Source organism: Salvia hispanica, chromosome 1 (assembly GCF_029641045.1).
Source record: "Salvia hispanica isolate PSC_SH4W2 chromosome 1, Shi_PSC_v1, whole genome shotgun sequence".
Classification (NCBI taxonomy): domain Eukaryota; kingdom Viridiplantae; phylum Streptophyta; class Magnoliopsida; order Lamiales; family Lamiaceae; genus Salvia; species Salvia hispanica.
In genome coordinates, this window is record NC_142692.1 from 2,795,889 (window position 1) to 2,916,081 (window position 120,193).

Below are 120,193 nucleotides of genomic sequence, written 5' to 3' on the forward strand. Positions count from 1 at the left end.
GCCAAAACATTTTATTTAACAAGTTATGCCACCCTTACCATAGTGAACTCGAGTTTTAAGCAGTTATAAAAGAATATCACGAGTATCACAAAAATACTGGCCAGTCAAACAACTCCCCGCTTTTCTCATCAATAATCACAATCACAGTCACAATCACAAGATTTCTATCAATTTTACACAGAATAATTCCTTTCTCTTCCGACGGATCTTAATTTGTTACTCATTCTCTTCTTTTAAAGAAGATTTTTGTAAAAAAAAAAAAAAGTGATGAGAGATGGAGAGGGAGAAACTGCATTAGGGCATCCACAATTAAGCTTGAAGATGTCAAGATGTAGATCTACTTGATATAAAACCACCTAAACATCATGTAATTAGGGTTCCTAGATAAAATCCTAAAACAGGAAAGATATGAATTTTACACAGAACAATACATACCTTTTCCTTTCGGTGAATCCGTTGAAGCCAATCGATCCAATCAGAAAGTGAATTTTTGATGAATGATCGATATAAACTGTGAATTCCAGAAGCCAATCATTTTCTTGTATTCACAGTATATATTATCCACTAACCGCCATATATAGTCAAAAAAAGGTTATGTACTTTGTTGTACTTTGGTGTTGGAAAATGCAGTGAAGATTCCTAGTACGGATTACGAAAATGATTTTTTAGTATTCAAATATCAAATAGAGTTTAAATAGTACTCCATGATTCTATTTATTAAACTGTTACTACGTGATACGAGTACTTGCTATAATAAACTAATGGGATATTGGCATATAATATCACGACACTTTCAAAAAGTTGGGTTTTTCCCACAAACTTTAAAATTGGCAAATAATATCACGAACTTTACCACTTGTTTGTTTTTTTCCACGAATGAAAAAATTCCCACAAATAATACTATTATACCGAATTTTTTTCGTAATTTCTCGACAACAATTTCAAAAGTTTCAAGTTTTTCAATATTTGAAGATAGTTTTTCTTGAAGCACATGCTCAAAAATTGCTCTTCAATCTATTAAAATAACATGAACTTTTTCATTCGTGGGAAAAAACAAACCCAAGGTAAAGTTCGTGATAATATTTGTCAATTTTAAAGTTCGTGGGAAAAACCCAACTTTTTGAAAGTTTCGTGATATTAGATGCCAATATCCCTAAACTAATTTCGATTTTTTTTTTCTGTGTTGGCCTCGTTTCGTTTCAGATTATACCCACACTTAGCCCTCGGCGCTCTAACTTCATGCGCTCCAGTTCTCTACTTCGACGACATGGTAGAAAATGGATATTTCTCCGTAGTCACCAAGGGCTTTAAGGTATCATAGTTTTTTTTCTATTTACTAATTTTACAAAGAATTTCATTTATTGCATATTTGGGAGATATTTTGTGCTACTGATTGAGGACACAAACGTCTTCAACAATTATTATTATTATAATTATTAATTGTTCAATATCGAATGAACCGATTTTTGAATTTGAGGTCTATATATCCAGTTTTATGTATATAGGCCCAATAATTAATTACACTGACTTATCTTTCAGTCCAATTCTGTTACTTTACATGCCCAATATCCTATTTTCACTCTTTCAATGTTAATTATACTCAGGATTCATTACTAATAAAAATTTACACGTTATCAAATGAAGAGAATAATAATGCTGGCCATTTAGAATTAAAGTAGGCCCAAAAAGAATAGAGGTGGCCCAGCACGGCACCCCCAGCTCTGCCGCCTCCGGGAGCTCGCCGCAAGCATGGTGGTCGCCTCGAGGATTCAGGCCTCAACTCTTTATGTTTTGTATATTTATTTTTTTCTCTTTAAGTTTCTATATAAAAGGTGTTATATATATAGAACACCTTCCGTCCACGAAAAATAGTCTTATTTTGTCATTTTGGATGTCCACAGAAAATAGTCTTATTTTTTAAAAATGGAAAGTCTCTCTCACACTTTACCTTGTTCTCCACTCTCTCTTGATTTACTCATTTTTTTTCTCGTTCTATATCTTACTTGACCAATATCTTATGTCGTCCACAAACGAGACCATATTTTTTGGACGGACGGATTATATGAAATGATGGAGACTGTTTTGGTGAAAAAAATCTCATTTAGTCACTTGCACACTGGTGATGTTTCTTTAATTTGACACATATTGCTATGGAATAAGATACTCATTCTACTTCTATCATGTTGGGGTTGTTCGTGTTTTTTATCCCAATGCCATAGTCTTGAATGCTATTAAGTGGCTGTGAACTGAGATTCATATGCATACTAATCTAGATTGAGGACTATGTCTATACATATGGGTATTTGATTCATTAGAAATTTACGGGGCGCTACATGTATAGACTATATGAAATTTTGATATGTGAGATTTAAAATAATCTTCAAAGATTCATCAAAGTCTAAATAGAATAATCGATGTCATTTAATTATTTATTTTTATTAATTAAATCCGAATATTTAGTTACACCTCTCTTGACTCAGAAAATTTTATTACTTTAATTTAATCAGAAGATTTAATTACTCCGAGTTAATTAATCACATGATTAATAAATTAACTAAATTAAGAGTTTTAGTGAAATTTGATCCAGAGATTAATTTATTAATTAAATGTAGAATTCAATCACAAATATAATTAATCGGATTTAATTATTTAAATAAATCCAGTGATTTAATTACAGAAAAAAAATAATTCAACACTTAAATTAATCCAAAGCCCAACCAAATAATAAACGTTTAAGATGATGATATCAATGTACATATTTATATCCAGTCCCACTTCTAGTATTACTCGGCCCAACTATGAGTTAAATAATTGAGGCCCAAATCCATTTAAATTGAAGAGCCATGTCCTAAGGAGTTGCCGTACCTACCCTATATCATAAAATATAAAATATAAAAATTATGATGTATATTTTAAATATTGTGGGATTGAATTTTTCACCCAATTTTTACTTTTAAAAAATTGTTGTTTTCACTTTTTTTTTATTTTTCATCCTACTCTGTTTTGCTAGGATGCTTTCCTTCCTATGAAGTAGAAAGTTGACAATGATTGAACATGGTTTGTAAGATCAGCGGTATTGAAACATCTTTCTCTTTGTATGGATTATGCTAGCAAATTGCATCAATCACTAATGCAGATGATGATGACATACTTGACACTAGACATACTGAAATTAATATCACCTCCAATATTAAATGATATATTTATCATTGTAAATAATACTAATATATATCTCAAAACATTGAATTTATCATTGTAAATAATACTAGTATTATAACTCCAAAATATAAAGGAGAGGAGATCTAATAATTAAGGAATAAAATGAAGGAACTGGGAATTGGATTTGGGCTTGTAGGAAGGGGAAAGGCGCGTTCTGGCCACTAAAGATTTGTTTATTAATGGTAGAATATACTACCTCTATCCTGCAATACAATAGTAGTCCACATTTGACTCAGCGCAGATTTTAAGAAATGTAAAGAAAAGTGAATTGAAAAAGTTAGTGGACTAAAGGTACAACTTTTATTTATTATTGAAAAAGTGAATTGAAAAGTGAATTGAAAAAGTTACTTTTACTATTTATAGTAAAAGTAAAAGTGGACTCTTTTTGTGGGACGAACTAAAATGACAAAAGTGGACTCTTTTTGTGGGACGGAGTTAGTATAATACAAAATCGTATCTTTGGGCATACCGACGTACCGTTGTACCCCTTGCATTACACTGGATTCAATGTTGTGTTGGTCTCTCTTCAAAACAGGAATACTTATCCTGTAGTTAAATCAGTAATATAAGATGGAATCATCAATTCAAACATAATGAGATTCGATCTAATAAACTTAATTTCAACAAATTAAGTTTATATCTGTTTGGATAACTAATACTTTGAAACACTGTTTTCCTTTGCTCGGTTAGTCATTCTAGATCGTATTTTGATGCCCGAGCTAAGTCCACACAATATGAACTTGCATAAAAATATTAATTTAATTTGATTTCCTGTGTTTTAATAATTGTGCTATAAATATATGTGGGTCATATTGACAAAGTTGATATAGACTTACCATTAAGTGAAGGGATTGTAACTATGCTTTCGTTTATATCTTCCAACACCATATTATTGGACACAACTCCCCAAAAAAGATTTACAAACCATAACCTAATTAATTATTAACCACATGTGAAATATTGAATAGAAAATTAAAGTTGACAAACATATGTTAGTTAAGTGCATCACTTACCCTCGGCTGCTGTATGGATCTAATTGTAGGTCATTTGAGAAGATTATATTGCTTCCAAAGTGTTTAAAAACCAATTTAATTTGTTGCAAACAATATATACTAATACATGGGTTTGTGTTAAAATGACAACCCCTCTTAAAGTGACACTGTGACACCACTTATACAACAATATTATAAACGCTACACGGCAATATTACAAACACTACACAGCAATCTGATTGTTGTATAGCGTGTCGAATATTGCTGGACAAGAAAAATTGTTATATAAAGACCAACAAATTGCTGGCCGACTTTTTTGGGGGTCTTTTTTTTGTCATATGGCAGCTTATTATTCATCCACGTATACAAATGATTGGCTAGGAATTGTGGTATAGTGTTATTTTAAGAGGTGGTGACACCCTAACATGCCCCCTAATACATGTATCCAATTGGATCAACTATTTGAATAATTGAAATTTTCAATAATTATTACTAATGCAAATAAATTAAATATAATGATGCGTTATCACCAATAGACATCAGCGACACCAAAAAAGTTTAAAAAAAATGTTATGTGTCATAATGATTTGAAATTCACACAGTGCATATACCAAATTGGTTCGACTACTTGAAATAATTAAAAATTTTAATAATTATGACCAATGCAAAATTAATAAAATATACTAATACAGTTCGAGCAATAGATGTCGGCAACGCAAAAAAATGTGTTGAAAAATGTTCTGTGTCAGGATGACTTGAAATTCGCATGATGTATTGGAATTTTCAACAATTATGACTAATGAAAAAATAAACGAAATGTTGATGCAGTTCCAGCAATAGACGTCGGCGACGCCAAAAACGTGTCAAAAACATTTTTTCTCAGAATGACTTGAAATTCGCAAGGTACTTTTATCAAATTGGATCAACTATATGAAATAATTGAAATTTTCAATAATTATGACTAATGCAAAAATAAATGAAATATATTGATGTAGTTCCAACAATAGACGTTGGCTACACCAAAATCGTGTCAAAAACATTAATGGTAGAAACAACTTGAAATTTGCACTGTGCTTATGGTCATTTTTTTACCAGTATTCTCTCACAATTGTGCAGGATGAGTATATGAAATCCCATGATATGAAGCAATACTATAAAGTAAAATAATATGCCTTTCTTTCTTCCTCTGGTCGTCTCCTCCATACTTCCGAAAGAAACCGACTCCTTGTAAAATCGATGCTAACGTACAAAACCTAAAAACTACTATAAAAAACAAATTCTCAAAATTCATTAATAAGGTGCATGTTTCGACAAGGAATGAACATCTTAATTTACATCTGTGAAGACGGAGAGGGCCTTGAAGTAGTAAGCATTATCGTTGATAATGCCGATCGGGTTGACGGCAGCGGCGACCAGCGGATGCTCCGTGCCTAGGTATACAAAGATGGGTCGGCTCGAGTTTGGGTCGCCCCAATACCTTGCGTTCACGACGTACTTCTGAGAGAACGTCGCATAGCTCAATCGCGCATAGTTGAAGTGGTCGAGGGTTTGTGTGTAGAAGTAGGTCTTGAAACCATCTTCTAGTAGTGATTTCACACTCTCTCCTAAGGGTGGAGAGAGTGTAGAGAGAGTGTAGGGATATAATTAGAGAATGTGGTTTCAATAAAGTAGAAGAGAGTTACAAGAGAAATGAGATTGAGAGTGAAGAAGGAATTCATAGCTTGTTAATTTGTGAAGAAGAGAAGAAGGGGAATGGATTTATGAATAAGAATGGACACCATTTTATAATTACGGCTCTATGCTCTTTGTGAGAGAAAGAGATTGAGGGATTAATAAATTATATCAACTTCTCCACATAAATTTAATCTTTTTCAAAATTAGATGTGTAAACCTAGGAAGAAATCTATGTATTCTCTTCCATACATAGAAATTATTCTCAAGTTCAACAACAACCTACCTTAAACGTATAAAAAACGTTCTGTCATAATGACTTGAAATTCGCACGTACATGAAATGTACTAATACAGTTCCAGCAATAGATATCAGCGACACCAAAAACGTATCAAAAACATTTTATGTCAGAATGACTTGAAATTCGCACGTAATTGAAATGTACTAATACAGTTCCAGCAATAGATATCAGCGACACCAAAAACGTATCAAAAACGTTTTATGTCAGAATGACTTGAAATTCGCACGTAATTGAAATGTACTGAAATAGCTCTAGCAATAGATGTCAGCGACACCAAAGACGTATCAAAAACATTTTGTATCAGAATAATTTGAAATTCGCACGTAAATGAAATGTACTGATATAGTTCCAGCAATAGATGTCAGCGACGCTAAAAACGTTCTGTGTCAGGATGACTTGAAATTCACACGTGTGAATTTCAAGACATTGACACAGAACTATTTCAGCCCATTTTCGGTGTTGTCGGCGTTCACTGCTGGAACTGATCATAACGTGAAGAGATATACTCCCTTCGTCCCATAACAGATGGCACACTTGTCTAATGGCACAAAAGTTTAGGAGGTGTTATTTTGTGTGTTGAGTGGAAAGAGAAAATAATATATTTATACTAATATGAAAGAAAACTTTTTTCAAAAAAGAAAATATAACATCCAAATCTTTATAGCAAACCTCCAATCCTTATCACTATGCCTATAATTGCCTATAAGAGTGTGTGTGTGGATATTGAGAGGGGGTGGGTTTGGTGAGAGCCATCTAATAGTATAATCAGTGCATGGATATTATTTAATGATCGATGAAACCCATTTCTCAATCACTTATAATTATACTCCCTCTATTTCTTTATAGTTGAGGCAAAACTTTTCGGTGCGGAGTTTAAGAAAAGTATGTTGAGTGTGTTAAATAAATAGATAAAAAAAATAAGAGAGAATAAAGTAAGAGAGAGTAAAGTAGAAAGTGGGTAAAGTAGAGAGAATAAAGGAAGAGAGAGTAGAGTAAGAAAGAGTAAAAAGTTACTTAATATGGAAATGACTCAACTATGAGGGAACTTCCCGAAATGGAAAAACGGCTCAACTATGAGGGAACGAGGGATAAGTTTGCATGCGTGAACCTATTTAATAGTAATAGAAATTCACTCAAATTCAATAATTATACAGAAATCAAAACTAAAAAGCATATTCAAACAAAGGTAAATAATCTATTTTAGAATGACCATTTTCAAATCATTCCTTCACTACATTATTGTAATTTCATATGCTAGTATACATCTTAAATCTATACTGAAATAGAATACAATGAACATAACAATCAACCCTTTAGCACTTCAAATTACAAAGTCTTGCCTAGACTTTTGAGCATCTCCCCTGTTCCAACAAATTTTCAAACAACCTGTAATATGGTAAAAACCGTTTGTACGAATGTAAGAATAAGCTGCACTGCACCAACAAGAACAGAAATGACGGCCCAAGGGCTATTAAAATATCTACGCTTCAAACTAGCTCTCCACTTATTCATGGGTCTTGCGCAGTGCTTTTGCACATCCTCAAACATCTCCCCATAGAAGAAGCTATTCCCGGGTCCAGCCACCGAGTCGCCCAGTTTGTTCACCATCTCCGCCACAGTATGTGCATCCCCTAACCAGTTGTTGATGATCCCTTTTTGAGATAGTTTTTCCACATCCATGGAGGAATCAATGATGCAGTTTAGGAAGTGGACATAATCTATCACGACAGTCTGCTGAAAGTACTGCTCGTACGTGATGAGGTTCCGGAGGAACGACTCCGTCCTGTCCTCAATGGTCAGTGGCGGTATGGTCATAACCCCTTCTTTGAACCCCACGTCGAACAGCGTCTTTCCTTCTGATCTCTCAAACTTGACATTAGCCTCTTTAAGCCTCTTAACGCTATCGATGAACCTCACCTTTCCTTCGCCCGGGCGTTGGGGAGGAGGAAGCCAACTGCTATGGATGAAGTCGAGCAAATGTTTTACCTGAAAAATGTACTATGAACTAGATTAGGATATTGGGCTTAAATTAATTAATTGAGGTTAAAGGTTGGATTCCGGTTCTATTGTTGAAAAATTAAAACTTCAGATATACTCCCTCCGTATCACAAGAATATGCACTCTTTCCTTTTTAGTCCGTCCCACAAGAATATACACTTTCTAATTTTGAAAAGTCTTATCTCTCTAATAAGGTGAGACTCCTTCTCCACTAACAATACTTTAATTACTTTTTCTCTCTATCTCTCTCTTACTTTACCAATTTTACATTAAAACTCGTGGCGACCCCAAAGTGCATATTCTTTGGGGACGGAGGGAGTAGAATCAACTTAAGATATTTTCTAGCTTTCTACATTGAGTCGAAAGTAGTGGATTCACCTGCATGATTCAAGCACATTATGTTCATATGCTCAACTCGCAATATCTCTCATGTATGTTATTTATGCGAAATATCACATTAAATGATGACATAAATTTCTAACGTCACCTTGTCAAGATCTGCAGGCATAACGGGCGACTTTGGGTTGCAACCTTTTCCAGGGCACAGAGTGGAGAAGAATTGGCGGAGAAGGAACAAGAACCTAGAATGCTGGTTAGGTGCCTCGATGAGGTCGTAGAGCTTGCACAAGACGAAGAAGGGCAGCTGGTTCTCGAAGAGCATGAGATCACGCTGCAGGCTGTTGATCATCCACTCCATTTGGAAGATAGGATCATTCATCTCCCACGAATTCACTCTATTTAAATTGCTCTTCACTCTATCGAACTTGCGAACTAGCTGGACAATGAAGCAGCCATCTAGAACAAGCATTTGTATGAACTGGGCTGTGCTTAGGGTTTTAGGTTGATCTGCATAGCATCTTCTTGCTTTTTCTTCCTCTCTGTCTAGAGCAGCTACATACCTTCCGACATCATCGGGTGGATTCTTTTCGGCAAGCAGTTGTTTCAGGTAATGGAGCTTGTAATCTTCCATCATCTTTAGATGCTCATTATCGTGGTGATATGGGCCAATGGCGATTATCTCGGGCTCATAGGCTTTCGGGTTCACGTTGCGTAAGTGTCTATGGACTCGGTAGATTGTTCTATCTGATTGTGCACCGGATCTTTGACGTAGTTTTGAATTCAAGAGAGTTGAGGCTTGCATTGTGTTGTTAGACTCCATGTATATTTATCGATCTACTTGCTAAAAATGATAAATTTCTTTTACTCTCTCCGTCCATCGTTAATGAGCACACTTTGACCTGACACAAGTTTTCAGAAATGCAATGGAAAGTAGATTGGAAAGTTAGTGTAACGTAGTCCTACTTTTATCTATTAGTTTTATATACGAGTCAGAATGAGAATTTGAAGTCCATTACCAAAAGTAGTAAAACAGTAAGTATGACAAGTATTGACAAACACACCAAAAATAGAACCAATGACAAATAATGGCGGGATTGGGGTATTACTTAATACTCCCTCCGTCCCATTCAAAGACCATATATCATTTTGTACATCCCATAGATATAGTCCATATCTAGTTATGACAACATTTTCTCCTTTTCTTTTACTTTATCATTTATAAGCTCCACCATCCACTATAAAATTTTAAATTTTTTGCTCTTTCTCTCTTATTTTACCAATTATGCATTAAAACATGTGTCAACTGTAAATGGCCTATTTGGGACGGAGAGAGTAAAATATATGCAAAACGTTATTATCTGTTCAACTATACATAAGGGGACGTTTGTTAGGAAAATCAAATAAACAAAACATGATAGATTATTTTTTATTAATGAGTTATCTACCCTACCTTTTCAGTCAATGTTCCGACCTAGGGTAATAAGCTCATGAGCTTGGTCTTACTTCACCACCGAGAAACAAAACAAGACTTCCATCTCCAAGTTTAACCCAGATGTAGTTTCCTTCTTTTTGTTTTGGGTGTGAAGCAGTGGCAAACCAAAAAAACCAACAAGCATTAGCTCTCCCTTAAAAGGAGGTGATCCAGCCGCACCTTCCAGCATGGCTACCTTGTTACGACTTCACTCCAGTCACTAGCCCTGCCTTCGGCATCCCCCTCCTTGTGGTTAAGGTACTATAACTATAGGATACTCCCTTTTCTCAAATTACTGTGTTTATTCGAGTGATCCACAAACAGCGAAAATTTCTCTTCTGCTTATCCCTATCCCGATGAGCTAAAACCAAAGCTCTTATATTCTGTTGAGTAATAGTTCGAGTAAGTCTTGAATGAGACCCTTGAAAACTTGATGCAAATAAACAAATTTTTGTTCTATGTTTTCGGGCAATATATCCGCGTTTAACTCTAGTCATTGAATAAATAAAATTTTGACAAATAACTAATTGATTTTTCTTTCAGTTATTGATGCTAGTGACGGTATTGATGATAGTGAACTCTAAAAAGCAAACAATGTCCAAGAATAAAATTAAGAACATACTGATTTCCATGGAGATAAAGAAACAACCCAAAGGGACTATAGCAAGACGCACAAAAGATAGATATTCAGACAGCACTAACCTCAGGTCTCCAATCGACTTTCTTGTTTACGAGCTGCCAATATTGATAATAACGAAATGAATGGTAGAAACACCTCTTATCATTTCTTCTGTCTAATGAGGGGACCATTGTTCTTTCACAATAGTCGTCGTTGTAGTATTTTTTTCTTAATAGTTCTCTTTATTTCTCTTTAAGTATTTAATACTCCATCCATTTAATAAAAATAGACACTGTAATAAAAAATCTTTTCTCTATCATGATGCGAGTCTAATACCCACTTATTTTTTCTTTTGGTAAAATTCTTAAATCTTGTCTCATATCAACTTGGTGATGATCCTAATTCCTAGCTCAACTATACTTGGTGATGATCCTAATTCCTAGCTCAACTATATAAATATAGATAACTCTCCCTCTTGTAAGCCGTGAGTGATCCATATCTAATATGGTATCAGAGCAGACCCAAGTCAATGATGGATTTTGTCTCTTTTATCTCTTGAGTGGCTCATTTTCAATACTCCCTTTCTATTCCACCACAAGTATTCCACTACAAGTGAGGCATGGAGGTATTGGGTGGATTGTTGTTGTTGTGGTTGTGATAAGTTTTGGCGGATTTTCTTGACAAATGTGTTGGCAGATGAAGTTAAATTTGGTCAAACCTTCTCCAAAGACTTTGTTCAATCGTTCTCTGCAATTTTTTAAAGTTTTTTGACAATTTAAATTTTAAACGGTGACAGATGATGTTGTTTGAAATTAACATTATGATTTAGAAAACTTCTCTCTGCAAAGAAAAAGATGAAGCGGAGTATGCTTTTATACAAAAGAAAAAAAAACACTTTCACCATTGTGTTCCACTTTGACTTAGACATATACTTTAGAGAAATATAAAAAAAGGAGTTTAATTAGTCAGTAGAATATAAATCTTATTTTCGTATATTAGTATAATATTATACTAATAAAAGTTGTAAAAATGAAATAATACAATTAAAAAGGGATTGACTAAAATTAAAATTTCGCAACACAAAATATTTTCATTTTTATTTTAAAGCCATGTATGCTTTCTGGCTGCGGCATATCTACATAGGAAGTTAGTATTACTAATAAAATAATAAATATGGATTCATTATGCCTAATACTACCTCCGTCCCCCAAATTTTGACACACTTTGACCCGATACAGGTTTTAAGAAATGTAATGGAAAGTGAGTTAAAAATGGGTGGGATATGAGTCCTACTTTTAAAGATTAGTTTTACAATAAAATGTGAGTATGAACGAGTTTGTGGAATATGGGGTCCACTACCAAAAATGGTAAAAAGTGAAGTGTGTCAAATTTTTAGCGACGGACCAAAATAGTAAACCGTGTCAAAATTTAGGGAACGGAGATATAAAGCCAAAATTCGGTAATTAATAGCCCAGTTGCTAGAAATGCAGTATTTATACCTAGACGACCAGGTTTAAATCCTCTCTCCACCATATCTTCTTTTCCTTTAAGTTCTTCCAAGACTTTATATGTATTCAAAGCAATGTTTTTTAACACAATTTGTTTAATTCCTATTTAGTTTTCGTTTATTATTTCATTTTAATAGAATTTGTATGTATTCAAAGGAATATTTTCATCTCAATTTGTTTAGTTCTTATTTAGTTTTCGTTTATTATTTCATTGTTAATAGATATTCTCCACATTCATTGCTAACCACTTCTCCTAAAATTTTGTATTAATTCAATAAACTTTGGCATACTCTCGTCAAATTTAATTTTATTCATTTATATTTAATATTTGATACTTAAGTTGTTAATAATTTATACAATTAACTATTATATAATACTATACTCTTACCTAGCAAAGTATGTATGTGCATAATTCTTTTTTTTTAAAGAGTGTTTTTTATGAAAAAAATAAAGAGAACAGAAAAATGGTGAAAACAAAACAAATAGAACTAAAAGGATTAGCTCAAATTTGAAACTTTAAATCGTTATAACTATTTTTCGCACCCCCATATCAAAAATCCTGGATGCGCCACTGCTTTCTGGCATTCCACTTAAGATCCGTTTGTGTCGGAAAAATTGTAGTTAGAGTCTGGTCGGGAAAAATTGCACAATTTTTAAAGTTTTGTGATTTTTTAGATCAATTTTAAACTCGAATCTGTCCAGATTTTATGATTTTTAAAGATCAAATATCTCATCTCTAATTAACTTGTATCAAGGCCACTACTGTTGGAATAAAAATAATTAAACTTGATTTTTGTAGTAGAATTATCTAGATATCATAAATATCTAGATATTATGTAGAATTATCTAGAATTAGGAGAGAGAAATATCTAGATATTTTGGTAGAATTAACTAGAGATAGAATTCTCTAGAATATAGATATTTAGAATATAAAATTATGAAGTAGATGATTCTAGAATAGGAAGGGGATGTCTATAAATATGAGAAGGTTGTAACATTTTGTATAAGTTGATAAGTTGAGAAGTTGTGAAGTTGAAGAAGTTGAGAAGTTAGTGAGTTGAGAAAGTTTGAGAAATTGAGTGTTCCTTTCTTCCCCACATCAAAACATCTCCTAAATCATTTCCCACATATTCCACCCATTCTCCTCTCAAATATTTCCTCCAAACTAAATTACTCCTCCAACATATATCCTATATATTTCCAACAACTACTCCAATAAGGATAAAATATCGGAAATAATTACGAAGACTTGTCCGTTCCGTCGACTATGAGAATGAAATGCCAACCATTTGCAGCTAAGACTAGCATCTACAGTCCACAAACATAATTATCACGTACACTGGATAACACATGTAGCTGTGACTATTCAAACCACACATTGGCCCATATACATATATATACATACACAGACCATGTAGTATCTGCGTTTCATTATCTATTCTATCTACAGGAGACAATATATGCCGTATCATGCTCAAGTAAGTTCTCTACCTAATTTCAATAAACACAGCTTTTTTTTTGCAATAAGTTATCGTTTAAGAACATTTATATTCTTATGTGACCTATGTGTTTATCGGTTTAAGGATAAATATTAAGTTCATATCAAAATTCAAGAATTCTAGTTCGTATCAAAATTCAAAAATTCTAGTAATATAAAGGATAGTACCATGATGGATCGGTTTCAATTAAAGAATTAGAATTCGGGTGTATTGATAACCTTCTTCTCTTACCTCCAATTAATTATGACTGTATAAATATATAAATATGTATACGAAAATCGGGGACCAGAGTCGAATTCTATCATCCGCGGCGTTTTATAGTTTTTAATGTTATTGTCATTGTTTGCCCATTTCTACTATTCTTTTTTTGTTTTAACTTTTCCTTTTTTTCTCATTTCTACTATTCCTCTAGTTGTAATTAATACTCCACATAACAAAGTTTTTAAAATTAAATTAAACTTTTAACAAATAATTTTTGTAAGATAAGAGAATTATATGTTTATATAATGTACCTTCGAATCGAAATTTTTGAATCTGCCACTAGGTCCAAATTACTAATTCCTCCGTTCATGAAAATATAATCTTATCTTTTCATTTTCATCCATCCACCAAAATTAGTTCCATATGGGAAGTCACTTTAAATTTATTCTTAACCTTTTATCTTTCTATCTTCTAATTTATCAACATTTTCTCTTTCTTTCTCATATTTTACACACTTTATATATATTTCTCTCTCATACTTTATCAATTTTAAATTAAAACTCGTGTCGCCCATCAGTGAAACTATTTTTGATTGACGGAGAAGGTATTGACATTTGTGGTATATTTTTAGTGTCAACGATGTTAAAAATAGCCCGACATGAATAGTATAGAGTGCAAGAGAAAGATGGATTGCAAGAAATAATATTAGAATGAGCAATACAAATAAAAAATATATTACTTTATAATATTATAATAACAATATTTACCCAAGTAAAAAAATTAATAAAATTGTAGTACGAAATTACTAGTGTGAGAAAATAAATATATATATATATATATATAAATTAATTACTACTAATAGTCAAATGAATTAATATGAGAAAATTTAAAAAAGGACATCAAATCTAATTTGAAAATGTACAATATAAATAAAAAAAATACACTATTAGACATATGAATTAGTAGGATGAAATAAAATTTAATAAAAGATACCGAATCTACAACATATACAAGCGAAAGATAAAATAATTAGAATGACAAAATTCAAAAAAGAGACAAAATTTACATAAAACTCGCCTGCGATTCGATCCCTTGCCATAGTGGTAACCCGGCAACTTCCGTAACCAACTGGACTAGCTGATAAATATGAATACTTTTTATTCATATATGAAATAACTTAAATGGCTGGGGGTCCCATGGAAACCCATGCACTAGTGTAGGTTCACCTCTGATACGTAAGGATTCATGTATACATGTAAATATATATATGTGTGTGACCGTGCATATGGGACACATTAGATTTAATGTACATATATATGTGACTTTTGGAATTGATTTACACATGTTAATGTCATAATGTGCATATATGTAACGGTGGAACAGTGGAATTATGAGAGTACTAATTAGTTTGTAAACTAATTACAGTTAGCAACCGACGACGGTTAGCCGAAATCGGTTGACGTGTATGTGCCTAGTTATGACAATGTGATGTGGTATGGCTCACCAATATTATTTTGCCAAATGAATATACAAGACCTTTACTTCTAGTTGGAAACATGAAAATTTTGGAATGAAAAATGCATTCTCATGTATTACGGAAAAACTATCCCAAATAATATGCATTCCATTTATTATGTAAACTATCCCAAATAATATGCATTTTCATTTTACGTTTATACTAAAATGAATGGTATTATCATATTGCACCACCAATTTATTAGTATAAAATTCAATATGAATTTCAAGAAATTAAAATACTACTATATTGCTGTATTCAATTAAGTATTATAATCTTACTTTTTCCAATTAAAATGAGATTATATTGTTTAACATCAACTATAAAATTTAAAATATAAAACTTTAATAGACATAATTATGTAGTCTATTATAACTACTCAACTATAAAAAATAATTATAAAATAATGAATATAAAACTTGAACAATGATATAATCTAATAACTATAGAATAGTATAAAAACATACGTATTTACGTGACTAAAAGTAAAAAAGATGGAGTTTGCGTATATACATCGTGTGTGGGTGTATGGTTGTATATAATCCATACATGGGAATTGTAAAAATTACCTTAAAACATTATATTATGCCATTATTATCATTTAGCCATGTATGCCATATATTTCCATTTGGCAAAATAATATTGATGTGGGGTATACCACGTCACATTGCCATATGGTATACCTAGTTTAGGAAATTTTTTCCCATGTGTGTTGGTGGTTATTTATGGATAATGTAAATTGATTATTTATTAAGCTAAGCTATATATCATTTATAAACACCAATCGACATATTAGAAACGGTTGTGGCATGGCACATTGTATGCGAAGCGACACAATCTTCCATAAAGGGACGTTCAACACCTATATATATGTGTTCTCTAATTATGAAAATACACCAACAATAATAGCTACATGCACAAATAAGAGTCTCGGTATATATACTATACACATATATAGCATACTAAAGTATTTGATTCTTCATTCATCAAAAGAATCACTAAAGGCTTGAGGTTAAAGGAGCGATAACATCAATTATGAAGGATCCAGTCAACGAGAGGACTAACATTAATTGGTGGATTTCAACCTCTACATCAAATGAAGAAAGCATGGATGGAGGTTGGTGATTTTATCTCCACTTTATGTATAAATGTTATGGTTGAATTAATTCAAATCTAGAATAAGATTTCATTATCGAAATCATTAAAGATATGACTTACATATCGTCTCTATATATCCACATGTGAACATAGTCTATTTGATAACATATTTAGTATTCCTAACATATCTCCAACATTTTTCATGAAATATTAGAATTGAAAACACGGCTTTTTTGCAATGGTTATGGTCTGTATATATTCACATGTGAACATAGTGTTTTCAAATCTAATATGCGAAAAATGTAGGACATATATTAAGCATACAAATTGAGACTGGATATATATACAAATCTAGACTACCTCCGTCCATGACAAATATGAACTTTTAATGGTAGCATTAAATGGATACAATAAACCATATTTATAATTATTACTACTTAGTTTTGTATCCTGGTAAAGAACCGATAAAACCAAAGCTTATAATTCTCGACTCAGTTACATGTGAATCAAGAGATGATGTTGTGGGTTAGCATGAAGTCATCAGTCATGCCGAACAACACCGAAACCTACATTAAGGATACCCACATTTAGGCCTAGTTACGACAACAGGAAGAATATATGAAAAAAAGGAAACAAAATTCGACTTTCCAAGTCAAGAATAACAATATTGAATGACAATTCTATCATCAAAATATTTAAAAAATCTATTTTCTGAACAGTGAAAATGGAAATAGCCAAATGTCATATTACCTTTTCCTCCGTTGAGAACTGTCACCTATAGTTTGAGTAGAGTAGGAATATATCTTCACTCTCTTATACATGATCTGTTCATTGCAAAAAGAACATATATCCCCGTTGGATCGAGACCATTCATCCTTGCAATCATCATGCACTAGATTAGATGTGCCTGAACAGCTACATTTGATTATGCACACATTATCGGCTTCACAAACCAACTTGTTGCAACGTATGCAAACTGCTCTCTGTTTGTGAATGAATGTTACAGCATGCCCTACAAATTTTTAAATAGAAGGAATGTAGGATTATTTGCATGTAAATTCCTTAGTTTTTTGATAAATTCTGATTGTGCAATAAGTTTATCAAAATCATTGAAATTCTTTCCCTACACTTAACCCATTATCTTTTTAAATATTTTTCAAACTACATATCAAGATTTCACGCAGCACAAATTCTATAATTGGTGAATAACCCATAAAAGAAAATGCATACCATCAATTTCCTCCACAGTATATGTTGATTCCTGCAACAACGTTGGTATAATAATATCAGGCACTGAACTCAAGTAATCAGCTACTGAAGTACTATTAAAAAGATTGATCTTATTTTGTGTATTTCATATATAATGTAGTATTGATCAAATAAAATCAATTCTTTTATCAAAATTAAGGCCAAACTATAGGTTCATTACATAATCAATCTTTTTGCAGTTATGGATTAAATGACAATGTGATACTTGCGTTTGAATAATACCGTAGAACATGTAAATAATGAACTCAATTCGTTGTTATAATAGTATTCTCAATTTTTTAAATCTTTAATGTTATATATCACTTTGACAGTTGGAAATTCAATTCCAAATCTTAAGAGTCCGTTGTAAAGTTCTTCATTGCATTCGTATAATGCCCTAAGTTCTAAGTTCTTAAGACTAGTAATGTTTTAAATGTGTTTATGAATTTACATAACACTTCAGTTTAATGAAATACAGTATATTGCAATGGTGTAATGATAAAGTGTAGTGTATATAGCTAGTGCTGAAAAATGTGTGTATTTATCATCTAATATATCTCATTCAACCTTAATTTTGGTATAGATCTGTATTCACTGTAACCCTAACTATATAGGCTACATATGTTGGGTTGTGCACTCACCGGCGTATGGGAAACCTGATTTCCATCCTCTGGACACTTCATAAAGCAATATCAGAAAAAATCATTATCATCATTTATATAAGAACAATATGATATGATCAATTCAAGTGAGAGTTTAAAATGATGACTTACAAGCAGTGAACGTCCATCGATCATATTTACTGCGAGATATAAAAAATTCCCTACATGAACACTTAAAACCATAAGGAATTTGAAATAAATCAGAGCACTAATTCCTAATTACTGTATTAATCGAGCATATAAAGCCCTAGATAGCATTCACAATGCAAGGCCACCTTTTCTAACCTGTTGTGTGCAAAGAAAATACTCCACAATAAGCTTGATGAAGATGGAGAGGTGTAAATCGATTTGATATTGAGAGATGGAGAGGGAGAAACTGCATTAAGGCATCCACGATAAGCTTGAAGATGTTGAGATTTAAATCGATTTGATATAACCACCTAAACATTGTGTCACTTTGTTCGATTGCATGATTTGGTATGATTAGCTAGGATTCCTCGATGTTGCAAGATTATATGGTTCCTACCTAGCTATCTCTAGAAAAAAAAGGGCAAGATTTCCAAGTGGAATCTCGATTTTACTCGAACATACATACCTTACTCCTTTGCGGCGAAGTGAATCCTGTGGAGTGATTTATCCAGTTAAATAAGAGTCGAAAATCGTATGTAGAGACCCTCCCCAAGTCCTTTCCGACGAAGTGTCAGGTGGAATGTGCACTTTCTTAGATCATCACTTTCAGGGATGAGAAAGCGCAGTATCCTATCTTCCGTGACATGTGAATTGCGATTGTGAAGATGGGGGGATTAAAACATGACAGGATTAGTGTTGAAGGGCCCCACAGAATCATTTTCGACTTTTATTCGTTCCTTAACTTTCGAAAATGAAATGAAATGCCTCTTTCTCTACACCGCGCGGTCTCCATTCCATCATCCAATCATCCAATGAGATTTTGCCAAATGGCACAATCTCATTGGTTCATATATAATTTTTAAATTAATATATCTTTAATATAAAATATTATAAAATTATATCATTTATAATTTTTCTTCCTCTATAAATAGAGACCACATTTGCTGCTTCTATCTTGTTTTTTTAGGATGAATTGGCAAAATCGCGGTGAAAATGGAGGAAACGGTTGAAATATCGTTATTCCAGTCACATTTGCCAATAGGTAATTGGGAGGATTGCATCTTGGCTGCTTCTTATCTCATAAACCAATCCCCATTTTCTGTCCTACCTCAGAACTCAACACCCTTTGAAGCTCTCTTCAATAAATCCCCATCATATGATCATTTGAAAATCATTGGTTGTCTCTGTAATGCATCCACTCTAAATAGGGGAAGGGATAAATTCTCACCTTGAGCCACAAAATGCATTCTACTAGGATATCCTTCTGAATATAAGGGCTATAGATTTCTTGATTTAGAGTCTATGCAAGAGATCATTTCCAGAAATGTCACTTTTCATGAAATGTCACTTTTCATGAAGATGTATTTCCCCTCTCACATCTTCCCCCATCAAATTTTCCTCTTCCACCAGAAATATTTTCCCCTCCATCCATCCCCACAGATCACTCACACCTCCATTCCCACACAAATTTTGGATTTTAGGGACCAATATTTATAAATTCTTAATTTTTTTGAAATATTTAATCAAATTTTAGGGACCACTGAACTTAGTCAAATTATTTAGTTTGGCGGTTTGAAGAGTGAGTTCTTGATTGGGGGAATCTAGGTTATTTTTACTCTGAAAGAGAAGATCTGCGTGTATTGGTACCTTTATGGGGAAAATTGGGGCTCTGTTTCTCAACCTTTAATTTCTTCTCAACTTATTTGTTTTTTCTTGTTATTTTTTGCTTTTAATTTGAAATTTTGTTGTTTTTGTAAATTTTTATGGAGAGATGGTGCAGGTCTGTTTATTAATAATTTTGTAATTGTCTCTGATTCTTCTTCAATGTTGAGTGGATTATGGCTAGAAATTGAATGATTATTGAATTTGCCGAGTCTTCAACATTCATCTACTGGTAATTGCCTCTCTGTAGCTTGTTTCTTTCGACATAGGTCCATTGCTTAAGGTGTGAGTGTGTTTATTATGCATAAGCGATAACATTAGCATGGCTTCCAACTATTAATTTATTACCAATTGGAGAGGTATGTAAAATATGTATATAACGAGAAATATCATGCTACAATTGCATCACTTGTGAGTTGTGAGCATCATTATTGTTTAGTACATGCCAGCGTTAGTATTTTTTCATCATTGATTATAATACCTTAAAATAATCATTACTACTACATGTTAATAATTTTACTAAAGTATAGTACATTATAAAATCAAAGCTTAATTTTTCATTTTGTCTACAATGTCAAATATATGATCAATTAAGAATTAATCGAACTTTCGTAACATTTCTATCTATAAATATAATTAATAGCAGTATGATGTAAAATAATCTTTTTTCTATTAGTCTATTACCTTCCTTAGATGCAGATCTATCTTAATTGTAGCTAGATTCACAAACACGTACACACGAAAAAGAACCGACAATTAGGATGACACATTGAATTAATTAAAGATTATCTTAGAAGATTTGTAACTAACCATGAGCTATAATTTGTCTCAGGTGGAACACACGGATGAGAGACTGAAGTACTCCCAGATTAAATGCAAATTGCATATAGATTTATTATGACCATCTTCTAGAATACCAACATGAACTATAATTTGTCTCAGGTCTCCAATCGAGCTGCCAATATTGATAATAACGAAATGAATGGTAGAAACACCTCTTATCATTTCTTCAGTCCAAGGAGGGGACCATTGTTCTTTCACAATAGTCGTCGTTGTAGTATTATTTTTCTCTCTAGTTCTCTTTATTTCTCTTTTAGTAATTAATAATCCATCCATTTAATAAAAATAGACACTATATGTATTTAGTACATCCCATAAAAATAGTCGTACGTTTTATTTTTTACTCCCTCCGTCCCGTTTCAGCAGTCCCATTGACTTTTCTGCACTCGTTTTGTAAAAATGATAATAAATAGTTAAAGTGGAGAAATAATAAAATAAAAAAGAGAATAATATAGAGAAAAGTCTTATCTACATTATTCTCTTTTTTACTTTATTATTTCTCCACTTTAACTATTTATTATCATTTTTACAAAACGAGTGCAGAAAAGTTAATGGGACTGCTAAAGCGGGACGGAGGGAGTATAATTTTTTCTCTTTCATGATGGAGTCTATTATCTACTCAATTTTTTTTTGTTAAACCTCTTAAATCTTACTCCCTCCGTCCACCATTAGGAGTCTCATTCATGGACGACACGGGTGTAAAGAAATGTTAAGAAAGTGGGTGGAAAAAAGTTAGTGGAATAGGGGTCCCACTTGTATATATTAGTTTTAAATGAAATGTGAGTGGAATGAGTTAGTGGAAGGTGGGACCATATTACCATTTATGGTAAAAGTGAACCGGGACTCTTATTCGCGGACGGACTAAAATGGAAAAACGGGACTCTTATTCGCGGACGGAGGGAGTATCTCGTATCGACTTGGTGATGATCCTATGTCATCTATATAAATATGGATAACTCTCCCCATTATAAGCCTTTTAAGGAATGAGTGGTCCATTTTTAATATGGTATTAAAAATTGCACGTGTCACTTACTTGGTTTGACGCATGTGCTTTTGTTTGGCTCTATTTTTTGGCATTTTTCGGGTAGTCACTCTATGAGGGGGACATTTCGGGTACAAATGAATACGGTAAACTATTTACTGCTGGAAAAAGTCAAAATGTACTCTAATTCCATGACCAGGTAGTGAACAAGCCCGGTCTCGTTGACTGGTGTAGTTGTGTAATTCGAAAGCCGTAAATGAATATTCCTCTGTTGTAAGAGCATCCGCAATGGTGCATAGGCCAGTCATAGGTCAGCCATTCTCTCCTTTGCCATGTCAGCAACACTAAAAAAAACCACCTGCCACGTCAGATTTAGGCCAGCCATAGGCCAGCCGCCCGCAATAAAAACAATTCAAAATATACTACATTTTACGGAATTAAAATTACGATTAAAATACGGAATTAAATTTAGACACGTGTACGGAAAAATTCATTAATTGCATTTAAAAAAGTTACATAGATAAAAAAAAAGTACATGCATAATAAAGAAAAAAAACTATCGTCGTGCAGTCCTCCGTGCCCACAACTCTTCAATTATATCCTTTAGGAGTTGAATATGAGCATCCACTTGGCGCATGCTGGCAAATTCCTTGAGTCGGCCGGCTTCATCGAGGGGTACCCCCTGTCGTACACTAGGGGTGGCCGTTCCGTGGCTTGGACCGGCTTCATCGTCACCGACCCAACTAGTCAGTTGTACGCCTTCGTCTTCGACGATCATGTTGTGCAGGATAATGCAGGCGTACATTATCTCGGAAACGCATCCAACATCCCACAAACGCGTTGGGCCCTTGATTGCCGCCCATCGAGACTGGAGCACACCAAATGCGCGCTCCACGTCCTTGCGCGCCGACTCCTGTCGTTGCGCAAAGTAGGCCTTCTTTTCATCACTTGTTTGTCGGATCGTCTTCACAAAGACCGGCCACCGAGGGTATATCCCATCCGCCAAGTAGTAGCCCATATCATGCCGGTTGCCGTTGGCCACGAATGAGACGGCTGGACCGACGCCCTGGCACTTCTCGTTGAAGAGGGGAGACGAGTTCAGGACGTTGAGGTCGTTGTTCGACCCGGCTACCCCAAAATACGCATGCCAGATCCACAGCCGGTAATCAGCTACGGCCTCGAGGATTATCGTGGGGTTCTTTGACTTGTAGCCGGTCGTGTAGGCCCCCTTCCAGGCAGTCGGACAGTTCTTCCACTCCCAATGCATACAGTCTATGCTGCCTAACATCCCGGGGAACCCATGCTTCTCCCCGTGCATCTGCATCAAATTCTGACAATCTTCGGGAGTAGGGCTTCGAAGGTACTGCTCACCGAAAATGCTGATCACGCCCCCACAGAACTCCTTCAGACATTTCAGGGCTGACGACTCACCGATGTGGAGGTACTCATCCCACATGTCTGCCGCGCCTCCGTAGGCCAACTGCCTGATTGCCGCCGTGCACTTTTGGATAGGGGTGTGGCTGGGTCTGCCAGCCGCATCGTGCCTGAAGCGGAAACACATATATTGACGCTCCAATGCCCTAACGATGCGCATAAACAACTCCCTGCGCATTCTGAAACGCCGCCGGAACATGTTGGCGGAAAACCGCGGGTACTCTGCAAAGTAGTCCTCGTACAGCCGCTGATGTGCAGCTACGTGATCCCGATCAATCACTGCTCGGTGGTGGACAACTCGTGGAGGGCGAGGTATCGCCTGCTGTTCCACCATACGCATGTACCGCTCCATCCCGCGGTTCATGTAGGCCTTCATAGCCTCGTTCATCCTCCGTTCGTACTCCTCAGGATCCCCACCACTACCGCTACCGCTACCACCCGCGTGATCCATCGCTCGATGATGCTCTTGAACAGAAAGTTAGAGAGAGAGAAAACTCGTTAAAACAAGTGGTGCAAATGAAAATGAAACGAAAATCGCGTTTATATATGATTTTTAAAAAAAAAAAAATCGTAAATCAGCGCTGGCCGATCGCTGGCCGATCGGGCCTCCACAATGGCGGCTAGCCGATCAGCTAGCGTTTCGGCCAGCGACGAGCGATCGGCGAGCCCACGCCGATCCGCTCGCCGATTTTGCGCTGGCCGACTGCAATGGTTCGGCTAGCCGATCGGCCAGCACGACGAATCGGCTAGCCGGTCGCTAGCCGACCATTGCGGATGCTCTAAGATACGTTATTTATTTACGAAAATGATTTTTTAATATCAAATATATTATAATAGAGTTTAAATAGTACTATGTTATATTTTATTTTTTAATAATTTTAAACGAATATATACATTTTTATCCCTAAATAGGGGAAGGGATAGGAGCATCTCCAATGGTAGGCTAGCCACCGGCTAGCCGATTGACGTGGCTAGGCGATCGGCTAGCCGAACCATTGGAGTAGGCTAGCCGAATTTCGGCGAAAAAACCGGCGTGGGCTAGCCGATCGCGTGTGGCTGGCCGATGCGCTGGCCGCCATTGTGGCGGCCTGATCGGCCAGCGATCGGCCAACGCTATTTTTTATTTTTTTTAATTCTTTTTTATTTTTTTTTATTCTTTTTTTTTATTATTTTTGAAAAACTATATAAACGCGATTTTCTCTATCTCTAAATTTCTGTACAAGAGCAACATCTAGCGATGGACAACAACAACTAGCCCAATACAAAATTAAGACCTAAAACAGAAACATGTCATACCATCGGGCCCCCGTTCGGCTAGCGGCAAACTATAACGGATTCAAAGCATACTAACATTTTTCAATAAACTAGTGAGGAGTAGAGTGGGGCAGTGGCTCGTGTGTGGAAGCCCGAATTTTTTTTTGTTATGTACTCCCTCCGTCCCGCCTAACATGACACATTGCTTATCCGGCACGAGATTTTATGAGTTATTGGTTAAAGTATTTAATTGGAGAGAGAGAAGGTGGGTGTAAGTATTAAAGTAGAAAGATAAAGAAAGATGGATATTTTAATAGAAGTGAGAAAAAGTGGTTGATTGTATTAATTAGAGAGATAAAGTTACCAAAAAAGGAAATGTGTCATCTTAGTTGAGACAAACTAAAAAGGAAAACGTGTCATCTTAAGCGGGACGGAAGGAGTAATTTTTTTGATTTTTAGTTAATGTACTTTTTTTTTAAATAAAATTAATAAATTTTCCCGTATATGTCTCGTAAATTTAATTCGGTAATTTAATCGTGATTTTAATTCCGTAAATGTAGTATATTTTGAATTATTTTTATTGCGGCTGGCCTATTGCTAGCCTATGGCTGGCCTAAATCTGATGTGGCAGGTAGATTTTTTAGTGCTGCTGACGTAGCAGGGGAGAGAATGGCTAGCCTATTGCTGGCCTATTGCTGCCCTATGTACCATTGGAGATGCTCTAAATTCTCACCTCAAAGCCACAAAATGCATTACCCTTCACAACAAATACCCTCCTCTTCCTCTGATATACCTTCATTTGATCAAAATTTTGGATTACTTTTCTCTGATAAATAAAAGAGTATAGGTCAAAATTAATCCTGAATATATGATCATTTTACCTTTTTGGTCATAGACTTTATCTTTTAGATTTTTTGGTCCTACAACCAGCTTAATTCTGATTCTCCACCATTCGTTTCCAGTAAACAGCTTGAATCTGATTCTCCCCCTCTCTGCATATTTCTTCAATACAGCACATCCAACTCATTCTCATCCACAATCAGCCCCTTCACATTCCCGCCATATCTCCTGAAGCCTCCAAGGATATTTATTAAATAATTAGGAGTTTAATTAGTGAATTAAAAATAAGAATTATGAGTTTAATTTGGTCAAAATCGGGTTGACCGTTAGTTTTTAACAGAATTATTGACGGATGACCAAAATGATCAAATTTCTATACGTGCAGAACTAAAAAATCCAAAAAATAAAGTTTATAACCAAAATGACCATACGTTAAGGACCAATTTTGACCTTTACTCTAAATAAATTCCCCCCATCTCTTTTCTCTTCAGTTTGGATTTTAGGGACCAATATTTATAAATTCTTAATTTTCTGAAATATTTTATACTCTAATACCAGAATCTGTCCAGATTTTATGATTTTCAAAGATCAAATATCTCATCTCTAATTAACTTGTATCAAGGCCAATCTCATCTCTAATTAACGTGTATCAAGGCCACTACTCCAATAAGGATAAAATATCGGAAATAAATACGAAGACTTGTCCGTTCCGTCGACTATGAGAATGAAATGCGATCCATTTGCAGCTAAGACTAGCATCTACAGTCCACAAACATAATTATCACGTACACTGGATAACACATGTAGCTGGGACTATTCAAACCACACGTTGGCCCATATATATAATATACATACACAGACCATGTAGTATCTGTGTTTCATTATCTATTCTATCTACAGGAAACAATATACAATATATGCCGTATCATGCTCAAGTAAGTCATCTACCTAATTTCAATAAACGCGGCTTTTTCTGCAATGGTTATCGTATAAGAATATTTATATTCTTATGTGACCTATGTGTTTATCGATTTAATTATAAATATTAAATTCATATCAAAATTCAAGAATTCTAGTAATATAAATGGATAGGTTTCAATTAAAGAATTAGAGTTCGAGTGTATTGGTAACCCTCTTCTCTTATCTCTAATTACTTAAGACTGTATAAATATATAAATATGTATACGAATGACGGACGCAAGAATTCTATGCTGGGGGCCAAACAGTGGCGGATCTAATGAATAACAAGGGAACAAGTGCTCTGTTTTTGTAATGGCGACGAGTTACCATTGTCAAATCGGGGACCAATATATAGTTTTTAATGTTATAGTCATTGTTTGCCCATTTCGACTATTCTTTTTTTGTTTTAACTTTTCCTTTTTTTCTCCTTTCTACTATTCCTCTAGTTGTATAATTATTACTCCACATAACAAAGTTTTTAAAATTAAATTAAACTTTTAACAAATAATTTTTGTAAGAGAAGAGTATTATATGTCTATATAACGTACCCTCGAATCGAAATTTCTGAATCTGCCACTGCGTCCACATTACTAATTCCTCCGTTAAAAAAAAAATAATCTTATCTTTTTATTTTCATCCATCCACCAAAATTAGTTACATATGGGAAGTCACTTTAAATTTATTCTTAACCTTTTATCTTCTACTTTATCAACATTTTATCTTTCTTTCTCATATTTTACACACTTTATATATTTCTCTCTCATACTTTATCAATTTTAAATTAAAACTCGTATCATCCAAAAGTGAAACTATTTTTGATTGACGGAGAAGGTATTGACATTTGTGGTATAATTTTAATGTCAACAATGTTAAAACATCCCGACATGAATAATATAGAGTGCAAGAGAGGGATGGATTGCAAGAAATAATTTTAGAATGAGCAATATAAATAAAAAAATTATATTACTTTATAATATTATAATAACGATATTTACCCAAGTAAAAAGAATTAATAAAATTGTAGTACGAAATTACTAGTGTAAGAAAATAAATATATATATAAATAAATTAATTACTACTAATAGACAAATGAATTAATATGAGAAAATTTTAAAAAGGACATCAAATCTAATTTGAAAATGTACAATATAAATAAAAAAAAATACACTAATAGACATATGAATTAGTAGGATGAAATAAAAATTTAATAAAAGATACCGAATCTACAACATATACAAGCGAAAGATAAAATAATTAGAATGACAAAATTCAAAAAAGAGACAAAATCTAAAAAAAACTCCCCTGCGATTCAATCCCTTGCCATATGAATTAGTAGGATGAAATAATAATTTTAATAAAAGATACTGAATCTAAAACATATACAAGCAAAAGATAAAATAATTAGAATGACAAAATTTAAAAAAGAGACAAAATCTAAAAAACAGTCCCCTGCGATTCAATCCCTTGCCATATGAATTAGTAGGATGACATATGAATTAGTAGGATGAAATAAAAATTTAATAAAAGATACCGAATCTACAACATATACAAACGAAAGATAAAATAATTAGAATGACAAAATTCAAAAAAGAGACAAAATCTACAAAAAACTCCCCTGCGATTCAATCCCTTGCCATATGAATTAGTAGGATGAAATAAAAATTTAATAAAAGATACCGAATCTACTACATATACAAGCGAAAGATAAAATAATTAGAATGACAAAATTCAAAAAAGAGACAAAATCTAAAAAAAAACTCTCCTGCGATTCAATCCCTTGCCATATGAATTAGTAGGATGACATATGAATTAGTAGGATGAAATAAAAATTTAATAAAAGATACCGAATCTACAACATATACAAACGAAAGATAAAATAATTAAAATGACAAAATTCAAAAAAGAGACAAAATCTACAAAAAACTCCCCTGCGATTCAATCCCTTGCCATATGAATTAGTAGGATGAAATAAAAATTTAATAAAAGATACCGAATCTACTACATATACAAGCGAAAGATAAAATAATTAGAATGACAAAATTCAAAAAAGAGACAAAATCTAAAAAAAAACTCCCCTGCGATTCAATCCCTTGCCATATGAATTAGTAGGATGACATATGAATTAGTAGGATGAAATAAAAATTTAATAAAAGATACCGAATCTACAACATATACAAACGAAAGATAAAATAATTAAAATGACAAAATTCAAAAAAGAGACAAAATCTACAAAAAACTCCCCTGCGATTCAATCCCTTGCCATATGAATTAGTAGGATGAAATAAAAATTTAATAAAAGATACCGAATCTACTACATATACAAGCGAAAGATAAAATAATTAGAATGACAAAATTCAAAAAAGAGACAAAATCTAAAAAAAAACTCCCCTGCGATTCAATCCCTTGCCATATGAATTAGTAGGATGACATATGAATTAGTAGGATGAAATAAAAATTTAATAAAAGATACCGAATCTACAACATATACAAACGAAAGATAAAATAATTAAAATGACAAAATTCAAAAAGAGACCAAATCCAAAAAAACTACCCTCCGATTCAATCCCTTGCCATAGTGGTAACCCGGCAACTTCCGTAACCAACTGGACTAGCTGATAAATATGAATACTTTTTATTCATATATGAAATAACTTAAATGGCTGGGGTCCCATGGAAACCCATGCACTAGTGTAGGTCCACCTCTGATACGAAAGGATTCATGTATATAGGGATGTATTCAAATCCTTTTCATATCTTTTGTCCTTTTTCCTTCTTAATCCTAGCCTCATGATTTTGTCATCTGACGGTTAGATTAATGCCACGTGTCATTTAATAATGCACATTTTCATTCTAATAATGCACAGCGGCTAATAATGCAACATTATAGACTAATAATGCACATTTTCATTCTAATAATGCACAACGGCTAATAATGCAACATTATAGACTAATAATGCACATTTTCATTCTAATAATGCACAACGGCTAATAATGCAACATTATAGACTAATAATGCATTGATCACAACCATCCAATTTAAGGATCCAAGGGCTGAGATTAAGAAGGAAATAGGACACTTAGGGTGCAAAGGAGCCTAACGCACCCCCATGTATATATGTGGGATGTATTTAAATACTTTTCATATCTTTTGTCCTTTTTCCTTCTTAATCCTAGCCCCACGATTTTGTCATCTGACGATTAGATTAATGTCACGTGTCATTTAATAATGCACATTTTCATTCTAATAATGCACAACGGCTAATAATGCAACATTATAGACTAATAATGCACATTTTCATTCTAATAATGCACAGCGGCTAATAATGCAACATTATAGACTAATAATGCATTGATCACAACCATCCAATTCAAGGATCTAAGGGCTGAGATTAAGAAGGAAATAGGACACTTAGAGTGCAAAGGAGCCTAACGCACCCCTATGTAAATATATATATATATATATATATATATATATATATGTGTGTGTGTGTGTGTGTGTGTGTGACCGTGCATATGGAACGCATTAGATTTAATGTACATATATATGTGACTTTTGGAATTGATTTACACATGTTAATGTCATAATGTGCATATATGTAACGGTGGAACCGTGGAATTATGAGAGTATATACTAATTAGTTTGTAAACTAATTACAGTTAGCAACCGACGACGGTTAGCCAAAATCGGTTGACGTACATGTGCCTAGTCAAGATATACCATATGGCAATGAGATGTGGTATGGCTCACCAATATTATTTTGCCAAATGAATATACAAGACCTTTACTTCTAGTGAAACATGAAAATTTTGGAATGAAAAATGCATTCTCATATGTTACGGAAAAACTATCCCAAATAATATGCATTCTCATTTATTAGGTAAACTATCTCAAATAATATGCATTTTCATTTTACGTTTATACTAAAATGAATGGTATTATCATATTGCACCACCAATTTATTAGTATAAAATTCAATGTGAATTTCAAGAAATTAAAATACTACTATATTGCTGTATTCAATTAAGTATTATAATCTTACTTTTTCCAATTAAAATGAGATTATATTGTTTAACATCAACTATAAAATTTAAAATATAAAACTTTAATAGACATAATTATGTAGTCTATTATAACTACTCAACTATAAAAAATAATTATAAAATAGTGAATATAAAACTTGAACAATGATATAATCTAATAACTATAGAATAGTAAAAAACATACGTATTTACGTGACTAAAAGTAAAAAAGATGGAGTTTGCGTATATACATCGTGTGTGTGTGTATGGTTGTATATAATCCATACATGGGAATTGTAAAAATTACCTTAATACATTATATTATGCCATTATTATCATTTAGCCATGTATGCCATATATTTCCATTTGGCAAAATAATTTTGATAGGGGCATACCACGTCACATTGTCATATGGTATGCCGAGTCTAGGGAATTTTTTCTCCGTGTGTTCGTGGTTATTTATGGATAATATAAAATGATTATTTATTAATCTAAGCTATATACCATTTATAAATACCAATCGACATATTAGAAACGGTTGTGGCATGGCACATTGTTTGCGAAGCGACACAATCTTTCATAAAGGGACGTTCAACACCTATACATATGTGTTCTCTAATTATGAAAATACACTAACAATAATAGCTACAAGCACAAATAAGAGTCTCGGTATATATACTATACACATGTATAGCATACTAAAGTATTTGATTCTTCATTCATCAAAAGAATCACTAAAGGCTTGAGGTTAAAGGAGGGATAACATCAATTATGGAGGATCCAGTCAACGAGAAGACTAACATCAATTGGTGGATTTCAACCTCTACATCAAATGAAGAAAGCATGGATGGAGGTTGGTGATTTTACCTCCACTTTATGTATAAATGTTATGGTTGAATAAATTCAAATCCAGAATAAGATTTCATTATCAAAATCATTAAGCATTGGGATATGGGTTACATATCGTCTCTATATATCCACATGTGAACATAATCTATTTGAAAACATAACTAGTATTCCTAACATATCTCCAACATTTTTCATGAAATATTAGATTTGAAAACACGGCTTTTTTGCAATGGTTATGGTCTCTAAATATTCACTTGTGAACATAGTGTTTTCAAATCTAATATGCGAAATATGTTGGACATATGTTAGCATACAAATTGAGACTGGATATATATACAAATCTAGACTACCTCCGTCCATGACAAATATGAATAAAGCTTATAATTCTCGACTCAGTTACATGTGAATCAAGAGATGATGTTGTGGGTTAGCATGAAGTCATCAGTCATGCCTAACAACACCGAAACCTACATTAAGGATACCCACATTTAGGCCTAGTTACGACAACAGGAAGAATATATGAAAAAAAGGAAACAAAATTCGACTTTCCAAGTGAAGAATAACAATATTGAATGACAATTCTATCATCAAAATATTTAAAAGATGTATTTTCTGAACAGTGAAAATGGAAATAGCCAAATGTCATATTACCTTTTCCACCATTGAGAACTGTCACCTATAGTTTGAGTAGAGTAGGAAGATATCTTCACTATCTTATACATGATCTGTTCATTGCAAAAAGAACATTTATCCCCGTTGAATCGAGACCATTCATCCTTGCAATCATCATGCACTAGATTAGATGTGCCTGAACAGCTACATTTGATTATGCACACATGTTCGGCTTCACAAACCAACTTGTTGCAACTTATGCAAACTGCTCTCTGTTTGTGAATGAATGTTTCAGCATGCCCTACAAATTTTTAAATAGTAGGAATGTAGGATTATTTGCATGTAAATTCCATAGTTTTTTGATAAATTCAATAAGTTAATCAAAATCATTGAAATTCTTTCCCTACACTTAACCCATTATCTTTTTTATTATTTTTCAAACTACATTTCAATATTTCACGCAGCACAAATTCTATAATTGGTGAATAACCCATAAAAGAAAATGCATACCATCAATTTCCTCCACAGTATATGTTGATTCCTGCAACAACGTTGGTATGATAATATCAGACACTGAACTCAATTAATCAGCTACTGAAGTACTAAAGGCCAAACTATAGGTTCATTACAGAATCAATCTTTTTGTAGTTATGGATTAACTGACAATGTGATACTTGCATGGACTCAATTAGTTGTTATAATTAATAGTATTATCAATTTTTAAATCTTTAATGTTATATGTCACTTTGACAGTTGGAAATTCAATTCCAAATCTTAAGAGTCCGTTGTAAAGTGCTTCATTGCATCCGTATAATGCCCTAAGTTCTAAGTTCTTAAGACTAGTAATGTTTTAAATGTGTTTTTGAATTTACATAACACTTCAGTTTAATGAAATACAGTATATTGCAATGGTGTAATGATAAAGTGTGGTGTACTGAAAAATGTGTGTATTTATCATCTAATATATCTCATTGAACCTTAATTTTGGTATAGATCTGTATTCGCAGTAACCCTAATCTATATATAGCATATACACACTTCAGCTACACATGTAAGGGTTGTGCACTCACTGGCGTATAGGAAACCTGATTTCCTTCTGCTGGACACTTCATAAAGCAATATCAGAAAAAATCATTATCATCATTTATATAAGAACAATATGATATGATCAATTCTAAGTGAGAGTTTAAAATGATGACTTACAAGCAGTGAACGTCCATCGATCATATTTACTGCGAGATATAAAAAATTCCCTACATGAACACTTAAAACCATAAGGAATTTGAAATAAATCAGAGCACTAACTCCTAATTAATGTATTAATCGTTCATATAAAGCCCTAGATAGCATTCACAATGCAAGGCCACCTTTTCTAACCTGTTGTGTGCAAAGAAAATACTCCACAATAAGCTTGATGAAGATGGAGAGGTGTAAATCGATTTGATATGGAGAGATGGAGAGGGAGAACATACATACCGTACTCCTTTCCGGCGAAGCGAATCCTGTGGAGTAATGCCTGGTGATGTGAAGAGATTTATCCAATTAAATAAGAATCGAAAAACGTCCAGAGGAGCACTCCGAAGCGCAGTTTCCTAACTTCTGTTTGGCATGTGGAAATGGAGTAATTAATACATGAGAGTCGAAGGGCGGGTAGACACGAATATTTTGACTTTCATTCGTTCCTTTATGACTAGTCTAAAGAGTAAAGACCATAATCCGACGAGAGATTATTTCACTTGAAATGTATTTCCCTTGTAATGTGAACAACAGATATGTGCAATTACGTAAGAGGCAAAAAAAAAAGTCACTTTCTTGTGTTTGCTGACTTAATGTTCTGGTTTAATGCTGGAATAAAACGATACGTTATTTATTTACGAAAATGATTTTTTCATATTAAAAATATTATAATAGTTTAAATAGTATAGATCATTTCCAGAAATGTCACTTTTCATGAAGATGTATTTCCCCTCTCCTATCTTTCCCCATCAAATTTTCCTCTTCCACCAGAAAATTTTTCACCTCCATTCCCTCTCAAATTTTGGATTTTAGGGAACAGTATTTATAAATTCTTAATTTTTTGAAATATTTATATCACTTCAAACCACTAAACTTAATCACATTATTTAGTTTGGCGGTTTTAAGAGTGAGAGTTCTTGATTGGTTGGGGGTTTCTAGGTTATTTTTACTCTGAAAGAGAAGAGCTGCGTGTATTGGTACCTTTATGGCGAAAATTGGGGCTCTGTTTCTCAACCTCTAATTTCTTCTCAACTGATTTGTTTTTTCTTGTTATTTTTTGCTTTCAATTTCGAAATTTTGTTGTTTTTGTAAATTTTTAGGGGTTTCACTATGGAGAGATGGTGCAGGTCTGTTTGTTACTATTAATTTTGTAATTGTCTCTTATTCTTCTTCAATGTTGAGTGGATTATGGCTAGAAATTGAATAATAATTGAATTTGCCAGAGTTTTCAACATTCATCTACTGGTAATTGCCTCTCTGTAGCTTGTTTCTTTCGACATAGGTCCATTGCTTAGTGTGTGAGTGTTTTTATTATGCATAATCGATAACATTAGCATGGCTTCCAACTATTAATTTATTACCAATATATCAGAATCAGCTACTAAAGAACCTGCAGTTTTTAACTCAATTATTGGTGGCTGAACTGAAAAAGATACAGGTGAAGTTTATGCACAAATTAGCCATAATCAGATGTAAGGACTGATTTTCCCTTGCTCCTTTATTTTGTGAAAATCGCCCTCTTGTCTATTCTTTCGTCGAGCCCAGCTCAAAAATCTAGCAGGCATTCTTTTGGTTTGCAACTTAAACCTTAAACATGTAACTGGGTAAAACTATTAGTACCAACGCGAGCCAAGAAGTCCGGATGTCCTATTGATGAGCCTCCTAGACCTGCAGTCCACCATGTGTGCTGCGTTTCTGTTCCTCTGCTTTATACGTTTGTATTCAGTGCTAATTTTCTGTATTTGCTGATGATGATTGTTCTCCCTATCAGGATATGAGCCAGCAGACTCCGACACTGGAATTGATTGCCAAGGATCGACATGGAAATGAATGGTAATTCTACCATATATTAGAGGTGAGTTACTGTGTTTGCTTTTTAGTTGCTGTTTAATCTATTGTTTTGATACTATATAAAGAAATTTAACCTAGAGGAGGCATTTGCTAACTACATGGTGGAGTACATTTGTCACTTCTAAGCGTATAGTTGCTGCTGGTGACCCTTTATGTATTTCTAAGCTACTTATAGATGTTATATATATGAGGTAGACAGCATTTCATTATGAGGATTTCTATTTTCTGAGTTGAATTCATGCTTTATACCTTTGTTGTTCTAGAGGTGGGAATGGGGAATTGCGGGCTGGGATCAGGCTCCATGTTCGCCAACAGAGCATGCACTTGGGAGTTGGGAGTTCTTGCAGCAGCATATCATGCTGTCATGACTCAGACTATCTTTGTTGTTTATTCCAAGCCAAGGTCTAAAACAATTGCAACCTTACATTTTATAATCTGTACTTCTCTTAGCTGTTGCTTCAATTGGTGATTCTCGAGGTGTGCTCGAATCAGCTGAAGAGGCCATATATTATCTCTTAGCAGTGAAGAAGAGTACACTTAACTGCTATATGCCAATTTGCAATTTCCTGTATAAAATCTGATTCTCTGATTATTGATGGAACAGGAGGAACTGATACAACTGCAAGTGGCGGTGGAGTTGGACGCCTCAATATTGGAGGCGATTAAAAGTCAAGATGTAGGTTTCTAACAGATGCTTTGATGCTCTAGATAGGTCCGTTAAGATGTTAGCCCGCTGTCTTGGGTCTTTCACGATCCATTGGTGATATGGAGGATTTTTTCTTTGATAAGTAACTCGGAGGAAATGAAAACTGAGCACACTTGATTATTCATCTCTTATTCTTTAATGATTCTTGATGGTACTGTTGTAGTTTTGGTTGTGCTATCGATGTGCTTGGATCTCTATATTCGGAATCAAAATGCAGAGTATCTTTAAAGACTTGACTTGTTGAAGTTCATCTGCATATGAATCTCAAATTCATGGCGAAGAGCATTGACAAACACATTTTGGATTGCCTTCAACTGATAGCAGTAGAAGGCCCTTTAATCAGAGGAGATCACATATACGAAAGCAGTCAAGGTCTTAGGTCTTGAAGCATGTAAACATCAAAGAAATATGAATTGAGCAAGTGAGAATTTTACAAAAGAGTGAAAAATATGTGTAAATATATGTTTTCCACTTTCTTTCCATTAAAGAATACATGTACTCTTTCCGAAAAATTAAAGATGACTCACTTTTCATTTTAGTTTGTCTCATCCAAGATTTGGATGACTCATTATTAAAAATAGAAATCTTTTTATCTCTACTTTAGTCATGTGTGAGAACTATCACGCATTTATTATTTATTTATGATAACTATATTTTAGATAATAAAAACGCCATATTAAATCAGATATACTTCTGTATAAAATGAATACTATTACTTTAATCAGAACAACGACAATTTAAATAATCTTCATTTTTAATTATAATTAGAACGGTCACTTTTCTCGAAGTCTATAATCAGGAAAAACTCATTCTATTTTATTTGTCTATTTGAACGATCAAAGCCTATTTACATGCGATCGAAACATTGGTTACGTTAATTAGTCACCACTATCCACACCACACCACACCACCACACCATATATACGACATCGTTTAGGATTCATTCATAGCAAGGGATTTAGTTTCGTGTTACATAAATTGATCCAGAGATTAATTACTTAATTAAATGTACAATTCAATCAAAAATATAATTAATAGGATTTAATTATTTAAATAAATATAGCGATTTAATTACAGAAAAAAAATAATTCAACACTCAAATTAATCCAAAGCCCGACCAAATGTAATAAATTGAAGATTATGATATGAAGGTACATATTTATATGCAGTCCCACTTCTAATATTACTCGGCCCAATTACAAGTCAAATAGTTGAGGCCCAAATCCATTTAATTTGAAGAGCCCAAGTCCTAAGGAGGAGCCTTACCGATCCTACATTGCTCTCCTTGGCGCTGCAAATCACACGTACTCCCCCGTCCCAATAAATATAAAACGTTTATTTTTCGGCACAGGATTTTATGTAGTGTTGTTTTGTGAGTTAAAAGAAGTGAGAGTAAAGTAAGAGAGAGGGAAAAGTAAAGAGAAAGTTATTCTATTTTAAGAAACGTTTCATTTTTAATGAGACAACAAAAAGAAAAATATTTCATTTGTAGTGGGACAGGGGGAGTATATAATTTGCCTCCGCATCCAAATTAATGGAGTAATATAATTGAAAAAAATATTAAAATTATGATATAATTAATTATATTTTAATATTTTGGATAGACCTTTTTTTGGCCCAATTTTTCTGTTCAAAAAATTGTTGTTTTCACTTTTTATTTTCCATCCTACTGTGTTTTGCAAGGGTGCTTTCCTTTCCATGAAATAGAAGAGACAATCATTGAACATGGTTTGTAAGATCAGTGGTATCGTAGCACCTTTCTCTTTGTATGGATTATTCTTGCAAATTGCATTAATCACTAATAGTTGTTGACATACTTGACACTAGACATACCGAAATGAATATCGCCGCCCGTATCAAATGATGAATTTGTCATTGTAAATAGTAATACTACTAGGGTGTGTTTGAATTGCTAAATGTGGACATTTAAAATACATTTAACGGGTCAATATGGTGTTTTATTTGTTGGTTAAATTTTCTGTGCGGCCAATTTAATGGACAAGGGCCAATTAAACTAAGGCTGAAAATGGTTGTTTTATTATCATGAAAAACTCATTGATAATAATATGCACAACTCAGATCGGAAAAAGGAATCCCCACCACTTTCTTCACCTCAACAAGTACAAATGCACCTTTTTTTTAATTTAATTAATTATTTTGAGGCGTTAATTAATGAGTTATCTTTAACTTTTCTTACGTGAATTCATGTAGCCAAAAGAACAGCCTGAAGGCAAATCATCGTTGGACGAAATTGTCCCACAGTCAAAAAATAGCTCTGCCGCCACAACCACGACCACAACCACTCCGCAAAAGATTGAGTTACAGAAAAACTTGATTACCGAGCAGGTGCGCACACAAAAAAAATAATACTCCGTTTAAATATAGAATCTCTTTTCTTTTTGTTAAGCCATCTAAAATAGAACAGTCTATTTTAAGAACTTTTCTCTCTCTCTTTCTTTAATGAGGTGAAACTCATTTTCCATCAATTACTCACTTTTCTTTTAACCTTTACTTTATCAATTTTGCATTAAAACTTATGTCATTTCTAAAGTTCATATTTTCGGATTATGGAGGGAGTAGGCCTACTTTTAAAATTTTACTTAAAATTTTTTTTTTATGTTCAGGTCATTTTTTGAAACTTTTACATGATAATTACTTGTATATAAAATATAAAAAATTTTAAAAGGAAATAATTAAAAATACAAGGTTGGTAGGGGCTAAAGCCCCTTCTTTTTGTCCGCTTATATTGCAGCACCAATCTGCGGGAAAATAGCGAGTACTTGTGTAATTAAGCAAAATAACGAGCACCTTTTTGCTAATTGTGCATTCTTCACGATTAAATTCATTTATGATTAATCTTAATCAAATTTATCATCCAAATGCGCGGGATGTGATTAGCATATCATTAATTTTAGTAGGGATTATTGTACCTTTGCACATACTGAAATCAATGTGCTATGGAAACTGAATTAATTCATGAATATATTATGTACATGTATAAAATGCATTATCAAGAGATGCATGATTACACGTTACATATCATCTCTTCATTAAGTTGGAACAATATTCTTATTTATTTTAATTTTTTACCTCAGAATAACTAATGATGTGAAGCCAAAAGAAAATAAGGATCCTGGATAACTCAATGTGAATGAGACATTGGCATCCAACGAGACTAAGAAAGATAATGGATTTATACTACTCCATCCGTCCCGCTTTAGGAGTCCCGGTTGAGTCGGGCACATGTTTTAAGAAAAAAGTGTTTGAGTATGTAATAAATAAATATTGTAGTGGATGTTGGGACCCACTTTTAATTGAGTGTCCAATAAATAAATGTTATAGTGGATGTTGGGACTCACTTTTAACACTTTTTTATTAGTTGTAGTTGATGTTGGGACCCACTTTTAACACTTTGTAGGCATTTTTTATTAATTTATCTCAACCGATACTCCTAAAGCGGGACGCCCAAAATTGATCAACCGGCAACTCCTAAAGCGGGACGGATGGAGTATTTTTTTTCTCCTAATCCGATTTAGAAAAGGAAGAGAAAAAAAAAACCATCATTAATGCTCAAAATTCTAAAAAGAAAATTAATACTACTACAAATTGAATTAGTGAAACTTATTAAACCCTCGCCGCCCCTTTCCATCTCAAATTCTTTACAAAAAGCGAATTCCATAAAAAATCAACCATAAAAAAAAAAAAACAATTAGATGGATTCCAATCTCCTCAACCACGACATTGTAACAGAAATCCTCTTGATTTGTCCATTCACATATCCTCTTGATTTGTCCATTCACATCCCTCTTGAGATTCCGAAGTGTCTGCAAATCATGGCGCGATCACATCGATTCTAAACCTTTCAGAAAATCGCACATTCAGCACCATGCCGGCGACAGCGACAGCGACGACGACACATTACTTGTGCAGTTCAGTTTACGAGAAGACGGAGTTCCGGAACTGTCAATGTTTAACGGCAAGCTGCACAACAACTCCCTGCCAGCTTCCCAGGAAATCCTGGACTACCACCTAAAGCTTGGCCTCGACCCCACGGATGCAGTCCAACGTGCTGTGATCGCCGGGCCTTCTAACGGCCTGATCTGCGTCTACTACAGGGCCACCGACGCACCCATTGCAATATGCAACCCTAATTTAGGCCTCATCACTATCTTGCCACCAAACCCTACTTCAATGTTGTTTGGACCAAATCATCGTCACAGGTTGTGCCACAGCCACGGGATTTGGTTCGATGAGGTCGCACAAGATTATGTGGTGGTGCAGCTGTTTTCGTGCTACAAGATTGGTTACTACTTACATGCGTCGGTGTACTCAAACGCGACGAATTCTTGGAGGGGGCTGACCGTCGGCGGCAGCGATATTATTGCTCATGATTTGTGTGTTGTCTCCCCTATAAATTCTCAGTGCAAGAACGGCTCCTTCTCGCACTGGCTAGCGTTTGACAAGGACGAGAATGATGCGATCGTGTCGTTCGACTTCAGGAACGAGGGTTTACGTATCTTGGAGATGGCGGACGTGGAGATTATAAAGAGGTATGGGTATATGAAGATTTTTGCAGAGGGTGATGACTCTTTTCTGGTGTTCAGTTCTGGTGATCAGAAAGAGGCTAAGTGGTTGAACATATTTTGGTTGAGAGTTGAAGAGAATAGGCTGCAGTGGGATCGCATGAAGAGAATTGGACCATTTGATGGCCTTGTCATAACCAAGGCTTTGGCTTTGTGTGAGAGGGGTTGTGCACTCACCGGTGAGAAGGAAATCAGGTTTCCTATACGCCGGTGAGTGCACAACCCCTCTCACACAAAGCCAAAGCCTTGGTTATGACAAGGCCATCAAATGGTCCAATTCTCTTCATGCGATCCCACTGCAGCCTATTCTCTTCAACTCTCAACCAAAATATGTTCAACCACTTAGCCTCTTTCTGATCACCAGAACTGAACACCAGAAAAGAGTCATCACCCTCTGCAAAAATCTTCATATACCCATACCTCTTTATAATCTCCACGTCCGCCATCTCCAAGATACGTAAACCCTCGTTCCTGAAGTCGAACGACACGATCGCATCATTCTCGTCCTTGTCAAACGCTAGCCAGTGCGAGAAGGAGCCGTTCTTGCACTGAGAATTTATAGGGGAGACAACACACAAATCATGAGCAATAATATCGCTGCCGCCGATGGTCAGCCCCCTCTAAGAATTCGTCGCGTTTGAGTACACCGACGCATGTAAGTAGTAACCGATCTTGTAGCACGAAAACAGCTGCACCACCACATAATCTTGTGCGACCTCATCGAACCAAATCCCGTGGCTGTGGCACAACCTGTGACGATGATTTGGTCCAAACAACATTGAAGTAGGGTTTGGTGGCAAGATAGTGATGAGGCCTAAACTAGGGTTGCATATTGCAATGGGTGCGTCGGTGGCCCTGTAGTAGACGCAGATCAGGCCGTTAGAAGGCCCGGCGATCACAGCACGTTGGACTGCATCCGTGGGGTCGAGGCCAAGCTTCAGATGGTAGTCCAGGATTTCCTGGGAAGCTGGCAGGGAGATGTTGTGCAGCTTGCCGTTAAACATTGATATTATTTCAAATTTATCATCCTTTTTCCCTTTTGTCATCCTTCACTTTGTTTCTTTATTTCAATATTAGATTTAATTTTACAAAATTTTAAATTAATTTTTAAATATCAATAAATTTTTTTAATTATAAAAATTATTAAATAGCAAAAATTAATAGTTATAATCAATATTTGATAGTGTATAGTACTATGTAATCAATAAGGTATGACAACGCCTTAGTTTTAATCAATATTTAATACTCCTTCTGTCTCACGTTACTTGAGTCATTTCTTTTTTGCACTCGTTTTGAAAAAATAAAAATAAATAGTTAAAATGGAGAGAAAAAAAGTAAGAGAGAGAATAATGTAGAGAAGAGTCTTAACTATATTATTCTTTTTTTTTACTTTTTTTACTCTTCACTTTAATTATTTATTATTATTTTTTCAAAACGAGTGCAACAAAGAAGTGACTCAAGTAACGTGGGACGGAGTGAGTAGCTTTAATCATAAATAGATTATATAACACAATTTATTCTGAAATAAATATGCATCTAATGTAAAACCAATATAATTTTCGTTTATTAATTTGAAAACAATCAAAATTTACTAGAAAATTTCAACAAAAATACTCATATATAAAATTTTTAGTAGGATCAAATTTTTAGTCACAAGCAATTATAACAACCGAACGGAGGCTAAATAGAATAACTCTTATTTTTCCATCATGATTAATATTATATTTCTGTACTTCTTCAATACAATTGAATATTATATTAAATAACAAAGATTAATAGTTTTAATCAATATTTATAGTGTCTATGAATTAATAGTTTTCATTAAAAAAATTTATTGATATTTAAAAATCTAAATATTAAATTTAATTTTATAAAATTAAATCTAATACTGAAATAAAAAAAAACAAATTCAGTGAAAGATAACAAAATGGAAGAAGAATGATAATTTTGAAATAATATCAAAGTTAGTGCATAACTAAAATAATATCAGATTTAAAATGTTAAAAGTGTAAAAAGACCAAATTGCCCAAACCCCCAAAATAATATCAAAGGGTATTTTCGTACCAAAAAAAGCCAAAAGGACCAATTTCGAGATAAACCCTTAGTCCAAGGACTACTGGCGATATTTTTAAAGTGCAGGGACTATGGGCGAGATAAACCCATAGTCCAGGGACCATTTTTGTAGTTCACTCTTTTAATTATATCAACCATGCAGAAGTATCGAAGCTCAATTGCCTACTGATGTTTTTGGTCCTGCAGATGATTTGGCTCATAAAGCCCACTTCTGGAAGTGCATATGTTCAGGAACAAGATATATCGATTTATATGAACAGAATATACACCAGGGAGTCTCATGGGGGACTCCTTATTACATGTAAGCCTATAATTTTCCTGCAAGAAATGACAGGGAACCATATCAACTTTAATAGCCAATTCATGCGTTGAATTGTTTGGCTGTTACTTGTTATTGTCGATCAAAGATGTGTTAGTGAGTGAGAAGTTAGCAAAGATAATTTGAGTCAATTGATATTTATATATTTTATCTCCAAATTCAGCCTATTATTTTGTAATGTGTTAATAAAATAATATGGTAACAAATAAATCTCACTAATAGCAAATCCTTGAAAAAGAATAACAATATATTTTCGAGTATATAATTTAATTTGATTCAATTGATGTTATCCAATATTAAAGATCAAGATGATTCATTTCTTAATAATTTTTAATTAAAATTAGGAAGTTGGAATATACTACATCAAATATTTACAAAAGCGACACCGTTAAGTCTGGGCCTCGCTACTGCCCAATTAATCAATTCTATTTAAGGCCGAGCAAGGCCCAATTGTCTAATTAGCTGGGAGGCCCAATTAATTCCAAAATCCAATTGTAGTTTATTACTCAATTTTTGCTAATCCATTCTCGATCTTATTTTGTCCGTTTTAAAAGCTTATAAATATGTCAACTCTTTATAAGATGTTTCATAAAGAATCGACTTTCTCGCTAATTTTCGTTTCAATAAATAATATTTCCTCCATTTCTTTATAATTGGGGCGAAACTGTTCGGCACGGAGTTTTTGAAAGGAATGTTGGGTGTGTTAAATAAATAGATAAAAAAGTAAGAGAAAGGAAAAGGTATAGAGAATAAAGTATAAAGTAAATAGAGGGAACATATTTTTTGGTCCACGATCTTTGTCAAAGTATCATTTTAGGTTCATGAACTTTGAAAATACTCCCTCCGTTCCATAGTAATAGAGGCGTTTCATTTTAAGCTCTCGTTTTGAAAAAATGATAATAAATAGTTAAAGTAGAGAGAGAGTAAAGTAAGAGAGAGAATAATGTAGTGAAGAGTCTTATCTACAATATTCTCTCTCTTACTTTACTCTTTCTCCACTTTAACTATTTATTATTATTTTTTCAAAATGAGTGCTCAAAACGAAACGCATCTATTACTATGGAACGGAGGGAGTATCATTTTAGGTCCGTCAAATATGAGTTAATATCATTCGAAGTACTTTTTTACTATTTTCAAGTTGATATTGAGGGTATTTTCGTACAGAAAAACTTGAAAATAGTAAAAAAGTATTTCAAATGATATTAACTTATAGTTGATGGATCTCAAATGATATTTTCAAAGTTCACGGACCTAAAATAATATTTTGGCAAAGTTCGTGGACCAAAAAAGATGTTCCCTCTATTTTTCACATACTCATATTTTTATAAATATCTTTACTATATATTTTTGATGAATTTTCTGAATTTAATTTAACCTTCAATATTATTACTCGTAAAAATATTTTGAAAATCTTTAATTATAAAAAGTTGAAAAAGGAACTTTTCTTGCATGTCACAAAATCATTATGCAAGTATCGTCTATTGACCATGCCCTTGATATTTTACGAGTATCTATACCTCAAAAATATTTAAAATTCTTTAATTATAAAAAGTTGAAAGAACTTTTCTTGCATGTCACAAAATTAAGTGATAATATTGAAGGCCAAATTATATTTATAAAATTTGTAAAAAGAAATATGAGTATTCGATAAATTAATTAAAAATATGCACCCTTCAAGGTATTGAGGGTAATTTCGTCCATAAAAATTTTGAAATAGTAAAAAAGTACTTCGAATGATATTAACTCATAGTTGACAGACCTCAAATGATATTTTCAAAGTTCACGGACTTAAAATGATACTTTGTCAAAGTTCATGGAATAAAAAAGATGTTCCCTCAAGTAAATAAAGTAGAGAGAATAAAGTAAAAGAGAGTAAAGTAAGAAAAAGAAAAAAGTTAACATATATGGAAATTACTCAACTACGAAGGAACTTCCCGAAATGGTAAAATGACTCAACTATGAAGGAACTTAGGGAGTACTTAGTCTTAATTATTTGAGTTGTATTCCTTTTCGAAATGTCTCGATTAAGTTGAGTCATTCCTTTGTTTGAAAAACAATAAAATATTTAATCATTCTTATATTATTCTACCCCTTTCGTCGCAACTAAGTTGAGTCAAAACTTTCGGACACGGAGATTAAAAAATTGTATAAAAAGTAAGAGAGACGAATAAAGTAAGAAAGATAAATATAAAAAGATATTAAAATAACAGTGATTGGATATTTTGTTTTTAATCAGAAAAAGAAACGACTCAACTTAGTTGGGACATCCCAAAAAAAAAAATACTGCACTATTCAACTTTATTAGGATGGTGGAAGTACAAATTTTATTTTCTTATGATCATTTAACTCACTTTAACACAAGTTCTAAATATTTGTGCCCAAAAATAATTCTATAACTTAATTTCTAAATATTTGTGCCCAAAAATAATTCTATAACTTAATTTGGACAGAGAGAGTATAAAATTAATTCTTATGCATTGTTCAGTATAGTAGATAAAAATTGAGTAATTAACATTGAGACAATGGCAAGTATAATTAATTATGAGCCTGAGTATTTTATCAGAGCATTAAAGTAATTGGATGTTGGGCCATATCCGTTAATTGGGCTTTGGACAACGTTTCTAGTCAGCCTATTCCTAAGTTCTATGGTTTGGATTCGGCACATTCGAATGGACGAGCCACAGTTCGAAGCTAATCAGACCCATTAAAGTTGAATTTATCAGTCCAATTAAATACTATAGGGTGTTAGGATTGCTATTCCAGGATTAAATATGTAGTGTGTTTGATTCATGAAATTCAATCTCACAACTTAATCCTATATGGATAATCATAAGATAATTAATCCTATTATTGGTCGCTTCTTACCAGAATGGCGCATCTGGGCAGACAGTGCTTCCGCCAACGACTTTGGTTCGTCATCCAACATAAAAGTTATGAATTCGGGACCAAATGTTTTAGCAATTTTAAGTCTTTTACCACGTCTTGGTTCTGCATCCTCATGACTTGACCTCGTCCTTTTTGGAAAACTAGAACTAGTGGATTCATCCATCATTCTTTCACTAGAACGATCCTCCTGCTTTTTGCAAGGGTATACATTCTCAAAGAATATAGCATTTCTTGACTCAATTGTTGTTCCTTTAGCCACGCCAGACACAGCTGACCTATGGACTTGGAAACGATATGCACTACTATTAAATGCATGGCCAATAAAAATACAATCAACTGTTTTAGGGCCTATTGCAACTTGCTTCGGAGGTGGCACTTCTACCTTCGCTAAGCACCCCCACACTTTGAGGTATGAATACGAAGGTTTCTTGCCTTTCCACAACTCATAGGGAGTCACATCCCTACTTTTTAGTGGAATCTTATTCAGGATATAATTTGCCGTTAACACAGCCTCCCCCCACATGTTCTGGGGTAAACTTGAACTGATCAACAGAGCATTCATCATCTCTTTTAGTGTTCGATTTTTGCGTTCAGCAACACCATTTGACTGAGGAGAATATGGAGCCGTGGTTTGGTGAATTATACCACTTGCATGGCATAACTCTGCAAACGGCGCTACATACTCGCCACCTCTATCACTACGAACACACTTAATTCGACAATTAAGTTCATTTCCGGCTTCAGTTTTGAAGTCTTTAAACGCTTCAATTGTCTCATTTTTACTTCTTAATAAGTAAAGGTAACACTATCTTGTGCAATCCTCTATAAATGTGATGAAATACTTTTTACCACTTCTTGTTTGCACAAATTTCAAATCACATACGTCTGTGTGGATTAACTCAAAAGGTTTTGTACTTCGCTCTACCGAATGGAACGACAGTTTAGTCATTTTGGCTTCAACACACACTTCACATCTTTCTTGTGAGTTAAACTTATCAAATTTTAGTAAATTAAGATTTACTAATCTTTTTATAGCATTTAGATTTACATGTCCCAATCTATTATGCCATAAATCAGAACTCTCAAGCAAATAAGAGGATGTGTCATTTTCCTTATTGCTTATTCCTTTTCCACGGTGAATGACCATGACATTCAGCTCAAAAAGCCCATTCACTAGGTGACCTTCACCTATGAATTTTCCATTCTAGGTCAATATAACCTTTTCGCACTCAAATTCTAGTGAAAATCCATGATTTACTAGAAGTGAGCCTGACACTAAATTATTTCGGATGTCTAGGACATGCAGCACATCCTTGAGGGTAAGAACCTTTCCAGATCCTAATTTTAGGAACACATTACCGACACCAACCACCTCAGAAGAGGCTTGGTTTCCCATGCGTACTTTTCTACATCCAACAGATTTGTAAGTAGAAAAAACGCTTCTCTTGGAGCACACATGACATGTGGTACCCACATCAACAAACCATTCATTTGGATTATTACCATGGTCCACGTCGGAGACCATTGCGACCACCTCGTGATCTTTGTTGTTTATAACAATACGTTCAAATAATTTGCACAATATTGTCTCCAACAATAAGTACACAATTATATTGAACCATATGTGCATTAGTATATTCAACACCACATCCATCCCAATTATTACTACCAAGTCTAAATTGGTCTTGCTTGTCAAATGACAAACGATAAATACAATTCTCAAGAGAATAGATCTCAAGGAATTAACCACTTCATTGCGCATCAACATTGCGACTGTTTGTTGCTTCATTCCAGCTTTGAATTTCATGTTTCCTCCAACTTCGATTGGTATAATCCTGTCTTAGAAGAGTACACTAATTTGTCTTGCGATTGTTAGAAATTGTGGAATAAAATTCTCAAGCCGTTACAGGCGGTACTCTAACTATTACAATCGAAGGAAGATAATAACAATAAGTGGAATGAAAATTACAACGGAAATAATAAAACAACTGAACTATAAGTCGAGTCGAGGGAAGCCTTCTTTCCGCAAGACAAATTACGCCCCGGCTAGTGCTCACGGAATGGCGTATTGTCCCCAAAGATAAAACGACTTCCTCCTAGCGTGTAGAAGCACCTCAAACCCGCTAGGCACCGGCGAACTTGATGAAGTTCCGAGAATCGAGCTATGCAATGCTACTATGATGTAGAGAACTAGAGAGAAGAGAGAATGCTTTTTTGTTGGTGTCTTTCTCATCTCTCAAACCCACCTATTTATAGGATAGGAGAGACCACTTCAAAAGTCTTGCCATTAAGATACACCATAAATCAATGGAGGTTACAGGACATGAAAAGCCAAAAGACTTAGGCTACATGAAAGGCCAAAAGCCTCTCCTTATTTCACACGTTTTCAACAAGAATATGTTGAAGTTTGATCAGCTCAATCTGGAATCTAAGCTTTAATTAGATAACTGTTTCTCTAGATAGGTATGCATTGTGAATTGTGATTTTGTTGGATGTGAAATTGATGATGATGACAGTTACAAACACCGAAATTGGAGGCTAATCGAAGACAGTTTATTTCTGCAAACATACTATTGAATTGAATTACATATTGAAATTGCATTGAAAAATTGAAATATGTGAAGTAGAGAATTAATTTGGCGTTGTTGAGCTTTTCTGGGGAGGGGATTAGGCCATTAGGGCACACTTGATGTGGAGAAATCAGTGAAGAACATTGTGTTTTCTTGTTTTGCAGCTGTGAGAGCCGGTGGAATCGGAGGCGAGCTCACACCCAAAACTCCCTCAAGGATCTGCACAACCCGGCTCATTGACGGTCTCGTGTTTTCATCACGTTGAACGCACCAGCAAGCGACTTTGCATAGTGTCGACACCTCTTCTTCGTCCGCGTCCCTGTTCAGTAAAGGGTCTAGAAGACCAAGCATGTCGCCTCCATTCACGATCACACTTACAGCCAATGAAGGGAAGAAGTTGTTAGCAATATCATCATCCGTGTTTCACGAGCTCAAACAGCAACATCCCATAGCTGTAAACATCTGCTTTGGCTGTGATGGCGACTCCTGTTAACCACTCTGGTGCGAGGTAGCCTCGCATCATTGTGAGTGAATGATGCAGTCCCTGCACTCCTCCATCTATTCCCAGCGCGATCTGATACCTCGTTCCCCACCCCAAAACTTTAGACTCGTCGGCTTTGAAGAGATGCAGGTACTCATAGACTAACAACAACTGCTTCGCACCTTCACGACATAAACCAAGAAGCCTAACAAGATTCACGTGTTGGATCGTGCCAATGGCCCCGACTTCTGCCCTGAACTGCTTCTCGCCTTGGCTAACGCTCTCGAGTTTCTTCACAGCCACAACGGTTGAATCAGGTAACCAAAGCCCCCTCCACCCAACTTATCTGAGAAATTCTTAGTTGCATTCTGCAAATCTTTGTATTTGAAGGCAACTAAAGAACCCTCCACCACTTTATTAGTCCTGATACTTTGTCTCCGCCTCTTCCACAGTACAGCCACGACTGCTGACATGACGACCAACACCGCCACGGAACAACCCACCGCAGCGGCAATTTTAACACCCTTATCGCTCATTTGGCCTCGGAAAATTAAGGAAGTAGCAGAAAGTCTAATGTAGATACTTCTCCCACTGCTGTTTCCTTCACCAACCCATTGCAGATTCAAAATCCCTCCTTCCCAAAGCGAACATCCGCCTTAATCATATGCATAAGCCGTGCAAGAGCAATCACTTAAACAGCCTGATTCACAATCGCCTCTGCTCTCGACTCTCAACAGTCGAGAGCCCGGTCTCATCAGAAACTCATCTTTTGATTCTTTTCCCTCCCCACACACCAATCCATCCTCTCTCACACAACCACCAGAGGGCTCATTGCACACACCAAACTCACCTTCAAACCTATGCTTGATTCCCTCCAAACAACTACAGATTGGCAGTGAGGGCTCATTGCACACACCAAACTCCCCACAATATGCAGGAACTTCACACTGCATCGGCCTAAACCAATACCCGAGCCAGCCAGACTCTGTCCACACTTGCTGCTTCAACTGCCCCGTGACATCCAAGAACTGCCTTGCGATAAATGACGGATCGCGAATCATGAACGAGTAGCTCTCGTTCTCATTGTCAACGTACGTGAAGTGGTAGCCCGTCCTCATTTACGGCACTCCACTGAAAATCACACCATCCCAAGCTCCATAGCCCAATACTGCTCACTCTTCCTCCTCATTATATATTGGCTATTGTTTTGATCCATCTCCAATGTGAACAGTCCAGGAGCAGGATCCTCTGAGTTTCTCCATGATGTCAGAAATTGCTTCTTTTTAGTAATCTTGTTATACCCAAGTCTTGCACCAGGCATCCATATATGAGAAGGGTAATCAAAACTCTCCCATAAACCCGAGCCCACCCGTGTCTTAAAACCAAGTTCCCATAGTCAAGAAGCAAAACAGATGCAGAACTTGTTGAGTTGGTGCTTAAGCTAGTTGACCAGACCTCGATCTGGGATTCGTTTACGAGCACCAGATTACCTTGTGAAACCTTGAGTAAGGCAGAGTTCTTGTGTGAAATAAGAGCTTCTCTATTTGCAACCCAGACCACGGTTTTGTCAGTGATTTTTCTGTACCATATGCCTATGTAGTAGTGCTTGGAAGAGTTACCTGGAGAGAAGAACCCGAGCTCGAATTCGCCACCCGAGGAAATGATGGTTTGATCGCCGGAGAGAGTTTGGTTTGGTGAAAGGGTGTCAGATTCATGGGACAAAAATGGGGTGTTGATGAAACAGAGGATGATCAGAGCAAGAATCGCATTAGTATAAGCTCTCAAGAGAGAGAGAGAGAGAGTGGAGGACTTGAAGGGTGAAATTGTGGGAAAAGGAGATGTTAGAGCATCCGCAATGGGCGGCTAGCGACCGGCTAGCCGATTCGTTGCGCTGGCCGATCGGCTAGCCGAACCATTGGAGGCGGCGAGCGGTCATTCAGCGAGCCGATCGGCGTGGGCTGGCCGATGCGCTGGCCGGCATTGTAGCGGCCCGATCAGCGAGCGATCGGCCAGCGCCGTATTAATGTTTTTTTTTTAAACCTATATAAACGCGATTTTAGTTTCATTTTCATTTGCACCGCTTGTTTTAACGAGTTTTCTCTCTCTCTAACTTTCTGTACGAGAGCATCATTGAGCGATGAGTAACGCGGGTGGTAGCAGTGGTGGTAGTGGTGGGGATGCTGAGGAGTACGAACGGAGGATGAACGAGGCTATGAATGCCTACATGAACCGCGGGATGGAGCGGTACATGCGTATGGTGGAACAGCAGGCGATACCTCGCCCTCCACCGGTTGTCCACCGCCGAGCAGTGATTGATCGGGATCACGCCGCTGCACATCAGCGGTTGTACGACGACTACTTTTCGGAGAACCCGCGGTTTCCCGCACCCATGTTCCGGCGGCGATTTAGAATGCGCAGGGAGTTGTTTATGCGTATCGTTGGCGCTTTGGAGCACAATTATCTGTGTTTCCGCTTCAGACACGATGCGGTTGGCAGACCCGGCCACACCCCTATTCAAAAGTGCACGGCGGCAATCAGACAGTTGGCCTACGGAGGCGCGGCAGATATGTGGGATGAGTACCTTTACATCGGTGAGTCGAGTGCCCTGGAATGTCTGAAGAGATTCTGTGAGGGCGTGATAGAGATTTTCGGTGAGGAGTACCTTCGAAGCCCTAATGCCCAAGATTGTCAGGATCTGATGCAGATGCACGGGGAGAAGCATGGGTTCCCCGGGATGTAAGGCAGCATAGACTGTATGCATTGGGAGTAGAAGAACTGTCCGACTGCCTGGAAGGGGGCCTACACGACCGGCTACAAGTCAAAGAATCCCACGATTATCCTCGAGGCCGTAGCTGATTACCGGCTGTGGATCTAGCACGCGTATTTTGGGGTAGCCGGGTCGAACAACGACCTCAACGTCCTGAACTCGTCTCCCCTCTTCAACGAGAAGTGCCAGGGCGTCGGTCCAGCCGTCTCGTTTGTGGCCAACGGCAACCGGCATAATATGGGCTACTACTTGGCGGATGGGATATACCCTAGGTGGCCTGTCTTTGTGAAAACGATCAGGCACGCAAGTGATGAAAGGAAGGCCTACTTTGCGGAACGACAGGAGTCGGCGCGCAAGGACGTGGAGCGCGCATTTGGTGTGCTCCAGTCTCGATGGGCGGCAATTAAGGGTCCAACGCGTTTGTGGGACCCTAGATGCGTTTCCCAAATAATGTACGCCTGCATTATCCTGCACAACATGATCGTCGAAGACGAAGGCGTACAAATGAGTAGTTGGGGCAATGACGATGAAGCCGGTCCAAGCCACGGAACGGCCACCCCTAGCGTACGACGTGAGGTACCTCTCGATGAAGCCGGCCGCCTCAAGGAATTTGCCAACATGCGCCAAGTGGATGCTCATATTCAACTCCAAAAGGATATAATTGAAGAGTTGTGGGCACGGAGGACTGCACAACGATAGTTTTATTTCTTTATTTTAAATGTAATTTTTTTTAATCCATGTACCTTTTTAAATGCAATTAATGAAGTTTCCCGTATATGTCTCGTAAATTTAATTCTGTAATTCAATCGTAATTTTAATTCCGTAAATGTAGTATATTTTGAATTATTTTTTTGTGGCTGGCCTATGGCTGGCCTAAATCTGATGTGGCAGGTGGAATTTTTAGTGTTGCTTACGTGGCAGGGGAGAGAATGGCTGGCCTATTTAGCATTGCTGGCCTAATATCAAAGGTTCTTGTATTGCGGGGGCTCACTAAATTGATTGTGAAATTAGCCTTAATATCAAAGGTTCTTAATTCTTTAGCCAAATTTTGAATACAAAATACATCACGCCGAAGTATATATTGTGATACATTTGGATTGAATCTGAAAGAAATAGTACAAAATTCTACTATCACTAAAAAATAGTTTCTAATGAAACAAACTTACAAAAATCTATAAAAGTACAAAAATATTCCTAATAAAAACATAATGATCGAACATTGTGAATTCCCAATCTTTTGAGTGAAAAAAAGCTTGGGATGTAAATAGTGGTGCTAGGAAAGTAATAATAGTAATATTGATGAAGAAAACCGCATCCAGCACAAGCTTTGGTGTTTTTGGAGTAGATAAATAATCCACCATTGGCAGTAAAAAACAAGTCGTCATTCGTCAATACTTTGAGCGGAGTTGTATAGAATGTTGGTGGCTTGAAGTCATATTCCTTTATCCAAGAGCTTGCATCTCCATAGTTGTGCATCTTCCAAATTTTGGCAACATATCTAGGATATGATGTATCGCATAAACATAGGCGATCCTCTAAAATGTATAGGCGATATCCCAAATATAAGAAAGCCAAACGTTTATCCTCAGGATGAATCAAGATACGCGGATCAAGGGGTGGAAGAGGAAAACTGGTAAACAACTCTGTTTCAAGATCAAAGCAACAAACTAAAAAATTATTCTCTAAATCACAAGCAACCCAGTGAATGTTTCCGTTAAAAAATATAGCATAATCAAATGATGGTCTAAGTGTAACTGAGTCCCACAATTGCATTATTGTAGGCAATCTAGTTGTCAGTGGTGCTGGGATCCTTCTCCACGAAGAGTCAGATTCTCCTCCTAGAGTGTACACATGAGAAAACCTAGATTCATCAATGCACAATATCTTATATTGTCCACTTAATTTGCTCACTCCAAATCCATAAAGACACCTCCGATTAGGTAGAGGAGGAAGCTCAGTATATTCACAAGTCATTGGGTTGACTACGAAAAGAGCATCAAGATTATCATCTAATCCATCCCACAACAAAAGCAAACCATTAACTGAACTAATTACCAAACGATGGTGAGGAGGAGTTGAAGGGGGACAGTAGAATCGGAAAAGTGGCTGGCCGTCCTCATCAGCGACTCCATACCCTGTCTTGTCAGGATTAACAAAGGCCATCAATTGTTTTGGAGTCCCAAACTGATCCTCTTCTATTAGATTGCGCCATGACTTACAAACACACCTGCACCTCATAAGGCATCTGATCGGGAGTCTCATAAGGATCTCTCCCCATATTTCTTGCGCTATCCATATTTCTTGCAAACCTTTCTTGGAAGGATCCCTCTCCATATTACTTTGACGGCAGCTTAAGAAAAGTAAGAATAAATTAGGGATAGGAACAAGATAGCTTCGTACATATTTATAGATATTCTTGTATCAAATCCTAATGGGACATGGAAATAAATTAAATCAGGAATATAATTAAGGAAGATAAAATTCATACATATTTATAGATATTCTTATATAAATAAATTAAATCAGGAGTATAATTAAGGAAAATAAAATTCACATCAAATCCTAACAACCTAAGGAGAAGAACGTGGGCCGAGCAAACAATTCATGTAATGTAACTAACCTTCGATTCTTCGCCGCCGGAGATCAGATTAGAGGAGTCAAGGCGCCGCCGATCAGCCTTGAAAACGACGACGGAGGGATCAGAAGCTGAACTCAGATATCGGAGGGAGTCAAGGCGCCGCCGATCAGAAGCCTTGAAAATGGCGTGGCGTTGGCGATGCCGATGGAGAGGAGTGAATGTGAGGGCCCTAGCCCCCAAATTCAAGAAAAGAAAGGAATTTTAATTTTTCATTTTAGTAACTTTAAATAGGTCGGGTTGTGTTAATGGGCAGTGTATATCAGAATATTCTGTTATATAAACCATTCGAATACTTAAATCAAATACGAAAAGTCGTGTAAGTAGGCCCGGAAATTTATTCCGCGGGTTTTGGGTATGCCCGATCCCGACACATTACCAGATGTGTTTTGGGTACCCAAAACCCGAAATTATGAGTTCGGGTATGGGTTTGGATAGTTAATGTTAGGATTTTTCGGGTTTCGGGTGTCCAAAATTCGTATTAGGGTACCCGACTAATACACGATTAATTATATATTTGTGATAATTATTTTTATTTAGTATAGCCTATGGCCCGTAGGGTAAATCTAGAATAAATTTATTTAATCATATGTAGATTTACGCCAAAAATTTCTTTATTTTAAAATTAAGTGGTGTATATTTGTCTAATATCAATTATATATATATATATATATATATATTTATATATATATATATATATAAAAGGATGTGATCATATCATAACCCATATTTATGGTGATAACCTAATAACCCTAATTTTATGGGCGAAAAATATCATTTTATGGAATGAAAGTATCATTTTGAAAAAATATCATTTTATCGTGTATAAATATCATTTTATCGTGTATAAATATTATTTTATCATCCTTTAATATAATATATATTCAGTACATAAATATATTAATACAATAGTTTAATTTATTCATTCAATTTAAATCAAATTATTGATAAGTTTTGTGGACTAATGTATAATTTAAATAAGTATGCAAGTATAATTGAAAAGGTATAAAAATAAGTGAATATAGAATATTCGTTTAGATTTGAATTTAGTTTTGCGTAAAATTACTTTTATAGTAAATATATACCTAATTAACAATGAGTTTTAGTTTAGTATAAATAATTGGAGGGGATCTTAAATTATTTAGTAAATTAATGCAGGGTAATTAAAATCATAAAAAAATCACGACATAATCAATATTTTACTCCAATATAAACATATAACGGCTCAAAAATTTATGAATTTGGAGACAACATTAAAAACACCATAGAAGGGTTACCAAATCAATATAACTGCCCTCATTTACAAGGGAATTTTTATCTAAGCAGCACACACACAGACGCCCTGAGAGCATACTCTTCTACCTTTTACGCATACTGGGCAATCTTCATTAACTTCGCATACCTTAACTGAATAACACACGAAAAATTATTAAATTTTGTAATAAACATACACATTAAATAATATTAAAAGATTAGTTGTTGAATTTACAATCAATCTTCACATTTTCTTGCAATCTGCAGCGGCATTCGTTATCACTACAAACCACTTTTTGGTTCAGCTTTCCACAAATAGGAGCTAGAGAGTCGCAATGTTTATCGGATTGACAAGACCGTGCTGATGTGCTTGCTACATTTATTTATAAAATAAAATAAAAATAATGAATAGAGATAAGCTATAAACGGAAAAATAGATTTTGAACATAATTTTGATGTTAGAGAAGAGATACTAACCCATGACAATCAACAAAATGGTGACCAACAAAATTGATTTTTGATTAACCATGATATTAGCTCCTTGAAGTGTCTGATATACAATTATCTTTTTTGTTCTGTTGTAGTGAAGATTGAAAGCTTACGACGACTATTTATATAGTAAGAGTACTACTATGTTTTTATAGAAATTAAAAAGAATATTTTGAATACTATTCACAATCTGATTTCGTCATTAATATATATATATATTGGAAAATCGTTTCCACAGTATCTATAGTGATGTTACTATTAATGACAAATACCCCCATATTTTATTTGTAGTGATATATATTAATGAATACTTCCCTTGATACATAATTTTGACATTATTTACTCTATTTCTAGTAAAAATCGGTGAATTTGAATTTGAATTAATTATGGTAGGATATTAAATTGGGGGTAATTACACCTTACATACAAAATGTTTCACAAATGTTTCGATTGAGTACAAAATGTTTTAAGTTAACAAATATTATACAAAAAGTTTTATTAGTGTTACGAATTACTATATTCCGTCTAAAAGTCACTAACATCGTTATTTTTTTTTATTTTTCATCCTTTCGATTCTAAAATTAGCTACAAATATTAGCTGAAAGTTAAATGTGAATTCATTGTTTAATAAAATGCCCATATGGCAATGCATAAAGTATTATTTAGAGAAATAATATCATGTTTTTTAGGGCATAATTTTGGAGAAAAATAAGAAAAAATAATAGTGTTAGTGATTTTAGATGAAATATATTAATTCGTAACACTAATCAAACCTTTTATATCATATTTATTAACTTAAAACATTTTGAACTCAATTGAAACATTGGTGAAACATTTTGTACATAGAATGTAATTACCCGTACTAAATTGATAAATGCACCAACAATGATCATCACGAGGCCATAAACCAAAAGTCCACAACATATCTTTTATCTAAAATTAAATAGAGAAAAAAATAATACAGTAATATTTACTCCCTATTTAGTAATTAAAAAATGGGTCTTCTGCAGTGATGGGGTGAGATTATTCCTAGAAGCCCAACAAGGTAGAAATGGCCCAATGTATAAATACTTTAAAAACAATCCGTTTCGCCCATTCTGAAACCCTAACCCTAATTGGAGGAGAGAGAGGCTCCTCCTTCTCTCTACCTCCTTTACCACTCCGCCTCTCTCTCTTTCTCTCTCGGTTTCATGCCGCCGCCGCCGCCGCCGTCCTCCTCCTCCCTCTGCCCTCTCCGTCGTCGCCGGTAAGATGTCTTTGTCTTTCTCTTTCTATTTAAGATTTCTTAAGTATTTTCTTTTCAACTCATATTTTTGGTGTTCGAACTTTCAGAACGGTAGATCGGAGCTAGTTACTGTAATGGTTAATTAGTAGGTAATTTTTCTGTAATAGTAAGTAGGTAATTTTTCTGTAATAGTAAGTTAAGTAGGTAATTATCTGTAATAGTTAATTAGTAGGTAATTTTTCTGTAATAGTAAGTTAAGTACCCCCTAATCCCCCCTTATTTACTGTCTTTACTTTATGTTTGAATAGTATGACTACACAATGCGATGAATCCGGTTCAAACCTTATTTTCCTTTTTTTTGCAATTTTTATCAACTATCGGTGAATATAATTCTTGCAAAATGAAAATTTTAGCAAAAGTATATTTTCCAATACTACAAATTTTTCAAAAAGTAATCTACAATCTCAACGCTATGCTCTCGTTCTTGCATAAGTTGTACTAACTAATCAGTGGCGGATCTTGGTTTCGATTTGGGGTACAATAAATGACTATATTAATTTGGAGCTTCAGACTCGATTAATTATCTTTCCAATACAAAAAAAAAGCTTCATTATTGTCTGGCTAAATGACTTCCACCGCCTAAAATGAAAATTCTTTTATTTATATAATAGGGATAATTTATTTAAACTTTGGCAGGTTTTGTTATTTTTAATGATAAAATATCCTTAGGCATAGTATTTTAAAAAGTATAAAAATTAAATGTATTAAATTAAAAGAGAATTAAAAATTCTTATTAAAAATTTAAATGCATTACAAAAAGAAATTTAAAATTACAAAATATTAACGAAAGCTTGAGAATAGTGAAAGTATAAGAAAATTAAATATATAAGTAGAATATTAAAAAATGTTTTATAAGAAAATGTCCAAGGCGTCACTATTATAAAAGGTAAAAAATGTAGTAGTACTGTATCAACTATCAAAAGCAGAACAGAAAATTGTGAAATGCCCCCTCACAAGCGTAGCAGGCCATCTACTATTTAGTATTGTTGGAACAATTTGGGGTTACAGATGTCCCCTTGTTTCCACGTAGATCCGCCACTGTAACTAATACTCTTTCGGTAAGCTTCCCTTGTAGCTTAAGTGGATCTTTCTGGTACAGAGTTTTTAAGGAAATGTTTAATGTGTTAAGTGAATGGATTTTAAAATAGATAAAGTAATCGATGTTTTTAAATTAAAATGTCCTTTTGTTACTCTAATTAATAAACATCCATTATTACACTTAGTATGCTTAATAATTTCAATTAAAAAATCACTCAATTCCCACCCTTTCTATATCTTATTTCGGACCTTTCTCTTTCTCCACCCTTCTTCTCCTCCATGAGTGACGGTAGAAAATCCGGCGGCTGGAATAGGTATCAATTAGGATCGAGGCCTCAATATCAATATCGGCTTTTTGTCTAAGATAAAAATTGAAATGAAATATTAAAGTATTTGACGGTGATGAATGCAGATGGAGATGGATGCTTATCAGTAAATAGTCTGCACATTTTGTATATGTATGTGAATCGTTGTATATGAATACAATGGACAGTTGATTAGCTCCGGCGAGTTCCCGGTGTGGTGTAATTCCTCTGTAATTCCGATCAATTTATCGCATCTTTCCTATCAAATACAATTTCAGTTTTGCACATCAAATGTGGTATTTCACAATCACTATGGTAACAATAATAAAATACTACTAATACTATTGATTAATTCAATTGAATTATACTAAATACAATGTTACAAGAACAATTATAAATATGAGTCCACCAGGCGCGTAAAGAGAACCTCCTCCTTGGTGTGGCGCGTTAAGAGTACCCCCTCCTTTGTAATATGTTGCTAGCCATCCTTCAATAATTTGAAGCTCCGTTTTCCGTTGCTTGACTAGCCATTGACTAGCCATTCGGGATCGTGTTTTGAGGCCGGAGCTAAGTCCACACAATGCGAACCTGCATAAAAATATTGATTAAATTTGATTTCTATCCGTAATGATAAAGTTGATATACATTAATTATCTATATAGACTTACCATTAAGCGAAGTGATGGCAACAATGCTTTCGTTTATATCTTCCAACACCCTATTAGTTATTACCACAAGTCAAATAATGAATATAAAATTGAGAAAAGTTCAATGTAGGGAGTGTCACTTACCCTGCGCTGCTGTATGGATCTTGTAGGCCATTTGAGAAGATTATATTGCTTCCAAAGTTCTTTAAAATCGATTTAATTTGCTGCACCATATAGTATCAATTTGAGTATGAAATACTTAAAAAAACAAATTCAAAAAATCAGTGAAATATACTAACGTGGCCTCCGTAGTACAATGTGATCCAATGTGGTCGAGGTCGAACACCATAAGCATTCTCACACCCTTGGGAGAATTTCTCTAGGTCGAAAGGCGAAACTTGGAACATCGTGTCGTTTTCTCCAATTCCGATCGGCATCGCCATTTCACTGCATGTCTACAAAAGCATACTCCTATGTAATTTAAAACTAAATACTTATATATATACTGACTTCAAACATAATAGTACCTAAGTATTTAAATGAAACTGAAGATGGATCACCTGCCAACCCCATCCCATAGCTACTTCCGTATCAAATTCTGATGGACTATTCGAATATGTGCCGTAGCACAAATAATCTCCCACGTATGCGACAGTACCGGCGAAAATTCGGCCAATTACATCAATTCCAGTGGGAGCGCCATCGATGGCTTGGCAGATCCTTCTCACATTTTCACGCGGGTAGTTATACTGGGCCGCTGTCGCGTAGTTGTGGATCAAAAATTGCTTTAACTCGTCAGCACTGTTTAATTGCCTGAAACGAAACATTTTTATTAAGTACTTTGAACATTAATTCAGTAATATCTATACATTGCTAGTATTTATTTATGAGAATAAGTAAGTTACGAGCAAGTCTTGAATCTTAGGCTAAGATTGGCAAGGCCTCCTGGCATTGAAGCAACAGAGTCAATTTCATCCCATGATCTCCGTATAGCTTCGTAACAGCTCTCACTAGTGTCCTACATCAACCAACACAACAAACTAAAATTAATAAATGAAATACTTTGTAAAAATAGTAAATAGAAAAAAAAAAAACTATGATACCTTAAAGTCCTTGGTGACAACGGAGAAATATCCATTTTCTACCATGTCGTCGAAGTAGAGAACGGGAGCTGACGAAGCTAGAGCACCGAGGGCTAAGTGTGGGTATTTGAGACGAAACCACGAGGCTAACACTGAAAAAAAAAATCGAAATCAGTTTATTATCACCTAACAATTTAATAAATAGAATCATGGAGTATTACTTACTTCCACCGTATGATCCTCCGACGACGATAACCGGAGAATCGTGCGCCATGAACGTCTCCTTCACGCTCAGCAGGATCTCCGCGTAGTCGGCTAGCGCTTGAGCCGAATTGAAATAGCCTCGGGTGGTCTCGTTCTGCAGCGCCTCCTTCATCGTTCCGAACGGGACCGATTCTCCATAAAATCGATGCTAATTAACGTACAAACATTCATTAGTAAGGTGCATGCATGAGTTAAGACAAGGAATGAACATATTAATTAATTTACCTCTATGAAGACGGAGAGGGCCTTGAAGTGGGGAGCATTGTCGTTGATGATGCCGATCGAGTTGACGGCGGCGGCTACCATCGGATGCTCCGCGCCTAGGTATGCGAAGATGGGTCGGCTCGAGTTCGGGCCGCCCCAATGCCTTGCGTTCACGACGTACTTTTGAGAGAACGTCGTGTAGCTCGACCGCGCATAGTTGAAGTGGTCGAGGGTTTGTGTGTAGAAGTAGGTCTCGAAACCATCTTCTAGTGAACTCACACTCTCTCCTAAGGGTGGAGAGAGTGTAGGGATATAACTAGAGAGTGTGGTTTCCACAAAGAAGAAGAAAACGAGATTGAGAGTGAAGAAGGAATTCATGGATGTTAATTTGTGAAGAAGAGAAGAAGAAGAACGGATTTGTGAAGAAGAATGGTTTTGTGAAGAAGAATGGACACATAAATTATATATTAGAGAGAGAGAGATTGAGGGATTAATAAATTAAATCAATTTCTTAAACATAAATTTAATCTTTTTCAAAATTAGATGTGTAAACCTAGGAAGAAATCTATGTATTCTCTTCCATACATAGTAAGTATTCTCATGTTCAACAACAAGCCACCTTGAAAAAATTAAAGCTCATCGGTCAAACAAATATTGAGCTAGATAGCATGTGACAAATTATGTGGATTTCAAGTTTAACTTCAAGATTTACAAATTAATTGCATATATAGTTTCTTTTCAAGGACATATTTTAGTTCCTATATAATCTTCTTCTTTCTTTGGAGATGTCTAAAATTTTATTAATTGTTTTTTTTTTTCATAATTACATGAAATCTTCTTGTAAATCTTAAAGTAGAACTTGAAATGCACATAATTTGTCACATGCCATCTAGCTCAATATTTGTTTGACCAACGTGCTTTAATTTTTTCAAGGTGGCTTGTTGTGTAACGTGAGAATAATTACCATGTATGGAAGAGAATACATAGATCATCTAATTTTGAAAAAGATTAAATTTATGTGGAAGAAGTTGATTTAGTTTATTAATAAAAAAGGATGGATACAAAAATGGGTACGATTTTTTTGGTACTATATAGTTATACGTGTGCCATTTCTACTTTGTTGGGCTTCAAGTAATAATCTCACCCCATCTGCGCTGAAGACCCAATTGTAATTTTCTAATTACTAAATAAATGTTAATTTTTATCTTTATTTAATTTTAGATAAAGAGATGTTGTGGTGTATTGCCTCGTGATGATCCATTGTTGCTGCATTTATCAATTTAGTATCCTACCATAATTAATTCATATTCACTGAGTTTTACTAGAAATAGAGTAAACAATGTCAAATTTATGTATCGTGGGAAGTAGTCATTAATATATATCACTACAAATAAAATATGGGGTTATTTGTCATTAATAGTAATATCACTATAGATACTGTGGAAACAATGTTCCTACCTATATATATATATATATATATATATATATATATATAAGAGAAGGGACATGCCGAACTTTCAATAGTTTTATTTCCTATATCACTAAGCATTTCAAGAGATCTAAGATGCTTGCTACTATCTTTTGCACAAGTGACAGTAAGCTACCTGAACCTCTGTTTTGGAATGGATAGTCAAATATCGTGTCTTCGGACGAGACAGAGCATCCTGTGGTAAAATAAGTACTCCCTCCGCCCCACAAAAGTTGTCACACTTGTGGGACGGCACGAGATTTTAGAAAGTTTTATTTTGTGTGTTAGGTGGAGAGAGAAAAAATAATACAATTAAAGTTGTAAAAATGAAATAATTAATACAATTAATAATAGAGTGAACTACATAATCTTTCACTTTCGCATATAAATGGTACCTGATCTTTCTATGAAATAGAAGACACAATCATTGAACATGGTTTGTAAGATTAGTGATATCGTAACACCTTTCTCTTTGTATGGATTATGCTTGCAAATTGCATTAATCACTAATAGTTGTTGACATACTTGACACTAGCTAGACATACTGAAATGAATATCACCGCCCATATCAAATGATGAATTTGTCATTGTAAATAGTAATACTAACATGGTGTGCTTGAATTGGTAGATGCGGACATTTAAAGTATATTTAACGGGTCAATATAGTGTTTTATTTGTTGGTTAAGTTTTCTGTGCGGCCCGTTTAATGGACAAGGACCAATTAAACTAAGGCTGAAAATGATTATTTTATTATCATGAAAAACTCATTGATAATAATATGCACAACTCAGATTGGGAAAAGGAATCCCCACCACTTTCTTCACCTTAACAAGTACAAATGCACCTTTTTTTAAATTTAATTAATTATTTTGAGGCGTTAATTAATGAGTTATCTTTAACTTTTCTTACGTGAATTCATGTAGCCAAAAGAACAGCCTGAAGGCAAATCATCGTTGGGCGAAAATGTCCCACAGTCAGAAAACAGCTCTGCCACCACAGCCACAACCACAACCACTCCGCAAAAGATTGAGTTAAAAAAAAACTTGATTACCGAGCAGGTGCGGACACAAAAAAAATTATACTCCGTCCCCTAAATATAGAATCTCTTTTCTTTTTGGTAAGCCATCTAAAAATAGAAGTCTATTTTTAGAAAATTTTCTTCTCTCTTATGAGGTGAAACTCATTTTTCATAAATTACTCACTTTTCTTATAACATTTACTTTATCAATTTTGCATTAAAACTTATGTCATTTCTAAAGTTTATAATTTTCAATTATGGAGGGAGTAGGCCTGTTTTTAAAATTTTACTTAAAAATAATTTTTATGTTCAGATCATTTTTTTAAACTTTTACATAATAATTACTTGTATATATAAAAAATTTAAAAAGGAAATAATTAAAAATACAAGGTTGGTAAGGACTAAAGTCCCTTCTTTTTGTCCGCTTATACTGCGCAGCACCAATCTGCGGGAAAATAGCGAGGAGTACTTGTGTAATTAAGCAAAATAACGAGCACCTTTTTGCTAATTGTGCATTCTTCATGATTAAATTCATTTATGATTAATCTTGATCAAATTTATCATCCAAATACGCGGGATGTGATTAGCATATCATTAATTTATTAGGGATTATTGTACCTTTGCACATACTGAAATCAATGTGCTATGGAAACTGAATTAATTCATGACTACATTATGTACATGTATAAAATGCATTATCAAGAGATGCATGATTACACATTACATATCATCTCTTCATTAAGTTGGAACAATATTCTTATTTATTTTAATTTTTTACCTCGGAATAATTAATGATGTGAAGCCAAAAGAAAATAAGGATCCTGGATAACTCAATGTGAATGAGACATTGGCATCCAACGAGACTAAGAAAGATATTGGATTTATGGAGTATTTTTTTTTCTCCTAATCCGATTTAGAAAAGGAAAAGGAAAAAAAACCATCATTAACGCTCAAAATTCTAAAAAGAAAATTAATACTACTACAAATTGAATTAGTGAAACTTATTAAACCCTCATCGCCCCTTTCCATCTCAAATTCTTTATAAAGCGACTTCCATCAAAAATCAAACCATAAAAAAAAAAAAACAAGATGGATTCCAATCTCCTCAACCACGACATTGTAACAGAAATCCTCTTGCACTTGCCATTCACATCCCTCTTGAGATTCCGAAGTGTCTGCAAATCATGGCGCGATCACATCGATTCTGAACCTTTCAGAAAATCGTACATTCAGCACCATGCCGGCAACAGCGACAGCGACGATGACACGCTACTCGTGCAGTTCAGTTTACGAGAAGACGGAGTTCCGGAACTGTCAATGTTTAACGGCAAGCTGCACAACAACTCCCTGCCACCTCCACAGGAAATCCTGGACTACCATCTGAAGCTTGGCCTCGACCCCACGGCTGCAGTCCGACGTGCTGTAGTCGCCGGGCCTTCTAACGGCCTGATCTGCGTCTACTACAGGGCCACCGACGCACCCATTGCAATATGCAACCCTAGTTTAGGCCTCATCACTGTCTTGCCACCAAACCCTACTTCAATGTTGTTTGAACCAAATCATCGTCACAGGTTGTGCAACAACCACGGGATTTGGTTCGATGAGGTCGCACAAGATTATGTAGTGGTGCAGCTGTTTTCGTGCTACAACATCGGTTACTACTTACACGCGTCGGTGTACTCAAAAGCGACGAATTCTTGGAGGGGGCTGACCGTCGGCGGCAGCGATATTATTGCTCACGATCTGTGTGTTGTCTCCCCTATAAATTCTCAGTGCAAGAACGGCTCCTTCTCGCACTGGATAGCGTTTGACAAGGACGAGAATGATGTGATCGTGTCGTTCGACTTCAGGAACGAGGGTTTACGTATCTTGGAGATGGCGGACGTGGAGATTGTAAAGAGGTATGGGTATATGAAGATTTTTGCAGAGGGTGATGACTCTTTTCTGGTGTTCAGTGCCGGTGATCAGGAAGAGGCTAAGTGGTTGAACATATTTTGGTTGAGGGTTGAAGAGAATAGGCTGCAGTGGGATCGCATGAAGAGAATTGGACCATTTGATGGCCTTGTCATAACCAAGGCTTTGGCTTTGTGTGAGATGGGTTGTGTTGTTTTGAAGGCTAAGACTGGGTGTTTAGTGCTTTATGATTATTGTAACAACAAATGTGTTACATGTTTCGAGATGAAGACGAAAAAGCTCAAGATTTTTGAGCATAGAGGAAGCTTTGTTTTGCCTTAGGTGCTAGTTTTTTTATTAACTTTCTTTACTTAGTTATGTGAATTTTGAAATAAATAGTATCTCAAGTTATTTATCTTTTGGTTTATGTGATGAGATTTTGTTAACTTTCATTTGGTTATATATGGTGTGGCACTAAGGGTTACGGTCCTTATCAAATTTCCAGTTTATGGAGTACTCTAGTATTAAATGAAAGCTCTATGATCACACACTACATTAGTGAATCTTAACATCAATGGATGAAAATTACGATAAAAACCCCTCAAGTACATCGACACCCGCTACCACTACATTAGAGAATGCGTTGCAAATCAGGAGATTCAAGTCGGGTATGTGAAATCACAAGATCAGTGTTGCAAATCAGGATATCCAAGTCGAATATGTGAAATCACAATATCAAGTTGCCGATAATTTCACAAAGCTCCTCAAGTACGAAGACTTTATCAAGATCAGGATGTTGCTCGGAATGACAAATTAAGTTTAAGGGGATGTTGGAATATTGTCATATAAACTTGATTTTGGTAGAATTAACTATAGATAGAATTCTCTAGAATATAGATATTTATCTAAAAATATCTAAATTTTTATAGAAAAAAATCTAGTTATTTAGAATATAAAAATATTAAGTAGAGTATTCTAGAATGAGTTAGATTACCTATAAATAGGAGTGGGTTGTAACATTTTGTATAAGTTGAGAAAGTTTTAGAATTAAGAGTGTCATTTATTTTCCCACATAAACAACATCTCCTAAAACATTTCCCACATATTCCATATTCCGCACATTCTCCTCTTAAATATTTCCTCCAAACTTAATTACTTCCAACATATATCTTATATATTCCAACATATATCTCAGATCTACGTTTCCGGCTGTGCGCAGAGAGATTCCGTCGGGCAGCCGGTGGCTATGGAATTTAGGATTCAACGTATCACATATGGAACTTGGCCAAAATAATATATTAATTGATTGAATGAATAAAATGATAATAACCTATCCCTATTTATAATAATAGAACTACTACCCTAACTTAATAAACAAGAAACAAATATATGAAAAGATGTTCAAATCCCTAATATACCTAAACTAAAGGATATTGGGCTTAAATTAATTATTTGAGTTTTAAGGTTGGACTCAAATTATATTGAAGAAAAATAAGAGTTAGTACAAGTTTAAAACTTCAGATATAGAATAACTTTTGTCGGACAAATAATATGCATGTTCAATTAGATACCTTTTCAATTACATCTACATACTTATTTAAACAAAACTTTATCAACTCTTTAAATTAAATTAAATGTTTTTATTAATATATATATGCATTAAATATAATTTATATTCAAAAAAATTACACTAACTTAAAATAGAGAAATATCAATGAGCAAGTGAGATTTTTTTCATCAAAACAGTCTCCATCTTTTCATATACTAGTGGTCGTAAACACATGACAATTTTGTGATTTTGGTTCAAAGCATTATCTTTTGAATTATTACATCCTGAACAAATGAAAACGGTCCGGATTTAGTTCATTTTGGATGGAGCCGTCAAATTTTTAACGGTCAACGACAATTAAGTGAACTTTGATTGGATTAACAACTTTTAATTATACGAAATATAAAGATTTGAGAGCTGAAACCTCAAGGCGACGACCAAGCTAGCGGTGAGCCCCCGGCAACGGCAGAGCTGGGGCCGTCGTGTTGGGCCACCCCTATTCTTTTTGGGCCTACTTTTAATTCTAAAGAGCCAGCATTATTATTCTTTTCATTTGATAATGGGTTAGTTTTTATTAGTAATGAATCCTAGCATAAGTATAGTTAACATTGGAAGAATAAAAATTTGATACTTGGGCATGTAAAGTTAACGAATTGGACTGAATGTTAACTATATAAATAAAACTGCATATATAGACCTCAAATACTAAAATTGGTCCATTTGATATTGAACAATTAAAAACGTGATTATCAAATTTAAACCACACATTACAACCATCCTTACTTATTTGAGTAATAATACTTGTCCGGTGCCGCCGGAAAATGCATCCAAATCTCCACCCCACAATTCCCAATCTCAGCGCAAAATTTCATCTCCCAAACTATAAATACCTCAAGCTAATAAACAGAGATATATTCACCAAAACTTAAGTAAATAAATAAAGAAAATAAGTCCCAAAAATGGGGTATTGTAATAACAAAGCAACGGTGGCGGCGATCGCCACCTTCCTCTTCATGGCGTCCACGGCGTCGGCCGCCGCCCAGATCGACGCCATGTGCGCGAACGCCGAGTACAAGGAGACGTGCGAAAAGACGCTCTCCAACGCCAACAACACCGAGCCCAAGGAGCTCCTCCTCTCCGCCTTCAACTCCACCATCCGCAACCTCAAAACCGCCGTCCGCAAATCCGCCCTCTACAAAGACGCGGCCGCGGATCCCCGCACCAAGGGCGCCCTCGCCGTGTGCGAGCAAGTCCTCAACACCACCATCGAGAACATGCGGAGATCCTTCAAGCAGGTCGACAAAATCGACGTCAACCAAATCGACGACTATGTCGACGACGTCAAGGTCTGGCTCAGTGCCGGCCTCACCTGCAAGGACACCTGCGTCGACGCCTTTGAAAACACCACAGGTATGCAGCATATCATTTCTCGAAATTAGGGTTTTGATTTTTGTTTTTTTAATTTAAGGGTCTATTTGGTACATGGAATTGATTGCGACAGGGTATACAGCATATCATTTCTCGAAATTAGGGTTTTTTTTTAATTTTTTTTTATTAAAGGGTCTATTTGGTACATGGAATTGATGACGATAGGGTATACAACCTATCATTTCTTGGGTTTTTGTTTTTTTTTAATTAATTTAAGGGTCTGTTTGGTACATGGAATTGATGGCGTACAGGGGAAACTGGGGAAAAGATAAAGGACTTGCTGAAGACTTCTGGGGAGCTGCTGAGCAACGGCCTCGCGATAGTCTCTGGCGTCTCCAAGCTTTTCGAGACGCTTGATCTCGGAAAGCTGCTCAGTGGCTCCAAGAGGGTCCTTGGGGAGGGTATCCCCGGTTTCCCCGGGTTTCTCGGCCATCATGCTAGGGGCCTACTTGGCGCTGCACCGGGGACGTTCACGCCAAGCGCGGTAGTGGCGCAGGACGGGAGTGGGAAATACAAGACCATTGCGGAAGCCATCGCGGCCGCCCCATTGAACAGTACTCAGTTGTTCATTATCCAAATAAAGGCCGGAGTTTACAAGGAGGTCCTCAAGGTCCCTGGCGGTGCTAACAACGTCGTCTTCGTCGGAGAAGGCCCAACGAAGACTATCATATCCGGCAAACAGTGCTTTACAGACGGCATTCCAGCCTTCCAGACTGCAATCCTTTGTGAGTAATCTAGTTCACAATTCTCAAATCACAAATTTTGTCATATTATGCACTCACAAGTTTTGAAAATAGCCATTTAAAAACACATTTTGACTAGTCTTATATTTTAAAAAATTATTTGACTTTATAGAAAAATATTAATAAAAAGTGTTAGTGATTGTAGCTCTCACTTTCATCTATATTTTTATGAACGCGAGCCAACTTACTAGTAGAAAAAGATAAATATATCTTTAAATGATGGATATCCAACAATAACGTGTTAGATTTTGTTAGAATAATGTAGTACTCCCTCCGTCCCATAAAAGTTGAGTCGTATTCTTTTTTAGTCCGTCCCAACAAAGTTGAGTCATTTCCTTTTTTAACTAAAGACAAAACATCTAATCACTCTTACTTTATTCCATCATTTACTTTACTCTCTCTTATATTTCCTACTTTTTCTATTTCTCTTATTTATTTAATATAAATTCTTAATCTCCGTGCCCAAAAGTTTTGTCTCAACTTTTATGGGACGGAGGGAGTATAAATTTATGAAATTTTAATTTTTCTTTATTATTCTCTTTATATGCTAGTTTCTTTTTCTTTTCTTAACTTAAATAAGCAATATATAGTTTCAAAATCACCCAATAGGAATCTTCCAGAAATAGACATTAAATACACTCTTCAATTTCCTCAATATGGGACCCTTATTCCACTGCATACCTCCACATAATACAAAGTTAAATAATTTCTTAAAACTGTGCCGGACCAAACTGGGACAAACTTTGTGAGATAGTGAGAGTATTTCATATCCTATTTTGCAAACTGTATAAAGAATTTCATCAAATTCCATTATTACTATTACAATCTTTGTGTGTCACATGTAATTGTAGCCATTGATGGTGATGACTTCATGGCGAAAGACATCGGGATCGAGAACACGGCCGGAGCCTCCGGGCGCCAGGCCGCGGCCGTGCGTGTCTCGGGGGACAAGGCCGTGTTCTACAACGTGCACATGAGCAGCCACCAGAGCACCCTCTACGCCCACATCTATCGCCAGTTCTACCGCGACTGCCGCATCACAGGCACCATGGACATCATCTGGGGCGACGCCGAGGCCGTCTTCCAGAACTGCGACATCGCCGTGAAGCAGCCTCTCCCCGACCAAGACTGCACGGTCACCGCCCAGGCCCGCAACGACACCCGGGCGACGGGCGTGACCGTGCTCCAGAACTGCAGCATCACGGTGGAGAGGGAATTCTTCGCCGTGAAGCCCCCGGCCAAGGCGTACCTGGGGCGGCCGATGAAGGCGTACTCGAGGACGATCGTGATGGAGTCGAACATCGAGGGCTTCATCGCGCCCGAGGGGTGGACGGAGTGGATGGGGACGTGGGGCCTCGACACGCTCTACTACGGCGAGTACAACAACCGCGGGCAAGGCGCGGATACGTCGAAAAGGGTGACGTGGAAGGGTATTCAGAAGATGACGCCGGAGCTGGCGGAGGGCTTCACTCCAGCCAAGGTCTACGCCGGCGATGACAGCTGGGTGAAGAACACTGCAATTCCTTATGTTGGAGGAATGGTCAACCCTAAGTGATTAATTTGAGTTTAGTGTGACATATACTAGTATATTGCACTTTATAATAAGTGGGACATCTTAATACTATGTTATAGTATTTCTTATATTGAGACGGTCCATTTACGGTTCGATTTCAAACTTATATCGAAACCCAATTGAAATTTGGTTGAGTTTCAAGCTTTCATCTTCTTACAATTTTAATAAGATCAATTCAACCGAAATATTGTTTGACTACAGATAAATGGAGAATAATTGGTAGCACTAGTCGCTAGATGTTTCTACCTCCGTCCCTCAAAATTTGTCCCACTTTGATCCGACACGGATTTTAAGAAATGTAATGAAAAGTAAGTTGAAAAAGTTAATGGATTGTGGGTCATAATTTTATAGTAGTATATTAGTTTTATAATTAAATGTGAGTAAAAATGAGTTAGTGGAATATGGGGTCCACTACCAAAAATGGTAAAAAATGAAATGGGACAAATTTTGGGGATGGACGGAAATAGAATAATGGGACAAATTTTTAGGGACGAGGTAGTATTTTAGACGGGAAAATATTTTTTTAAATGACAATTTTGTCAAATTTTAGTCAATCTCATTAAATTTGAAAAGTGAATTTACTTAAGTTAATTATACTTAATTAGTTAATTATATTTCATAACTCCACTATTAGACAAGCATTACATCATAATGGATTCTATCTTATATAAGTATTTTTGTAATGAAATTATAGCTTGCCACTTGCCAGAGAAAGGAATAATAAACAAGTTGGGGACGGGGAGAAAGATAAACAGTTGAAATCGTGCAACTATGACTACGAAAACCTCCCTTGAATAAAGGGGGAAAAATTAATATTGAGTAGCAAGAGTCACATTCCAGCATCTCATTACACCATTCCATGTGTATTTGGGAAAATTATCAGAAAAATCATGAAGATCGATTCAAATCTAGTCTCTCTAGCAATTTTTAAAATTACTCAAGGAAAAAACTACGAAATTTAGATTTGTTCGTAACTATCCAATACCGAAATATTTTTTGTAAACTTGTATCGTATGTGAAAATAGGATAATCATATTAGACGTGACTGCAAATGTTAAACGATGCCATATATTTAAACAGTCATGTAAGAAGTACGCCCTCTGTCCCTTAAATTTTGTCTCACTTTGACTGGCCAAGAGTTTTAAGTAATGTAATAAAAAGTGAGTTAAAAAAAGTTAATATCCTATTTTTATATATTATTCCCTACATCTCACTTTAAGAGTAAGATTTAGTTATGATACGAGTTTTAAGAAATTGGTGGAATGTGTAATAAATGAAGTGAGATAGTGGTTCGAGTGTGTAATAATTGAACTGGGGTAGTTGAAAGTGAGACCCTTTTAACTTTTTGTATGTTTAGAAATTTGTTTTGTTTTATTTTTATAAAAGTAATGACGTTTGACTGTAAATTTGATAAATAATGAGGTTAAATTTTATGTTCATATATGGTACTCCCTCCGTTCCATAGTAGTAGAGTCATTTTGCCATTTTGGTACGTTCCATAGTAGTAGAGTCATTTCCTTTTTTAGTAAAAGTCAACACATTTTTCCACACCTACTTTACTCTCTCTTATTTTATTCTCTCTACATCTCTCTACCTTTTTCATTTCCTACTTTATTCTTCATTACTTAACTCACCTAACACAACTTTTTCTTAATTTCCGCGCCGAAAAGAAATGCCTCCACTACTATGGAACGGAGGGAGTAGATTCTAAATGTGACTCTTTAACTGGGACGGACTTAAATGACAAAATGTGACTCTTACATTTGGACGGGGGGAGTAGTTTTATTCTAATGTGAGTAGGAATGAGTTAGTGGACGAGCGGGCGGACGGAAGTGAAAATGGTACAAATTTTGTGGGACGGCGGAAATAGAAAAATGAGACGAACTTTCATGGAGGAGTAATATCATATACATCTAAAACTAGTACAATCAATATACCTTCAAATTAGTAATTTATTATGCAAAAAAAATAATTCATACCACGTCCACCAATTTTGCATGCAAGTGACCAGATCTCTCCACCCCACAATTTCCAAGTATCTATCCATATTTAGACTCTCGACAAATCCAAAATCACTACCACAAACGTTGCATCTCCTAACCTATATAAACTCCATATTTTTCACATTCCCAAAAAAAGTGTAGAAAATCAGTTAACAAAATGGGCGATATGAATAAGGCAATCCTGGCGACCTTCCTCCTGGCGGCGTGCATGATCTCCGCCGTCTCCGCCGGCGCCGCCCCGGCCGCCGAGGTGGACACGATGTGCGCGAACGCCGAGTTCAAAGAAACCTGCAAGAAGACCCTCTCCGAGGCCCAGAGCAGCGAGCCCAAGGGGCTTCTTCTCTCGTCGTTCAACTCCACCGTCGAGAACCTCCGGACCGCCATCACCAAGTCGAAAACGTACCAAGACGCCTCCACCGATAAGCGGACGAAGGGGGCGCTGGTCGTCTGCGAGCAGGTCCTCAACACCACCGTTAACAATATCAAAAGATCGATGGCCAGGATCGACAAATTCGAGGTCAGCGACGTTGACGACTATGTCGACGACGTCAAGGTCTGGCTCAGCGCCGGTGTCTCCTGCAAGGATACCTGCGTCGACGCTTTCGAGAACACCACCGGTAAATTAATTATGATAATATTACTCTCACTGTTCTCTAGTAATTGTTTCATTTTTTTCTATTTTTCTATATGTCATTAAATCTCTTGAGTATATCACTTGTACTCTTTTTAGCAAAGTGCACCTTTGTTCCGCTAACTTATCTTACTTATATTTTATTATAAAATCAATAATTAAAGTAGTGCTATATTCGACTAACTTTTAATAAAAAAAATGAAAGTAGTACCATATAAACATGAAACATTTATTGTCGGAGTCAGTACTGTTTTTAATTTTTCCATAACTTGTTTTCTAGAGAAAAAACCAAAACCCTAACCATAATCCTAAAGTACCGATCAGTTGTCATGACTTAGTATTATCATGATTGAAAATTCATCTAGGATAAAATTGTGGGATTATTTTAGTTGGAGGGACGGCTATCACTAATTATCATAAGACTTATAATTAATTTGTGAAATTCAATCTTATGAACTAAATATGATACATATTTAATCATTAGATATAATTTTACGAACCGAATGATGCCTAAATGTATATTACGTGTTGGTAGGGGAGACTGGCGAGAAGATAAAGGAACTGCTCAAAACCTCCGGCGAGATGCTGAGCAACGGCCTCGCGATAGTCGATGGTGTGGCAAAGCTTTTCGAGGCGCTCGATCTCGGAAAACTGTTCAGCGGCTCGAAGAGGGTCCTCGAGCAGAAAGTGATGGAGACAGTCCACGCCGGAATCCCGGGTTTCGTGCATCCGCATCAAAGAAGCCTCCTTGGCGCGGCTCCGGGGAAGTTCACGCCAAATGCGGTGGTGGCGCTTGACGGCAGCGGGAAATACAAGACGATCGGGGCAGCCATCGCCGCCGCGCCCATTAATAGCACCAAGTTGTTCGTTATCCAAATCAAGGCCGGTGTTTACAAGGAGGTTGTCAAGGTCCCCGGTGGCGCCAACAACGTCGTCCTCGTCGGAGAAGGCCCCACCAAGACCGTCATCTCCGGTAGCCAAAGCTTCGTATCGGGCATCCCTACCTTCCAAACTGCAACTCTATGTAAGCTTTGCCTACAAAATTGTGTTAAATCTTCTATTTATCTAAATCATAATACTAGAAATTTATTCATTACTCCCTCTATTTTTTTAAAATAACAACTATTTCCATTTTGGGTTATTCCTTAAAATCAGAAACTTTAGAATCTTTCTATTTTAGAACATGGACCTCACAATCCACTAACTCTACTTTCACTATTTTTTCTCTTTCTCTTTCTTACTTTATTCATTTTTCTTTTCTTCTCTCTTACTTACCAATTTTTCTCACTTACTTTACCAATTGTGCACTAAACTCGTGTCGTTTCAAATGTTCTTATTTTTTTAATACGGAGGGAGGATATTTCTATCAATCTTATAAAATTTTGAAACAAACTACTCCCTCTTACCCTGAAAGATTGTCCCATTTTTCTATTTCGTCTGTCCCACAAAATTTGTGTTATTTCACATTTTACTATTTTTATTAGTGGACCTCATATTCCACTAACACATTCATACTCACAATTTATTATAAAACCAATATATAAAAGTAGGACTCACATTCCACTAACTTTTTCAACTCACTTTTTATTACCATTCTTAAAACCCGTGCCTGATCAAAGTGGGATAAAATTTATTTGTTAATACTCGTAGTCACATTATTTTATTAAAATAATACTCCATTCGTCCCACAAAGTTTGTCCCATTTTACTATTTTTGTCCATCTCACAAAGTTTGTCCAAATTGAAATATTTCCAAAAATAGACATTAAATACACTCCTCAACCTCCCCAATGTTAGACCTTTATTCTACTACATACCTCCATTTAATACAGTCTAACAATTTCTTAAAATCCATACCGGGTCAAACTGGGACAAACTTTGTAGGACGAGGGAGTAGTATTTTATTTTTAAATGTTACTCCCTACGTCCCACAAAGATTGTTCCACTTTGACCGGGCACGAGTTTTAAGAAGTGAAATAGAGGATCCACTACCAAAAAAATAGTAAAAAGTGAAATGGGACAAACTCTGTGGGATGGAGGGAGTATAAGATTGATCATAACCAAATTTCGTTATTTAAAATCTAATTAACACGTTTGGTGTTGTAGCCGTTGATGGGGATGACTTTATGGCAAAGGACATCAAGATCGAGAACTCGGCCGGAGCCTCGGGGCGCCAGGCGATAGCAGTGCGCGTCTCCGGGGACAAGGCGGTGTTCTACAACGTGCACATGAGCGGCTACCAGAGCACCCTCTACGCCCACATCTACCGCCAATTCTACCGCAACTGCCACATCTCCGGCACCATGGACATCATCTGGGGCGACGCCGAGGCCGTCTTCCAAAACTGCGTCGTCGCGGTGAAGCAGCCTCTCGCCAACCAAGATTGCACGGTGACGGCCCAGGCCCGCAACGACAGCCGGGCCGTGGGCGTGACGGTGCTCCAAAACTGCAGCATCACGGTGGAGAAGGAATTCTTCACCGTGAAGCCCGCGGCCAAGGCTTACCTGGGCCGGCCCATGAAGGCGTTCTCCCGGACGATCGTGATGGAGTCGAACATCGAGGGCTTCATCGCGCCCGAGGGGTGGACGGAGTGGATGGGGACGTGGGGCCTCGACACGCTCTACTACGGCGAGTACAAGAACCGGGGGCAAGGGGCCGCCACCGCGAAAAGGGTGACGTGGAAGGGCATTCAGAAGATGACGCCGGATCTCGCCGATAAATTCACTCCGGCGAAGGTCTACGACGGCGACGACAGCTGGATTAAGAACACCGCAATTCCTTATGTTGGAGGAATGGTCAACCCTAAATGAACATACTAATTTAATTTTCTAATTAACAAGTGAGACATGTAAAACTAGGCTATGATATTCAATTAGGAGTTTTTTTTAATCTTATTTTACAATTATTAGGAATTAGTATGTCACCTGTATGATTGATGTATATGTTTTGATGAAATGATGTTTTTAAAATGTAGAAATTTATTGGTACTTTATTACTCCCTCCGTCCACAAACAATAGATCACTTTTGCTATTTTGGGACGTCCAAAAAAAATAGATCATTTTCTTAAAATGGAAAGTTTATCACTCATACTTTTCCCACTTTTTCTTCCCTCTCTCATACTTTACTCACTTTTTCTCCCTATCTCTCTTACTTCACCTACTTTTTTTCTCTCTATTTCTTACTTTACCAATTCTACATTAAAACCCGTGCCATACACAAAGTGGTTTATTTTTTGTGGACAGAGGGAGTATATGTGTAGATATTGAGTCCAATCCTATCCCACATCGAAAATCTGAGGAAAATCGGAAGGTGTATATAATTCAATTATGAAGTTTTTAAAATGTAGTAATTTATTAATGTGTATTTTTCACAAATAAAAGAACAATAAACACTATAATGTCCCAAAATATTAATGTTCCTAAACGATGCCACTCGCCAAATCTTTCTTCGCCGAGGCGTCCACCGGCTCGGCCGGCGAGTGGCAGAGCGGGCAGGTGGAGTGCGACAGGAACCACATGTCTAGGCACTCCTTATGAAAGCAGTGTTGGCAGTTGGGCAGCAGCCGCACCTCTTCATTCTCCTCGAATTCCAACTTGCACACGGTGCAGTCCGGGAGCTCCCGGTTCGCGTGGTACACGAAGTCCGGGAGCGATCTAACCACGGCCGCCTCGAGGCGGCCGTATTGGTCGCCCGAGGACAGCATGACGTGGCGGGGGATGGGGCCGGGGCTCATCTCCAACTGGCGGAGGTGGCGCGTGATCCGGCGGCGGTGGCGCTGCCTGTAGTAATACCGATGGAGGTAGAGGTGGAGGCACACCATGATAACGACGAAGGCGAGGAACAATGCGATAGTGATGATAATTACCTTCGCGCTCGATGCATATGCGTAGGCCCGCCCCGGCCCCGGCCCCGGCGCCCTCGCCCGTTCTAGATTTTCGTCCGCAATTTTGTGAGATAGAGAGAGTTGAAAGTTAAAACTAAGATATTGATGTGGAAATTTTGCACGAGTCAGCAATTTAAGTCAAACTCCAACCGATGGAGGTATGTGTAATGACAGGAAAGGGTCTGAGGCTGTAAGCCTGTAAGGTTTAGACAGTATTCAGTTTCAGGGTAAATTGGGGAATTCACTGCGGCGGATTAATGCGCTTTGGTTTTAGAGGTCAAAATGGCATCCAAATTTTAGTTATTTCTTGCCCTGTCACAGTAAAATGAAATGATTGAATTAGTATTAGAGGTAATGCATGAGCATTCGATTTTTCAGATTGAAATTTCGTGTAATCTGATTTGATCTGAAAAAATCAAATTATGAAATCCGATCTTAAATTGTACAAAAATATATAAATTCAATAAATTTAATACTACAAAATATTATTAGAATTGTTTTAGCATAAATTTTTTATATTTACTTATATTCATAATATTTTATTCATCTTTTAAAAGGTATCTTTTGAAGCATACAAGCTTTAATCTGCAATTGGTAAATGAGAGAATGATAAAAAAAAAAGTGTGTAATTTTATAAGACGGACCAAAATAAAAATCTGTAGTTGATTTTTTTAAAGGACGGACCAAAATATAAATAGCTACCCTTTTTTAAGAGATAGATAGAGTATATTTATTATGTATAATAAATAGAGTAGTATGTATGTAAATATATTTTGGATTTTAGAATACTTAAGTTTTAAAAATATCTTATCCAATCTTATCCGCACTATCTAAATTTTTTTAAAATCTGATTTGAACCTAAAATTCAAAAAATCCAAATCAAAATTTTAATTTTAATTTACTTTGAATCAGATTTCATACATTTTGTTCACATATATCTCCAACTCCTATTAAAATTTCGTTGCTAGTGTGAAGAAGATTAGATTATGGTACTATGCAATGTAATATTGGGGAAATATTTTTATTTGGGGTGGGGTTGATAGAGTTATTGGCACGTAATTTTTATTTACCCAATTTCCTAATGATATAGAGTTATACTTTCAACATAATTTTATTTTTCTATTTTCCTATGTCTATCAGAATTAATCCTTATATATTATAAATTTCTTTCTCTAATTACTTTTTCTATAGATTTCTTACTTTATTATTTTACATTAAAATACGTATAGTAGTATACTATATGGAAAGTTATACACATCAAGTTTGTTAATGATATAAAGTTATACCTTCAACATAATTTTATTTTTCTATTTTCCTATGTCTATCAGAATTAATCCTTATATATTATAAATTTCTTTCTCTAATTACTTTTTCTATAGATTTCTTACTTTATTATTTTACATTAAAATACGTATAGTAGTATACTATATGGAAAGTTATACACATCAAGTTTGTTAATGATATAAAGTTATACCTTCAACATAATTTTATTTTTCTATTTTCCTATGTCTATCAGAATTAATCCTTATATATTATAAATTTCTTTCTCTAATTACTTTTTCTATAGATTTCTTACTTTATTATTTTACATTAAAATACGTATAGTAGTATACTATATGGAAAGTTATACACATCAAGTTTGTTAATGATATAAAGTTATACCTTCAACATAATTTTATTTTTCTATTTTCCTATGTCTATCAGAATTAATCCTTATATATTATAAATTTCTTTCTCTAATTACTTTTTCTATAGATTTCTTACTTTATTATTTTACATTAAAATACGTATAGTAGTATACTATATGGAAAGTTATACACATCAAGTTTGTTTTATACAAATGTTAAAATGAGCAGCGTCGCTCACTCAAAAATTAAAATGAGAGAGAGATGTGCTAAAGGGCTTTCTTTCTTATTATTAGCTTATAGTGTATGAGCGCCCAATGAGCGGCAGGTTGGTTGAGGGTGAAAACATTACAGTAAAATAATTAAAATCATTTCTACTTAAATTATTAAATATTTTGAATTACTTATATATGGATATTTGAAATAAGTAAAAAGATGTATGCAAGTACCACTCGCATCATAAGGAATATTTTTGTATTATTAAATACTCTCTTTGTCTGCGAATTCTCATTTCATTCCGGCACGTATTTTAAGAAATGTTAAAAAATGTATATGGAAAAAAAATTAGTTGAATATGGGTTTACATGTATATATTAGTTTTAAATGATATGTGACTGAAATGAGTCAGTAGAATGTGGGGTCTCTTTATCATTATGAACCGGAACTCCTATTCGCGGATACGGACAAAAATAGAGAAACGGAATTCCTATTCACGGACAAAGGGAGTAAAAGTTTTTAAAAAATTTACTTAGAGACAGTAAACTCATATAAGTACTTTTTTCTTTCGACTACATATAAATATCTCCCAATCATAATACACCTTTAACATCGATAAATATTTATGTTGGTGATTTTGTTGGAAGAAAACTAATCCATCAAATAAAATATACTATATGGTATTATACTTTTCTGTACAACTTATTTTTATTTAACCAAAAAAGCCACTAATTGTATTTTATTTTTTCTATCCCTCTTTCGTCGCTTTATAAAGACCTACATTTTATTTCTTTTTCTTCTATTTTCATTAAAAGCATCGCCCCTTTCTCTCTCTCTCTCTTCTCTAAAATATTCCAAATAGCTCTTTCTGGCGATAAGCAAAAGTAGAAAAGAGTCGATTCAAGTCACAATTTGTGCTCTTTAATTAAGAAGACTATCCAGGTTCGTGCTGTATGTATGTTGATATATTCCATGTTTTTTTAAGGTTTAATATTTTTTAGTTTGATTTACTTGTGAAAAATCGATTATCTTTAAAGAATGCACGAGTTTTGGATCTTGATTAGATTTTATTTGGTAAAATCGCATTGATTTTTTAGTGTGGTAGAATTTTCGTTCATGATTTTTCTTTAGGGGTAAGATTAGAAAAATCATATCAGAAACAAAATTCATAACCTAAACCAAGAGAGAAATTCCTCACTCGAGAGAGTGTGCACAGTAATTTTTGGACCTGTTAACAAAGATTCTTTTTATATCTAGTACTGCAATTCTCTTCTCTGTCACACGCAAATCATTTAATTCTTTTTGCTATTCATTTAAATTAGAATATAATTTGTATTACCGATGAAAATGCCTTTAAAATTATTGTGATATTTATAAGCTTTATATATCTATTAGGCCCATAAAGCTTCACATGATTTAAGATGTGTGGAAGTCAACCTAATGGGCTTTCTTTCTTATTATTTGCTTATAGTGTAAGCCCAAAGGTGAAAACATTATAAAATCATCAATACTTAAATTATTAAATATTTTAAATTATTTAAAAGGATATTTTGAAATAAGGTAAAAGATGCATATAGGTAATAGTGGCGTCATAAGGAATATTTTTGTCTTATTAAATAAAAGTTTCTATAAAATTTACTTAGGATACTAAATTTATATACTTTTTTTCTTTTGACTATTTATATATAAATTTCTCTCAATCACATTACAACTATAGCAGTGATAAATATTTATTTTTGTGATTTAATTCGAAGTCAACTAATCCATTAGATAAAATTTTCTGGTATTACAATTTCTACAACTTATTTTATTTAGCCACAAAAAATCATTAATAACATCTTATTTTTCAATCCCTTTTCAGTCGCTCTATAATAACCAACCCTTATTTTCCTTTTTTCTTCCATTTTCATTAAAAGCATTGCCCCCCTCTCTCTCTCTCTCCTGAAAAATATAGCTCTATCTGATGATAAGCGAAATTGAAAAAAAGTCGATTCAAGTCACAAACTAGTCAGGTTTGAGTTGTATATATATATATTGAGTACTTATATTTTTATCAAGAATCAATATTTAAGTTTGATTTACTTGTGAGAAATTGATTCTCTCTAGAGAATGTGTGAGTTTTGGATCTTCCTTTATTTTTATTTGGTAAAATCGAATTGATTTTTCAGTGTGGTAGAATTTTCGTTCACGATTTTATTTTTGATTAGCGTGATTTTTCTTTTATATATATGTGAACACACATATTTTGAATTATTAAATATTTTGAATTATTTATAAGGAAAATTGAAATAAATTAAAAGATGCATATAGGTAATACTCGCATCATAAGGAATATCTCTGTCTTATTAAATAAAAGTTTTTACAAAATTTACTTAAGCAATGGAAACTCATATAAGTAGTACTTTATTCTTTTGATTATATATAAATTTCTCCCAATCATATTAAACCTTTAACAGCTATAAATATTTATTTTGGTGATTTTGTTGGAAGACAACTAATCCACTAAATAAAATGTACTAGGAGTATCTGGTATTATAATTTTGTACTGACTTGTTTAAAAGAATTGTGCACTTTGTAGGCTATATATATCTATTGGGCCCATAAAGCTTCACATTATTTAAGATGTGTAGAAGCCAATCTAATGGACCTTCTTTCTTATTCTTTGCTTATAGTGTATGCCCAATGGGTTGCAGGTTGATAGTTGGTTGAACGGGAAAACATTATAAAATCACAATACTTAAATTATTGAATATTTTGAATAATTTAAAGGAATACTTTGTATTATTTAAAAGGTTATTTTGAAATAAGTCAAAAGATGCATATAGGTAATAGTGACAGTCATAAGGAATATTTTTGTCTTATTAAATAAAAGTTTCTATCAAATTTACTTAAGATACTAAACTTATATACTTTTTTTCTTTTGACTAAATATATACATAAATTTAACCACAAAAATTTATTAATAACATCTTATTTTTTATCCCTTTTTCAATCGTTCTATAAAGACCTACCTTTTTGTTCCTTTTTATTCCGTTTTCATTAAAAGCATCGCCCTCCTCTCTTCTCTCTCTCCTAAAAAATATAGCTGTGTATCTAACGATAAGCGGAATTGGAAAAAAGTTAATTCAAGTCACAAACTAGCCAGGTTTGAGTTGTATGTATATTGACTATGTATATTTTATCGTGGATCAATATTTTTCAGTCTGATTTACTTGTGAGAAATCGTTTCTCTTTAGAGAATGCGCGTGTTTTAGATCTTGCTTTATTTTTATTTGGTAAAATTGAATTGAATTTTCAGCGATGGTAGAATTTCCGTATGTGATTTTAGTTTCGATTAGCGAGAATTTTCTTTTATATACTCCATACGTAAACACATATAATTTTTTGGGTTGGTTTTTCTTTTATATATTAATTACTAGAAAAATTATTAAAAACACTATTCCTAAATTTTAACCTAAGCCAAGGGAGAAAATCCTCGCTCTAGAGAATTTTTTGACATGTGAATAAAGATTCTTTATGCGTGCATCGTGCGTGCACCTACTTAGCCGAGTGTATTTGCATTTTATTATCACTAAAACGAATTAATATTTACAAATCCCCTGATTTTTGCGATAATTAAATCTTGCAAAGCGATTCTCCTCTCTCACACGCAAGTCATTTAATTATTTTTACCCTTCATTTGAATTAGATAATAATTGTGTTACCGATGAAAATGTGTTCAAAGGTGGTGTGATCTTTATAGATTCTCTACAGTCCTACTTATAAAATTGTTATACTAATTCACTAATGGTAAGTTGACTATTTTTTTTCACATGGAAATAAAGGCCCCATTATTATTGTAGTTAATGTAGACAATCGATCTTACAGCAGCCACATTAAATCAATTTATATCTTACAATAAGATTTTTTTTCCTCCAACACGCCAATTATTTAATTTTTTTCGTTTGTTTGAATTATATAATTATTTGACTAAAGACTGAATACACATTTTAAAATGTTGTCAACTTTACAATCTTTTGGTTGTAAAATTGTTTTTATACCAATTAGACCTTTCAATAACGGTAAGTTTTACATGCACTTGATTAGTCAAATTTATTAGTTGTTTATTTGAATTACACCAATTTATTATAAGTTGATTCTTTTTCCTTTTCAACCCTAATTTATAGTAATTCTTTCTGCCTGCGAAAAATCACATTGTATTTTAATTGTTGCATTTTCATGAGGCAACTCATTTTCCCAATTGTTAAATTCATTTGTTATTTATATTTCATTTTTTATTAATAATCACAATTGGATTCTTTTCATATTGGTTCATAAATTATGAATTATTACTTAAAACCTCGTATAAAAATCACAATCTTATTGTCACAAATTAATAAATCAATGCACAAAGTAATATAAATGTCTGTAATTATGTATATCGCTCTCAATCGCACGCACAAACACATCTGTGGTGCGTGTTCCCGCGCGTTCGTGCAAGTGGACTCATATTTTTTTTATTCTTACTCCACAAAATAGGTCAAATCATGGTTCTAATTTAAGTAGTACTACTAATTTATTCGTGTGTTTCTAAGTTCTAACATATATTATGCACAATTAATCCATATTTGTTATTTTATTGATAATACTAACTTCTTAATTGTACTATTTTATTCCTATCTAATTTTGATATTGCACAAACTGATGCATCTTTAGTTGGCAGATGACTAATTGTATGGAGAATCATGTTGCATCCTCGTTGTATGATTCGTTTGGGGAGCCAAAAAACGCAGCTCGAGTTGGGGATGAATATCAGGCTGAACTGCCTCAGTTTCTTGAAGATTCGAACACTGTGTCTCACTCAATGGACTGTGCAGATGAGGAGACCAGAGCTGATTCCCTGCAAAAATTCCAAATTGGTTCGCGTATAAAGTTGGCATGGATAAGCAGTGAGCAATCTGGTATGAGGGGATCACTTGATCGGATGGATGAAATAGACGAGCGCAGTGGTAAAGACTATCGCTTGGTGCCTGAAATCTGTGATGAATGCTGGTCTGAAGCTGAAAAGGGCTGTTTCCTTCTTGGATTGTACATATTTGCAAAGAACTTTGTCGAGATAAAGAAATTTGTTGCGACGAAGGATATGTTAGCTGTGCAGTCGTACTACTATGGGGCGTTCTACTCTTCACCGGAGTATCGCAGATGGTTCAGCGCTAAGCACAAGAGACGCAAATTAGGCCGGGGATTATTTTATGGGCTAAGGCTGCAAGAATTTCTTTCTCGGGTGCTACCAAGAGTAGGGAAGGAGTCTCATAATGCTCTATTGGAGGTACTTATTGCTGATCTTTTCGTCTAAACATCTGCATTTTTTCTTGATTGAGTGCCAAGTAGTGCAGAAATGTGCTCATTTAGTGCAATTTATTTGTGCTGATTTTGTGCATTTGGTTGTTTTTTCTTTCTAGGTATCTAAATCATTTGAGAATGAAAAGATATCAGTAGCAGAGTATGCCTTCCGTTTGAAGGCGATGATTGGCACAGAGTTGCTTGTGGAAGCCGTTGCCATTGGGAGAGAGCATCAAGATCTAACTGCAATGGCTACGAGACACTCAAAGGCATGCCAGGATATGCCATCAGAGAAGGTGTATACCTCACTTACAACAGCTGAGATATCGAACTTGTTGAGTGGAGAGCACCGGCTGAGCAAGGCCAGATCGAATGATCTGTTCTGGGAGGCAGTCTGGCCGCGTCTGCTGGAATGTGGCTGGCATTCGGAGGAGGCCCCGAACTACAGAGACGTTGCTACTTCAAATGCAAGTCCTAGCCTAGTTTTTCTTATTCCCGGAGTGAAGAGATTTTCGAGGAGGGAACTGGTGAGAGGAGAACAATATTTTGGCAATGTGGCTGATGTGTTGAGAAAGGTTGCTCAAGAGCCTGCCCTGCTCGAGCTCGACCAAGAAGGAGTTGGTCGCAGCAACGAGGCAGAACAATGTGGATTGCCTAATGATGAGAATCATTGCGGTTTTTCCCTCACTGTTGTGGATACAGGCCTCCTAGATGGGAAGGTAGTCGAATTCAGAACCTTCCCATCTGCAGCTGAGATCGGTCGTGAAATGCTTGATGAGGCTACAATACTAGGCAAGAAACACGGCCATGATGTCATGGCCGCGGATGAAGAAGCTCGTGCGACTTCCCCTGATGCAAGAACTGCATTAGTGCACAAAAAATGCACCACTCGAGGTCAAGATGAAGATGAAGTAAGCAAGAATAATGATATAGTGCCTTCCACAAGCAGCTGCAGCAACATTGAACCTCAGTTTTTTATTGACCTCAACTTTCCTCCAGAGGCCGAGGCTGGCTCCTTTTCTGCTGATCACTCGGTCCACGAGCAAGATATGATCGCTACAAAAAACAATGCTAGCTCGAACCAAACAAGGTTTAGCTCGAGGCGTAGGCCTCCAACGACGAGAGTTCTAGAAGCTTTTGCGCACGGATACTTGAGTGTGAACAAGAAGCAGAAGAAGAAGGAAGACGGGCAATGAGCAAGGAATGTAGAGGTGGAGGCCCACCTTGATAACGGTGAAGGCGAGGAACAACGCGATGGTGATGATAATTGCCTTCTCGCTCGATGCGTATGCGTAGGCCCGCCCCGCCCCGGCGCCCTCACCCGTTCTTGATTTTCATCTGCAATTTTGAGAGAGGGAGAGAGAGAGAGTTGTAAGCTGAAACAGTGATATTGATGAGGAAATTTTGCATGATAAGTCAAGAATTTAAGTCAATCTCCAACCGATGGAGGTATGTTTAATGACGGGAAAGGGTCTGAGGTGGGAGGGTTTCGATGGTATTCCGTTTCGGGGTAGATTGGGGAATTTGATGCGGCGGATTAATGCGCTTTTCGTTACAGAGGTCAAAATGGCATCCAAGTTTCATATTTGTTCATAAATTATGAATCATTACTTAAAAAGATGTACAAAAATCACAATCTTATCGTTACAAATTAATAAATCAATGTACAAAGTAATATACATACTATCGCTCTCTATCGCACGCACAAACACATTTGTGCGTGTTCCTGTGAGTTCGTGCAAGTGGACTTTTTTTTTATTATTCTTCCTCTACAAAATAGGTTAAATCATGGTTCTAAATTTATTCGCGTGCTTCTATGTTCTAACATACATTATGCATAATTAATCCCAATCATATTACACTGCGATAAATATTTATTATGGTGATTTTGTTGGAAGACAACTAATTCATTAAATAAAATGTACTACCTGGTATTATAATGTTCTACAACTTATTTTTATTTAAACAAAAAAGCAATAAAATGCATTTTTTTTTCGATCCCTCTTTCGTCGCTCTATAAAGACCTACCTTTTATTTCTTTTTTCTTCCATTTTCATTAAAAGCATCGCCCCCTTTCTCTCGCTCTCTCCTAAAATATTCCAAATAGCTCTCTCTGCCGATAAGCAAAAGTAGAAAAGAGTCGATTCAAGTGACAAATTGTGTTCTTTAATTAAGGAGACTAGCCAGGTTCGTATTGTATGTATATTGATATATTTCATTTAAGGTTTAATATTTTTTCAGTTTAATTTACTTGTGAAAAATCGATTATCTTTAAGGAATGCATGAGTTTTGGATCTTGGTTAGATTTTAATTGGTAAAATCGCATTGGTTTTTTAGTGTGGTAGAATTTTCGTTCATGATTTTTATTTAGGGGTAAGATTAGAAAAATCTTAAGAACCAAAATTCCTAACCTAAGCCAAAAGATAAATTTCTCACTTGGAAGAGAGTGTGTACAGTGATTTTTTCTAAGCCAAAAGATAAATTCCTGACCTGTTAATAAAGATTCTTTTTATACCTTGTAATGAATTTCTCTTCTCTGTCACACGCAAATCATTTAATTCTTTTTGCGATTCATTTAAATTGAAAATAATTTTTGTTTCGGATGAAAATGCGTTCAAAAAGTATTGTGATCTATATCTATTGGGCCCATAAAGCTACACATTCTTTTAGATGTGTGGAAGTCAAACTAATAGGCTTTCTTTCTTATTCTTTGCTTATAGTGTAACCCTAATGGTCTGCGGGTTGGTAGTTGGTTGAAGGTGAAAACATTCTAAAATCATCTTTACTTAAATTATTGAATATTGTGAATTATTTAAAAGGATATTTTGACATAAGTTAAAAATGCATATAGGTAATAATGGCATCATAAGGAATATATTTGTTTTATTAAATAAAAGTTTCCATAAATTCACTTAGGGTAGTAAACTTATAGTACTACTTATTTCTTTTCATTATATGTATTTAGAAAATTTTCTCTCGGTCACATTAGAACTATTACAGTGATAAATATTTATTTTTATAATTTTGTTCGAAGTCAACTTATCCATTAAATAAAATAACTTGGTATTATAATTTTCTACAACTTATTTTTATCTAGCCAAAAATATTATTTATTACATTTTATTTTTTGATCCCTTTTCAGTCGTTCTATAAAGACATACCTTTTTTTTCTCTTTTCTTCCATTTTCATTAAGAGTGTCGCCCCGTCTCTCTCTCTCCTAAAAGATTATAGCTCTCTTTAACGATAAGCAAAAGTGGAAATGAGTTGATTCAAATCACAAACTAGTCAGGTTTGAGTTGTATGAATACTGAGTACTTATATTTTATTAAGGATCAAAATTTTTCGATTTGATTTACTTGTGAAAATTCGTTTCTCTCTTCAGAATGCGTGAGTTTTGGATATTGGTTAAATTTTATTTGGTAAAATCGAATTGAATATTCAGTGTGATAGAATTTTCGTTTATAATTTTAGTTTTGATGAGCGTGATTTTTGTTTTATATATATATATATATATATATATATATATATATATATATATATATATATATATATATATATAAAATGTAAACACACATAGTTTTTTGGGTTGGATTTAGGGGGGAAAGAGATGTATGAAAAATCATAAGAAACAATATTCCTAACCTAAGCCAAGAGAAAAAATCCTCACTTTAGAGACTGTGTAAAGAATTTTCTTAGTTGTTAATAAAGATTCTTTATGAGTGCATAAGGCGTGCACCTACTCAACCGTGTATTTGCATTTTATTATCATTAAACCGAATTACACATCCTAATTATCAGACTCATAGTTGCTTAAAGCAATTCTTGGATTGTACATATTCGCAAAGAACTTTGTCGAGATAAAGAAATTCATTGGGACGAAGGACATGGTAGCTGTGTAGTCATACTACTATGGGGCGTTCTACTCTTCACCAGAGTATCACAGATGGCTCAGCACTAAGCACAAGTGACGCAAATTAGGCCGGGGATTGTTTTATGGGCTAAGGCTGCAAGAATTTCTTCTCAGGTGCTACCAAGAATAGGGGAGGAGTCTCAGAATGCTCTATTGGAGGTACTTATTGCTGATCTTTTCGTCTAAACATCTGCATTTTTTCTTGATTGAGTGCCAAGTAGTGCAGAAATGTGCTCATTTAGTGCATTTTCTTTGTGCTGATTTTGTGCATTTGGTTGTTTTTTCTAGGTTTCTAAATCATTTGAGAATGAAAAGATATCAGTGGCAGAGTATGCCTTGTGTTTGAAGGCGATGATTGGTACAGAGTTGCTCGTGGAAACCGTTGGCATTGGGAGAGAACATCAAGATCTCACTGGAATGGCTACGAGGCACTCAATGGCACGCCATGATATGCCATCAGAGAAGGTGCATATACGTAATAGTGACGTCATAAGGAATATTTTTGTCTTATTAAATAAAAGTTTCTATAAAATTTACTTAAGATACTAAACTTAAATACTTTTTTCTTTTGACTATATATATACATAAATTTAGCCACAAAAATTCATTAATAACATCTTATTTTTAGATCCATTTTCAGTCGCTCTATAAAGACCTACCTTTTTTTCCTTTTTATTCCATTTTCATTAAAAGCATCGCCCCCTCTCCTCTCTCTCTCTCTCTCCTAAAAAATATAGTTGATTAATCCCAATCATATTACACCTTTAACAGCTATAAATATTTATTATGGTGATTTTGTTGTAAGACAACTAATTCATTAAATAAAATGTACTACCTGGTATTATAATTTTCTGCAACTTATTTTTATTTAAAAAAAAAAGAATAAACTGCATTTTATTTTTTCGATCCCTCTTTCGTTGCCCTATAAAGACCTACCTTTTATTTCATTTTTCTTCCATTTTCATTAAAAGCATCGCCCCTTTCTTTCTCTATCTCCTGAATTATTCCAAATAGCTCTCTCTGGCAATAAGCAAAAGTAGAAAAGAGTCGATTCAAGTCACAAATTGTGTTCTTCAATTAAGACGAGCCAGGTTTGTGTTGTAATATATTGATATGCTCCATATTTCATTAAAGTTCAATATTTTTTCAGTTTGATCTACTTGTGAAAATCGATTATCTTTAAAGAATGGATGAGTTGTGGATCTTGAATAGATTTTATATGGAAATCGCATTGATTTTTTAGTGGGGCAGAATTTTTCGTTCATGATTTTTATTTTGGGGTAAAATTGGAAAAATCATAAGAGACAAATCCTAAACTAGGTCTAAAGCGAAATTCCACACTCGAGAGAGTGTGTACAATAATTTTCAGACCTGTTAACAAAGATGCTTTTTATACTTTGTAATGCAATTATCTTCTCTGTCACACACAAATCATTTATTTCCTTTGAGGTTCATTTAAATTAGTAAATAATTTGTGTTACCGATGAAAATGCGTTTAAAAGTATTGTGCACTTTGTAGGCTATATATATCTATTGGGCCCATAAAGCTTCACATTATTTAAGATGTGTAGAAGTCAATCTAATGGACCTTCTTTCTTATTCTTTGCTTATAGTGTAAGCCCAATGGGTCGTTGGTTGATAGTTGACAGAACGGGAAAACATTATAAAATCATCAATACTTAAAATATTGAATATTTTGAATAATTTAAAAGGAATATTTTGTATTATTTAAAAAGTTATTTTGAATTAAGTCAAAAGATGCATATAGGTAATAGTGACGTCGTAAGGAATATTTTTGTCTTATTAAATAAAAGTTTCTATAAAATTTACTTAAGATACTAAACTTATATACTTTTTTCTTTTGACTATATATATACATAAATTTAGCCAAAAAAATTTCAAATTAATAGCATCTTATTTTTCGATCCCTTTTCAGTCGCTCTATAAAGACCTACCTTTTTATTTCCTTTTTATTCCATTTTCATTGAAAGCATCGCCCTCCTCTCCCCTCTCTCCTAAAAAATATAGTTGTGTATCTGACGATAAGCGAAATTGGAAAAGAGTTGATTCAAGTCACAAGCTATCCAGGTTTGAGTTGTATGTATATTGAGTACTTATATTTTATCGTGGATCAATATTTTTCAGTCTGATTTACTTGTGAGAAATCGGTTCTCTTTAGAGAATGCGCGTGTTTTAGATCTTACTTTGTTTTTATTTGGTAAAATTGAATTGAATTTTCAGCGATTGTAGAATTTTCGTATGTGATTTTAGTTTCGATTAGCGAGATTTTTCTCTTATATACTCCATATGTAAACACACATAATTTTTGGGGTTGGATTTTTCTTTTATATATTAATTACTAGAAAAATCATTGGAAACAATATTCCTAAATTCTAACCTAAGCCAAGAGAGAAAATCCTCACTCGAGAGAATTTTCTGACATGTGAATAAAGATTCTTTATGCGTGCATCGTGCGTGCACCTACTTAACTGAGTGTATTTGCATTTTATTATCACTAAACCGAATTACTATTTACAAATCCTATGATTTTTGCGATAATTAAACCTTGCAAAGCGATTCTCTTCTCTCTCACACGCAACTCATTTAATTACTTTTACCCTTCATTTGAATTAGATTATAATTGTGTTACCGATGAAAATGTGTTTAAAAGTGGTGTGATCTTTATAGTCTCTACAGTCCTACTTATAAAATTGTTATACTAATTCACTAATGGTAAGTTGACTATTTTTTTCACATAGAAATAAAAGCCCCATTATTACTTTAGTCAATTTAGACAATCAATCTTACAGCAGCCACATTAAGTCAATTTATATCTTACAATAAGATTACTTTTCCTCCAACACGCCATTTATTTAATTGTTTTTCGTTTGTTTGAATTATATAACTATTTGACTAAAGACTGAAAACACATTTTAAAATGTTGTCAACTTTACAATCTTTTGGTTGTAAAATTGTTTTTATACCAATTAGACCTTTCAATAACGGTAAATTTTACATGCACTTGATTAGTCGAATTTATTAGTTGTTTATTTGAATTACACCAATTTATTATAAGTTGATTCTTTTCCTTTGCAACCCAAACTCATAGTAATCCTTTATGCCTGCGAAAAATTACATTGTATTTTAATTGTTGTATTTTCATGAGGCAACTCATTTTCCCAACTGTTAAATTCATTTGTTATCTATATTTCATTTTTTTATTAATAATCACAATTGGATTCTTTTCATATTGGTTCATAAATTATGAATTATTACTTAAAAGCTCGTACAAAAATCACAATCTTATCGTCACAAATTAATAAATCAATGCACAACGTAATATAAATGTCTGTAATTATGTATATCGTTCTCAATCGCACACACAAACACATCTGTGGTGCGTGTTCCCGCGCGTTCGTGCTAGTGGACTCATATTTTTTTATTCTTACTCTACAAAATAGGTCAAACCATTGTTCTATTTTAAGTAGTACTACTAATTTATTCGTGTGTTTCTAAGTTCTAACATATATTATGCACAATTAATCGATATTTGTTATTTTATTGATAATACTAACTTCTTAATTGTACTATTTTATTCCTATCTAATTTTGATATTGCACAAACTGATGCATCTTTAGTTGGCAGATGACTAATTGTATGGAGAATCATGTTGCATCCTCGTTGTATGATTCGTTTGGGGAGCCAAAAAACGCGCCTCGAGTCGGGGATGAATATCAGGCTGAACTGCCTCAGTTTCTTGGAGATTCGAACACTGTGTCTCACTCAATGGACTGTGCAGATGATGAGACCAGAGCTGATTCCCTGCAAAATTTCCACATTGGTTCGCGTATAAAGTTGGCATGGATAAGCAGTGAGCAATCTGGTATGAGGGGATCACTTGATCGGATGGATGAAATAGACGAGCGCAGTGGTAAAGACTATCGCTTGGTGCCTGAAATCTGTGATGAATGCTGGTCTGAAGCTGAAAAGGGCTGTTTCCTTCTTGGATTGTACATATTTGCAAAGAACTTTGTCGAGATAAAGAAATTTGTTGCGACGAAGGATATGTTAGCGGTGCAGTCGTACTACTATGGGGAATTCTACTCTTCACCGGAGTATCGCAGATGGTTCAGCGCTAAGCACAAGAGACGCAAATTAGGCCGGGGATTATTTTATGGGCTAAGGCTGCAAGAATTTCTTTCTCGGGTGCTACCAAGAGTAGGGGAGGAGTCTCAGAATGCTCTATTGGAGGTACTTATTGCTGATCTTTTCGTCTAAACATCTGCATTTTTTCTTGATTGAGTGCCAAGTAGTGCAGAAATGTGCTCATTTAGTGCAATTTCTTTGTGCTGATTTTGTGCATTTGGTTGTTTTTTCTTTCTAGGTATCTAAATCATTTGAGAATGAAAAGATATCAGTAGCAGAGTATGCCTTCCGTTTGAAGGCGATGATTGGCACAGAGTTGCTTGTGGAAGCCGTTGCCATTGGGAGAGAGCATCAAGATCTAACTGCAATGGCTACGAGACACTCAAAGGCATGCCAGGATATGCCATCAGAGAAGGTGTATACCTCACTTACAACAGCTGAGATATCGAACTTGTTGAGTGGAGAGCACCGGCTGAGCAAGGCCAGATCGAATGATCTGTTCTGGGAGGCAGTCTGGCCGCGTCTGCTGGAATGTGGCTGGCATTCGGAGGAGGCCCCGAACTACAGAGACGTTGCTACTTCAAATGCAAGTCCTAGCCTAGTTTTTCTTATTCCCGGAGTGAAGAGATTTTCGAGGAGGGAACTGGTGAGAGGAGAACAATATTTTGGCAATGTGGCTGATGTGTTGAGAAAGGTTGCTCAAGAGCCTGCCCTGCTCGAGCTCGACCAAGAAGGAGTTGGTCGCAGCAACGAGGCAGAACAATGTGGATTGCCTAATGATGAGAATCATTGCGGTTTTTCCCTCACTGTTGTGGATACAGGCCTCCTAGATGGGAAGGTAGTCGAATTCAGAACCTTCCCATCTGCAGCTGAGATCGGTCGTGAAATGCTTGATGAGGCTACAATACTAGGCAAGAAACACGGCCATGATGTCATGGCCGCGGATGAAGAAGCTCGTGCGACTTCCCCTGATGCAAGAACTGCATTAGTGCACAAAAAATGCACCACTCGAGGTCAAGATGAAGTAAGCAAGAATAATGATATAGTGCCTTCCACAAGCAGCTGCAGCAACATTGAACCTCAGTTTTTTATTGACCTCAACTTTCCTCCAGAGGCCGAGGCTGGCTCCTTTTCTGCTGATCACTCGGTCCACGAGCAAGATATGATCGCTACAAAAAACAATGCTAGCTCGAACCAAACAAGGTTTAGCTCGAGGCGTAGGCCTCCAACGACGAGAGTTCTAGAAGCTTTTGCGCACGGATACTTGAGTGTGAACAAGAAGCAGAAGAAGAAGGAAGACGGGCAATGAGCAAGGAATGTAGAGGTGGAGGCCCACCTTGATAACGGTGAAGGCGAGGAACAACGCGATGGTGATGATAATTGCCTTCTCGCTCGATGCGTATGCGTAGGCCCGCCCCGCCCCGGCGCCCTCACCCGTTCTTGATTTTCATCTGCAATTTTGAGAGAGGGAGAGAGAGAGAGTTGTAAGCTGAAACAGTGATATTGATGAGGAAATTTTGCATGATAAGTCAAGAATTTAAGTCAATCTCCAACCGATGGAGGTATGTTTAATGACGGGAAAGGGTCTGAGGTGGGAGGGTTTCGATGGTATTCGGTTTCGGGGTAGATTGGGGAATTTGATGCGGCGGATTAATGCGCTTTTCGTTACAGAGGTCAAAATGGCATCCAAGTTTCATATTTGTTCATAAATTATGAATCATTACTTAAAAGATGTATAAAAATCACAATCTTATCGTTACAAATTAATAAATCAATGTACAAAGTAATATACATACTATCGCTCTCTATCGCACGCACAAACACATTTGTGCGTGTTCCTGTGAGTTCGTGCAAGTGGACTTTTTTTTTATTATTCTTCCTCTACAAAATAGGTTAAATCATGGTTCTAAATTTATTCGCGTGCTTCTATGTTCTAACATACATTATGCATAATTAATCCCAATCATATTAAACCTTTAACAGCAATAAATATTTATTTTGGTGATTTTGTTGGAAGACAACTAATCCATTAAATAAAATGTACTATCTGGTATTATCATTTTCTACAACTTATTTTTATTTAAACAAAAAAGCCATAAATTGCATTTTATTTTTTCGATCCCTCTTTCGTCGCTCTATAAAGACCTACCTTTTATTTCTTTTTTCTTCCATTTTCATTAAAAGCATCGCCCCCTTTCTCTCGCTCTCTCCTAAAATATTCCAAATAGCTCTCTCTGCCGATAAGCAAAAGTAGAAAAGAGTCAATTCAAGTCACAAATTGTGTTCTTTAATTAAGACGACTAGCCAGGTTCGTGTTGTATATATATTGATATACTCCATATTTCATTAAAGTTCAATATTTTTTCAGTTTGATTTACTTGTGAAAATCGATTATCTTTAAAGAATGCATGAGCCGTGGATCTTGATTAGATTTTATTTGGAAACCGCATTGATTTTTTAGTGTGGTAGAATTTTCGTTCATGATTTTTATTTTGGGGTAAAATAAGAAAAATCATAAGAGACAAATCCTAACCTAAGCCTAAAGTTAAATTCCTCACTCGAGAGAGTGCATACAATGATTTTCAGATCTGTTAACAAAGATTCTTTTTATACTTTGTAATGCAATTATCTTCTCTGTCACACACAAATCATTTAATTTCTTTTGTGGTTCATTTAAATTAGTAAATAATTTGTGTTACCGATGAAAATGCGTTTAAAAGAATTGTTAACTTTAAAAGTATTGTGAACTTTATAGGCTTTATATATCTGTTGGGCCCATAAAGCTTCATATTATTTAAGATGTGTAATTCTTTGCTTATAGTGTAAGCGCCCAATGGGCTGTATGTTGATAGTTGGTTGAAGGTGAAAATATTATAAAATCTTCAATATTTAAATTATTGAATAGTTTGAATTATTTAAAAAGGTATTTTGACATAAGTCAAAAGATGCATATAGGTAATAGTGATATCATAAGGAATATTTTTATCTTATTAAATAAAAGTTTCTTTAAAATTTACTTAAGATGCTAAACTTATATACTTTTTCCTTTTGACTATATACATACATAATTTAGCCAAAAAAAATCAATAATAACATCTTATTTCGTTCCCTTTTCAGTCGCTCTATAAAAACCTACTTTTTTCCTTTTTATTCCATCTTCATTAAAAGCATCGCCCCTCACTCTCTCTCTCTCCCCTAAAAAATATAGCTACTGACGATAAGCGAAATTGGAATAGAGTCGATTCAAGTCACAAACTAGCCAGGTTTGAGTTGTATGTATATTGAGGATTAAAATTTATCGAGGATCAAAATTTATCAGTCTGATTTACTAGTGAGAAATCGTTTCTCTTTAGAGAATGCGTGAGTTTTAGATCTTGCTTTATTTTTATTTAGTAAAATCGAATTGAATTTTCTGCGTAATAGAATTTCCGTTCATGATTTTTCTTTTATATATATGTAAACGCACATAGTTTTTTGGGTTCGGTTTTATTTTATATTCTCCATTAATTAGAAAAATCATAAGAAACAATATTCCAACTAAGCCAAGAGAGAAAATCCTCACTCTTGAGAGTGTATACAAGAATTGTCTGACTTATGAATAAAGATTCTATATGCGTGCATCGTGCGTGCACCTACTCAACCGAGTGTAACTTAAATTATTAAATATTTTGAATTACTTATAAGGAAAATTGAAATAAGTTAAAAGATGCATATAGATAATACTCGCATCATAAGGAATATCTTTGTGTTATTAAATAAAACTTTTTACAAAATTTACTTAAGCACAGTAAACTCATATAAGTAGTACTTTATTCTTTTGATTATATATAAAATTCTCCCAATCATATTAAACCTTTAACAGCAATAAATATTTATTTTGGTGATTTTGTTGGAAGACAACTAATCCATTAAATAAAATGTACTATCTGGTATTATCATTTTCTACAACTTATTTTTATTTAAACAAAAAAGCCATAAATTGCATTTTATTTATTCGATCCCTCTTTCGCCGCTCTATAAAGACCTACCTTTTATTTCTTTTTTCTTCCATTTTCATTAAAAGCATCGCCCCCTTTCTCTCGCTCTCTCCTAAAATATTCCAAATAGCTCTCTCTGCCGATAAGCAAAAGTAGAAAAGAGTCGATTCAAGTGACAAATTGTGTTCTTTAATTAAGGAGACTAGCCAGGTTCGTATTGTATGTATATTGATATATTTCATTTAAGGTTTAATATTTTTTCAGTTTGATTTACTTGTGAAAAATCGATTATCTTTAAGGAATGCATGAGTTTTGGATCTTGGCTAGATTTTAATTGGTAAAATCGCATTGGTTTTTTAGTGTGGTAGAATTTTCGTTCATGATTTTTATTTAGGGGTAAGATTAGAAAAATCTTAAGAAACAAAATTCCTGACCTAAGCCAAAAGATAAATTTCTCACTTGAAAGAGAGTGTGTACAGTGATTTTCAGACCGGTTAATAAAGATTCTTTTTATACCTTGTAATGAATTTCTCTTCTCTGTCACACGCAAATCATTTAATTCTTTTTGCGATTCATTTAAATTGAAAATAATTTTTGTTACGGATGAAAATGCGTTCAAAAAGTATTGTGATCTATATCTATTGGGCCCATAAAGCTACACATTCTTTTAGATGTGTGGAAGTCAAACTAATGGGCTTTCTTTCTTATTCTTTGCTTATAGTGTAAGCCTAATGGTCTGCGGGTTGGTAGTTGGTTGAAGGTGAAAACATTCTAAAATCATCTTTACTTAAATTATTGAATATTGTGAATTATTTAAAAGGATATTTTGACATAAGTTAAAAATGCATATAGGTAATAATGGCATCATAAGGAATATATTTGTTTTATTAAATAAAAGTTTCTATAAATTCACTTAGGGTAGTAAACTTATAGTACTACTTATTTCTTTTCATTATATGTATTTAGAAAATTTTCTCTCGGTCACATTAGAACTATTACAGTGATAAATATTTATTTTTATAATTTTGTTCGAAGTCAACTTATCCATTAAATAAAATAACTTGGTATTATAATTTTCTACAACTTATTTTTATCTAGCCAAAAATATTATTTATTACATTTTATTTTTTGATCCCTTTTCAGTCGTTCTATAAAGACATACCTTTTTTTTTCTCTTTTCTTCCATTTTCATTAAGAGTGTCGCCCCGTCTCTCTCTCTCCTAAAAGATTATAGCTCTCTTTAACGATAAGCAAAAGTGGAAATGAGTTGATTCAAATCACAAACTAGTCAGGTTTGAGTTGTATGAATACTGAGTACTTATATTTTATTAAGGATCAAAATTTTTCGATTTGATTTACTTGTGAAAATTCGTTTCTCTCTTCAGAATGCGTGAGTTTTGGATATTGGTTAAATTTTATTTGGTAAAATCGAATTGAATATTTAGTGTGATAGAATTTTCGTTTATAATTTTAGTTTTGATGAGCGTGATTTTTGTTTTATATATATATATATATATATATATATATATATATATATATAGGGGTGCGTTAGGCTCCTTTGCACCCTAAGTGTCCTATTTCCTTCTTAATCTCAGCCCTTGGATCCTTAAATTGGATGGTTGTGATCAATGCATTATTAGTCTATAATGTTGCATTATTAGCCGCTGTGCATTATTAGAATGAAAATGTGCATTATTAGTCTATAATGTTGCATTATTAGGCGCTGTGCATTATTAGAATGAAAATGTGCATTATTAAATGACACGTGGCATTAATCTAACCGTCACATGACAAAATCGTGGGGCTAGGATTAAGAAGGAAAAAGGACAAAAGATATGAAAAGGATTTGAATACATCCCTATATATATATATATATATATATATATATATATATATATATATATATATATATGGTTTTGATCTATGAAGACCAGATTTAAATACAGAAACGCAGAACACGGTCATACGTAAGGCATTTTTAGGTCATAGGTAGTTTATTTTTAGGTCATGCTAACAAAGCATGACCTAAAATGATCTTATCATGACATAAACATAACTCTTATAATATGACCTAAAACTACTTAATCATGACCTTCTGTATTTTGGGTTAATTATTAACCATTAGATCATCTAATCCTAGGGCCAAGATTTGAGCTGCATTTTTGGGTTTAAATGCATTCTTATTTTGATCATCTCCCTATATATATATATATATATATAGGGAGATGATCAAAACAAGTATTCATTTAAATCCAGAAATGCAGACCAAATCTTGGCCCTTGGATTAGATGATCTAATGGTCAATAATTAACCAAAATTACGGAGGGTCATAATTAAGCAATTTTAGGTCATATTATAAAATTCTGGTTTATGTCATGTTAAGATCATTTTAGGTCATGCTTTGTTAGCATGACCTAAAAATAAACTAACTATGACCGAAAAGTGCCCTACGTATGACTGTGTTCTGCGTTTTTGCATTTAAATCTAGTTTTCATAGATCAAAACCCTATATATATATAGGGTTTTGATCTATGAAGACCAGATTTAAATACAGAAACGCAGAACACGGTCATACGTAAGGCATTTTTAGGTCATAGTTAGTTTATTTTTAGGTCATGCTAACAAAGCATGACCTAAAATGATCTTAACATGACATAAACCAAAATATTATAATATGACCCAAAACTACTTAATTATGACCTTCCGTGTTTTGGGTTAATTATTGACCATTAGATCATCTAATCCTAGGGCCAAGATTTGGGCTGCATTTTTGGATTTAAATACATTCTTATTTTGATCATCTCCATATATATATATATATATATATATATATATATATATCCCAAATCTTGGCCCTAGGATTAGATGATCTAATGGTCAATAATTAACCCAAAACACGGAAGGTCATAATTAAGTAGTTTTAGGTCATATTATAATATTTGAGTTTATGTCATGTTAAGATCATTTTAGGTCATGCTTTGTTAGCATGACCTAAAATTGAATTAACTATGACCTAAAAATGTCCTACGTATGACTGTGTTCTGCGTTTCTGTATTTAAATCTGGTTTTTATAGATTAAAACCCTATATATATATATATATATATATAGGGGTGTGTTAGGGTCCTTACAGCATCTTAGTGTAAAACACAGCAGAAATCACAGCCCTTGGATTATTAGATTGGATGGTCGTGATTAGTTACATTATCATACTAAAAATCTACATTATTAGGCGAGGTACATTATTAGATTAGAAATGTACATTGTAAGACTAAAACTGTACATTATTAAACTAAAATGCTACATTATTAACCTAAATTGCTACATTATTATCCGAGCTACATTATTAGTCTAAAATTCTACATCATTAGATGACACGTGGCATTAATCTAACCGTTAGATCATAAGATCCAATGGACTGCAAGTGTTTTGAGTTTTACATATACTTAGCGTTCTGACCTGAATACATTCCTATATATATATAATGTAAACACACATAGTTTTTTGGGTTGGATTTAGGGGGGAAAGAGATGTATGAAAAATCATAAGAAACAATATTCCTAACCTAAGCCAAGAGAAAAAATCCTCACTTTAGAGACTGTGTAAAGAATTTTCTTAGTTGCTAATAAAGATTCTTTATGAGTGCATAAGGCGTGCACCTACTCAACCGTGTATTTGCATTTTATTATCATTAAACCGAATTACACATCCTAATTATCAGACTCATAGTTGCTTAAAGCAATTCTTGGATTGTACATATTCGCAAAGAACTTTGTCGAGATAAAGAAATTCATTGGGACGAAGGACATGGTAGCTGTGCAGTCGTACTACTATGGGGCGTTCTACTCTTCACCAGAGTATCACAGATGGCTCAGCACTAAGCACAAGAGACGCAAATTAGGCCGGGGATTGTTTTATGGGCTAAGGCTGCAAGAATTTCTTCTCAGGTGCTACCAAGAATAGGGGAGGAGTCTCAGAATGCTCTATTGGAGGTACTTATTGCTGATCTTTTCGTCTAAACATCTGCATTTTTTCTTGATTGAGTGCCAAGTAGTGCAGAAATGTGCTCATTTAGTGCATTTTCTTTGTGCTGATTTTGTGCATTTGGTTGTTTTTTCTAGGTTTCTAAATCATTTGAGAATGAAAAGATATCAGTGGCAGAGTATGCCTTCTGTTTGAAGGCGATGATTGGTACAGAGTTGCTCGTGGAAGCCGTTGGCATTGGGAGAGAACATCAAGATCTCACTGGAATGGCTACGAGGCACTCAATAGCACGCCATGATATGCCATCAGAGAAGGTGCATATACGTAATAATGACGTCATAAGGAATATTTTTGTCTTATTAAATAAAAGTTTCTATAAAATTTACTTAAGATACTAAACTTAAATACTTTTTTCTTTTGACTATATATATACATAAATTTAGCCACAAAAATTCATTTATAACATCTTATTTTTAGATCCCTTTTCAGTCGCTCTATAAAGACCTACCTTTTTTTCCTTTTTATTCCATTTTCATTAAAAGCATCGCCCCCCTCTCCTCTCTCTCTCTCTCTCCTAAAAAATATAGTTGATTAATCCCAATCATGTTACACCTTTAACAGCTATAAATATTTATTATGGTGATTTTGTTGTAAGACAACTAATTCATTAAATAAAATGTACTACCTGGTATTATAATTTTCTGCAACTTATTTTTATTTAAAAAAAAAAAGGAATAAACTGCATTTTATTTTTTCGATCCCTCTTTCGTTGCCCTATAAAGACCTACATTTTATTTCATTTTTCTTCCATTTTCATTAAAAGCATCGCCCCTTTCTTTCTCTATCTCCTGAATTATTCCAAATAGCTCTCTCTGGCAATAAGCAAAAGTAGAAAAGAGTCGATTCAAGTCACAAATTGTGTTCTTCAATTAAGACGAGCCAGGTTTGTGTTGTAATATATTGATATGCTCCATATTTCATTAAAGTTCAATATTTTTTCAGTTTGATTTACTTGTGAAAATCGATTATCTTTAAAGAATGGATGAGTTGTGGATCTTGAATAGATTTTATATGGAAATCGCATTGATTTTTTAGTGGGGCAGAATTTTTCGTTCATGATTTTTATTTTGGGGTAAAATTGGAAAAATCATAAGAGACAAATCCTAAACTAGGTCTAAAGCGAAATTCCTCACTCGAGAGAGTGTGTACAATAATTTTCAGACCTGTTAACAAAGATGCTTTTTATACTTTGTAATGCAATTATCTTCTCTGTCACACACAAATCATTTATTTCCTTTGAGGTTCATTTAAATTAGTAAATAATTTGTGTTACCGATGAAAATGCGTTTAAAAGTATTGTGCACTTTGTAGGCTATATATATCTATTGGGCCCATAAAGCTTCACATTATTTAAGATGTGTAGAAGTCAATCTAATGGACCTTCTTTCTTATTCTTTGCTTATAGTGTAAGCCCAATGGGTCGTTGGTTGATAGTTGACAGAACGGGAAAACATTATAAAATCATCAATACTTAAAATATTGAATATTTTGAATAATTTAAAAGGAATATTTTGTATTATTTAAAAAGTTATTTTGAATTAAGTCAAAAGATGCATATAGGTAATAGTGACGTCGTAAGGAATATTTTTGTCTTATTAAATAAAAGTTTCTATAAAATTTACTTAAGATACTAAACTTATATACTTTTTTTCTTTTGACTATATATATAAAATTCATTAATAACATCGTATTTTTCGATTCCTTTTCAGTGCTCCATAAAGACCTACCTTTTTTTTTTCTTTTCATTCCATTTTCATTGAAAGCATCGCCCCCCTCTCCTCTCTCTCTCCTAAAAAATATAGCTGTGTATCTGACGATAAGCGAAATTGGAAAAGAGTTGATTCAAGTCACAAACTATCCAGGTTTGAGTTGTATGTATATTGAGTACTTATATTTTATCGTGGATCAATATTTTCCAGTCTCATTTACTTGTGAGAAATCGTTTCTCTTTAGAGAATGCGCGTGTTTTAGATCTTACTTTGTTTTTATTTGGTAAAATTGAATTGAATTTTCAGCGATTGTAGAATTTCCGTATGTGATTTTAGTTTCGATTAGCGAGATTTTTCTCTTATATACTCCATATGTAAACACACATAATTTTTTGGGTTGGATTTTTCTTTTATATATTAATTACTAGAAAAATCATTGGAAACAATATTCCTAAATTCTAACCTAAGCCAAGAGAGAAAATCCTCACTCGAGAGAATTTTCTTGACATGTGAATAAAGATTCCTTATGCGTGCATCGTGCGTGCACCTACTTAACTGAGTGTATTTGCATTTTATTATCACTAAACCGAATTACTATTTACAAATCCTATGATTTTTGCGATAATTAAACCTTGCAAAGCGATTCTCTTCTCTCTCACACGCTACTCATTTAATTACTTTTACCCTTCATTTGAATTAGATAATAATTGTGTCACCGATGAAAATGTGTTCAAAAGTGGTGTGATCTTTATAGATTCTCTACAGTCCTACTTATAAAATTGTTATACTAATTCACTAATGGTAAGTTGACTATTTTTTTCACATAGAAATAAAAGCCCCATTATTACTTTAGTCAATTTAGACAATCAATCTTACAGCAGCCACATTAAGTCAATTTATATCTTACAATAAGATTATTTTTCCTCCAACGCGCCTATTATTTAATTTTTTTCGTTTGTTTGAATTATATAACTATTTGACTAAAGACTGAAAACACATTTTAAAATATTGTCAACTTTACAATCTTTTGGTTGTAAAATTGTTTTTATACCAATTAGACCTTTCAATAACGGTAAGTTTTACATGCACTTGATTAGTCGAATTTATTAGTTGTTTATTTGAATTACACCAATTTATTATAAGTTGATTCTTTTCCTTTGCAACCCAAACTCATAGTAATCCTTTATGCCTGCGAAAAATCACATTGTATTTTAATTGTTGTATTTTCAGGAGGCAACTCATTTTCCCAACTGTTAAATTCATTTGTTATCTATATTTCATTTTTTATTAATAATCACAATTGGATTCTTTTCATATTGGTTCATAAATTATGAATTATTACTTAAAAGCTCGTACAAAAATCACAATCTTATCGTCACAAATTAATAAATCAATGCACAACGTAATATAAATGTCTGTAATTATGTATATCGCTCTCAATCGCACACACAAACACATCTGTGGTGCGTGTTCCCGCGCGTTCGTGCTAGTGGACTCATATTTTTTTATTCTTACTCTACAAAATAGGTCAAACCATTGTTCTATTTTAAGTAGTACTACTAATTTATTCGTGTGTTTCTAAGTTCTAACATATATTATGCACAATTAATCGATATTTGTTATTTTATTGATAATACTAACTTCTTAATTGTACTATTTTATTCCTATCTAATTTTGATATTGCACAAACTGATGCATCTTTAGTTGGCAGATGACTAATTGTATGGAGAATCATGTTGCATCCTCGTTGTATGATTCGTTTGGGGAGCCAAAAAACGCGCCTCGAGTTGGGGATGAATATCAGGCTGAACTGCCTCAATTTCTTGGAGATTCGAACACTGTGTCTCACTCAATGGACTGTGCAGATGATGAGACCAGAGCTGATTCCCTGCAAAATTTCCACATTGGTTCGCGTATAAAGTTGGCATGGATAAGCAGTGAGCAATCTGGTATGAGGGGATCACTTGATCGGATGGATGAAATAGACGAGCGCAGTGGTAAAGACTATCGCTTGGTGCCTGAAATCTGTGATGAATGCTGGTCTGAAGCTGAAAAGGGCTGTTTCCTTCTTGGATTGTACATATTTGCAAAGAACTTTGTCGAGATAAAGAAATTTGTTGCGACGAAGGATATGTTAGCGGTGCAGTCGTACTACTATGGGGAATTCTACTCTTCACCGGAGTATCGCAGATGGTTCAGCGCTAAGCACAAGAGACGCAAATTAGGCCGGGGATTATTTTATGGGCTAAGGCTGCAAGAATTTCTTTCTCGGGTGCTACCAAGAGTAGGGGAGGAGTCTCAGAATGCTCTATTGGAGGTACTTATTGCTGATCTTTTCGTCTAAACATCTGCATTTTTTCTTGATTGAGTGCCAAGTAGTGCAGAAATGTGCTCATTTAGTGCAATTTCTTTGTGCTGATTTTGTGCATTTGGTTGTTTTTTCTTTCTAGGTATCTAAATCATTTGAGAATGAAAAGATATCAGTAGCAGAGTATGCCTTCCGTTTGAAGGCGATGATTGGCATAGAGTTGCTTGTGGAAGCCGTTGCCATTGGGAGAGAGCATCAAGATCTCACTGCAATGGCTACGAGACACTCAAAGGCATGCCAGGATGTGCCATCAGAGAAGGTGTATACCTCACTTACAACAGCTGAGATATCGAACTTGTTGAGTGGAGAGCACCGGCTGAGCAAGGCCAGATCGAATGATCTGTTCTGGGAGGCAGTCTGGCCGCGTCTGCTGGAATGTGGCTGGCATTCGGAGGAGGCCCCGAACTACAGAGACGTTGCTACTTCAAATGCAAGTCCTAGCCTAGTTTTTCTTATTCCCGGAGTGAAGAGATTTTCGAGGAGGGAACTGGTGAGAGGTGAACAATATTTTGGCAATGTGGCTGATGTGTTGAGAAAGGTTGCTCAAGAGCCTGCCCTGCTCGAGCTCGACCAAGGAGGCGTTGGTTGCAGCAACGAGGCAGAACAACGTGGATTGCCTAATGATGAGAATCATTGCGGTTTTTCCCTCACTGTTGTGGATACAGGCCTCCTAGATGGGAAGGTAGTCGAATTCAGAACCTTCCCATCTGCAGCTGAGATCGGTCGTGAAATGCTTGATGAGGCTACAATACTAGGCAAGAAACACGGCCATGATGTCATGGCCGCGGATGAAGAAGCTCGTGCGACTTCCCCTGATGCAAGAACTGCATTAGTGCACAAAAAATGCACCACTCGAGGTCAAGATGAAGATGAAGTAAGCAAGAATAATGATATAGTGCCTTCCACAAGCAGCTGCAGCAACATTGAACCTCAGTTTTTTATTGACCTCAACTTTCCTCCAGAGGCCGAGGCTGGCTCCTTTTCTGCTGATCACTCGGTCCACGAGCAAGATATGATCGCTACAAAAAACAATGCTAGCTCGAACCAAACACGGTTTAGCACGAGGCGTAGGCCTCCAACGACGAGAGTTCTAGAAGCTTTTGCGCACGGATACTTGAGTGTGAACAAGAAGCAAAAGAAGAAGGAAGACGGGCAATGAGCAAGGAATGTAGAGGTGGAGGCCCACCATGATAACGGTGAAGGCGAGGAACAACGCGATGGTGATGATAATTGCCTTCTCGCTCGATGCGTATGCGTAGCCCCCCCCCCCCCCCGGCGCCCTCACCCGTTCTTGATTTTCATCTGCAATTTTGAGAGAGGGAGAGAGAGAGAGTTGTCAGCTGAAACAGTGATATTGATGAGGAAATTTTGCATGATTAGTCAAGAATTTAAGTCAATCTCCAACCGATGGAGGTACGTTTAATGACGGGAAAGGGTCTGAGGTGGGAGGGTTTCGATGGTATTCGGTTTCGGGGTAGATTGGGGAATTTGCTGCGGCGGATTAATGCGCTTTTCGTTACAGAGGTCAAAATGGCATCCAAATTTCATATTTGTTCATAAATTATGAATCATTACTTAAAAGATTTACAAAAATCACAATCTTATCGTCACAAATTAATAAATCAATGTACAAAGTAATATACATACTATCGCTCTCTATCGCACGCACAAACACATTTGTGCGTGTTCCTGTGAGTTCGTGCAAGTGGACTTTTTTTTTATTATTCTTCCTCTACAAAATAGGTTAAATCATGGTTCTAAATTTATTCGCGTGCTTCTATGTTCTAACATACATTATGCATAATTAATCCCAATCATATTACACCTTTAACAGCGATAAATATTTATTATGGTGATTTTGTTGGAAGACAACTAATTCATTAAATAAAATGTACTACCTGGTATTATAATGTTCTACAACTTATTTTTATTTAAACAAAAAAGCAATAAACTGCATTTTTTTTTCGATCCCTCTTTCGTCGCTCTATAAAGACCTACCTTTTATTTCTTTTTTCTTCCATTTTCATTAAAAGCATCGCCCCCTTTCTCTCGCTCTCTCCTAAAATATTCCAAATAGCTCTCTCTGCCGATAAGCAAAAGTAGAAAAGAGTCAATTCAAGTCACAAATTGTGTTCTTTAATTAAGACGACTAGCCAGGTTCGTGTTGTATATATATTGATATACTCCATATTTCATTAAAGTTCAATATTTTTTCAGTTTGATTTACTTGTGAAAATCAATTATCTTTAAAGAATGCATGAGCCGTGGATCTTGATTAGATTTTATTTCGAAACCGCATTGATTTTTTAGTGTGGTAGAATTTTCGTTCATGATTTTTATTTTGGGGTAAAATTTGAAAAATCATAAGAGACAAATCCTAACCTAAGCCTAAAGTTAAATTCCTCACTCGAGAGAGTGTATACAATAATTTTCAGATCTGTTAACAAAGATTCTTTTTATACTTTGTAATGCAATTATCTTCTCTGTCACACACAAATCATTTAATTTCTTTTGTGGTTCATTTAAATTAGTAAATAATTTGTGTTACCGATGAAAATGCGTTTAAAAGAATTGTTAACTTTAAAAGTATTGTGAACTTTATAGACTTTATATATCTGTTGGGCCCACAAAGCTTCATATTATTTAAGATGTGTAATTCTTTGCTTATAGTGTAAGCGCCCAATGGGCTGTATGTTGATAGTTGGTTGAAGGTGAAAATATTATAAAATCTTCAATATTTAAATTATTGAATAGTTTGAATTATTTAAAAAGGTATTTTGACCTAAGTCAAAAGATGCATATAGGTAATAGTGATATCATAAGGAATATTTTTATCTTATTAAATAAAAGTTTCATTAAAATTTACTTAAGATGCTAAACTTATATACTTTTTTCTTTTGACTATATACATACATAATTTAGCCAAAAAAAAATCATTATTAACATCTTATTTCGTTCCCTTTTCAGTTGCTCTATAAAAACCTATTTTTTTCCTTCTTATTCCATCTTCATTAAAAGCATCGCCCCTCACTCTCTCTCTCTCCCCTAAAAAATATAGCTACTGACGATAAGCGAAATTGGAAAAGAGTCGATTCAAGTCACAAACTAGCCAGGTTTGAGTTGTATGTATATTGAGTACTTATATTTTATAGAGGATCAAAATTTATCAGTCTGATTTACTAGTGAGAAATCGTTTCTCTTTAGAGAATGCGTGAGTTTTAGATCTTGCTTTATTTTTATTTGGTAAAATCGAATTGAATTTTCTACGTAGTAGAATTTCCGTTCATGATTTTTCTTTTATATATATGTAAACGCACATAGTTTTTTGGGTTCGGTTTTATTTTATATTCTCCATTAATTAGAAAAATCATAAGAAACAATATTCCAACTAAGCCAAGAGAGAAAATCCTCACTCTTGAGAGTGTATACAAGAATTGTCTGACTTATAAATAAAGATTCTATATGCGTGCATCGTGCGTGCACCTACTCAACCGAGTGTAACTTAAATTATTAAATATTTTGAATTACTTATAAGGAAAATTGAAATAAGTTAAAAGATGCATATAGATAATACTCGCATCATAAGGAATATCTTTGTCTTATTAAATAAAACTTTTTACAAAATTTACTTAAGCACAGTAAACTCATATAAGTAGTACTCCCTCCGTCCCGGCTAAGATGACACATTGCTTAGCCGGCACGGGGTTTTAGAAGTTATTGGTTAAAGTGTTTAATTGGAGAGAGAAGGTGGATGTAAGTATTAAAGTAGAGAGATAAAGAAAGATAGATATTTTAATAGGAGTGAGAAAAAGTGGTTGAGTGTATTAATTGGAGAGAGAAAGTTACCAAAAAAGGAAATATGTCATCTTAGTTGGGACAAACTAAAAAGGAAAACGTGTCATCTTAAGCGGGACGGAGGGAGTACTTTATTCTTTTGATTATATATAAAATTCTCCCAATCATATTAAACCTTTAACAGCAATAAATATTTATTTTGGTGATTTTGTTGGAAGACAACTAATCCATTAAATAAAATGTACTATCTGGTATTATCATTTTCTACAACTTATTTTTATTTAAACAAAAAAGCCATAAATTGCATTTTATTTTTTCGATCCCTCTTTCGTCGCTCTATAAAGACCTACCTTTTATTTCTTTTTTCTTCCATTTTCATTAAAAGCATCGCCCCCTTTCTCTCGCTCTCTCCTAAAATATTCCAAATAGCTCTCTCTGCCGATAAGCAAAAGTAGAAAAGAGTCGATTCAAGGCACAAATTGTGTTCTTTAATTAAGGAGACTAGCCAGGTTCGTATTGTATGTAATTGATATATTTCATTTAAGGTTTAATATTTTTTCAGTTTTATTTACTTGTGAAAAATCGATTATCTTTAAGGAATGCATGAGTTTTGGGTCTTGGTTAGATTTTAATTGGTAAAATCGCATTGGTTTTTTAGTGTGGTAGAATTTTCGTTCATGATTTTTATTTAGGGGTAAGATTAGAAAAATCTTAAGAAACAAAATTCCTGACCTAAGCCAAAAGATAAATTTCTCACTTGAAAGAGGGTGTGTACAGTGATTTTCAGACCTGTTAATAAAGATTTTTTTTATAACTTGTAATGAATTTCTCTTCTCTGTCACACGCAAATCATTTAATTCTTTTTGCGATTCATTTAAATTGAAAATAATTTTTGTTACGGATGAAAATGCGTTCAAAAAGTATTGTGATCTATATCTATTGGGCCCATAAAGCTACACATTCTTTTAGATGTGTGGAAGTCAAACTAATGGGCTTTCTTTCTTATTCTTTGCTTATAGTGTAAGCCTAATGGTCTGCGAGTTGGTAGTTGGTTGAAGGTGAAAACATTCTAAAATCATCTTTACTTAAATTATTGAATATTGTGAATTATTTAAAAGGATATTTTGACATAAGTTAAAAATGCATATAGGTAATAATGGCATCATAAGGAATATATTTGTTTTATTAAATAAAAGTTTCTATAAATTCACTTAGGGTAGTAAACTTATAATACTACTTATTTCTTTTCATTATATGTATTTAGAAAATTTTCTCTCGGTCACATTAGAACTATTACAGTTATAAATATTTATTTTTATAATTTTGTTCGAAGTCAACTTATCCATTAAATAAAATAACTTGGTATTATAATTTTCTACAACTTATTTTTATCTAGCCAAAAATATTATTTATTACATTTTATTTTTTGATCCCTTTTCAGTCCTTCAATAAAGACATACCTTTTTTTTTCTCTTTTCTTCCATTTTCATTAAGAGTGTCGCCCCGTCTCTCTCTCTCCTAAAAGATTATAGCTCTCTTTAACGATAAGCAAAAGTGGAAATGAGTAGATTCAAATCACAAACTAGTCAGGTTTGAGTTGTATGAATACTGAGTACTTATATTTTATTAAGGATCAAAAATTTTCGATTTGATTTACTTGTGAAAATTTGTTTCTCTCTTCAGAATGCGTGAGTTTTGGATATTGGTTAAATTTTATTTGGTAAAATCGAATTGAATATTCAGTGTGATAGAATTTTCGTTTATAATTTTAGTTTTGATGAGCGTGATTTTTGTTATATATATATATATATATATATATATATATATATATATATATATATATATATATATATATATATATATATATAATGTAAACACACATAGTTTTTTGGGTTGGATTTAGGGGGGAAAGAGATGTATGAAAAATAATAAGAAACAATATTCCTAACCTAAGCCAAGAGAAAAAATCCTCACTTTAGAGACTGTGTAAAGAATTTTCTTAGTTGTTAATAAAGATTCTTTATGAGTGCATAAGGCGTGCACCTACTCAACCGTGTATTTGCATTTTATTATCATTAAACCGAATTACACATCCTAATTATCAGACTCATAGTTGCTTAAAGCAATTCTTGGATTGTACATATTCGCAAAGAACTTTGTCGAGATAAAGAAATTCATTGGGACGAAGGACATGGTAGCTGTGCAGTCGTACTACTATGGGGCGTTCTACTCTTCACCAGAGTATCACAGATGGCTCAGCACTAAGCACAAGAGACGCAAATTAGGCCGGGGATTGTTTTATGGGCTAAGGCTGCAAGAATTTCTTCTCAGGTGCTACCAAGAATAGGGGAGGAGTCTCAGAATGCTCTATTGGAGGTACTTATTGCTGATCTTTTCGTCTAAACGTCTGCATTTTTTCTTGATTGAGTGCCAAGTAGTGCAGAAATGTGCTCATTTAGTGCATTTTCTTTGTGCTGATTTTGTGCATTTGGTTGTTTTTTCTAGGTTTCTAAATCATTCGAGAATGAAAAGATATCAGTGGCAGAGTATGCCTTCTGTTTGAAGGCGATGATTGGTACAGAGTTGCTCGTGGAAGCCGTTGGCATTGGGAGAGAACATCAAGATCTCACTGGAATGGCTACGAGGCACTCAATGGCACGCCATGATATGCCATCAGAGAAGGTGCATATACGTAATAGTGACGTCATAAGGAATATTTTTGTCTTATTAAATAAAAGTTTCTATAAAATTTACTTAAGATACTAAACTTATATACTTTTTTCTTTTGACTATATATATACATAAATTTAGCCACAAAAATTCATTAATAACATCTTATTTTTAGATCCCTTTTCAGTCGCTCTATAAAGACCTACCTTTAATTCCTTTTTATTCCATTTTCAATAAAAGCATCGCCCCCCTCTCCTCTCTCTCTCTCTTTCCTAAAAAATATAGTTGATTAATCCCAATCATATTACACCTTTAACAGCTATAAATATTTATTATGGTGATTTTGTTGTAAGACAACTAATTCATTAAATAAAATGTACTACCTGGTATTATAATTTTCTACAACTTATTTTTATTTAAAAAAAAAGGAATAAACTGCATTTTATTTTTTCGATCCCACTTTCGTTGCTCTATAAAGACCTACCTTTTATTTCATTTTTCTTCCATTTTCATTAAAAGCATCGCCCCTTTCTTTCTCTATCTCCTGAATTATTCCAAATAGCTCTCTCTGGCAATAAGCAAAAGTAGAAAAGAGTCGATTCAAGTCACAAATTGCGTTCTTCAATTAAGACGAGCCAGGTTTGTGTTGTAATATATTGATATGCTCCATATTTCATTAAAGTTCAATATTTTTTCAGTTTGATTTACTTGTGAAAATCGATTATCTTTAAAGAATGGATGAGTTGTGGATCTTGAATAGATTTTATATGGAAATCGCATTGATTTTTTAGTGAGGCCGAATTTTTCGTTCATGATTTTTATTTTGGGGTAAAATTGGAAAAATCATAAGAGACAAATCCTAAACTAGGTCTAAAGCGAAATTCCTCACTCGAGAGAGTGTGTACAATAATTTTCAGACCTGTTAACAAAGATGCTTTTTATACTTTGTAATGCAATTATCTTCTCTGTCACACACAAATCATTTATTTCCTTTGAGATTCATTTAAATTAGTAAATAATTTGTGTTACCGATGAAAATGCGTTTAAAAGTATTGTGCACTTTGTAGGCTATATATATCTATTGGGCCCATAAAGCTTCACATTATTTAAGATGTGTAGAAGTCAATCTAATGGACCTTCTTTCTTATTATTTGCTTATAGTGTAAGCCCAATGGGTCGTTGGTTGATAGTTGGTTGAACGGGAAAACATTATAAAATCATCAATACTTAAATTATTGAATATTTTGAATAATTTAAAAGGAATATTTTGTATTATTTAAAAGGTTATTTTGAAATAAGTCAAAAGATGCATATAGGTAATAGTGACGTCATAAGGAATATTTTTGTCTTATTAAATAAAAGTTTCTATAAAATTTACTTATGATACTAAACTTATATACTTTTTTCTTTTGACTATATATATACATAAATTTAGCCAAAAAAATTTCATTAATAACATCTTATTTTTCGATCCCTTTTCAGTCGCTCTATAAAGACCTACCTTTTTATTTCCTTTTTATTCCATTTTCATTGAAAGCATCGCCCTCCTCTCCCCTCTCTCCTAAAAAATATAGTTGTGTATCTGACGATAAGCGAAATTGGAAAAGAGTTGATTCAAGTCACAAACTATCCAGGTTTGAGTTGTATGTATATTGAGTACTTATATTTTATCTTGGATCAATATTTTTCAGTCTGATTTACTTGTGAGAAATCGTTTCTCTTTAGAGAATGCGCGTGTTTTAGATCTTACTTTGTTTTTATTTGGTAAAATTGAATTGAATTTTCAGCGATTGTAGAATTTCCGTATGTGATTTTAGTTTCGATTAGCGAGATTTTTCTCTTATATACTCCATATGTAAACACACATAATTTTTTGGGTTGGATTTTTCTTTTATATATTAATTACTAGAAAAATCATTAGAAACAATATTCCTAAATTCTAACCTAAGCCAAGAGAGAAAATCCTCACTCGAGAGAATTTTCTGACATGTGAATAGAGATTCTTTATGCGTGCATCGTGCGTGCACCTACTTAACTGAGTGTATTTGCATTTTATTATCACTAAACCGAATTACTATTTACAAATCCTATGATTTTTGCGATAATTAAACCTTGCAAAGCGATTCTCTTCTCTCTCACACGCAACTCATTTAATTACTTTTACCCTTCATTTGAATTAGATAATAATTGTGTTACCGATGAAAATGTGTTCAAAAGTGGTGTGATCTTTATAGATTCTCTATAGTCCTACTTATAAAATTGTTATACTAATTCACTAATGGTAAGTTGACTACTTTTTCACATAGAAATAAAAGCCCCATTATTACTTTAGTCAATTTAGACAATCAATCTTACAGCAGCCACATTAAGTCAATTTATATCTTACAATAAGATTATTTTTCCTCCAACACGCCAATTATTTAATTGTTTTTCGTTTGTTTGAATTATATAACTATTTGACTAAAGACTGAAAACACATTTTAAAATGTTGTCAACTTTACAATCTTTTGGTTGTAAAATTGTTTTTATACCAATTAGACCTTTCAATAACGGTAAGTTTTACATGCACTTGATTAGTCGAATTTATTAGTTGTTTATTTGAATTACACCAATTTATTATAAGTTGATTCTTTTCCTTTGCAACCCAAACTCATAGTAATCCTTTATGCCGGCGAAAAATCACATTGTATTTTAATTGTTGTATTTTCATGAGGAACTCATTTTCCCAACTGTTAAATTCATTTGTTATCTATATTTCATTTTTTTGATAAGCACAATTGGATTGTTTTCATATCGGTTCATAAATTATGAATTATTACTTAAAAGCTCGTACAAAAATCACAATCTTATTGTCACAAATTAATAAATCAATGCACAAAGTAATATAAATGTCTGTAATTATGTATATCGCTCTCAATCGTACGCACAAACACATCTTTGGTGCGTGTTCCCGAGCGTTCGTGCAAGTGGACTCATATTTTTTTTATTCTTACTCTACAAAATAGGTCAAATCATGGTTCTAATTTAAGTAGTACTACTAATTTATTCGTGTGTTTCTAAGTTCTAACATATATTATGCACAATTAATCCATATTTGTTATTTTATTGATAATACTAACTTCTTAATTGTACTATTTTATTCCTATCTAATTTTGATATTGCACAAACTGATGCATCTTTAGTTGGCAGATGACTAATTGTATGGAGAATCATGTTGCATCCTCGTGGTATGATTCGTTTGGGGAGCCAAAAAACGCGCCTCGAGTTGGGGATGAATATCAGGCTGAACTGCCTCAATTTCTTGGAGATTCGAACACTGTGTCTCACTCAATGGACTGTGAAGATGATGAGACCAGAGCTGATTCCCTGCAAAATTTCCACATTGGTTCGCGTATAAAGTTGGCATGGATAAGCAGTGAGCAATCTGGTATGAGGGGATCACTTGATCGGATGGATGAAATAGACGAGCGAAGTGATAAAGACTATCGCTTGGTGCCTGAAATCTGTGATGAATGCTGGTCTGAAGCTGAGAAGGGCTGTTTCCTTCTTGGATTGTACATATTTGCAAAGAACTTTGTCGAGATAAAGAAATTTGTTGGGACGAAGGATATGTTAGCTGTGCAGTCGCACTACTATGGGGAATTCTACTCTTCACCGGAGTATCGCAGATGGTTCAGCGCTAAGCACAAGAGATGCAAATTAGGCCGGGGATTGTTTTATGGGCTAAGGCTGCAAGAATTTCTATCTCGGGTGCTACCAAGAGTAGGGGAGGAGTCTCAGAATGCTCTATTGGAGGTACTTATTGCTGATCTTTTCGTCTAAACATAATAGTGCAGAAATGTGCTGATTTAGTGCACTTTTGTGCTTATTTTGTGCATTTGGTTGTTTTTTGTAGGTTTCTAAATCATTTGAGAATGAAAAGATATCAGTGGCAGAATATGCCTTCCGTTTGAAGGCGATGATTGGTACAGAGTTGCTCGTGGAAGCCGTTGCCATTGGGAGAGAACATCAAGATCTCACTGGAATGGCTACGAGGCACTCAAAGGCATGCCACGATATGTCATCAGAGAAAGTGTATACCTCACTTACAACAGCGGAGATATCAAACTTGTTGAGTGGAGAGCACCGGCTGAGCAAGGCCAGATCGAATGATCTGTTCTGGGAGGCAGTCTGGCCGCGTTTGCTAGCAAGTGGCTGGCATTAGGAGGAGGCCCCGAACTACAGAGACGTTGCTACTTCTAATGCAAGTCCTAGCCTAGTATTTCTTATTCCCGGAGTAAAGAGATTTTCGAGGAGAGAACTGGTGAGAGGTGATCAATATTTTGGCAATGTGGCTGATGTGTTGAGAAAGGTTGCTCAAGAGCCTGCCCTGCTCGAGCTCGACCAAGGAGGCGTTGGTTGCAGCAACGAGGCAGAACAACGTGGATTGCCTAACGATGAGAATCATTGCGGTTTTTCCCTCACTGTTGTGGATACAGGCCTCCCAGATGGGAAGGTAGTCGAATTCAGAACCTTCCCATCTGCAGCAGAGATCGGTCGTGAAACACCTCATGAGGCTACAATTCTAGGCAAGAAACGCATGGCCACGGATGAAGAAGCTCGTGCGACTTCCCCTGATGCAAGAACTGCATCAGTGCACAAGAAACGCACCACTCGAGGTCAAGATGAAGATGAAGAAAGCAAGAATGTTGATATATTGCCATCCACTAGCAGCTGCAGCAACATTGAACCTCAGTTTTTTATTGACCTCAATTTTCCTCCAGAGGCCGAGGCTGGCTCCTTTTCTGCTGATCACGAGCAAGTATTGATCGCTTCAAAAAACAATGCTAGCTCGAACCAAACAAGGTTTAGCACGAGGCGTAGGCCTCCAACAATGAGGGTTCTAGAAGCTTTTGGGCATGGATACTTGAGTGTGAACAAGAAGCAGAAGAAGAAGGAAGACCGGTGATGAGCAAGCGATGTTGAGCTCGGGATTGGAAGAGGAGATATATCTGACAGTCTTTGGGTTTTTGGTGCTGCCAGGAAGAAGAGTGCGACCGGAACCACATGTCTACGCAGTCCATATGGGCAGAGCAGCCGCACCACTTCATTCTCCTCGAATTCCAACAGGCACATGGCGCACTCCCGGAAGCGACCTCACCGCGCCGCCTTGAGGCTGCCGTAGTCATCATTCATGTCATCCAAATTCGCTGCGGTAGAATTAGTGTTGGAGGTAGTGTTGCTGAGCATTCGATTTTTCGGATTGAAATTTCTTCTAATTTGATTTGATCTGAAAATCAAATTCGAATTATGAAATCTGATCTTAAATTGTACAAAACTATATATTATTAGAATTGTTTTAGCATAAAATTTGTATATTTGTTATACTATTCATAATATTTTATTCATCCTTTAAAAATAGGTTTCTTTTGAAATATACAAGCTTAATATGGAATCGGTAAAGTAAGAATGTAAGATTAAGATTAAATAAAAAGAAAAAGTGCATAATTTTAAAAGACAGACTAAAATGAAAATGTATAGTTGATCCGTCATGGGTTTTAAGAAATGTAATAGAAGGTGAGTTGAAAAAGTTAGTGGTATGTGAGTCATATTATTTTATAGTAATTTTAAAATAAAATTTGAGTGGGAATGAGTTAGTGGAATATGAGATTCACTACCAAAAATGGTAAAAGTGAAAGATAACAAATTTTTAGGAACGGACGAAAAAGAAAATTGGTAACAAATTTTTAGGGACGGGGGAATACCAAAATAGAAATAGTTATTATTTTTAAAATATAAATAGAGTATATTTTATTATGTATATTTTGAATTTTGGAATACTTCAGTTTTTAAAATATCTGACGCAATCTTATCCGAACTATCTAAATTTTTTTTTAAATCTGATTCGAACCTTTAATTCAAAAAATCCAAATCAAATTTATAATTTTAATTTACTTTGAATCAGATTTCTGACATTTTGTTCACATATATCTCCAACTCCTTTTAAAACTCCGTTGCCCATGGCCCAGTGACCAGTGTGAATGAGTTTAAATTATTAATTATGAGACTATTACTTTTGCAATGTAATATTGGGGAAATATTTTTATTTGGGGTGCGGTTAATCGAGTTTTTGGCCACACGTAATAATTATTTATCCATTATGATTTCCTAATGATAAAATGTTATACCTTCAACATAATTTTATTTTTCTATTTTCCTATGTCTATCAAAATTAATCCTTATATATTATAAATTTCTTTCCCTAATTACTTTTTTCTATAGATTTCTTATTATTATTTTACATTAAAATACGTATAGTATACTATATGGAAAGTTATATATACATCAAGTGAGTTTTATACAAATGTTAAAATGAGCGGTATCGCTTTTCATCAAAAGTTAAAATGAGAGAGAGATTGTTAAAGTTTAATGGGCTTTCTTTGTTGTGCTCAGCTTATAGTGTATGAGCCCATTTCCAATGAGCCGCAGGTTTGGTTGAAGGTGAAAATATTATAAAATAATTAAAATTATCTCTACTTAAATTATTAAATATTTTAAACTACTTATAAGGATATTTGTAGTAAGTTAAAAGATGCAAATAGGTAATACTCGCATTATAAGGAATATCTTTGTTTTATTAAATACAAATTTCTCCAAAATTTACTTAAGGAAAGTAAACTCATAAGTAGTACTACATATAAACTTCTCCCAATAATATACACCAGCGATAAATATTTATGTTGGTGATTTTGTTAGAAGACAAATAGTCCATTAAATAAATGTACTGTCTGCTAATATAATTTTCTATACCTTATTTTTATTTAACCAAAAAAACCATTAGTTTCATTTTATTTTTTCATCTTTTTTTTTTCGTTTTATAAAGACTTACCTTTTATTTATTTTTTCCTCCCATTTTTATTAAAAGCATCACCCCTTTCTCTCTCACCGTCTCTCCCCTAAAATTCTCCAAATAGCTCTTTCTGACGATAAGCAAAAATAGAAAAGAGTCGATTCAAGTCACAAGTTGTGCTCTTTAATTAAGAAGACCAGTCAGGTTCGTGTTATATGTTATTGATAGATTCCATATTTTATTAAGGTTCGATATTTTTTTTTTTTAATTTACTTGTGAAAAATCGATTATCTCCAAAGAATGCATGAGTTTTGGATCTTGATTAGATTTTATTTGGTAAAATAGCATTGATTTTTTAGCGTGGTAGAATTTTCGTTCATAAATTTTCTTTTGGGGTAAGATTAGAAAAATCATAAAAGAAACAAAATTCCTAACCTAAATTCCTCACTCGAGAGAGTGTGTACAGTAATTTTCAGACCTGTTAATAAAGATTCTTTTTATACCTGGTAATGCAATTCTCTTCTCTGTCACACGCAAATCATTTAATTCTTTTTGAGGTTCGTTTAAATTAGAATATAATTTGTGTTTCCGATATAAATGCGCTTTAAAAATATTGTGATCTTTATAGGCTATATATATCTATTGGGCTCATAAAGCTTCACATTATTTTAGTTGTGTGGAAGTTAATCTAATGGGCCTTCTTTCTTATTCTTTGCTTATAGTGTAAGCCCAATGAGATGCAGGTTGATAATTGCTTATAAAATCATCAATACTTAAATTATTTAATATTTTGAATTACTTAAAAAGATATTTTGGAATAAGTTGCAAATAGGTAATAGTGGCGTCACAAGAAATATTGTTGTTATATTAAATAAACGTTTCTATAAAATTTACTTAGGATACTAAACTTACATGCTTTGCCTTTTGACAATATATATATATATATATATATATATATATATATATATATATATATATATATATATATGGACATGATCAAAATAAGAATGCATTTAAATCCAAAAATGCAGCCCAAATCTTGGCCCTAAGATTAGATGATCTAATGGTCAATAATTAACCAAAAACACGGAAGGTCATAATTAAGTAGTTTTAGGTCATATTATAAGATTTTGGTTTATGTCATGTTAAGATCATTTTAGGTCATGCTTTGTTAGCATGACCTAAAAATAAACTAACTATGACCTAAAAATGCCCTACGTATGACTTTGTTCTGCGTTTCTGTATTTAAATCTGGTCTTCATAGATCAAAACCCTATATATATATATATATATATATATATATATATATATATATATATATATGGGCGTGTTAGGGTTCTTACAGCATCTTAGTGTAAAACACAGCACAAATCACAGCTCTTGGATCATTAGATTGGATGGTTGTGATTTGTTACATTATCATACTAAAAATCTACATTATTAGGCGAGGTACATTATTAGACTAGAAATGTACATTGTACGACTAAAACTGTACATTTCTAAACTAATATGCTACATTATTAAACTAAATTGCTACATTATTATCCGAGCTACATTATTAGTCTAAACTTCTACATTATTAGATGACACGTGGCAGTAATCTAACCGTTAGATCATATGATCCAATGGACTGCAAGTGTTTTAAGTTTTACTTATACTTAGCGTTTTGACCTGAATACATCCCTATATATATATATATATATATATATATATATATATATATATATATAGGGATGTACTAAGATAACAACCCTCTTTATTGTAACACCATACCACCATTTTAGGCCATTGGATCTGAAAATCGTGTGTCTGTCATGCTGCCACGTGTAAAAACACGGAGGGGTAAAATAGGAAATTTCTAATTTTACGTTACCAGATTGCAGTGCTGTTCATTGAATATTGCAGTCGTACCACAACAATATTGCAGTTTACCGCGACTGCAATATCTAATACAGTAGACTGCAATATCTAATATAGTAGACTGCAAACCCGTGTTTTTTCACGAAACTTAATCCTAGGCGTCCATAGATGAGATCTAACGGACTATATTGGTGGTATGGTATTATTCTAACTATGGTGGCACCCTAGTGCACCCCTATATATATATATATATATATATATATATATATATATATATATATATATATATATATATATATATATATAAATTTCGCCCAATCACATAATGATAAATATTTATTTTTGTGATTTTGTTCAAAGTCAACTAATCCATTAGATAAACTATCCTGCTATTATAATTTTCTACTAACTTATTTTATTTAGCCATAAAAAATCATTAATGACATCTTATTTTCCGATCCCTCTTTAGTTGCTCTATAAAGACTTACATTTTTTTCCCTTTTCTTCCATTTTCATTAAAAGCATCATCCCCCTCTCTCTCTCCAAAAAAAAAGCTTTATCGGAAGATAAGCAAAATTGGAAAAGAGTCAATTCAAGTCACAAACTAACTAGGTTTGAGTTGTATGTGTATTGAATACTTATATTTTATCGAGGATCAATATTTTTCAGTTTAATTTACTTATGAGAAATCTATTCTCTCTAGAGAATGCGTGAGTTTTGGATCTTGCTTTATTTTTATTTGGTAAAATCGACTTGAATTTTCAACGTGGTAGAATTTTCGTTCATGATTTTAGTTTTGATTAGCGTGACTTTTCTTTTATATATATGTAAACACACATATTTTTTTGGGTTGAATTTTTCTTTTATATATTAATTAGAAAAATCATAAGAAACAATATTCATAACCTAAGCCAAGAGAGAAAATCTTCACTCGA

General features: G+C 34.5%; 10 protein-coding genes, 4 long non-coding RNA genes and 2 pseudogenes across 15 annotated transcripts; 9 read left to right on the forward strand and 7 right to left on the reverse strand.

The window, feature by feature from the left end:
• Positions 1-7,358: 7,358 nt before the first annotated feature.
• On the reverse strand, positions 7,359-10,837 carry LOC125218360 (UPF0481 protein At3g47200-like). 2 transcript variants are annotated; one of them, XM_089063097.1, is made up of 4 exons: positions 10,694-10,837; positions 9,971-10,374; positions 8,669-9,419; positions 7,359-8,169 (listed from the first exon to the last, which is right to left on the reverse strand). In XM_089063097.1, exons 3-4 carry the CDS (start codon positions 9,338-9,340, stop codon positions 7,561-7,563), a joined length of 1,281 nt encoding a protein of 426 aa, XP_088919223.1. In that variant the 5' UTR covers positions 9,341-9,419; positions 9,971-10,374; positions 10,694-10,837; the 3' UTR covers positions 7,359-7,560. The 2 variants fall into 2 exon arrangements, with proteins under 2 accessions (XP_088919223.1, XP_088919222.1); XM_089063096.1 differs by lacking the exon at positions 9,971-10,374.
• A 2,613-nt stretch (positions 10,838-13,450) lies between these two features.
• Positions 13,451-21,208, forward strand: LOC148933079 (uncharacterized). Its single transcript, XR_016135545.1, has 3 exons — positions 13,451-13,596; positions 16,328-16,451; positions 20,966-21,208. It is a non-coding gene; the product is annotated as an uncharacterized LOC148933079 (long non-coding RNA).
• LOC148933080 (uncharacterized) lies at positions 16,989-18,470 on the reverse strand. Its single transcript, XM_089062513.1, has 3 exons — positions 18,454-18,470; positions 17,663-17,754; positions 16,989-17,453 (listed from the first exon to the last, which is right to left on the reverse strand). Exons 1-3 carry the CDS (start codon positions 18,468-18,470, stop codon positions 17,179-17,181), a joined length of 384 nt encoding a protein of 127 aa, XP_088918639.1. The 3' UTR covers positions 16,989-17,178.
• Positions 21,209-26,339: 5,131 nt separating the features above from the next.
• LOC125219831 (uncharacterized) lies at positions 26,340-35,950 on the forward strand. The gene is made up of 5 exons (XR_016134684.1): positions 26,340-26,418; positions 31,193-31,316; positions 34,932-35,015; positions 35,275-35,413; positions 35,616-35,950. It is a non-coding gene; the product is annotated as an uncharacterized LOC125219831 (long non-coding RNA).
• A 12,025-nt stretch (positions 35,951-47,975) lies between these two features.
• On the reverse strand, positions 47,976-50,610 carry LOC148933081 (G-type lectin S-receptor-like serine/threonine-protein kinase At2g19130 pseudogene; annotated as a pseudogene).
• Positions 50,611-52,460: 1,850 nt separating this feature from the next.
• On the reverse strand, positions 52,461-54,233 carry LOC148933082 (F-box/kelch-repeat protein At3g23880-like). Its single transcript, XM_089062346.1, has 2 exons — positions 54,017-54,233; positions 52,461-53,746 (listed from the first exon to the last, which is right to left on the reverse strand). Exon 2 carries the CDS (start codon positions 53,728-53,730, stop codon positions 52,591-52,593), a length of 1,140 nt encoding a protein of 379 aa, XP_088918472.1. The 5' UTR covers positions 53,731-53,746; positions 54,017-54,233; the 3' UTR covers positions 52,461-52,590.
• Positions 54,234-55,275: 1,042 nt separating this feature from the next.
• On the reverse strand, positions 55,276-55,857 carry LOC148933083 (uncharacterized). Its single transcript, XR_016128976.1, has 3 exons — positions 55,763-55,857; positions 55,521-55,658; positions 55,276-55,438 (listed from the first exon to the last, which is right to left on the reverse strand). It is a non-coding gene; the product is annotated as an uncharacterized LOC148933083 (long non-coding RNA).
• A 1,017-nt stretch (positions 55,858-56,874) lies between these two features.
• Positions 56,875-57,345, forward strand: LOC148933084 (uncharacterized). The gene is made up of 2 exons (XR_016134354.1): positions 56,875-57,020; positions 57,107-57,345. It is a non-coding gene; the product is annotated as an uncharacterized LOC148933084 (long non-coding RNA).
• A 1,419-nt stretch (positions 57,346-58,764) lies between these two features.
• On the reverse strand, positions 58,765-60,977 carry LOC148933085 (uncharacterized; annotated as a pseudogene).
• A 3,197-nt stretch (positions 60,978-64,174) lies between these two features.
• LOC148933086 (F-box/kelch-repeat protein At3g06240-like) lies at positions 64,175-65,320 on the forward strand. The gene has a single exon (XM_089068553.1). It carries the CDS (start codon positions 64,175-64,177, stop codon positions 65,318-65,320), a length of 1,146 nt encoding a protein of 381 aa, XP_088924679.1.
• Positions 65,321-67,449: 2,129 nt separating this feature from the next.
• On the forward strand, positions 67,450-70,405 carry LOC125221444 (pectinesterase-like). The gene is made up of 3 exons (XM_048123564.2): positions 67,450-67,937; positions 68,207-68,680; positions 69,550-70,405. Exons 1-3 carry the CDS (start codon positions 67,487-67,489, stop codon positions 70,251-70,253), a joined length of 1,629 nt encoding a protein of 542 aa, XP_047979521.2. The 5' UTR covers positions 67,450-67,486; the 3' UTR covers positions 70,254-70,405.
• Positions 70,406-72,430: 2,025 nt separating this feature from the next.
• Positions 72,431-75,879, forward strand: LOC125221446 (pectinesterase-like). Its single transcript, XM_089063309.1, has 3 exons — positions 72,431-72,891; positions 73,441-73,929; positions 75,011-75,879. Exons 1-3 carry the CDS (start codon positions 72,432-72,434, stop codon positions 75,712-75,714), a joined length of 1,653 nt encoding a protein of 550 aa, XP_088919435.1. The 5' UTR covers position 72,431; the 3' UTR covers positions 75,715-75,879.
• A 444-nt stretch (positions 75,880-76,323) lies between these two features.
• LOC125221443 (RING-H2 finger protein ATL17-like) lies at positions 76,324-76,725 on the reverse strand. The gene has a single exon (XM_048123563.2). It carries the CDS (start codon positions 76,723-76,725, stop codon positions 76,324-76,326), a length of 402 nt encoding a protein of 133 aa, XP_047979520.2.
• A 6,606-nt stretch (positions 76,726-83,331) lies between these two features.
• Positions 83,332-85,147, forward strand: LOC148933087 (uncharacterized). The gene is made up of 2 exons (XM_089059806.1): positions 83,332-83,937; positions 84,071-85,147. The coding sequence occupies exons 1-2, from the start codon at positions 83,332-83,334 to the stop codon at positions 85,145-85,147; spliced, it is 1,683 nt and encodes a 560-aa protein (XP_088915932.1).
• Positions 85,148-91,507: 6,360 nt separating this feature from the next.
• Positions 91,508-93,317, forward strand: LOC148933088 (uncharacterized). The gene is made up of 2 exons (XM_089058918.1): positions 91,508-92,113; positions 92,247-93,317. The coding sequence occupies exons 1-2, from the start codon at positions 91,508-91,510 to the stop codon at positions 93,315-93,317; spliced, it is 1,677 nt and encodes a 558-aa protein (XP_088915044.1).
• Positions 93,318-103,447: 10,130 nt separating this feature from the next.
• Positions 103,448-105,263, forward strand: LOC125221442 (uncharacterized). Its single transcript, XM_048123562.2, has 2 exons — positions 103,448-104,053; positions 104,187-105,263. Exons 1-2 carry the CDS (start codon positions 103,448-103,450, stop codon positions 105,261-105,263), a joined length of 1,683 nt encoding a protein of 560 aa, XP_047979519.2.
• The last annotated feature ends 14,930 nt before the right edge of the window (positions 105,264-120,193 follow it).

Coding starts and splice junctions, on each gene's coding strand:
- LOC125218360 (XM_089063096.1), bottom strand. CDS start 9,340: ATGGAGTCTAACAACACAATGCAAGCCTCAACTCTCTTGAATTCAAAA. Junction 8,170..8,668: donor TGCCTGCAGATCTTGACAAG/GTGACGTTAGAA, acceptor TACATTTTTCAG/GTAAAACATTTGCTCGACTT.
- LOC148933080 (XM_089062513.1), bottom strand. Junction 17,454..17,662: donor TACTGTGGAGGAAATTGATG/GTATGCATTTTC, acceptor CTTCTATTTAAA/AATTTGTAGGGCATGCTGTA.
- LOC148933082 (XM_089062346.1), bottom strand. CDS start 53,730: ATGGAGAGGGATCCTTCCAAGAAAGGTTTGCAAGAAATATGGATAGCG.
- LOC148933086 (XM_089068553.1), top strand. CDS start 64,175: ATGGATTCCAATCTCCTCAACCACGACATTGTAACAGAAATCCTCTTG.
- LOC125221444 (XM_048123564.2), top strand. CDS start 67,487: ATGGGGTATTGTAATAACAAAGCAACGGTGGCGGCGATCGCCACCTTC. Junction 67,938..68,206: donor CGCCTTTGAAAACACCACAG/GTATGCAGCATA, acceptor GATGGCGTACAG/GGGAAACTGGGGAAAAGATA. Junction 68,681..69,549: donor CTTCCAGACTGCAATCCTTT/GTGAGTAATCTA, acceptor ATGTAATTGTAG/CCATTGATGGTGATGACTTC.
- LOC125221446 (XM_089063309.1), top strand. CDS start 72,432: ATGGGCGATATGAATAAGGCAATCCTGGCGACCTTCCTCCTGGCGGCG. Junction 72,892..73,440: donor CGCTTTCGAGAACACCACCG/GTAAATTAATTA, acceptor ACGTGTTGGTAG/GGGAGACTGGCGAGAAGATA. Junction 73,930..75,010: donor CTTCCAAACTGCAACTCTAT/GTAAGCTTTGCC, acceptor TTGGTGTTGTAG/CCGTTGATGGGGATGACTTT.
- LOC125221443 (XM_048123563.2), bottom strand. CDS start 76,725: ATGGTGTGCCTCCACCTCTACCTCCATCGGTATTACTACAGGCAGCGC.
- LOC148933087 (XM_089059806.1), top strand. CDS start 83,332: ATGACTAATTGTATGGAGAATCATGTTGCATCCTCGTTGTATGATTCG. Junction 83,938..84,070: donor CTCATAATGCTCTATTGGAG/GTACTTATTGCT, acceptor TTTTCTTTCTAG/GTATCTAAATCATTTGAGAA.
- LOC148933088 (XM_089058918.1), top strand. CDS start 91,508: ATGACTAATTGTATGGAGAATCATGTTGCATCCTCGTTGTATGATTCG. Junction 92,114..92,246: donor CTCAGAATGCTCTATTGGAG/GTACTTATTGCT, acceptor TTTTCTTTCTAG/GTATCTAAATCATTTGAGAA.
- LOC125221442 (XM_048123562.2), top strand. CDS start 103,448: ATGACTAATTGTATGGAGAATCATGTTGCATCCTCGTTGTATGATTCG. Junction 104,054..104,186: donor CTCAGAATGCTCTATTGGAG/GTACTTATTGCT, acceptor TTTTCTTTCTAG/GTATCTAAATCATTTGAGAA.